General features: G+C 39.8%; 7 protein-coding genes across 19 annotated transcripts; 4 read left to right on the forward strand and 3 right to left on the reverse strand.

The window, feature by feature from the left end:
• Positions 1–625: 625 nt before the first annotated feature.
• Positions 626–5,975, reverse strand: LOC117675353 (homeobox protein prophet of Pit-1-like). The gene is made up of 3 exons (XM_034433896.3): positions 5,909–5,975; positions 1,732–1,970; positions 626–973 (listed from the first exon to the last, which is right to left on the reverse strand). The coding sequence occupies exons 1-3, from the start codon at positions 5,973–5,975 to the stop codon at positions 626–628; spliced, it is 654 nt and encodes a 217-aa protein (XP_034289787.2).
• A 2,663-nt stretch (positions 5,976–8,638) lies between these two features.
• LOC117675413 (lysozyme C-like) lies at positions 8,639–20,039 on the forward strand. Of its 3 annotated transcripts, none has more exons than XM_034434001.3 (5): positions 8,639–9,199; positions 11,232–11,447; positions 15,292–15,450; positions 19,280–19,358; positions 19,840–20,039. In XM_034434001.3, exons 2-5 carry the CDS (start codon positions 11,306–11,308, stop codon positions 19,904–19,906), a joined length of 447 nt encoding a protein of 148 aa, XP_034289892.2. In that variant the 5' UTR covers positions 8,639–9,199; positions 11,232–11,305; the 3' UTR covers positions 19,907–20,039. The 3 variants fall into 3 exon arrangements, with proteins under 3 accessions (XP_034289892.2, XP_034289891.2, XP_060539355.2); XM_034434000.3 differs by having other exon boundaries at positions 8,645–8,931; XM_060683372.2 differs by having other exon boundaries at positions 8,645–8,885.
• Positions 20,040–22,437: 2,398 nt separating this feature from the next.
• LOC117675412 (lysozyme C, milk isozyme-like) lies at positions 22,438–33,244 on the forward strand. Of its 3 annotated transcripts, none has more exons than XM_034433997.3 (5): positions 22,438–22,537; positions 24,266–24,483; positions 26,791–26,949; positions 30,712–30,790; positions 33,173–33,244. In XM_034433997.3, exons 2-5 carry the CDS (start codon positions 24,342–24,344, stop codon positions 33,237–33,239), a joined length of 447 nt encoding a protein of 148 aa, XP_034289888.2. In that variant the 5' UTR covers positions 22,438–22,537; positions 24,266–24,341; the 3' UTR covers positions 33,240–33,244. The 3 variants fall into 3 exon arrangements, with proteins under 3 accessions (XP_034289888.2, XP_087741164.1, XP_087741165.1); XM_087885038.1 differs by having other exon boundaries at positions 22,454–22,537; positions 30,712–30,822; positions 33,171–33,244; XM_087885039.1 differs by having other exon boundaries at positions 22,454–22,537; positions 24,266–24,417.
• Positions 33,245–35,906: 2,662 nt separating this feature from the next.
• LOC117675411 (immunoglobulin lambda-1 light chain-like) lies at positions 35,907–58,441 on the reverse strand. 2 transcript variants are annotated; one of them, XM_034433993.3, is made up of 5 exons: positions 58,275–58,441; positions 55,442–55,602; positions 43,657–44,102; positions 38,866–39,228; positions 35,907–36,363 (listed from the first exon to the last, which is right to left on the reverse strand). In XM_034433993.3, exons 3-5 carry the CDS (start codon positions 43,703–43,705, stop codon positions 36,035–36,037), a joined length of 741 nt encoding a protein of 246 aa, XP_034289884.2. In that variant the 5' UTR covers positions 43,706–44,102; positions 55,442–55,602; positions 58,275–58,441; the 3' UTR covers positions 35,907–36,034. The 2 variants fall into 2 exon arrangements, with proteins under 2 accessions (XP_034289884.2, XP_034289885.2); XM_034433994.3 differs by lacking the exon at positions 55,442–55,602 and having other exon boundaries at positions 58,275–58,431.
• Positions 58,442–58,530: 89 nt separating this feature from the next.
• SPACA3 (sperm acrosome associated 3) lies at positions 58,531–75,537 on the forward strand. Of its 8 annotated transcripts, none has more exons than XM_060683371.2 (5): positions 58,531–58,589; positions 60,943–61,161; positions 61,637–61,807; positions 62,777–62,855; positions 75,229–75,537. In XM_060683371.2, the coding sequence occupies exons 2-5, from the start codon at positions 61,023–61,025 to the stop codon at positions 75,293–75,295; spliced, it is 456 nt and encodes a 151-aa protein (XP_060539354.1). In that variant the 5' UTR covers positions 58,531–58,589; positions 60,943–61,022; the 3' UTR covers positions 75,296–75,537. The 8 variants fall into 8 exon arrangements, with proteins under 8 accessions (XP_060539354.1, XP_087742751.1, XP_034289782.1 ...); XM_087886625.1 differs by having other exon boundaries at positions 58,535–58,589; positions 61,637–61,795; XM_034433891.3 differs by having other exon boundaries at positions 58,578–58,867.
• A 29,416-nt stretch (positions 75,538–104,953) lies between these two features.
• LOC117675654 (olfactory receptor 1L4-like) lies at positions 104,954–106,192 on the reverse strand. Its single transcript, XM_034434555.2, has one exon. The coding sequence runs from the start codon at positions 105,981–105,983 to the stop codon at positions 105,015–105,017; it is 969 nt and encodes a 322-aa protein (XP_034290446.2). The 5' UTR covers positions 105,984–106,192; the 3' UTR covers positions 104,954–105,014.
• A 30,864-nt stretch (positions 106,193–137,056) lies between these two features.
• LOC132709527 (olfactory receptor 1f45-like) lies at positions 137,057–138,073 on the forward strand. The gene has a single exon (XM_060683474.2). It carries the CDS (start codon positions 137,057–137,059, stop codon positions 138,071–138,073), a length of 1,017 nt encoding a protein of 338 aa, XP_060539457.2.
• Positions 138,074–144,179: the final 6,106 nt, after the last annotated feature.

A 144,179-nucleotide genomic window follows, 5' to 3' on the forward strand; every position in this document is an offset into this window, starting at 1 on the left:
AGTTGTTAAGTGAGTTTTGCCCCACTTTATGTCCTTTTTTGCCACAGTTATTAAGTGAATCACTCAGTTATTAAAGTGACACGGTTGTTAAGTGAATCTCCCTTCCCCATTGACTTTGCTTGTCAGAAAGACACAATAAGTGACTGCATGACCCCAAGTCACTGCAACCATCTTAAATACATGCCAGTTAGCAAACATCCCAGTTTTGATCATGTGACCATGGGGATGCTGGAATGGTCATAAGTGAGAAAAAAGGTCATAAGTCACTTTTTTCAGGCTGTTGTAACTTTGAACAGTCATTAAACAAATGGTTGTAAATAGAGGACTACCTGTACATTATTTTATTCAAAAGTCCCATTTGTTTCATTATTTATTTGTTAAAATTTGATATTGCTATACACATTGGTCCTCAAGAGTTTTAAGTTTTGTTATCTGCAGCCCAGCTGATTTTGGTTTCTATTCTGTGTCAAATTAGAATAAAGATGTTTGAAACACAAACCCTTTGAGACTGAAAACATGCCTAGAAAACAGCTTTGCCAGAAAAAAATGAACAGGACACCTTTGGGTATCTTTATCATGACCTCCACTACTGTACTTCCCCTCAGTTACTGCGAGCAAACAGCTTCTAGTCCCAGTGTACACCGGAATCAAGATTGAGCACAGAAGTGGATGGAGTAGCTGTAGAAGAGCCGAAAGTGCGCAGTGAATTATACCAGTCTTCATGACTACGAAGGCTTTGAGGATGATGAGGGACAGAACAAGGAAAAGGGGCAGAAGTAGGAGAGGGGTGCGGTAGAGTGTAGGTGGAAGGGAAGTGGGGTAAATGAGACTGTGGTCCAAGTGTGGGGGAATATTGGTATTGTCGAGGAGGAGGTACAGGAATGGGGCAGATAGAAAGAACAGCAGGCGTGGTTGGCTTTGGTAGGGCCCGTTCTTGCTTTCGCTGCTTTGCCCGCCGGTTCTGGAACCACACCTGACAAGGACAGAGCAAAAGCCAATTATGAATAATATAGTAAGGGCAAAATTGCATAACAGCCATGTTTGTCTAAAGGGCCAAGGGAGGTTCTTGGCAACTACTGGGATTTTGCATTCTCAGCTGAAATCCTCCTTAACAGATTGGTAAGTGATTTAGCTGTTACTGCATCACATAGATTGTGAATGCCTCAAATTTATGCTGAATGCTGTACTGAATATTTAAGATTAAATAGATGCCAAATTTCAGGATTAAGAAAATACTAAAATATTATTGGGCAATAAATTCACTTAAAATTCAAAATATAAAAGGAAAGCACATGGCATTAAATAGTTACAAATCAAACATCCTTTAACCTGTGGTGGTATGTAGTACGGATGGGCAGTGAGCGGGTGGGCACATGATTAATGAGCCTCGGTTTCTTGTGGCCCTTGTCCTAGCAGGCTCATATTGGCAATGAACTCACATCTCTAGCAAACACAATACCTTGCTTGTCTGACAGCCATTTGAGGAGGAAAAGAGGAAGGGTTGCCAGAAAATATTTTAGAGGGAAATAGATGGTTCTGTCCATGTTCTGTGAATTTTATCCAGTATGAATTTCCATTAGCACTCCTGATGGAAAACAGATTCTTTGGTATAAAGCAAGGGACAACCCATGGCTGCTTTATTTACTCAATTTCTAAAAAGCCTTTTCGGGCTAGTTTAATGTGTCTAGTAGACCATTAATCAGAAGTTCTCTGGTTCTATAGATCAGATACCTGGATGCGAGCTTCATTGAGTTTGGTAGCCTTGGCCAGTTCCTCTCGGCAATAAATATCAGGGTAATGGTTTTTTGCAAAAGCTGTCTCCAGATGGTCTAGTTGGTCCTGGCTGAAGGTAGTGCGGTGTCGACGGCGGGTAGGAATGGCAGTTGTATTCAGAGAGTCAGGGACTGCTGGAGAAAGCAGGGAGCCTCCAGCCAGGCCAGGGAATTTCTTATAGAGGGAAACGTCAACATCTGGAAGGAAATAAGAAAATTCCACGATGTCTTCTTGTTCTAATCTGCAAGGAACCTCTATTTAAATATTTCCTATTCAGAATATTCAAATATTCTAAATATGGCCTGCTGCAATTGCCTGAATAATTCCCATTCTTGTGAATGTGGTAACCAGTACTTAATACCATATCCAGGAGTATCATTCATTAACACATGGAATAGGAGCACAACAGTTTTGGAGATGGATTTATAATGAAGGTAGGCCCTTGTCTAGACCTTCATTTGCCTCATCTTCTTAGCAGTTTGTTTGTTTGTTTGTTTGTTCGTTCATTCATTCATTCATTCATTCATTCATTCTTCTCCGGAGACTCAGGGCAGCTTACAAAGTTATACCTAGATGACTAGTTTTCTAAAAGTAAACACTGGAAAACCCAATTTACATAGTTATTCTTGGTAATTGATTGTTTAATTTCAAAAAAAGTCCTGCCCCCCAAAATACAATAACAACAAAAAAGAGAAGGTTAATGTTTAGAAAGGCTTTTCTCTAATGAAAGCAGCTTCTACTAATTCCATGAATGCTAGGTCCTGTCATATTAATTCTTGGTCATTGCAGTCTGCTGACTTCCCTCAGAGGTCCTGGACAATGAAGCTTAGCAGATTTTACATATCTTGACTTGAGGCTAGCATTTTATGGTGTCAGAATAAGAGCAGCCTCAAGATATGGAAATGTCTTTTACTTTAAGTCAGGTACAATGAAAGCTGACTCAAGTCTGCTCACTCAAGGGATGGAGATGAAAGCAACATCGTGGGCACGTGGCCAAAACAAGATGATGTAGACATGTTTTGTCTTCTTGATTAGATGCAAGTGGAGAAAGCCCCACTGGGCACTGAAGAAATGAAGTTTCTCCATTAGCATCTGGCTCAATGAACTTCCATTTTCAGTACAGTACTATAAAGGGCAGCAGGGATTGTAAGAAATTGGCATAGCAATCCCCTGACTTGGAATGCTGCTGTCATCAGAAAGACCTGAAGCAGGGGATCAACATGAAAAGGTCTTCCCAGGCCTCCTCAAACCAGAAGCTAGTAATACCATTCAGAATATCCCCCTACTTCTTTATTTATTTACCATATTTATAGACCTCACAGTCCATCAGATTCTGAGTGGTGTACAAAAACAAAAAACCAGCCCATCACTAAAACACTACATGCATATCAAATCCTTTTGTATATTGTACATTGATACGATGCTAGCATTAATTTGTGGGCAAACCTACCTCATTTAAAAAACTTCCTACATTATGCAGGATCTGAAAGGTACTAAAGGGGATTGATTAAAGTATTGTGATAATGATGAAAAATTTAGGGAAGCCTAACAGCACTTAAGAAAAGGTACTTTATGAAGGGGCAGCTGAACCCCACAGTCCCATAATCTATATAGACACACATAACAGTATCTGAAGGCTGCTTTTTACAATAATAAAGAAGCAATGGTATGAGAAGGCAATTAGGAACTCAGCAGTTGCAGCAAGAAATAAAATACTTCCCCCCCCCCTCCTATCTCTCCCATCCCATCCAATCCAATCCAATCCAATCCAATCCCATCCCATTTTATCTTGTTTTGCTTCAGATTCTTCCAATGCTATTCCCTGCCACACATGTTACTCCATTTTTTAATTATGCCAGATAGTTTGACTCATAAACCATGCTATGGGGCTGGATTAATCTCTCAATCTAAGCCACACATGCATCATTAACTAAATTTACACTTGAGCCAATATAGCTACTTGGTCTGTTTAAACACAATGTGAGGATAAAGGGGGAATTTCAGATATGAGATTGTGGGCTGCATGTGCCCTTCAGAATGCTGCAAGAAGAAGAGGAAGCACTTGTGGATGGTTTTGGAACAGAGAAGCATTTTTTAAAAATGGAAAAAGAAAGAAAGAAAATGACCCTCTGTAGCACTACTGCTGGTCCACTTTGCTTTCCCTTTCGGTTTTTGAAAGAAGCCATAAAAACTTGTTAGGGAACCACCTTCTCTAAGTTGGATGGGGACCTTCTTCCCTACACCCACTGAGAATCAGCCTCTCACATAATAAAGTTATTGTCTAGAATGTCCTCACAATTCTTTTGGTTGCACACCCTTATAGTGAAAAACTATCCAACAGTAATGATGTGTTGAACATGGGCCCCTGCCCACATATATGTACTATATATTCATGTATAAATTATATACATGTTATAGTGTACTAATATGTACATTATAAAACATGTCCTCAAGATACAAATGCTACATTTTAAATATTCTCTATATTGGTATACCTTAATATCTTTATTTTTTTTTAGATAAATTAATGTTTTCTTTCTGCATTCTAACATAATGTCTTGCAGACCCCTGGATGCTATTGTTTCCCTCTTTGAAGACCATTGGTTTAAAGAAACAGTATTGAGTGAATCACCTGTGGTGTTAAGTTCCTAGGATTGTCTATGAAGGGATAACTTACTTTCACTGGCACTGTTTAGCACAGCAAAATACCTCTTAAGAAAAGCCAACATGTTATGTATTTTTGGCTGAACATTTTATATTTTAATGTTTTTTAATGCTGGCAGCTGGCAGCATCAGACACTGTGGTATATTGATAATGAAATCCTGTGATAGAAATAGTATTTTTCTTTCTCAGTTCCATCTCACCAAAATAGCTAGGATTAAGCTTGGGAAATATGATACTTCAGCTCCCACTTTCTGAGAGAATTTGAGATCGTGAGAGTCAAGACAACACAATGGCCTTGCCTGAGAAACTAATTAATTTGGGCCCACAGTGTTGAGGAATTTGAGCATCCAGATTTGAAGCCAAAGACCTTTCTCATTAAGAAGTGTGCATCCCTCAGTTTGGGGAGGACCTGTTCTGAGGATTATAAATCTTCTAAGCACTTTCAGTCTCCCCCTACTATCTTCTGGTTGAGGAGGCCTTCTGTGATGGGGGAAAAAAGTCCTCCTTCCCTCCACCCAGGGCCATGTTTTTATTGAGGATGTAAGAAAGTTGCCCAGTTTAACAGAACTGCCAGTCAAACCACACCAAGCAGGGCCACGGTTCTGTCTTGAATACAGGAATCCCAGATTAACCAACCCTGCTCCTCCAAAAGTCTGAGAAAGCCCTTTTCTAGCAACTAAGAGGTCACACAGTGGTACACAGCCCTATAGAGTGTGGGTTCCCCCCCCTCCTGCCCCCACCATTGCAGTGCAAAGAGAAAGACTGGAGGCAGATGCAAGAGACACTATATCTGGGGGTCTTGTGCAGTGAATCAGGCTGCAAGATTTGTAGAGTTGGACTCAGGGGACAGAAGCAATCAAAACTTCAGGTAGTGCCTGGATATGCCTTTTTATTGTGTTATTCTGTCCAAGTCAATTTTTGCATTAGAAGAAATATAGGAATGCTTTAATTTGGAATTCTGCTCTGAGGAAAGAGTGGACCAGATAGCCAAAATGGCCTGCTTAAAATTTAGGTAATGTAATTTCCTGGCATATTTTTGCTGTGCCATATCTTGGGGAGATTAAATGGGAAGGGAGGGAAGGAGAGAAAGAAAGAAGGGAAGGGAAGGGAAGAGAAGGGAGGAAGTAAATTAAAAAAGCACAGCAAGCATGGTTAATTTCATAAAGAACCAAAGCACAGAATTGAAAACAATTTCAACCCCAGTGGTTAAGGAAAAAAAGCATTTCTCAATCTATCCTGAACATGTTCATGAATCCTAACTACTAACTCCCATGATCTCTCATTTGGGAATGGATCAGCAATGTGCTGGCTCCCAATAAGTACAACCCTGAAACCTTTTTCACACAGCAACCTTTCTCTAACTTGTTAGTTGACCTTTTCTTCAACCCACCCTCTTCTACTCAATCTGCTTTGCATCTAGGTGCCCTTTGAATATCCCTGTTGCCTGTAGACCAAAGTTCTTCAACTCACCAGCTCTCTCAGGATATGCTGCAGTGAACCCCACACTCTTCCTCTTGCCTGCTTGTCCATCCTCCATTTCCTTTAAGATCTTCAGTGCTCCCCATTCCCAAACTTATAAGTGAAGGCTGACGTCACTTTTTTCACCTGACTGGGTGGGGGTGTGTCAGGGCATCTTGCAGCTTTACTAGATGCCTCCTGTTTCTTGGCCTGGAGGGCATCATTCAGTGGTGGAGATGTTCAACAAAGGGAAGGAATAAAGCAAGACTAAGAAGCATGAAGTATTTGAAATCTGGGCATGGCTGCAGCTTGGCAGGTTGGTTTGTGTACCTATGAAAGCATCCAAAGATAGCTGTCCTTTACACAGACAACAGAAGTGCACAGGTGCTTTAGATGAGTCTTGCTCAGCTAAAATTCCCAATAATTCCTTCTGGAGGCCAGGTCTTTGTTAAGTGTTTATTGCAACCCTCTGTTAAGGCTAGGCTGGTGTGAGTGTGTTTTCTTACCATTTCTACAACATTCTCTGATTGATCTGGGAGCACTGAGGCATGCCAATCACTTTGGGAACAGTTTCCCTGCCTAACAGTGCATTGGAGGCCCCTCTGTGGGTGGCAGCCCAGGACTGAGATAAGGTTCCAGCAATCATGGCTGTCTATTGTCAGGGCAAATCCCTTGAAATAGCAGAACTACCCAGTCTCAAAACAAGACCCTGCCTACATCACCACCTCCTACTTCTGCCGTTTGAGTTTAATTCATGGCCTCAACACTCACCACATTCAGATTCTGGATATCCCACATAGAGGCGGTATGTCCCCAGCGGTCCAGCCCTTGTTATTCTGCAGGGCTTTAATATCAACAATTGCGCAGCTTAAGAACAAATCCAGGCACAAAAGGGCAAGATGGAAGCAAACAGGTCTAGCAGCTGTGTGGATGTGGAGGGTGGATGTATAGATGTGCGAGTGTGGAATTCTCAATTAGTCCAGATTTGTGGGTAATGCTTTCTGGCTATGGAATGAGTTCCAGCAGTGGTTTTTATGTCTTACTCAGCCAGATTGGTTTTGCTTATATCTGTTCTTTGGCTGCCCAGGATATTCCAGTAACATAGAACAGGAGTGTGAAAGAGCTCCCAGTTCTTCAAAAAGGCAAGATTTCATTCATAGGGTCAACATAAATAGAAGAGGCTAGAAGCTGTTTCAATTCCGTTGTATGCCTTTACCCCTACAATTGTTGGAATGTGGTGAGTTGCGAAGGGGAACGATGGGCTATGGGGTGGGTGGGGGAAACTATCACAGCTGTGTCCGTATCTCATTATGTTCAGTGGCCTTCCAGAAGCCAGAAAATAGATTCTAATTTACATGTAGATGGTAAACATAGAAGGCTACACTCATGACCTCTGCACATCTGGTGGTTGTGTTTGTTTGAAAGTGAAAAATATGCACATATAACTGAATGTGCCAATCCTTTTCTGTCCTTTCTGCTAAACATGAGATCATGTGCTGAAATTTGAATAGAAGGTGCAGTTGCAATCTAGCATCTTGTATTACAGAGCCATTTGCAGGGTGTCTCGGAACTTGGTAGTCTCTTCTCTCCTTTTTATCATCTGCATCATATGAATGAGGTCATCCATCAGTTTGGGGTCTGGTATCATCAATAGGTGGAGGATTCCCCATTGTATATTTTGAATCTGAGCTGGCCAACTGATGCTATCAGTGTCCAATCTCAGTGTCTGAAGTCTGGGTGAATCTGGATGGGGAGGAGCAGACTCAAGCTCAATCCTGCCAAGATGGAGTGATTGTGGATTTTGGGTCCCTTGAACCTGGGGATTTTCTGTCTTAGATGGGGTTAATACAGGTGCTCAGTCTGGTGGGGGGGGCATCTTGGATTCACAACTCTTGCTTAAAGAATGGTGAAAGCTGTGATGAAGAGATCCTTTACAAAGCTTTAGTTAATGTGGTAGTTGCAACCATTCCTGGATTGGGAGGCCCTTCAGATGGTCATTCATACCCTAGTTACTTCATGGTTTGACTACTGCAGTGCATTACACATGGGGTTGCTGTTGAAGGCCATTCAAAAGCTGCAAATAGCCCATAATACAGGCAGTGTTGGTCATGCTTCAATATGCCCATGTGATACCACTTTTCCATAGCCCTGACTAGTCCTATTGCTAGTAGGGTTTTGATAGACTTCAGAGTATAAGCTTGTATAAGTTATAAGCTCTTCATGGCATTGGCCAGGTTACTTGAGGGACTACCCATCTCTGATGATTTCTGTCTATATGGTAAGGTTCCCCCAGAAATGCATATCATTCCATTTTGATGATGTTCTGCAAGTTGTTGAAAACCCAGATGCTCCTAAGCCTTGAGGTAGGGTGCTTGTGGAGCCCTATTTGGCTGGCTGTTGGGTAGTCTGTCTAGATTCTGAGGTTTTTTATTGTTTTCCTGTTTTAAGTGTGAACCATCTGTAGACATTTTAGAACTGAGCATCTTCTAAATCAACCAACCAATCAACCAGCCAATCAATTAATCAATCAACCAACCAGCCAGTCAAATAATTCAGGGCTGGCTTCATTCATCAAAGAAGATGGATTTTTAGAGGAGAGATAAAATTAGGAACAACTGCCATTGCATGAATATGACGAGATGAGAATACCATTTCCCATTCCAAGAGGTTGGGCTTGAGGCTGAGAGCAGATAGAGGCTATGACATCAAAGGATGACCTCAAGAGTTGAGGTTCTAGAAGTCAGGTGAACTGCCATATCTTCATGGGGTACATTGGCAAGTGTGTCTTGCTGGGCCAATTAAGAACTTTGTTGTGATCAGGAGAAATTCAAGCTCGAAAGTTGAAGCCTCACTTTGTCAGTTGTCACTCAGAATTTTCTAGAGCTTTTGACTTGGCACCCACAAAGGATAATACCCTGAATGCTTCTTTCTTTCATTTTACCTGGCTGCTATGCTAACTTGATATTTGCTTGGACTTGACCTGCATGAGGCAAGCTATTTACTTACGGTTAATCATTTTGAACTCTGGGGCTGAGGTAAGAGATAAGCCTTCCTCAATTCTTTGTCCTCCTGAGACGGTGAAAATTATTGGGTTGTTGCCCTGCATCAGAAGCCAGAGGACTAGCTTAAAATATAAATTGCCTGCTGTAGGATCTGCTTAAATCACTTCTGTTGAGCAGCTCTTTCTACCTTTTTAAGTGTGAGACGTACCTGTATAGTCAATTAAGTTTGGAAACACAGTATCCCTCACCATTTGTTGGAGCTGAGGGCAGATGGAGGCCAACAACACCTGGAAGAGCATAGGTAGGCATACTTCTGAATGCCCATTCACAGAGACTGTACAGCGAGTGATTATACAGCCATACACCCCAAACTGAACTGAGAGTATTGTTTATTTATTTGTACCTATGATCTCTGTACATGTTGATCATCGAGTGCTGATGGGACGTATGATATCTGTATATAATTGTATTTTCCACATCATAAGCAGAGGGCAGTTTATTTCTCCTGAGTTATCATGTAGTACTGTTTCTACCTTATTTCTCTATGGAACTGACTGGGAGCATGATCAGTAGACCATAACATAGAATGATATTCATCATACCCAAGTAAACCAATGTATAAATCTTATGAACATTTAAGATATATCTGAAATGGGCTAGGGTAGGCCAGCATTTGAATCTGAAAGGTCTCCTAGTCAGATCCTGAAGTGCATGAATCTGTTTCTTTTAGCCTTGTACTGAGAGTTGCTCCCTGAAATCCTTTGTTTGATGACTGTAACTAAGAACACTGCTGATTAGGTCACGCTCAACAGATCCATGAATTCATTGGAGCCCTATGCACAATGGAGCTTTATGTCACAAATTCATCCTTAGGTTATATTTGAATCTCTCACTATAAAGCTTTTACCCATTGGTTCTTGTTTTATTATCAGGTGCTAGGGAGAATAAATCTACTCTCTCTTTCCTGGGACATCCTTTCATGTATCGGAAGACTTGTCATGTCTCCCCTCAATCTTCTCTTCTATAAGTTAAACATACCAACTTCTTAAACTACTATTTGTAGGATTTAGCCTCCAAATCCCTTCATGTTTTATACCCACACAGTGGTGGGATTCAGCCAGTTTGGGCAAACCAAACCAAACCTGCAAAGATAGTTAAATTACTGGTCCCATCCCACCTCTTCCAGGAATCCCCACGCACCCCATTTTGGCTCCCAGGTAAGTGCAGGGAGGCCTACTAGGCCCAAAATGGGGCGCAGGATGGTGGTGCAGTGCCCCCCCCCCCGTGGCCCGTTTTTGCTCCCAGGAGGCTGCAGGAGGCCGAGTGCTGCTTGTCATGCCCCCTGGCCATGCCCACCATGGCCACATCCATCCAGCCAGTCATTAGGGCAGAGAACCGGTTGTTAAATTATTTGAATCCCACCACTGCACACACACTCACACCCACGCACATACAGGAATGGGTTCTACTTACCTTTACTACCAGTTCGCAATGGGGCTGTGCACATAGTGGTGATGTTACGTATGTCAAGTAACTGACATAATTTACTATTCATGCAGCTGCATTCTGCACCAATTAGTTTCCAAATGTTTTTCAAAGGCTGCCCTATGTAGAGTGTATTGTAGTAGTCCAGATGGGAGGTCATGAGGGTATAAGTGACATTCTGAGTAAATCAACCTAGAAACTATTCCAGCACTAGGTTGAGTGCTGTTAATAGGTCAATGCATTTTTGGTACAGAAACCAAGCAAGACTTGAGCCTCTTCCCTATATATGTGTCTCTTAAATAAATACTTTCAAGTGTTTCATGAGCTGACCACTCTTTCCACAATCCACAAGTCAAGAACATTTGACTCTGCCAGGGGTCAGCAACCTGCGGCTCTGGAGCTGCATGTGGGTCTTTCACCCCTCTGCTGCGACTCCCTGTCACTCAAAATATGTGCCACAACCGCCAATGTGCGACACCCACCGGCATGCAATTTATTGAGCTTTTTAACCCCCGGTAGGCCAACCATGGATAAATCCAAGAAAAGAAAAGTTTCAGAAGAAGACAACGTTTAATTCAACTACATATGCTAGTTTTGTGGCCGCTCAAGAAATAGTCAGGCACGAGAAGGGTTTTGTGGCTCCCGGTGTTTTCTTTTCTGTGGGAAACAGGTCCAAATGATTCTTTGAGTGTTTAAGGTTGCAGACCCTTGGGTTATGCCATTTGCACTTCCATTGTGTGTGCCTTTGCACTGTGCTCTTGCTTCCCGTTGTACAAAAGCAACTCTCCATATCAAAATGCAACCTTCTCATCAACAGTTTGTCTCTAGATGTTTCTCTTCTCTTGTAGAACTGTCAGCCTGGGAAAGCCCCCCTCCCATTTTTAGGGTACCGGAGTTAGCAGAAGCACATCGTTGAGGAGCGATGAAAGGCCTCTGCCTGTGGTTAGCTTTGTTGACCTGCCTCGTGGTGAAAGTCTATGGCAAGATCTTCAGTCGTTGTGAACTGGCATCAGTAATGCGACGCTGGGGAATGGAGGGGCACGAGGGCTACACTTTGGATGACTGTGAGTAGCCTCCATGGAGTGTCCTGACTGTTCTTTTTTAAAATCCCGATCACAGCTTTCTGTCTGAAAGGGTGACAAAAAAGAACATACTGGTTTTGCTGAACCTGCTCATAGTACTCGTTTTAGAACAGACTGTAGAAAGCCTGACGCAAGAATATAAATGGCTCTGAATCCTGCATTCTTCCAGCTCTTTTCAAGTGCTGTGTTTGATTCTGGAACTTTTTCACGTGCCCACACTGTGCAGGAGTCAGCTAGTGCAAGGCTCATTTATATAGAGCTCCCTTGGCGGGATTTTTATTTTTTTTTATTTTATTAGATTTATATACCGCCCTACTCCTGAAGGACTCAGGGCAGTGAACAGCCAAGAGATAAAACACACAGATTACAAAATTTTAAAACAGTATAAAAACCTAATTAAATAAATTTGGCCCGGAACAGATTAAAACACCCCTATAGTTTTAGACAAATTTAAAATTTACAATTAAAAAGGGAGGTTAGGCCAGGCCAGGCCAGCCTGTTGGAATAAAAAGGTCTTGAGGGCACGGCGTAAATCTGGGATCCTTCATATCTCCGGGGGGAGCTCATTCCAGATAGCAGGTGCCCCCACAGAGAAGGCTGGGTGATAGAAGTTTAACAATAAATTTTAAAAAATATTTATAAAGAATAGAATGTTGTAAGTAATTGGTTGGGGCACCTTTGGTACCTTTTGCTAATCAGCAGTAAAAGTGGGGCTTAGGTTATCACTTTATGGTGCTACATATCAATGATCCCTTCTTAAAATATTCACATGGAATTCTTATAACCCAATTGGCTTAGACATTCAGGTGAGAAACTATAGGTAATGTGCTCCCCCCCCCCCCCCCCCGCAAACTAATTGCCAGTTGTCTTTATATTTTAACAACAGTGGAAATAATCTACTGGGAATTGATGTAACTATGAACCAAATTGTTAGTGTTCTGGACTAGCCCTGAACAGTTGGTAAGCCTCTTTCTAGCCTCAAGATTACAATAGCTTTGCATCTGATAACACTTATTAGGTCCCTAAGGAAAGCTGATTGGAATCATTCATGTAAGATGTCAAGGTAGATCCAATTGTATCATTTGTGCTATTGGTTTGGCTTGAAATAATTTAATTGTTGCCAGACCAAATTTCCCTCCTTGTGTTCTGTAAAAATCTAGACTGGCTGCGGTCCTGTTGTTTGCCTTTGAGGCAGCAAAATTAATTTGAGCCTTTAATTAGAGTAGCCCCACAGCGAGATAGGCAGCAAATAAATTTAACACATAAATAATAAAATCCCATATTGTTTGAAAAATAACATCTATATACTTATACTGATTTACCTCTTTGTTTATATATTTATTAACTGTTCATTTGTGCATTCAGCTGCTATTGGAAAACTTTATTTTTTGTTTTTGCATAATTTATAATCAGATGTTTATTTTTATAGATATAGCATATACCGGTATACACTTTTCTATATATTTCCATACTTGTAATAGCCACTAATGGAACTATAGGGTCAAGATGGCCATTTTATCCAACCCCTTTACCCAAAAGGAAAAGGAACATGACCTGTCTAACATTAGTGACAGAGTTGGATATATTATATTATGCTGAAGTTGGTAAAGGATCCTCAGACCTAGGACAGGCTTTAACTTAGATGCAACAGATTGAAGAATGCTAATAACATCTGTAGCAATGTGATGCATCCAGTCTCTTTGTTGGCCTGGATTACATGGATATGTGGATTAGAAATAGTAATAGCACGTAGACTTATATACCGCTTCACAGTGCTTTACAGCCCCCTCTGAGCAGTTTACCGAGTCAGCATATTGCCCCCAACAATCTGGGTCCTCATTTTACCGACCTTGGAAGGATGGAAGGCTGAGTCAACCTTGAGCCAGTCAGGATTGAACTCCTGGCAATTCTCAGTTAGCCCGCAGTACTGCATTCTAACCACTGCACCAAATCAGGGATGGGTTCTACTTACCTTTACTACCAGTTTGCAACAGGATCGCGAAGAAAATCTGTCTATTCCAATCCCCCATCAATCATCATCATAAGAGAAACCTATTTGTCTCTTCATAGGTTCTTTACAGAACAGTAATTTATTCTCATTTAGAACATAGATTCCCAATACCATATCAAAGTCTTAGTCTCATGCAAATTAGCTTCCAACCTAACAAATCCTCTCTGGCCAACAGTCAATACAATTTTTTATTTTAATTGGGCCTTTATACACAAAACAACTCCATTTCTTTCTTTTTTCTTTTTTGCTGTTGCTGAGATAAATTCTTCACCCAAATATTTATAAATCAAATATTTTATTTCTTTTTTCCTAATATGTGTCTCTTGTAGGCAAATTATAACTTGTTTTAACTTTTTCAAATAATGTTCTTTTCCTCTCTTGGAGAGCATTTGTTTAATCTATATTCCATGTTAAGCTTTTGTATTCTACTTGTATTTACTAAAAAAAATCCCTTGTAAAATGAATAATGATGTAGAATACCAAATTCTTTTCTATGCATGAGATTATTTTGCATTTAACTTGAGAAAATGAATATACAAGTAGTCCTCAATTTACGACCACAAGAGAGCCCCAAATTTCTGTTGCTAAGTGAGACATTTGTGAAGTGAGTTTTGCCCCATTCTTATGACTTTCTTTGCCACAGTTGTTAAGTGAATCACTGCAGTGGTTAAGTTAGTAACATGGTCGTTAAATGAATCTGGCTTCCCCATTGACTTTGCTTGTCAGAAGGTCGCAAAAGGTAATCCCATGACCCCCAGGATACTGCAACCATCATAAATATGAATCATTTGCCAAGCATCTGAATTTTGATCATGTGATCATGGGGATGCGGCAACAGTCTTGTGAAAAACGGTCATAAGTCACTTTTTTCAGTGCTGTTGTAACTTTGAAAGGTCACTAAATGAACTGTTGTAAGTCAAGGACGACCTGTATCCCACTAAAGTTCCTTTCCAAATTGATCTTCCAGGACTAATTTCTGTATTTTACTACAAGCATACAAGCAAGCACATATCTTCACATATGATTCTGCCCCAACTACGGACCCTAAAGAACGCAGCACACACAAAGTCCGTTCAAACCTTAGTTTACTAAACAAATCAGTTTTTTACAACATCGGCTGTTAATTAATTGCATTAACAGCTGTCAAAAATTCAAAGAATAATATTGAAAGCTTACTGTGGTTGGCAGAATGCCCAGAAGTAATTTGCAGGAAGCTGATAAGATAAGCAAGACAAGACATGAAGGTATGTGAACGAAGTTGTTCCCTGCAAATTGCTTCAGTCGGCGTTCCTCCTTAAATAGGCTAAGGGAGTGGCCAATTAGCCCCAAGCCTTACTCTCGAGGAGACCTCCTCCTGAGGAGCCACTCCTGCCTTTTGGCAGCTCTGCACGCCCATGCATCGAGAAGAGGCTCCTCCTCTTCGTCCTCTTCACTTAAGGGAACCTCTGGAGGTTCTGAAGGCCCTGGCTGAATCCCTGCCTCTGGCACCACATCTTCACCAGCCTCCTCATTGTCTGACTCGAGTGCCAGCTGCACAGGCTGCTGGTGCGACACCACACCAGTCTCCTCGCTGTCGGAATCAGCTACTAGCTGCACGGGCTGCTGACGGGCCACAACACCTATATGCCACCAGCTACCCTGTGTGCTATTGCCATTCAAGCCTTAGGCAAACTGGATTCATCATGTAATGCTAATAATCTGCCTGCAAATAATCTGCCGGTTTTATTTCTTGGCATGATCTTATTTCTTATCTGCTTCTTTTCTGAACAAAACTTTCACACGGATGTCAATCTGTACATCATTTTCTCCCTTCAGGGGTCTGCTTGGCATATTATGCAAGTGGTTTCAACACAGCTAAGGTGACCCATAACATTGATGGTACTTCAGAATATGGCCTTTTCCAGATCAACAGTCGCTCCTGGTGTGCTGACCACCACAGCACTTCAAGGAACCTCTGCAGCTTATCTTGTCGTGGTAAGTGTTCCTTCTAAAATATTTGTGTTAAAGTCCAGTTTATAAAGAGAGAACATTGGAGCTGGGTCTGGATTTCTTTTTCTCATTTTTGTTAATCATTCAAAGCTTTTTATTAAAGAGAATATAGGTAGCTCAAGACTGAACTGTGGGGTCCTTGCTGCTCTCTGAGCTTGGTTGTTTTCTTGCAGATGTTTAATTACTGTGCCTGACAAAAGACCCAGTAGCCTGAGAAGAAAAAGCATCTACAACATACAGTGTAAGGACTGGAACAGCCACTATATGCTGTATGACAAACAGGCAGAAGACTAGCAGAGAGCATCCATGAACACCAACTAGCAGGCAGGAGACATGATTAATTTCACAACACATGGAACAGATTCAACCATAGTTTCAACTGGGAAACTATGAGCATCCTACACCAAGCCAAATCTAAAAATGATAGCAATGTCCTGAAAGCTTGGCACTCAGATAAATCAGCCATCAATAGACGCATAGAGATAAATCACATTTATTCACCATTCAAAAAAGACAATAGCAATAGCACTTAGACTTATATACTTCTCCATGACTTAGACTGTATTTGCACAATGGTTCTGTTCCCACAACATATATATCCCCCAGTCAGCTATTAACCGAGTCAAATCTTCTTGCCAATGATTCTGACAGCACTCAGTTCTGTCCTATTAATTGAGTGGGGAAACATGGCGGACAGAGTAGATCTGAATGGCAAAAATCTTTACTACTATAGTAAAGTCATGTGGATTTTTTGCAACTAGACCTGGTAGAATTAGAACAAAATGTCCATACAAGTTCTCCAAGAACTGATATCCCACAAGGCCTGCTTGCACCAAAAGTGTACTGGCAAGATAACATGATATCACAGTCCGGTTCCAATTAGCCAAGAAGAGAGCAATATAGGTAGTCCTCGACTTACGACCACAATTGGGCCCAAAGTTTTTGTTGCTAAGTGAAACATTTGTTAAGTCAGTTTGCCCCATTTTATGACCTGCTTTGCCACAGTTATTAAGTGAATCACTGCAGTTGTTAAATTAGTCAAACTGTTATTAAGTGTATCTGGTTTCCCCATTAACTTTGCTTGTGAGAAGGTCACAAAAGGGGTTCAGGTGACCGCGGGACACTGCAACCGTCATAAATATGAATCCGTTGCCCAGCATCTGAATTTTGATCATATGGCCATGAGGATGCTACAACAGTTGTAAGTGTGGAAAAATGGTCATGAGTCACTTTTTTTCAGTGCCCTTCTAGCTTTGAGCGTTCATTAAATGAATTGTTGTAAGTTGAGGACTAGCTGTAGGCATAGGTTGACCATTTCAACTGTCTTGTGTCTGAAATGCCTATCCTGTGTCGCTAAGCTTTAGCAGTGAGTTCTGTAATAGAAAGGCTTAGAACAGAGGTCTCCAACCTTGGCAACTTTAAGCCTGGAGGACTTCAACTCCCAGAATTCCCCAGCCAGCTTTGCAAAGCTTTGCAAAGCTGGCTGGGGAATTCTGGGAGTTGAAGTCCTCCAGGCTTAAAGTTGCCAAAGTTGGAGACCCCTGGCTTAGGGTACTTTTTATATTTTCTTTGTAATGGAGGAACAGGATGGCAAAGAAATCAGTTGCTGTCTCTAAATGCCAGACTTCACACTCCACAAGCGACACCTTTACAGATCTCAGTGTTGAGTGAGTGCTCTTGCAGCTACCCACGTTTCCCTGAAAATATGACCCTGTCTTATATTTTTTTGAACCCTGAAATAAATGCTTGGCCTTATTGCCATGCCCTCAAAAACCCAATTAAGCTTATTATCAGGGGATATCTTATTTTGGGGGAAACAGAGTACCAGGTTTCAGCCAGTTGGGAAATGGGCCACAGAAGCTCCATTTGTGTCTGTGGTAGGTACACGCATGAAACCATTCCTTTGCCCCCCCACCCCTGCCACTGCTGATCCACAAAGCTGCAAAGGTTGGCGACTGCTGCTTTACAGCACTCTCTGAATGGTTTACAATGTCAACATATTGTTTCCTAACAATCTGGGTCCTCATTTTAGTGACCTCGGAAGGCTGGAAGGCTGAGTCACCCTTGAGCCGGTGAGGATCGAACTCCTGGCAGTGGGCAGAATTAGCCTGCTAATACTGCATTCTAACCAGTAGCTCACCACGGCTCCAATTAAAAAGGCTAAGAGAGAAACAAAAAGACCAGAACACATTCTCCCTAGTAGCCAGCAACACTGACAGGGTAGGCTACTGTGAATAAACAGAGAACAAACTCCTCATTCACTAACATGGATGATGTTATCTAGTCAGATAATGGAATGTCTATAAGCAAACAACCAAGCTCAGAGAGCACCAAGGCATTCCACAGCTATTCATTAAACATATTTACTTTTCACAAATGTTGCATGTACATTACTTTCAGCCTACGTATTTTGTACATTTATCAATATAAAACACCCACCCCCATATATTAATGACCTCCATTATAAAGTTTAGAAGTATGCAAGTGAACATTTAAATTATATAGTAGTTGGAAGTCATAAAACTGGAAAAATATGCCTTCAAATGGAAAATCAACCAATTTCTTCCCCATTCCTAGGTTGAAGTAGTGACCCTATAAAGCAGGACTAACAAATCAATGACAGACATGCAATTACTTAGATTCCTTATATATACACATCGAACATCCCATATTCATGGAGTTACTGCACTTTTTAGAGTCCTAGGGTTTTTTTTTAGTGCTAAATCTGTATTTTAAAAATAGTACTTTTAAAAATAGTACTAGGGCTGTAGTCCTGTGCTACTGAAAAGTCCATTTAAACTGGGAAAGAGATTCATGTTTTGCCAGCTGGGTGCTATTGATTCTGTCATTTATGAATCCATCTCAGGTCTCCTACTGCAAGGGGTTAATATAGCCAGATTCTTCGTTTTTAATACTTTTGTGGAGAAGGTTATACCATTTGGCCTACCCCACAGGTTACCCATTAGTGTTGCCAATCATGGCCACTCCCCACCAGCAGGCAGAGAGAGTGAGGTGGGAAGAAACTTTATGTTTTTTGTTTAAACAAAAGAGATTTGCAAGACTGATGTCAGCTTTTTGAGATAGTCCAGAGAGGAAGTATCAGTCATGAATACTAACATCACCACTATAAGAGAAACTTGCAAGTCTGAAACAGGTTTTTATCCCAGTCTTAATGTTCCTTAGCCATCTAAATATATATGTTTGAGCTCAGGGGTGAAATCCAGCAGGTTCTGACAGGTTCTGGAGAACCGGTAGCAGAAATTTTGAGCAGTTTGGAGAACCGGCAAATACCACCTCTGGCTGACCCCAGAGTGGGGTGGGAATGGAGATTTTGCAGTATCCTTCCCCTGGAGAGGGGTGGGAATGGAGATTTTGCAGTATGCTTCCCGTGCCATGCCCACCAAGCCACACCATGCCCACCAAGCCATGCCCACAGAACCGGTAATAAAAAAAAATTTGGATTTCACCACTGGTTGAGCTTCAAGGTTTATTGTTTCTTAAATCCTTAAGAAGGTATTTTAGAGAACAGGATATTTTACTTGTCCTGACGAATGCGGCATTTCTACTGTAATTGTCATCCAATTAAAGCAGGCATGCATTTTAATTTTTTATTGCCATGCTAAAAGTCCCACCATCAATCCAGGGCATCTCCAATTTAAGAGCATCTCCCTTACTGGAGAAGGTTTGGATTCTAATCTCTTAAAAAACAAAGGTTGACTAGCTCAGTGTGAAGAGTGGTTAAGTCCGTTGGCTGTTTTATTCAAATATGTCCCATTCTATTCCATGCCCCAATTAATTCCTGTTTACTCACTAGATTTGGTGGGCGATGAAATCATCGATGATATACTTTGTGTCAAGAGAGCTGTAGCAGGTCCAGATGGTTTGGAAGCCTGGTAAGGAGTTAAATTTATCTTTCATCGGCTTTGCCTACCTCCCTTCACACAGCCATCCAGTCACACATCGAATACAATTTGAGCTTTTCCCCATTTACACCCAATTCTGGCTCAGACATGCCCCTGCAACATCTTTTTCTGAAGAGTCCTCATCATAATGCTTTCATCTTGTTCCCAGACAGAGGGGGGCGGGGGAGAGGGAGAGAGAGGTATAGTATTTCTTTCAAAGGAAAGTCAGGGGGCAGGCAGTGATTTCAGACACAACCAGAAGAGGGATTCATAATGGGGACAACATATTTCATGGTGGAATATTCTCTGTTGACTCAGAGATGGGTAGGGAGCACTCTAAGTTTATACAGTATGGAAGAAAGACCATGAGCTACTTAACGGTTATCTACTTCCATTGTCATTTCACTGCCTTTTGTTTTTAATTTCCACATAGCTGTATTTTCTTTTCCCTTTTCTTAATTTTGTCCTCTAGGGATGGCTGGCGAAATCATTGCCGTGGAAAAAACTTGCATTACTGGACAGCTACTTGTAAACTGTGAATTTATTGTACCACCAACTGAATTTACCATCTGCAAATCAGTTTCTTCATCTGCTTGTGCTCTTCAGATTGTGATCACAGAGTACAATCTGATCAAAGGCATTTGACAGAATAAATTCTTTTTGAGATAATAAGTTTCATGTGTTTGTTTGATCAAGGATGGCTGTGGCAAAAGGTGGGGGTGTTGATAACGGCGATGATGGTGAAGTGTTGGATCAAAATTTAGGATGCCAGACTTTTCAACTTTCTCTCTCCGAAACTTTCTGGAACATCAAGATCTGTACCCCAACTCTAGATTAGTGACAGCGTTGCTGCCACTACCTGTCTTCCAGTGGCACCTCATCTGGCCCCCTTCCCCTAATCCCAGTATGTGAGAGACATAAGGTTCTCACTACCTATGCTGCCTTTCGTAGCAATAAAAAGGTTAAAATGGAGAAAGAGAGAAAGAATTCATATGATGCAACCTCCTTACCTTGTAGCATAGATGCATACAGCTAGGGTTTCACACTCTCTCCCTACCATTTGAGAGGTAGATTAATCTCATAAGAGATTGACAAAATCAAATTTTATTTCAAAAAAGATCAAATTTTATTTCAAAAGATTGTGTATGTATAGGATATACCCATACAGTACCCTACCAACCAATTGTATTTTAAAAGCAATTCATGAAAATACATGCAATGTTCTAGGTAGACCACAAGATGGTGCTGAGAGCTAAGAAACCACACCTGGATTATGCTTCAAATCAAAAGAGAAAGAAAGATAAGCTTCAGCCCAGCTTGTGATAGCAATAAAAAGCTCAGGTTAGGCAAGAAGCATATTTATATCTTTGTGAATTTATAGTTAAAAAAGAACTATTAAGCAAAGAAAGCTTGCCTTTTCTGACCAGAATTTGAGTGGAAATAGTATATATTAAAAAGGATATGTTACTGTATTAGCATTTCCTTATGTTTCTCAGCACATCATGGTGACACTTCCCACCCAATTCCACCCTTTAACCTCTGAAATGCTTACAATTCTGCATGGTAGCTGCAGTTGGGATGCTGGGAGATGGGAGGCAGCCTGAACCACGAATTCTCTTCCGTGAGAACACAGATAACTCTTGGAAACACCAATAATAGCCTGCCATTTGTGTAGCAGCGTTTCCTTCCTTGAAACAACACATCTATAATAACTACTAATGCAAAAATCTATCACAATTGTTTATAACTCCATATCTCCCTCTCTTCACTGTAACGGTATTATGGCATCCTATGATCCATGGAAGGGGCAGTGACTCATCCAAAAACTGAGGCTGTCTGTATTTGGAAGATTTTCCCGCCTTTGTCTTCTAAGAGTTGTAGCCTTTGAAAACCTGTCATAATTCCTTGCCTGCTTTAAGAAAATATTTAGGGAGCTTGCTTACAAAAGGTAGAAATTAATTTTTTTTAGCTTTTCACCATCTTTAGAGTATTTCCTCCCCTTTGTTGCCATTACGTAGCTACTGCTGCCATGCCAGCTTTTAACTATATTCAGCTTCTTTGTCCCCCACCCCAACCCCGATCCCCCCCAAACCAATGAACTGACAGAATACTTGACAAAAGTGCCAGACATTGAGAATGTCCTTTGCTGTCTCAGTTTATGAGGATTGGCTCTGCAGTAAAGTGGTACCGAGAAAGTGGTAGGTGGATTCATTTCTCTCCTACGGTACCAATTTCTCCCCTATTTATCAGTGAAGCAACATCAGAAACTGAAAAGAAGGCGGAACAAGAAGATGGCATTGTCACTGAAGACATGCAATACTCAGTGAAAACAATGTGTTCACTAAGATCCATCTACAGAAAGTGAATGGCATGAGTGGAAGGGGTAAAATAATGGGGATATTTCCACCAATCAGGCACCACAGCAAGCAGAACAGATGATTACAGGTAGTCCTCAACTTACAACAGTTCATTTAGTGACCTTCAAAGTTACGACCTCACTGAAAAAAGTGAGTTATGACCATTTTTCACACGTAAGGCTGTTGCGGCATCCCCAACATTTGGCCTCAATTGTGGTCATAAATCGAGGACTACCTGTATAATCTTATTATCCCTCCTCCCTCTTAGATGTTATACAAGTCCCTTCATATCCTCGGTTAATCCATGTCTTTCTTCATCTTCAAATCTAGAAATTCTTGCTTCTTTCTTCTTTTAGCAAAATGTCCATGTATGGTTTCCAGTCTTTCAGAAAAATATTTGTTTTGGTTTTTTTTTCTCTGACCATCAGGTCAGTGTTGCCATTTCTGTGATTTCTGACATTTTCACCACCCATTCTCTCATGTTGGGGGATTTTATTATTCTTTCATCATCGTGCATTCCTAAGGGAGCATTTTAGCAAAATATTTAGCAGCACCCCAGTTGCATCCTGCAGAATGTCACCTGCTCCCTTTGCAGCCTGCAGAGAGCAAGCAGCCTGGTTTATATCAAAGCCTGATTAAATGTACTCCCAGACAATTGCTGCAGTTCTAGAATTCCCCAGATGTTCTGAAGAGCAGAAGAGGGCTGGTATTCCAGGGCAGCTACAGTTTCTATGACAAAGCAAGGGTGGCTATTTGTTCCCTCCAGTTTCAGTGCCACCTATTGAGCTAAGAAGTCTTCTCTTCTTACAGATGGTGAGCTCGGTGGGTTGGTTGGGGGCGACTGGATGAGCCCCTCAAGTACCTGAGTTGCAGTATCCTCTGCTGCCTCATCATTGAAAGGAAAGAGGATAATAAAGGAGGGGGGGATACATCCACCTGATATTCCTTAACAGTTCATAACAGATGCTCTTAATATCAGTGGCTTTAGGGATCAACTTCACACTGATGGTAACCTACGTCAAACATGAACATCATACTACAAATTCTGGGCTCTGTTTCTCTCCTGGAGCATTTTACAGGTTGCGGGAATGAAGGAATTCTCCAGCAAAGCAGCTTCAATGGCTATAGAAACGGGAGATTATTTCACTTGACTTCCAACCTTTAAAAATAATTACATATTAAATAACTTCCTACATCCTTTTTTTCTTAATTTGCTGTGTCTTCTGATCACTTGCCTTGTATTCTTGTGGCTGGTGGCCTAGGGTTGCCAGGTGTCCACTATTTGAGCGGACAGTCCGCTTTTTTCACATTATGTTCACTATTTTTTTTAACAAAATAGTGGACATTTTTGTTATTCAAAAGCTTTATGATGAAATGGTACGTAATCTAAAACTGTACAGTCTAAGAGAATAAGGATAGGAGAATCGCATTTTGTCTTTTTTTTCATAAATTAGAGTGAGACAAAGATCGAATATCCATTGAACTCGATTCTCCGAAAAAATTAATGATGAAATTAAAATAAAAATATATTATAAAATTATGTACAGTTCACATTTTTAAAATGTATTGTAGATTGTGTCGACTGACCTAAAATGGCGTGTTAAAATGTTTGTAAGAAAATATATAATTTAATTGTAATTTTTTTTTAAAAAATGTATTACTTAACCACCCCACCTACCCACCCCCGCTTGTCCACTATTTTTTGGAAGCAGACCTGGCAACCCTAAATTTTGGGGAAAATATTATTCTCCAAAAAGTCATTTTATATGTTTTTTTCGATAGCCTTTAAGGCAAGGGTGTCAAACTCAATTTCATTGAGGGCTGCATCAGGGTTGTGTTTGACCTCGGGGGTGGGGGGTGGTGGCCAGGGTGGGCGTGGCCAGCTCATCATCACTTGTGTCAGGGGCACCTGTGGTGGCCCAGACGGAGCTGGGGGATCCATTGTCTCTAGCGGACAAAGGCGAGACCAGGGAGAGCTCTGTTTTCAACTGTGATGGCCTCCTGCAGCCCTCTGCCAGCGAAAACGAGCTCCCGAGCTCTGTTTTCACTGGCAGAGGCACTGTGGGCTGGTCCGCTGTTTCCAGGGTGGCCCTGTGGGCCAGATCTAAGCACCCTGTGGTAGGATCTGGCTTGCGGGCTTTGAGTTTGACACCTCTGCTTTAAGGCATTGTCACACTTTCTCTTAAAAGTGTAGCTATCAAGCTCAAGAAAAGATCAGCCAATCCAAAAGTCCTTCTCTTGGGCTAAATGAACCAGTTGCTAAATGAGGATCAGTTGTACTTTACAGCAATACATATAGGCTTATCTCTCTATATAATTTATATGAGGTTATCTGTTATTGAACATCAATCAACATGGAACTTCTACAATTCTTTGGTTTACACTTGTGTTGCAAAATATTTTCATATTCTAATCTAGCGAGAGAAAATATTCTATTTTTGGAGGATAGAAAAGGTATTTTCAGTTCTGTTTGTTGCTTTTGAAATGTTATATTTCAATAAATCTGTATATCCATTTTTCTGCCTCCCCCCGCCCCCCAAGGAATGATCTTCTAAGACTGCAGAATTTGCTCTGATTTAAAGATCAGCTGTCTCCTATCATACATCCCAGGGCCAAGATGATGACGTTCTTCCTACAGACTTTTCTTCTAGCTTGCTTTGTAGCTACTATACAGACCAAGATCTATGGGCGCTGTGAGTTGGCTCATGTGCTGAAGAAGAATGGGATGGATGGATATGAAGGTTACAGCCTAGCCAGTTGTGAGTGCAGTTCCTCACTGAATAAAATATTGCTCATGTACTGAAAGTTGGACTAATGGCCTACACTAAATATGCCCAACTAGTTTTTATTAAGCAGTATTTCCTGTTTTTTTCTCCATAAGAAGGTACTGCTTTATTTGCTCTGGAACTTGCTCCAGCTTGTTTCTTCTTAGATCTCTCCCCACAAGTTCACATGATTAATGCCTCTGTTTTCCTGGATCTGAATAGTGGTACTTGAAGCTAACAGCTACCCATTTCTGATTATGCTCATCAACCAGATGAGGAAGTTGCAAATTGGTTTTAGCCAGATCTGACCTCTGGCTAGACTAGGCTAGGCTAGGCTAGACTAGACTAGAATAAGATCTTTGAGGTATTCTAGTCCAACCCTTTGCTCAGGCAGGAAACCTTATACCATTTCTGAAAATTTTTGTCCACTGTCTTCTTAAAAACGTCCAATGTTGGAGCATTGACAACTTCTGGAAGCAAGTTGTTCTACTGATTAATTGTTCTGTCAAGAAAACCTTAGAAGCTCACCAGTACAAAAGGCCCTCAAATGAATGGGTATTGTTTACAAATTCCATTGAGTAGGCATCCAGCTCATTCAGTAACATTGATGCCAGAATTAATTTTTTAATTAAAGACTAATATATATTTATTTGTCAAGAACATATTAGGTAATAAGTATAAACATGGATTGGATACATAAAATAGATACAAATAGAGGAAACTTTAGGACAGGGACAGAGCTGTGGAAGACAAGAAACAAACAATGTGTGATCTTTCCTAAATAATTTTACTGTTATTATTATTATTGGTAGAATTTGTTACTTTTCCAGTAGATCTCATCTTTCTTCTGAGTTCTTTAAATAGTGCACATAGAGGAGAGAGTAGCCCTCAAGTTGTCTTCACAAACAACAACTGTGTGAGATGATGAGACTGAGCAGTAACTGGCCCAAGGTCACCTAATGAGCTGTATACTTGAGTTGAGGTTCAACTTTGGGCTCCCTGGTCCCAGTCAGAGGGGGTATTCAGAAGGTTCTGACCAGTTCTGGAGAACCGGTAGCGGAAATTATTTCGGAGAATCAGTAAATACCACCTCTGACTGCCCCCCCCCCGCCCCCATCTATTCTCTACTTCCTGAGTCCCAGCTGATGGGGAGGAAATGGGGATTTTGCAGTAACCTTCCCCTGGACTGGGGAGGGAATGAAGATTTTACAGTATCCTTCCCCTGCCATGCCCACCAAGCCACGCCCATCAAGCCAAGCCACGCCCACCAAGCCACGCCCACAGAAACTGGTAGTAAAAATGTTTGAATCCCATCACTGGTCCCAGTCCAACACCTTAACATTTATACATACTGACTGTCATTTGCATCTATAACGATCCACTGTTTTGCTCTATAATGTGTCTACAAGTGACAGCTCAGTAGAATACCTGGCTCAGAACAATTGTTAAACTCTCTTCCCAATGTCCTTTATGCCTAAAGAACTTATCCTTAGTGGGGCTCCTCCAACTAATTTGAGCTCTTTCCTTATCTACAGCTGCACTCACGTTTGAAAAAATCAAAGGGAGTGGGATTGGAACTCTAGATAAGATATAACATGATTTTTCCTTATAACATAATATAACATTTCCTTTCAGTTTGAAAGGAAAGGGAATTGTTTCTAAGTAAATGGTAAGCACTGCAAAATTGGGCAGACTTTTTACCAGTCCTCAGCAATTCTGCTTTGGATGGGGTCAGGCAATGGATTTCAAACCCCAAAAATGTTTTCCCCCTTTTGTAAACCAGTTTGTTGCCCATTTTGCCATTTCCATAGATCATTAGCAAGAGATTAGTTCCAATTACCTGTTCATGGAGAGTCTGTTGATGTTGCTTTCCATATAACCCTTTGATATTACTCCTCTCTGCTCTTTGTTTTTAAATAACACACACCTACAGTCTTTCAAAAGAGGGAAGAGCTGCTTGTCTCAAAATGTCTAGTGGGAAGATTAAAAACAAATTTAGAGTCAACGTTGAAAGGAGGGTTTTCTTAAAAGCTTTTTTCACAAAAGCACTTTGGCATCACCATGCAAGGTAGGGATAATGGAGACGGAAGTCCCATGAATATAGAGGACCACAAGTCATAGAATACTGGTAGAATATTGGGATGAAAATAGTTGAACACTCTGCAGACATATGTTTCATATCTAGGCCTCTAGGCTGGATCTTGCCTCTTGGTTACATTTTGGAATATTGAGAAAGTCAGAATGAGTGGAAGGTTGTAAAATGAACTCATGAGGAACCTCTCTGATTTCTCTTCTTTGTAGGGATCTGCATGGCATTTTATGAAACTGGCTTTGACACCAACACCATTGATCGGCACAAAGGTGGCACCAAAGACTATGGCATCTTCCATATCAACAGTGGTTTATGGTGTAAAGAAAACAATGCCTTATCAAAGGCCATTTGTGACGTAGCTTGCTCAGGTCAGTTTCCATCCTTCCCCACACACAAGGTGGATTTGTGCCCTAGAAAAAATAAAATAACAACAACAACAACAAAGGAAGATGGGGTGGACTTTTTAGCAATGTTCTGGAAAGTGAATAACCTTGAATAGGATGTTAATGGTTAAATGGCAAGTTTTCAAATCAAAATAAGAATAGTAAACATCTTAATATATTGACATACCTCAAGTTACTAAGAACCATTATTAAGAGCCATGGTTAGAATACAGTACAGCAGGCTACTTCTGCTGCCTGCCTGCTGGTTGCAATTTGGCAGTTCGAATCTCACCAGGCTCAAGTTTGACTCAGGCTTCCATCTTCTGAGGTTGGTAAAATGAGGACCCAGATTGTTGGGGCAATATGCTGACTCTGTAAAAACCACTTAGAGAGTGCTGTAAAGCACTGTGAAGCAGTGTATAAGTCTAAGTGTTATTGCTATTATGTACATTATGAATGCATTTTTATATTGTAATGTTGGAAACCATTACAGCCAATGATAATGAGCCTGTGCAAAATTCAAGTTTAGATTTAAATTTAGATTCAGAATGCCAGTAAGGAGACCTGAACCCTTGGCAAAAAGAATCCTACCAAGTTTGGTTGCTTGCATCCCCTCTCCCCGAGATAAAGTTCATGATAAATCTTTTTTTTTTTACCCAAATATAGCAAGCAGGCAAACTATTGTTTGCTTTCTTTCCTTAATTTTTCTGTACATCACCATATATAATGGTAATTCCTCTGACACCACCACCCCAATCAAAACAATTGTACCGCTCAAGAAGTATTGAAACATCGCCATCTGCTGGCTATTTAAATTACAGATCGGTGTGGGGGTGTGTGTCAAATATTTAATTGAGAAAAAGGTAACTAAATGCTCTCTGGGTTTTCTTTCTTTCTTTTTTTTAGATCATCATTCTCTTCAGCCCATTCTAGCATGTTTAATGGGAAGGGACTATGGAACTCTCTAGAATGTATCAGTTGGCCTTCACCTGCTTTGTATTTGGTGGCGCTGTCAGGCATACGAATCACTTCAGAGATGTTGCTGTAATGTGTTTAGGAAGGATAACCATAAATAATCTCTAAAATTAACCATAAATAATAATCAAATCTCTAGGAAGTTGCTTCTAGGTTCCTTCTTTGCCCTGTATAAGCTGAGATACAGATTCAGAGTAATTAGGTTGACTAACTGGGGTTTCTAACTTCAAACTGCAGGTAAATTCTCCCCATTCAAAACAAATGTTCCTTTAATGTAGTACATAAAATTGTTAAAATGTATTGGCTGGATTTAAACAGCCCAGCTTTGATGCTGCAAAAGTAGTTAGGCTTGGAAGTCCAGCCTAGAACTAGTCCACTGGCTTTCTAAATATGGAGAATTATATGTCCTTTTCATTTGGGAGATCACTTACAGAGGCAGTCTGACTTCTGAAGTTCTATACCTCAACTTTACCTCATAATGATCTATGCACAGTGGTGGAATTCAGCCAGTTCGCACCTATTCGGGAGAACTGGTTGTTAACTTTCTAAGCAGTTCGGAGAACCGGTTGTTGGAAGAAATTTTTTTTGTTTTTGTTTTTTTCCATTTTACAAGGCTAATCCTGTAAGGAAGGCAGGAAGGAAACATTCTGGTGTTGTTTTTAGTCTAATCTTTATTGCCCTGCTTACAGAAACTGCCTCTCTGGCAGAGATGGGTTTCAGCAGGTTCTGACCAGTTCTGGAGAACCGGTAGTGGAAATTTTTAGTAGTTTGGAGAACTGGTAGTAAAAATTCTGACTGGCCCCGCCCCCATCTATTCTCTGCCTTCCAAGACCCAGCTGATTGGGAGGAAATGGGGATTTTGCAGTAACCTTCCCCTGGAGTGGGGTGGGAATGGAGATTTTACAGTATCCTTCTCCTGCCACACCCACCAAGCCACACCCACCACTGCTCTCTGGTTAACATTACATTGTTACATTGTAACAGCTAAGGCGAAGCACCCATCGATGTGAGTGATGTTGAGTTGGCCACGCCCACACGGTCACATGACCACCGAGCCATACCTACCCAGCTGGTCATTAGGACAGAGACCCGGTTGTTAAATTATTTGAATCCCACCACTGTCTATGCATGTATACAGATTACCTATGTGGGCATGAAAACCTGAACTGAACATTTCCAGTTTCACTGACCTGCTCAGGAATTGTAGAAACATGTACGGATAGCTAGGCTTGTACCTATGGAGAAAAGCATAAATTAAAATTTGGGGACTAAGAGGAAGCAGTGCTGTTTAATTGGACTTATAATTATGTCTCATATAAATTAGTTTCATTTCAATAGATGGCTTCCTCTTCCAATTGGGAGGTTCTAGCTCTCATAAGTTTGAGCATCCCAAGGAGTATAAGGAATTCATTTTTATTACTAGTCTTTTAGTTCATCTGCTGGCAAAAACAGTTATTGGTCATTAATGATAAGGAGACTCCAACTGATAAGCTGGAGCGGTTGGGCTTCCAATCTTAAATACAAAGTTTTAGATGTCTGCTAGGTTATTTGTTGGTTTATTTATTTATCAAACTTATTTGCCACCCATCTTGTGGTTCAGGCAAAAAGATTGAGAGGCACATTGCAACCTAGATATGCACCTACCTGTCTAATTCAACTGACCAAACCAGACCACCGAGCCTCAAAAGAAATGCTTTCATTATTCCTTATCCTGAAGCTGCCTTGACAATCAAGCTCCTTCTAGACACAATTCAGACTGCTGATTATGATTTATAGAGTCTTGTATAAGACTGGATTATTTGAAACCCCTGCGAATTCAAAGCTATAGGAGATGCTGTCCTCTCGGGGTCATCACCATCAGAAGCACATTTAGAAAAAGGAAAGAACTTCACCAAGGTTGCTGCTAGGATCATACCTCTGCCAGGAGAGATCACATTCAAGCCCTGGTGCTGGGAACTTTGATGGGGTGGACAGAATATCTGGTGTATGTTGGAACTGATGGTGAACTGAGCTGTTGATTGGCCTCCTGTGTGAGATTTTGGGAAGCGGGACCAGGATAAAATCCTTGTCACTCTTCCTTCCACTCCTATGGAATCATTTTCCTCTGGAGATCTGGAGTATGCCTTCCCTAATAGACTTTGGGAAGGCAGCAAACGGTTTTGCCAAGCTATTGACTGAGATTGTTGAGCTTTTTATGGTGTAAATAAAGCTTGACTAGAGCTAGATTATTTTATAAACCCAACAGGAGTCTCCATGGAAACAGCATTTTTTAAAGTCCGGAAATAAATAAATACAGGTAGTCCTTGACTTACAACCACAATTGAGCCCAAAATGCTAAACAAGACAGATGTTAAGTGAATTTTGCCCCATTTTGCGACCATTCTTGCCACAGTTGTTAAGTGAATCACTGCAGTTGTTAGTAATATGGTTGTTAAGTGAATCTGATTTCCCCGTTGAAGGTTGCAAAGATGATCTCATGACCCTGGGACATTGCCACCATCATAAATATGAACCAGTTGCCAAGCATTTTAATTTTGATCACATGACCATGGAGATGCTACAACGGTCATCAGGGTGAAAAATGGTCCTAAATCACTTTTTTCAGTGCCGTTGTAACTTTGAATAGTCACTAAATGAACTGTTGTAAGTCGAGGACTACCTGTAGTCTTTTCTCTGCCTCGAAGAGCTTCTTCCAGCTTTGTGTCTGCTGCCTTTGTTCACACATTTCTATTATCTTCCTCTGTTGTTTGTGTTCTTTCTCTCCCTCTTAAGATTTGCTGAATCCTGATCTTGAAGATGACATCAACTGTGCCAAAATGATTGTGAAAGACTCTACTGGCATGGCTGCCTGGTAGGAGAACAAATGGCTGCTTCTGTCTAATGATAAGTAGACCCCTCTCTGTGATTTTTGTAGACTGGGACGATCTCACTTAGCTCACAGATGGGCAGTCTGGTATTGCCTGAATGCCTTAGATCAGTTTTTTTTTTTAAGAAAAAAAAAACTGGGTTCATGGATGGGGATCTCTTTTAGACTACTTCCCTAATAAGCTTTGTTCTAGGTCAGGGCCGGCAACCTTAAACACTCAAAAGAGTCCTAACTAGAAGCCCTAAATTCAATTCTGGAGCCGACTGGAAGTCTGGTTCCCCCACCATAGAATCTTCTCCTAGCGCAGCATCCTTTTTCCTCTACCTGTCCTAATTGAAAGCCCTATCAATTGTGGAGCCAACCAGCGAAAGGGAGCTGCAGCAGAGGGCTGAAAGAGCCACATGCGGCTCCAGAGCCGCAGGTTGCTAACCCCTGTTCTAGGTTGTGGGTTGTACCCCAAATACTGAAGAATATCTGGCTGTCTATCTCAACCTCATTATCTACATGTGATTTAGCCCAATATGTCCTTTGGAACTATGTTTTCATATAGAATTGCTGGTTTCTGTCCTGTCCTTCTCTTGTCCTTTATGGCTAATATTAAACTGGTACAGGGGTATGTGGGTACTTAACTGGTTTGAAACTCATCGAATTTGGTACTCAATGCATGTTGATGTGAAAAATTTGTCCTGGTACTCATTATTTGGTACTCAACGCACAAACTAGAATTTGTTGGTGTCGGTTGCTTTGTGACTCTATATATTATTCCCTATGGGGAAAAAATGTTTGGTACTCATCATTTTTGGTACTCATTATGTCTTCTGGAACCAATTAACGATGATTACTGAGGTACACTGTAACTTTTTTTCACTTGCATTTTGTATGTGAAGCTGTCGTTGCCAAAATGACAAAAAATTCCCATATAATAGAGAAATGTGATAGAGACTATGGGTGCATGTCCATTACGAGTTGCTTTAAAGGAAGGAAAAATCTGTGGGTACAGATTGCCTAGCAATTCCCTCTCCCAACTCTTTTAAATAACTTGAGCTTCATTATTCCTTTTTATGAAATACAGTTGAACTTTGTAATTTGTGGGTGTTCTTAATCTCAACCCTAACTTTTAACAATTGCAGATAATAAAATTGTGGATAAGAAAACCTTGGGAAAAATGTACTTTATGCATATGCAAATACATGTCTGCAATTTTTCATATTCATAACATTAAAAAACCCACTCCAAATGTCATCTTCAAGGAGAATCACATGACCCAAACTATAAATATATGAAACTCTTTACTATAAATTGCAAAATCTAATCTCTTATTTTCTCATTGCTGATATGTAAAACTGCAACTAACGGAATGAGAAAAATGAGGGCTATACTAAAGATATAGAAATCCTACCTCTTTTGTGCCTATTTCCTCAAGTTTTCAAATAATTTATATTTTAGTATTAGGTAAGTATTTCTGCTGTAATCTATCGGGATTTTCAGCAAAAAGAACAGCTGATTTCCCACATCTGGTTCGGCATGTGGCATCTACTTCAGAGGGATTCTAAAGAAACAAATATTAGAGTTCCTAATGCTACTTTTCACAGCAAAATAGCTAAAAAAACAGTTTTTAGTTGCTGGGAGAGGCAATTATATTCAGGCTGATAGAGATATGGGAGCCTAAGTAAGAAGGAAAAAAAGTTAAAAAACACAATTATAATGTCCAAAGAGCTTGCTATGTGTGAAGTTTCCGAAAGATGCCCTAATTAATTCATGAGCCATGAGTTGCTTATGGCAACTTGAAAGCTTTGCAAGTTGACACTATGTCTATGTACACATAAATGTTACTTTATCGCTTAACATGATGGCCTAGTTTACACAAGTCACTAAAATTGTGGTGGATCACTGCAATATGCTGAACCACAACAGCAACTCCATTTTAATTTAGTCTACAGAATTGTTTGAACCCAGCCAGCAAATTCCAAAGATGCAAACACTTAATCTTATAGACTCATTTATGAAACGTATCCATATGCATGATTAAGTTATACGCAAGACTTTCAGAGAAGTGAAACGAAATAAGGCTGCAAAAACCTATCAGAATAAAATGACAAATTAAATATTTTAAAATCCAGCCCACCAATAAGATTGCTACTGAAAATGGCTATCTGAAGCCACTAACAGGATTCAAAAACCCATCTAATAAAATTGCTTTCATCAGCCTGCAGAAAGCCAGTAGTAAAGGGTGGCGGGGGGGGGGGGGGAGGATGAACCTACCACTGGGAGAAAAGCATTGGCATTTTTTAATGATACTGTGCTTTGTACCAAAATACTACATGTGCATATGCAGTTTATTACCTGATTCCTTTTCTCTTAATACAGGCAACAGTGGAAAAAGCACTGTGAAAACCAAGATATGAAAAAGTGGGTAAAAGGATGTAAAGTTTGAAAATGGAGCTTGTTGCAGTCTGTTTCACCTCTCATGTATCAAAGAATTGTTTTTTTTAAAAAAAAAACACCTCATCTTCTTTGTTCTTTCATTGGTTCGTTCAGTAGGTTTCCACTTACTGTCAGAAAATGTTCATAATACATTCTTTTGCTTTGTCCCAGTGGTGAGTTTCTCCCAGTTCAGTCCAGTTCGGCCGAGCCGGTAGCGGTGACGATATGATGTCACTGAACAGGTTCTTCCCCCCCCGCCCTCCCACCCCCCCACCCACGTTATTCTTACCTTTTATTTGGTCCCACCCCCAATCTATTGCTGCCTCCTGAGTCCCAGCTGATGACTAGAGGGAAAAAAACTGTTTAAACTCTTGCCGGGGGGCTTCAAAGGGCCGCCCTACAGCTGATCAGTGTTAAAAGCAAACAAATGAGTCAGGTCGTAAGTGCGAGGACCTTCCCGAAATGACTCTGACCAGCTAGCCATGCCCACCTAGTCACATGACCTCCAAGCCACACCCACAAAATAAGCCACGCCCACAGAACCGGTAGTAAAAAAAATTAGAACCCACCCCTGCTTTGTCCCCTTGCTAACTGCACCAAAGTTTGGGGCACCAGATTCTAGAGTGAAGCTCCTTCTGTGAGATGGACAGTGTGATGGAGAGATGTCTAACGAAGAGCTCTGTGCAACATCATTGGTATTTAGGATGTAAGAATGAAGTTCATAGCGTAACTGCAGGAGATGTAGGAAGATGCAGAAGAAAGCCACAGTTTGATTTACCCATGGCTCTGTATTTGGAGGCCACAATTGCTACCATGTTGCTTTGTTTAAGTGCAATTTCAGTGTTTTGACGTTAACATACTCAAGGCCAGCGCGAAGAATGTGATGCCAGATACACACACACACACACACACACACACACACACACACACACAGAGGGGTGGGCTTCAAAAATTTTACCATGGGGTTCTCTGCCCGGTTGTTGGCCTCCTGTACCACAGTTTGCCCTCCCTGGGCCCCAGAGGCTTTCCTTGAGCCTCTAGTAGGGCGAAAACAGCCTCCCCAGGCTCCGGAGGCTCTCTGGAAGCCAGAAACGGGCCAGAATTTCTGGCAGGCCTGTTTTTCACCCTTCCCGAGCCTCTGCATGCACCCTGCACTTACCTGCATCCAAAACGGGCCACGTGGGAACTCCTGGGAGGGGTGGGGTGGGGTAGGCGGGGCCAGACAGGAATGGGATTTTGGGGTTCTTCGAACTGCACAGAATCATAGCTAGAGGTTGTCCCGAACCCCTGCAAACCCCCAGCAGCCCACCCCTGCACGTGCGCACGCACACACGCACACACGCACACACACACACACTACATACATACTAAGGAAGAGCAACATGGCAGGCAAAAAAAAATGGTCATTGTGAGTGGGTTGAGAGCAAAATTTGGAAATGGGGTGATGGGGGAAACATGGATAAACAAAAAAGTTATGGAAAGGATGGAGTCTGCTGCTCTCATCACACTTAACCAAATGAGAGACAATGCTACTGAAAACACAGAGAACGCAACATGGATATCTTCATACAACAGGCTTATTAAGTTATTCCTTTGTTTCCATAAAGGGGGCGAGGAGGGGCAACGAAAAATAAAATGAGCATTTTGACATTTTTACTCAAATCATGAGACTTAACAACTTGCATTCAACATAAGGATGCATGTACATAACTTTTAAGGGGGGATGTTCAGTTAGTAGTAATCTTGGCTAATGGGGATGGGGCAGTGGCGGATTTTACTTCCTTTGCTACCGGTTTGCTCTCACATGCATGCTTGCTTTGCTTGCGCATGTGCCACTTCTGCACATTGCGCAGAGCGTATTTGATGACGCCCAGGTGGGTGGGTGGAGCCTTCCGCCACCGCTACTACCGGTTTGGGCGAACTGGTAGCAACCCACCACTGGGATGGGGCTTAGCAAGTAATGTAAATTCAGCTCAACGGATTAATTTATGATGAAATGGCTTGTGCCAACTCATAACATATTTAAATGTGATGCCCATGTAAGTGTAAGCTTCACCAGAGACCGGTCTTTCCACATGGAAGCTGCATGAATTCTAGGCAGCACTGAATTCAAGGGGAAGCAACTACTGACCAAGCCCCATTCGAATCACAAGAGACTGCCCAACTTCCTTCCATGCTCATCCTAAATCAGGGGTCAGCAACCTGTGGCTCTGGAGCCACATGCGGCTCTTTGGGCCCTCTGCTGTGGCTCCCTGTCGGGTGATCCCACCACTGGCTGGCCTCGCCCTCCCCTCCCAGTCACTCCTCGCCTGGCCTGTAAGGGTGACGGCGGGGGATGGAGAAGCGGCTGGGACAGAGGGAGAGAGATACAGAGAGAGGGAGAGAGAGAAAGAGACATAGAGAGATACGGAGAGAGAGGGGAGAGAGAGATAGGTCAAAAGGATTTTGTGGTTCCCAGTGTTTTTTAACTAGTTCTCTGCCCTAATGACCGACTGGGTAGGCGTGGCTAGGGGGGTTTCATGTGACTGGTGGAAGTGAGTGACATCGAGTTGGCCACACCCACCCAGGTTTTGTGGCTTCCGGTATTTTCTTTTCTGTGGGAAATGGGTCCAAATGGCTCTTTGAGTGCTTAAGGTTTCAGACCCCTGTCCTAAATAAATAAATAATCAGAGAGCAATGAGAAGTGAATATATTTTACTGAGGGTGAAGCCAAAGCATGGAGCCCCTAGGGCACACTTTGCAGAGAGCTAAAGGGGAAAGAGAAGTGGCAGCAGGGGAAGAAGGGAGGTGTTGAGGTGAAACTGTTCACTTCTGCATGCACTGGTCCAGGCTGCGTTCAATCTTGGCCCCCGAAGATTCATGACTCACAGAGCACTGAATAGGGGTGACAGAGTTAAAGAAATGGCGCGATACATTCAGGATGCTGGAGGTGGTGTAAGTGCCGTCATCATTTGAGGTCACTTGTCCAGGGGTCACTCCCTCAGTTATCTCCTTCCCAGCTGCATTCCACTTGATCTCTAGTAAGCCTGGGTAGAAGTCTTCAACTATGCATAAGGCATGGACATCGGAAGATCCAGGTTTCTGGGAAACATCAGACAATATGATGACCGATGATGGTACTTTTGCCGATTGTCCTGGGGAAAACAAGAATAATCGAGTCTTGCCATTCTCCCAAACTGTCATTATATTGTTCTTTCGGAACCATACTCCTACAATTTAGAGTCAACCCTTGCTTTTTGGAGATCTGGCCTAAAATTCTGCTGGATTGGCTGTTTACCCTGTTTGCCCCAAAATAAGACATCCCCTGATAATAAGCCCAATCGGGTTTTTGAGTGCGTGGCAATAAGGCCAAGCGTTTATTTTAAGGTTCAAAAAAAATATAAGAGAGGGTCATATTTTTGGGGAAACACGGGTAGCTGCAAGAGCACTCACTCAACACTGAGATCTGTAAAGGTGTCGCTTGTGCAGTGTGAAGTCTGGCATTTAGAAACAGCAACTGATTTCTTTGCCAACTTGTTCCTCCATTACAAAAAATATATAAAAAGTACTCTAAGCCAGGGGTCTCCAACTTTGGCAACTTTAAGCCTGGAGGACTTCAACTCCCAGAATTCCCCCAATCTTTGCAAAGCTGGCTGGGGAATTCTGGGAGTTGAAATCCTCCAGGCTTAAAGTTGCCAAGGTTGGAGACCTCTGTTCTAAGCCTTTCTATTACAGAACTCACTGCTAAAGCTTAGCGACACAGGATAGGCATTTCAGACACAAGACAGTTGAAATGGTCAAGCTATGCCTACAGCTAGTCCTCAACTTACAACAATTCATTTAATGAACGCTCAAAGCTACAAGGGCACTGAAAAAAAGTGACTCATGACCATTTTTCCACACTTACGACTGTTGTAGCATCCCCATGGCCATATGATCAAAATTCAGATGCTGGGCAACGGATTCATATTTATGACGGTTGCAGTGTCCCGCGGTCACCTGAACCCCTTTTGTGACTTTCTCACAAGCAAAGTCAATGGGGAAACCAGATACACTTAATAACAATTTGACTAATTTAACAACTACAGTGATTCACTTAGTAACTGTGGCAAAAAGGTTGTAAAATGGGGCAAACTGACTTAACAAATGTTTCACTTAGCAACAAAAACTTTGGGTTCAATTGTGGTTGTAAGTCGAGGACTACCTGTATTGCTCTCTTCTTGGCTAATTGGAACCGGACTAGTGATATCATGTTATCTTGCCAGTACCCTTTTGGTGCAAGCAGGCCTTGTGGGATGACAGTTCTTGGAGAACTTGTATGGACATTTTGTTCTAATTCTACCAGATCTAGTTGCAAAAAATCAACATGACTTTACTATAGTAGTAAAGATTTTTGCCATTCAGGTCTACTCTGTCCTCCATGTTTCCCCACTCAATTAATAGGACAGAATTGAGTGCTGTCAGAATCACTGGCAAGGAGATTTGACTCGGTTAATAGCTGACTGGGGGATATATATGTTGTGGGAACAGAACCGTTGTGCAAATACAGTCTAAGTAAATTCTACTTCGCCCAATCACCACTAAATGATAACAAGCCACTTTTTTGACCCATTGCCTGGAGAATTTTTAATACTAAGGGTAAGCACAAATGGTAGCCATTGGCAGCATTTGGCCATTGCTTTCTTGCAGCCAATCTGTTGCATAAATAGGAACTGGATCACACTCAAATGCATGAGCCTGATTCGCTTTGAACATTTTCTGTGCAGTGAAGGAAGCAATTCTGGACCAGAGCTAGGTTTTAGAGACTACTGTTTCAGGGAAGTCACCTCCTTTTGGTTGGCCAGAGAATTGTCAATGGCCCAGGCTTTATTGGCTGCTACTGTTTCTTTTGCTATGAAAATGAGATTTTCATAGGCATTTTTCAAATAAATTTAAAGGCATTTTTCAATAAATTGCCATGGTTCTCTCTTGTTAAAAAATAAATAAATAAAATAAAGGATAACAAGCAATAGCAACATTAACGTTGCTGCCATCTAGTGGCCCCTTGTAAATAGAGCTTTCCGTAGGCTGGCAGCCTTCACTTATTTGGTTCAGCTGCTTGTTGAGTTCTCAGGAGGCTTAGCCAATGGCTGCTGTTCTCACAATAAGACCACCAAACCCCATTTGTTATTCATTAAACCCCCAAAAGGTTGGGGGTTACTCATTTGTTACCCCCAACCTTTTGGGCACCAGGGACCCATTCTGTGGAGAGAGGTTTTTCCGTGAACCGGAGGGAGTGTGATTTCATGTTCTGCTTGCATCCCTTGGATGGGGCTTCGCTTATTTGCACGGACCAATTTTTGGCATGCCACGGACTGGTGCCAGTTCATGGACTGGGGGTTGGGGACCCTTGCACTAAAGCCTCAGGGCAGCCCAGATTTTCATAACATTTAAAATACAAGAGACTATCCTCATCTTCGGCAGAAGCAAAACATTCAATTCTTTTGCTCCAGGATTGAGACTGCTTCAGAGTGTACAGCTCAAGGGAGTATCTCATCATTATTTTCCTGTTCAGATATTCTAGCAGCATTTATTCCCTCCCTCCCTCCCTTGCAAAGACACAGAGAAAGAAAGTGCCTTTGCTTTACTTCCATCTGTTATGCGGGACTCCTGCTTACCTCCTGTGATGCTGAGCCGTGTTCCACTCCCTGAAACGGCTATCTGGAAATAATTTCCCTCTGCTAGACAGAAGTAGGTGGCACTTTCATCTGTTTGCACCTTCTGGATCTGCAAGATGTAGGCATTGGTGTTGGCATCCCGAATGGGCACAAAACGTGCATCAAATGAAGAGGATCTATCTATCTGCCCATTGTTGCCATGCTTCAGGATGAAGGCTGGGCTTTTGCTTGGCTTTTGCTGGAACCAGAAGACATGGTAGTCCTGGATCTTGCCACTTTGCAGAGGGCACTGCAGGACAGCAGTAGAGCCCTCGGCATATGAGGCCTGAGGTGGCTGGATAGGCACAGGTTGCAAGGCTCCACCTGAAGAAGGAAGAAGAGGAGCAGAGATTTACCTTGTAACGAGAGCTGAAAATCAGAAACACCTTGATTCGTTTTTCTTTGGAAAGAATCTGCTCACCCCTGCGTGCTGAGATCTGTATGGGGATCCCTTTCCAGAGAAGGAAAATTGGTTGTGCCCATTAAACAAAAGCATTTTTATTTGGTTTTGCAACACACTCAATTAAATTAGTTCAAGACAGAGCATCTCTAATTTGCACAATATCCTAAACTTTGGCTACTTAGTTGTCCAAATCTTGACAATGGATTAGCTCAGGGTTCAGTATACTCTGCAACACCACTGACATCCTCTCGTTCTCCCTGAAACAGGGAATTCATGGCCATATTGGGCGGTGGTGGTGTAGTGGTTAGGATGCAATATTGCAGGCTAACTCTATATTCCCACTGTCAGTAGTTCAATCCTGATCGGGTTCAAGATTGACTCGGCCTTCCATCCTTCCAAGATCGGTAAAATGAAGACCCAGATTGTTGGGGACAATATGCTGACTCTGTGTAAACCACTTAGAGAGGGCTGTAAAGCACTATGAAGAGGTAGATAATCTAAGTGTTATTGCTAGTGCTAAGTGATATGTTAAGTATGTTCTGTTTCTGCAGCTTTTTTATCATGGCCCAAAAGCTCTCGAATTTTTTTTCCAGAAACCTATCCATCTGCCAAAGTGAACAAAGCTCATGTTTTTGAAAGGGACTTTCAAGATTCACAAGTGTGGTTTCATAGATATTCTGTTTTAAATAGTATTACATAGCCTTTTAATTAGTAGTAATGTGAGGCTGTGCCTTTGGGTGGTGGGGGAAAGAACAATATATTTTGCTACTTTGCAAGCTACGTTAAGATGACCAAAGGAAAGAGAAATACATTGCAATAATATTGTTAAAACAACCTTCCATTGTAAAACTGGAGGGGAATGTTGTTTAGAACATTATGTAGCATCTTGCTTTTCAACAATGACAGCCATCCTTTCAGCCATTCACAGAAGCACAGGACAGTTGGTTGACTTGCATACTAAATTTAAACCTTAAACCTAGTTAGACAGAGGATTTGGTGAGAATTTGTCCCAAGCATAGTCTCAGTGTCAGCACTTCAAGCTGCATTTACTCTAGTGCTGACATAAGAAGGAGGAGCGGAGGCCGCCGGTCGACATTGTTTGGCTGACGGCACCCGGAGGAGCCCCTCTCTATGAGAGCGTACCGGCCGGTGGGAGGCTACTAGTGGCAGCAGGCGGTCCTGTAGATAACCAGGTCTTAAGCCATGGGGTGCTCTAAAGGTGGTAACCAAGACCTTGAAGCGCACACGGAAGACCATCGGGAGCCAGTGCAGCTCGCGCAGGAGAGGTGTTACATGGGAACGCCATGTCGCTCCCATAACCACCCGCGCGGCCACACTCTGCGCCAGTTGGAGCCTCCGGGTGCTCCTCAAGGGGAGCCCCATGTAGAGAGTGTTGCAGTAGTCCAGGCGGGAAGTGACGAGGGCATGAGTGACCGTGTGTAAGGAGTCCCAATCCAGAAAGGGATGCAACTGTCGAATCAGGCGAACCTGATGAAAAATCCTCCTGGTCATGGCCGTCAAGTGCTCTTCTAAAGACAGCCGCGAATCCAGGAGGACGCCCAAATTGCGAGCCCTCTCCGTGGGGGCCAGCGATTCGCCCCCAATAGTCAGTGATGGCACCAACTGACTATATCGGGTCGTCGGAAACCACAGCCACTTGGTCTTGGATGGGTTGAGCCTGAGTCTGTTTCTCCCCATCCAGATCCACACGGCCTCCAGGCACCGGGACATCACTTCAAGGGCATCGTTGGGGTGGTCCAGGGTGGAGATGTACAGCTGAGTATCATCAGCGTACTGATGATACTTCATCCTGAAACCACGGATGATCTTGCCCAGCGGCTTTACATAAATGTTGAACAGAAGGGGCGAGAGGACCAACCCTTGTGGCACCCCACATATGAGGCGCCTCGGCGTCGACCTCTGCCCCCCTGCCAACACAGACTCTGACCGGTCGGAGAGAAAGGAGGAAAACCACCGCAACACAGTGCTCCCCCCCCCCAACTCTTCCAACCGGTGCAGCATGATACCATGGTCGATGGTATCAAAAGCTGCTGAGAGATCTAATAGGACCAGGACAGAGGAACAACCTCTGTCCCGAGCCCTCCAGAGATCATCAACCAACGCGACCAATGACGTTTCCATGCTGTACCCAGGCCTGAAGCCCGACTGGAACGGATCCAGATACACCGTTTCATCCAGGTGCTGGGGGAGCTGTCGCGCAACCACACTCTCAACAACCTTCACCACAAAGCAAAGGTTGGAGACCGGACGATAATCAGACAACACTGCTGGGTCCAGGGAAGGCTTCTTGAGGAGAGGCCTCACCACTGCCTCTTTCAAGGCAGTGGGGAAGTCACCCTCACTCATTTATAAGCATTTATAATCTCCTGGGGCCAGCCTCGCATCACCTCCCGAGAAGCCAGCACTAACCAGGAGGGACACGGGTCCAACAAACATGTGGTCACGTTCAGTCTACCCAGAATCCTGTCCACGTCATCAGGAGTCACAGGATCAAACTCATCCCAGATAACATTCTCAGGACCTGCCTCAGTCATCCCCCCTGAAACTACCCAGTTGGAGTCCAGACCTTCCCGAATCTGAGTGATTTTGTCATGCACATACTGTACAAAGTCCTCGGCTCTACTCTCCAAGGGGTCCTCCTCACAATTCTATGAGTGTATCATAAATGGTAACATCATATGTTTATCAGCTTTTACCCAATCACATTGACACATTTAAACAGATCATAACTTCAATACCCCACAGCTCCATTTCAGTATTTGTGTATTCAACGGATGGTTTGATAACTGAACTAAAAAATATACCTGCTAGGAAAATTTCCATGCTCCTAGTTCAGTATTGGTTAAAGAATGGCCATATCCTTGCTAGCTAATCTTGGTTGAATAAAAATAGTCTAATTATAGGAACTAATTAGCAGATAGATGGGAGACAAGGGGAAAATTCAGAGCTGTAAGCTAGACTCTAAGAAGTCAAGCACAACTTGAAAGAAGTTTTAATGATTGGAAAGATGGAAGCAGAACAGTGTTTTCTGTTCTAGTTTAGTTTATTTTTTTAAAAAAAATCACAGTGAGAAGGAAAACAATTTACAGCACATCTCAAAACTGGCATATGGCTATGTATAACAAAGAGGAGAGTGCTGGGAATCCTTAGCCTTATTTCTAATATGTACCACTGCACAAACTTTGCAGATGTTTCAAAGTGGAGATCTCTTGATCTTAGAAAGAAACGTAGTATCTCGGAGGCCACCAGAAAGGAGAGAGAAGGAATCCAGTGTTAATTTTCCTTTCTTTTCGGTTTGAAGAAGAGGAGAGAAGCTGACATATTCTATGGCTCTTGAGGTGTTGTCCCACAGACCATCAGATGGCACTTTGAGCATTATTTGCTCACGGTACCAATGTGACAATAATTGCTTCTATCTACTTGTTATTGAGATTCTTGCTTATTCCATGCTTCTGAAAAAAATGGATCTATCTATCTATCTATCTATCTATCTATCTATCTATCTATCCATCCATCCATCCCCCACCCACCCATAAAGAGAAAGACATATTTATTTTATGTTTCCCAGTTTCCCAGATGTGCATCACTATTTATATGCCTTCATTATCTCTGCTATGTTCATTAAGTGTATTGTATTCCCATGAAAGACTAGAGATGTCTAGATTTTACCAGCCCCTCTTGCTTACTCTTACACAATTGAGAGAGTTCAGAGATATTTCACGAGAAGAGTACTCCACTCCTCTGTTTGCAATAGAATACCTTATGCCAGACTTGAAATTTTGGGCTTAGACAACTTAGAACTACGTCGCCTTCAGTCCGACCTAAGCGTAGTATGTAAAATTATCTGCTACAATGTTCTACCTGTCAATGACTACTTCAGCTTCAACCACAACAATACAGGAGCACACAATAGATACAAACTTAAAGTAAACCGCTCCAAACCCGATTGCAGAAAATATGATTTAAGCAACAGAGGGGTCAATGCCTGGAATGCACTATCTGACTCTGTGATTTCTTTCCCCCACCCCCATAACTTTAACCTTACACTGTTTGCTGTTGACCTCAACCCATTCCTAAGAGGTCTGTAAGGGGTGTGCATAAGAGCATCAGCGTGCCTACCGTCCCTGTCCTACTCTCCCCATTTATTCGTACTCATTTCATGTACTTAATCATGTTTATACTTTTATCTGTTATCTTGTATATGCTTGACTAAATAAATAAATAAATAAATAAATAAATAAATAAATAAATACATACATACATACATACATACATACATACATACATACATACATACTTGGTCCCCTTTAGTTGGCACATGTACTCACCCTGGATGGAGAGAGCCAATGAGAGGCACAGCAAGACCTTAGAGCTCATCTTTCTTTGCTCAGGGTTGGGGCTCTGGAGTGAAGCCAATTTTCAGATCTTCACCGTAGAGAACAGTGTAGCACACACGGTATTTTATGGGTCTCAAACTCATTTGCAAGCATTTGCTTACAAAACCGGCTTCTTTCCTGACTTTCAGGCAATATAGCTTAGTGATGAGTTTTAAGGCAATAGAGCATAAAGCTGATTATAAGTGTACTGGGGGATTTCCATGGGGGATTTCTTCAACATTTGAATGTATGCATGTTCTGTTTCTTCCAGTGAATTGGGATAATCCAAAGTGATCGTAACAATTTGCTTTATTCCGTTAAAAAAAAAAATCTTTGCATCCAGGCAGAAAAGAGCAAACATTCACAAATAAATCCTTCATCTAAAGCAGATTTCCAGACTACAAGAAGAACAACAAAAAAAGGTTGCTGCTCCTAATTGTTAGATCCTTAATGATAAAAAAAAGTCTTAGAAATTTTGTTAGAGTAGTATTCCACCTAATTAATTATTCTCCATCCATTCTTACAATCTTTTGAGGATGACTTAGCTGGTCTCTAATGGAACTGTTGAACTAGCCTTGCCACCTTTTAGCATTCCTTTAAAGTGTCCTTTAGCATTTATCGTGTTATGCAGGAATCTGTATAACTACAGAGAATAATTATTTTCCCAGTATGGTTTAGATCCTAAATACTGAATGTTCTGATCTGATCTCTGACATTTTCTTAAAAGTGCCAGCTGATTTAAAAGTAGCCTTTAAGTTTGATTTCTAACATGCATTAAGATTTGGGAGGTTCTATAAGCAGTAAATAATTTAAAATTTAAATTTAAAATTTAATAGTTAATGTTTAATTTAATAAATTAATATTAAATATTTAATTTAATAAATGTAAAGTTTATTTAAAATTTAATAAACAATTAATAATTAATATTTAATTTAATAAATTTAATTTAAAAGGACCCTTTATTACTGAGATTTCTGCCTCAGTTCAGTCTGACAACCCTGAGCAGTATATAGAATCTAATCCGTAAAGAAAAATAGTCTACAAATACACAAAAAATTGGCAACTGACAAAACATGCCTAAATATTTGTTAAATTCCTTTTCTTCACAATACTCTTCTCTCAAAAGATGGGAAAAACATCCTTATAGTTCACTATGCCACTCTTCAGTCCCTGAAAGTTATATAAAAATAAATAAATTTAACCACTTTTCAAAATGTTTTGAGGAATAGAGCCAACTCCACTCCAGGGACACATTTCTTAAAGGAAGGGTGTCCTAACAGAGACTTATTTCCAGGGTCCTTCCTCTTATCAAGGGATATTCATACTGGAGTAAAAATGGGCAAAATGTCTGGCATGGTGCCACAATTTAAGTCCCACCTCTTTCCTATGCATGTGCATATAGACGGGCATGGCCTGGAATATGATGCGGTGTCAGCTATCTAGCAGATTGTGTTCCCTGTTTGCAGAGGTTGTGCTATCATATTTCTCAGTGAGTGAGAAATTGTAATGGTGTGTGGGGATGACCTTGGGAGACAAGAGGAAGAGCCCCATCTTAGACGACTGTCATGCAAATGGTATCTCAGTGCAGAGAAGGGAAAGAAGTGTACAAAGCATCTCAGAAAGGACCCTGCCTCCCCCACCCAGTTCTCTGGAAAGTAAAATCAAGGGAGGGGGCAAGTGCAGTACTTGTAGACTGGCAAGATCCTGTTACTGTATATTTGCAGTGAAGGCAGTGATGGAATTCAGCCGGTTCTCTCCGCATCACGCTGAAGGGACGTAATAATAATAGAATAGGTAGAATTAGTGGGACATAATATTAAATATTAAATAACTTTATTGTCATTGTACATGTATACACAGTATACCCATACAACGAAATAATAGTAGAGTCAGTAGAATTGGTTTGACTTGCTGTTTTGCTTTCGTAAGAATTAGAATGGCCTCTGCCATTTGATTCTACCAGTGATCTCACCTCTATGTTATCTTGTTTTTCTGTACTACTCTGTGCCTGGTGGATATCTCAAGAAGCAGGGTTACTAGGCACTCAGCCCCCTGTTCCTTGCTGCACAGCCGATGCAGGGCATGGGCCAGGGGGCCAGAATTGGGTACTAAACTGATGTCTCTGATGGTATAAAAGGACGCCATACCTTCCCCAAGGGGTGGCTATTCCTCACATGCATTATATCTTTATGTTCTGTGTTGAGTATTGAATGGCAGATTCAAACGAGCCAATCAATGAAAGAGACCCGGGAGTGGGAAACTTAAGCAAGCATCAGTGGCTGAAGCCGCGGACAGCTCCGGGCTATAAAAGGGGCTGCCGCGGCTGGGATTGCCATTGCAGTTTACGGAGTTAAATAAAGTATTTGTTGCTACCAGAGTGTCCAGTCCTTCTTTGCGCCCTATACTTAACACTGGCGACGAAGGTGGGATCCTGAAGGACGACAACGAACGCAACAATGCATCTCCACGAGCAATCATCAGCCACCTAGATCAACGACTACAGACACCGGTCAGATCATCGGCTAACAAGGATGTCTTCGATCAGCCCACCCGCACCATTCAACCTGGCTGGAGAAGATTTGGAATCGTACATGGAAAGATTCTACAAGGTGCTGGTACAGTACAATGGGACATTACCGATTAGACTAAAGTGCGATGCGTCCCCATTTGGCATCGGAGAAGTATTAAGTCACTGCATGCCGGATGGCAAAGAAGCCCCCATAGCCTTCTATTCTCAAACTTTGTCCAAGCCGGAAAGAAACTACAGCCAGTTAGACAAGGAAGCATTGGCTGCAGTAGCTGGCATTAAGCGTTTCCACAAATATTTGTACTGGCGGAGATTCAAACTCATCATCGACCACAAGCCGCTGTTGGGGATTATCGTGGGAGACAAACCTACACCCCCCCCATTCTGTCACCATGAATGCTCCGGTGGATAGAGTTCCTGGCGGCTTATGACTACCAGCTGTTTTACAAACCAGGGAAGACCATCTCCCACGCCGACGCACTCAGCTGATGCCCCTTGCCGGAAAACGTAAAAGACCCTGCACCCGCTGCATACACGCTATTAGTTGAAACTATGGAGAACGTGCAAGTCTCGGCGGGAGACATCACAAAAGCCACAGCGAAAGATAGAACGCTGGCGCGCGTTTTAAATTGGATCTGGAAGGGATGGCCGGACACAAACCTAGGCGCAGAATTCCAACCTTTCAAAACAAGACAGACAGAACTCTCAGGGCTAAGGGGGTGCGTGTTGTGGGGAGACAGGGTAATCATCTCCGAAACATTATGACAGGACATTTTATATACATTACACGAGGGCCACCCGGAGATCATAAAAATGAAAGCACTGGCTAGGAGCTACGTGTGGTGGCCAGGGATGGACAAAGAGATAGAAATCTGGGTGGTGACTTGCAACCCATGCCAAGAAACCCAACCAGCCCCCCACGCAGCTCCCACACATGACTGGGAGAACCCGGGAGCACCCTGGTCCTGGATACACATAGACTTTGCGGGACCATGCCAAGGGAACACGTTCCTCATCATCGTGGACGCATATTCAAAATGGTTGGAAGTCAGTCTGATGCCATCAACGACAGCAGAGGCAGTCATCCGAGTCCTCAGGAGGCTGTTTGCAACTCACGGGTTGCCCGACCTAATAGTCTCAGACAACGGGCCCCAGTTCGCGGCAAATGTTTTTGAAATGTTTCTTGCCAATCAAGGAATCCGGCATGCCCTGTCAGCGCCAGGAAAACCTTCGACTAACGGTTTGGCTGAATGAACAACTAAAGAAACATTGACCAGACTAGGGCTGGGGGACATACAAGCCAAAATTGACAAACTCTTGAGCATCCAACACATCACACTGAGCGCCACGACACACCGAAGCCCAGCCGAACTATTAATGGGGAGGAAGCTGAGGTCCACATTGGACAGACTACACCCACAGTTCAGTACAGAAAAACCAGCCAACTCAACGAGTAGAACCAGAGAGTTCCAGGTGGGGGACAAGGTTTACGCAAAGAACTTCAGCGGAAACCCCCTATGGATACCAGCGGAGATCACACAGATCACCGGTCCACTATCGTACAGACCCCAGACAGCAGACAGAGGAAAAGACATGTGGACCAATTAAGGGGACAACTAACCAGGACAGAGCCTGATCCGGAGGAAAGGAACCTTGAACACAGAGAGAAAAGACCTGCAGACGGAAATACCAATACACCAATACAGGAACATACAGAACAAGTCTCGGGAAGCCGGGAAATAACAGCGAACACTTATCTGAGAGTCAGGAGGAGGATCCAAGTAACCGGAGCAGCAGTCCATTCCAGCCCGGGGAGGAAGGAGTTAACATCCGAAAGGAGAAGACCATGCCAGCTGCCGAGTTCGAGAGAGTTCCCGGGGCAAGACCAGGAGAGCGATGGAACTCGACCTCACACTTGGAGAACGCTGAACGGACTAATCTGCGCAGGTCCAGTCGCGCCCCGAGACAGCCCGCCTACTTACGAAACTACATACCCTAACAGCTACAGGATTGGACAATGCCAATCTAGAGGGGAGGAGTGTTGAGTATTGAATGGCAGATTCAAACGAGCCAATCAATGAAAGAGACCCGGGAGTGGGAAACTTAAGCAAGCGTCAGTGGCTGAAGCCGCAGACAGCTCCAGGCTATAAAAGGGGCTGCCGCGGCTGGGATTATCATTGCAGTTTACGGAGTTAAATAAAGTATTTGTTGCTAGCAGAGTGTCCAGTCCTTCTTTGCGCCCTATACTTAACATTCTGGATATAGTCCCACCTAGTATTTTGTTTTTGGCCATAAATAAAATCTGCTTCTTTTTGCAAGCCTCATCTTGAGTCTCTCTCTTTGGCTTTCTGGTGATTCAAGTACATTTTGGGATCTTACAGTGCGAACTGGTAGCGGCGATTCCAGGAGGCTCCGCCCACCCGCCCATACATAATGCACCACTGCTGTGAATGCGCAGAAGGCTGTGCACATGTGCTTTTAACAAACCAGTAGGGAAGGTAAGTGAATCCCACCTCTGAGTGAAGGTAATGTTAGCACTCATGATTTGTACTTCCTGTTTGGACATGTCTTGCCTTGCTGACAGGAAGGGACTGGCATCTATTGACCTTTCTGGGAGCATCTATTTGGCAGGCAGATTCTACCTGGAACAGACCCTTCTGTACTTGGGAGGAGCAGTCTATGTTTTTCCTCTCTGTGTGATTTCTATTAGAGGTAAATACAACAAAAGCAAATCCCTCTTTAGTCTCTTCCCTTCATTTAGGCATCTCAAATAATTTAAACAAGGAATATCCATTTTTCAGACTTGCAAAATCTTTGCTGATGTTTTCATTATGTTGTTATTATGACCACCAACCGGTTATAAAAATATACCTTTTGGTGCCTTGTTGCTGATAGAATTTTAAGAATTGTATCATTTATTGGTTGAACATTAAAACTGTCTTAAGTTTTTAAATGAACCTTTTACTGTTTGATTTCATTAAAGTTTGTACAGATCTATTCTTTGTAATATACATGTGGAAGATCTAAATAATATTGTAAATCAATGGCTATTAAAGTCATGATATATTTGTGCTTTAATACGCTCTGAAACTACTAAGAAGATGACTGTGCATTACTGAAAAAGATCTTGTGTTGAAACCATTTATTATTCTGATAAATGAACTTAGACGTTTTCCACAGATGTCTATTAAATTACATACCGTCAAGCAATGGAATTTGCCTTTTAAAAAATTTTCAATGCAGACTATGCCTCCGTTAATCTGTTTCAGTGGCCTATAATTTCAGAAAGTAGGGAAATCATTTTGTTATTGCCATGGTAGAAACTGGAGTCAGAAATCCTTCCATATTATTCAGAGACCTTTCAGTAAATCTTGATATATTTTTGGTCTGTCTACCTTCTTCTGAATCATTTATCTCCATTTTACCTTTTGTTCAGGAGATAGTAACATCAGAGCATAAGAATGAGACGTTGTCTTGCAACTAGCAAAGAGGTGACAAGCAGAAAGAATCTGGTGTCTTTCACTGTAACAGGTCACCCTGTATTATTTATAGCTACTTTACTTTGTCTAAAGGTTGGCCAGTCCCTGCTCATATAAGGGGTTAGGAGTTACTCCTTTCCCTTTCTTTAATCCCAAAACCTTGAAGATCCTCTATCCTTTGAACTTAAGGCAAGCCTTGTAGTGGACCCAGGCCACTTGAGACGGAGAATAAACTCATTCTACAGTCATAAACCTATCATGGAAACTTGGAAACAGGATGTTTGCTTTCACATTCCCAGAGCAAGGGAATATGATACTATACTGGCCTCCTTAAATTATCTTGCTAGTGTGTTTCATGTATGGATGGTGAAGTTCTGAATAAGTAAATTATCACCTTTGATCTAATCTAAAGGCAGACATTTCTAGTCTTCTTTTTTGGAAGACCATTACGTGTTGTAACCAAAGTTTGTTTTAAGTTGAAAGATCTTTGGTTAAAACTTATTATTCTCTGGGGATTATTTTTTTTTGAGAACTTTATTGTCTAGGTTAGAGATGTTGATCTCAAATTGATGAATGAGAAACCATTATGCCTTTGGAAATACCAGATAAAATTAAAAATTTTATTGATAAGATTACTTTAGACTGTCAAGATACTGCCCAGCTCTTAAATTATATTTGGTCCATGTGAATTGATCAAATTTTGCTCTCTCAGCAAAGGATATATCGATTTATTGCTCAAGATTTACTTGTTTATCACTGTTCTTTTGAACTGATAATTTTCTTTTAGGTTAGATGTGTATAATTTGTATCTTGAAAGCAGATTTTATTTTATGTGACGAGAAAGAAGTAGGTAGCTATCATTCTCATAATTTATTTGAAAACCAGCCAGTTAAATAATGTTTCATCAAAGAGTTTCACTGGAAACTTTTCTAGATAGGAAAATAATTCATATATAATTAGGTAAAAAAATAAGAAAATTTGAAATGAGTTTTGTGAGAGAAAGCTTTTACAACGGTGTATCTATTGATAAACCGATTGAAAAATTCTCATCTAACATGCTATATAATTACATTTATTTGAAATCATATTGCCAATATAGTAGCAAATAGCATTCAACAAATTCCATGCAGTTGTGTGTCTGTCATATTTGGCAACTGATGCCTGTGATTCTTCCAAAGGTAAAACTACATAAGAAGCATATATGGAATGTGAGATCCAAGTACAAAGTAGAAGCTATCCATTGAAGAGTAGATTGTTACATTTGAGTTGATTCTGAAATATATTGGCTTCATGGCACTGTCTTTAAAGGTAATTTTAAAAGTGCTAAGATATGAACATGAGGCTTTTTAGAAAATTGTGATGAATATGCCAACTTCAAAATTAGAGATAATGACAGGAACAGGAGCAATATTTCATGAAATGGGGACCCCTGATCATTCATAGCAGACATAGCATGCTATGGTGGGACCTCTGAGGACCCAAGTATCAGCAGATACATGAGTTCCTAACAACTGACACGTCAGCATCTGATTGGAGAAGCAGGAGCAACCTGATGGACCAAGAGGCCTAGTCTTGCAAATTCAGCTATTTTTCAGTTCCATTAGTCAAATGAATTGAGATCAATCTGGAATACATCTGAGCTAATTATAGGCTGGGGATGGATGATTCTGACACACCTGGTCACTGTTTTTCTCAACTTGTTTTCTTAAAAGGCTTAAAAATACTTTACCGCAAACCACTCGCGCGCTCTAGAGCGTGTCTGCAAGGCTTCCAAAAAACAGTGGTGGAGCCAATAGAAATGTATGAAATAGTTTCCAATCATTAAATATGGGGCTAGGTCTCCACCCAGAGAGACCATGGCCCTGTGACTCTGGACAGATAGAAACTATAGCACACATACTCTGTGTTACAGAGACATTTGTACTCGCCTCATCTCACCATTATTATATAAAATACGCAGGATGCATGGCACCATTCTATACATGTGTAATAGTGCTACAATATATAATGTTGCTAGGTTCTGCACAACAGCACTTAAAATCCATCAGATAATGGATGACCTGTGCCTCAAGTAGCTAAGAAGGCCTTACATTGTGATAGACGTAGTTAGTCATGCACTAACTTTTCCCCTGTAGCCATTTAATGTTTTACCCCCTCCCTTTAGATTCTTTTAGATTCCTTCCTTCCTTCCTTCCATACATACATACATACATACATGCGTACATATATATTTAAAATAAATTATAAGTGTATGTTAATATATTTAAAATGTATTTTTGGGCTTTCTGATCCTGTGTAACTTTTGTTTTTCTATTTTTTAGCTCTTTAAAATTATTGTTTGTAACCCAGCCTCCTTATTCTCATCTCTGACCCTAATAAAGATTTATGTGTTTCTTTGGCTAAGTGTCCAGCTGTTCTAGTATTTATTTCATTGGAGTATATGATTGGATTCTTAGCTAGGATTTCAGGTCAAATATCCCCAAAACCTCTTGATATCTTGAAATCTTCTTCTGACCTGACAGATAGGTCTCGGTAATCTGATTACATCCACACTTCACTCCTCTCAATACTCTATTCATCACAGCTTGTGAGGGAGTGCAATGAAAAAATGAAACTAGAGGGAAATAGAGAATAAGAAAGAGAACCCAGAGTTATATCCATTTCAATTCAGCAGCATCTTTATAAACTGATTAAAACTTCAGGTTGCAATCCTTTTAATTATTAAATCAGCTGCATTCTAGAAAAGTATCAACTTCAATGCTTCATAAGATAAAGTATAATGCTAATTTTTACCTCATGCATTACCAGAGCTTAATTATGAGGTATATTAAATTCTCAGATCAGAATACTTGTTCTCTTAAACTTTGATGGGAAGACTGTATCACTTCAGATAAGAGTAGCCTTAATGCATTTATATTTTTTAAAAACCCGCTGTAATAGATTTCCAAACCTTTAATTGGCAACTCTAATGGTTTACTTAAAACATTTTTTAAAAAAGTGAAGCAACCAATGGCTTAATTAATAAAACTGGGGAATATAGGCTCAAATCTATTTGGTTTTATCTTCTGTGGAAATGTTACATTAAAAAGACAATGTAAACATCTGTTTTCTTAATGGAAGACACATTCTCTACAAGAATGCACTGAATGCCATTTATTTTGTGAAACAGAATCTGTGTTTAAAAATGTAATGTCTAGTGTCATTTTTAGATTTAATGTAACACTGTTGTCCATGTTATTTGGCCATTTAGTCTCACAGCTAAATAGGCTAAATCAAACATTTTTCACTTCTTTCCCAGCCCTCAATGAAGAAATGATATCGATCTCTACGCATGGATTTTACAGAAAGATGCAGAATAATTTTTTTTTCAATTTAAATTCACTTGCTTCACATTGAAAAAAAAGCAAACAGCACAATCCAAACAGGTGTTTTATCCTTAGTATTGGAGGCTCTTGAGGTACTGGGTTACTTGAGATATTGGGTTACTTGTTAGCTACTGGTATTTGTATAACATTCAGTTTAGAAATGACCTAAAAAAGGATGCCTCAGGCCTGGTGGCTCAGCAGACTAAAAGCATTGTGATTAACACCAGCTGTCTGCAATTACTGTAAGTTCAACTCTCACCAGGCTCAAGATTGACTCAGCCTTCCATCCTTTCTAAGGTAGGTAAAATGAGGACCCAGTTTGTGGGGGCAATAGGATGACTTTGTATAAATATACAAAAGTATGAAGGCTATTGCTTAACGCATTGTAAGCCACCCTGAGTCTCCAGAGAAGGGCGGCATATAAATCAAATTTTTTAAAAAAAGTTGATGCTTCATAAAACATAAGGCAAGATAAATCTGAATACAGTAATGTAAGAATCATACTGTGGGGCTTTCTTGCTAATTCTCTAGTGTAATTTTAAGTCAAGAAGGCCAGATATAAACTCCTTAATCACATAATAACTCCAGTTTTGATTGGGAAACTATAGACATCTTAGAGTAAGCCAGATCCAAAAAACAGAAGGGAATTCCTAGATGCCCACAATTCTGATGAATCAGCCATTAAAAGACACATCGAGATAAGCTCCATCTTCACACTATTCAAGAAAGGAAGCAACCCAAGATCAAGGAAAGTGGCAAACACCTACACAGACCTTTCCTTATCACATCTATTTACCAACACCCAGATAAGCAGGTACCAGCTGGATAAGCAAGAACAAAGAATGCCCCCTCTCCAAAATTAAGAAACAATACCCCAATCAAAACTGGTAAGAGAAGCTACCACAAAATAAACAGCTAACAAACTCCATTCTCTCATACATTAATAATGTTACCTAACCTTGTAATACAAGATCTGCAGTGAAAGATACAAGCTCAAAGATCACCAAGAACTCAACAATGAAACCCTTATCCACATACCTTCTCCTTTATGGCAATTTCAAGTCACTAGAATTAAATGCTAGGGATATTGTCAAGAGCTTTATGCATTCCAGTAAATAATGTTTAAGCTCTTATTCTGTTGCCATTCAGTCTAAATATTTATTGCTGCCAGCTACGTATATGCCAACACTATATTTTTTAAAGAGAAAATTCATTTACAATACATCATCAAATTGTTACTGAGACTTTTGTAGATTAAATAAAGATGTTGGCTACTTGCACCCAAAAAAGAAAGTTGTGGTTGGGATAGATTTAAAACTGTATCCAAATGCAAAAATGAGATGGGCCAGAAAGTGGGGGATGAACTCAGACCTCCAATTAAAACCAAATTTCTTCTCCTTCTTGCACCACCCTATAGCTAGATACTGAATTGCTACCAATCTAACAGAAATGGGAGGAGGAGAAGGGGGGAAAACCCTGAAGAACTCAAGACACAGGCATGATTTTCAATAATTGTCCCAACAGATTCCATACAGGAAAAAAAAAAAAGGCAAAATACAAGCAGCAGCTCACCAAGAACGACTAGCAGAGGAGGAATAAAGCTAGCGTGAATAAAGCAAAACTATGCTACCCAGAGAGCCGCCCCAACTCTTTTATTCTGGAGAAATAAAAGAAGACTTAACACATTGGCTATATACTTTGCACATCAGAGTGATCGCCTCAACTTCAAATTTAAATGTCAACTGACAGCACCATGGTTCACTAGGCACGATTTACATCAGTTAGTGGAGTGTGGAGATAAACAAACTGATAATAATCAACCTTGTTTTCCGATCCAGATTGGTCCAAGCAAACATGAAAGTATTTTGAGTTATTGAAGGAGCAAATTATAATAGTTTTTTAAACATAAATCATAATGCTTTGATTCTCACTGAGCCCTGAGGGGGACATTTTCTTAAGGTTTTTGGACTAATTGGTTATTTATTTAATACTTTCCTTAGTTCTCCCTTTGCTTTTCACTTTAAATGTCAACATTTTAAACCAAGATGTCAAGGTTTTAAATGTTAAAAATAATAAAAAAGAGAAAAAAGAATGTAGGAATGTAGGAATGTATTAAATTAAAAGATTTCCTTTTGTGTCCAAATGAATCTGCCAAGTTAGGATTTCTTCTCCTTATTAGACCTGTTGCCAACAGAAAACCTGGGCTTTCTTTTTAGATATACTTAGCATGTTTTCTTTTATTGTATTGAGATTTAGCATCCCAGGATTTTAAATTAAATTAAATTAAAACATTGGAACGACATTCATGAAATAAATGCAAATCTTAGCTGAAAACACTGCAAATGATAAATGGTCCTATACGCTACTTTCTGGAATGAGATTGCTTTATGGGTTGCCACTGCAACACGAGACGTCAGAGCTATTTTCCACTGCAATCTAGAGTTTCTCCACGTTGAAGAAGTGAAACATGGCTAGGAACAAGCACACTGAGATCAGCCATCTGGCAAGACCCATCCAGCGGAGTTCACTTTCAGTTAAGAAAATTAGAAGACAAAGAAAGAAGATAATGTTAAAAAATTCTGCAGTAATTCTGCAGAGCAAATTTCATTAGGAATATTCTCAGTGTCAATCACAGATTTTTTTAAAATGTAGCTGAGACTCCAGGAGGCTAATGTGATAATTCAGTACAAAGTGATTAGCACACATCACCGTGAGGGATCCTTGGTGCTCTCTGAGCTTGCTTGTTTTCTTGCAGAGGTTTCATTCCCTAACTTGGTAACATCATCAGTACTAGTACTAGCACTGATGATGTTACCATCTGCACGAAAACAAGCAAGCTCAGGGAGCACCAAGGACCCCTCTTGTCAACCCTGAGCTACAAATATTCTCCTTTATGGGTAACACATCACCATTTCCTGACCTTTCATTTGATCCTCAAGATTAGAGACTTTCTTTTAGATCTGTTCAAAGATTTGTTAATTTCTGTAGTTATTACTTTCAAAGAAAAGAGATAGGTTTTTAAATTGACTTCAAAATTTATAATTGACAAAGAATTTATTTTAATAAATACTTGGGACACCTTCCTCTCCTGCTTTTTGATATAAAAGGGGATGATGACATAGCTCATGGTGGTGTTGCAGCAGAAACTTTTTTGGTTTTAGTTGACATATTTAGAGCAAAATAATTATCTACAGTGACATATTACTGTATGTTTGAGGAAGTTGCATAACATTCTCAGAGATTCTTCCCATCCTGCTTATAATCTTTTAGGGCTGTTGCCTTCTGGCAGAAGATATAAACCAATTAAAACTCGGACCACATGTTTAATGAATAGTTTTTATCCCAGAGCTATAATTGCACTCAACAATGACTAAAGGGCCACCATCAGTGAGCTGTTGGACAGCATTACTTGGTCTGTTGTGTGGATGTTTGAGTGGTTTAGGGGTGGGGAATTGTGTTGGGTGGGAGTGTTTTTGGGGATTGCTATGTGTGTTAGACCTGGTGTTTGGGTGTTAAGTGAATTTCGTTGTATGGTTATACTGTGTATACATGTAGAATGACAATGAAGTTATTATTATATTACACTGTATTGCTTTGACGAAATCTTCTCCATGCAATCCCCTTCTTGAATGGCTTCAATAAAAGACTTCCTACCAAGATTTAAAACTGATACCTTTTGATTTTCCTCCTGAACTCTTGAATACATCTGAACTGTAACATATTAACTATGGTAGCTTGTTCCCTCTTGGTATATTGTCAAATTATGTTGTATCTGATTTTTTTCCCTTTCTTTTCTCTTTTGCACTCTTTTCCCCCTTCCCTTCAGCTTTTTCTATTTATTTTTATTCCCCTTCTGTTTAAGAATGAGGTTAAAAGTTTCTCCAGAAGGGAGAAGCTGCAGAGTCATGTCAACTAAAAATAAAATGTTATCCTCCTTGAGCTTGATCCTATCCTATTTTTCTTTTACATTTTATGATTAAAAAAAACCCTTTACACTTGTAGTCTTTATTTCATTTGTATTTAGAACTGTTAATGTACAACATTGGAAACAAGATAAACTTTTTATTTTAAGACTGCTTTATATTATAGGTCCCCAAACACCAGTTCATTGAGCCCTTCTTGATGTTACAGATTGCTCAGTGACCCCTAATATGTATTATATAAAAACAATTTAATAAACAATACTTTAACTAATAGTACTACAAATAATAATAATAAAATCACAAAACCAAAAGACAAATAGACAACTGTGACAAAAGAAAGCAAAGACAGTTCCAATATACCCTGTTTCCCCCAAAATAAGACTTTCCCTGATAATAAGCCCAATCGGACTTTTGAGCGCATGGCAATAAGGCCAAGCGCTTAGTTCAGGCTTCAAAAATATATATAAAACAGGGTCTTATTTTCGGGGAAACACAGGTAGGTAATAGGCACCTTGGGTGCAATTGCAAAACAACTGGTGCCCCACTTGAACACCATCAGCAGGGACAAAATCACCATCAGTCAATTGCAAAAGGCAACTTTACCTGAAACAGGTTACATCCTCTGACAATATCTTTAACACCATCAAACCACATCTGCCTATTCCAGATCCTGGGGATAGGGGGATAAAAATACCAAATCCAGTCTAAACATCTAGCCAATTGCGACAAACCATAATAATTTGTTATAATAAGAGAGATAACTCAAGGCTGCTCTACCTGACTAGATGGCTCAAGTGGCTAAGACGCTGAGCTTGTCGATCAGAAAGGTCGGCAGTTTGGCGGTTTGAATCCCTAGTACAGGTCTCCTGCGTGAGCAGGGGGGTTGGACTAGATGACCTCCAAGGTCCCTTCCAACTCTGTTACTGTTACTTGATGGTTGAGTCTTACCACTAGCCACTTCACCTTCAGGACCTGGGACTGGTGTGGAGATCCCAAAAGACTAATTGACCCCAATTTACTTTTCATTATTTATCAATCACCTCTTGACCCCCAGATATTTACTGACCCCCTTTTGCCCTCCAGCCATTTATCAACTCCTTGGATAGATAGATGCCTTGAGAGTCTCTTGGGAGTCAAGACTGACGGCTGCTTTATATCATATACTTTATATTGTATTTGTCTTATAAAATATTGGCAATTGAGTGATAGATATTTATGGGCTAATAGAGTACCCTTAGCTGACATGTAGTCTTAATTACAGTTGCCTTATCCTGACCTATGGCCTTGCTTCAGGCCAGAGTTTATGTGGCTTTCTCCTCCTGTTTTCTGCGCTGCAAAACACAAAATTTCAGGGTTAGGTGTCGTTATATCGGCAGTTATGTCTAATGCTCTGAGCATCACTGGTAAGGAAAGGCCAAAGGATGCAAGTTGTAGCAAGAGTCCAGGGCAGAAGTAAAAGAATGTTCAAGTCAACCCAGAGCAATGTCACAGAAGTCTAGTTGGGTTCTAGAAGTACCCGTAACTTAGAACCCACCGTCTTCAATTCCAGAGAGAATCAGACTGTTCTTCTAACTTATTCAATGATTGTTTAGTAAGTGGCTCTCAGTAAGGGTAGTACAAGTCCCAGGTTGGGTGTGAATTCTTTAGACCGACCCTCATCTGCTGCTCTGGGATGGACATGTGGTTTTCTGAGACAAACAGAAGGGCAGAGGTGCATGAAGCTAGATTCCTAAATTGTAGGTTTTTTTCTGCAAGAGAAACAGGTCCTAGGCCTTTTGTTTGTGCTTAATGTGCTGGAATGATAAGGGTCTGTCTCCAACTCTCTAAAGAAAATTGACTCTAGTATATTGTCCCCCAAACTTCTGAAAGGTGAGGAACATTTGGGGGAGGATGTCTATGGAGATTCTCAGTCATCCAGGTCAGGGTTGTCCCAAAAGTGTTTTTTTCAAAAGGCAACTGGGTTTTGTTTTTTCTTGAAGGTGTTTCGTTTCTCATCAAAGAAGCTTCATCAGTTCTGATTTGGGAGGGGAGTTTGCTTTCATTTTTGGGTGAGAAATTGGAGCCAAGCTTCATCTGACAGCACTTTGGATGATTAAGGCTGGGGCAGAATTGAAATAGTGGGAGATTTTAGGCAGTTGTGTTTTTTATTTGCCTTTCAATAAATTGGTGTCACGGCTGCCTTTGGGAGGGGAGTAAGACAAAAAAAACCCCACTTTGACAGAAATCCCTTTTCATTTTGTGGTATTTAGCCAGAGACTACCTATTATCCTACACCAGCAGTGGTGCAATTAGAGCTGTGCCATGGGCTGCCCTAAAGTCTTGCAGCCTAGGCCCCCCAATAACCAGTCAGTGAGGGAAGAGAATGAAAATAGCAACTACTACCATGGGATGTTATTGTCCACTGAGACAATGTATTGTGATCCCCCCCCCCCCCGTTTTAAAACAATGTTTACAGTTAGGTTTTTTTTACTTTTACAAACTGATACATAATTGTAATTGCTTATGTTATTGTGTGTTTATTAAAGGCTACAACAGAAAAGTAATATTTGGTGTAAATGCATCAGGCAGCAGAAAGAAATGCCTGTTATTTCAGGAGTCAGGAAATACAAATGATATAATGACTGAAGTTGTTTAAAATAAGAAACTGCATTTGAACTGACCCTCCTTCTCTTCTCTTCTCTTCTCTTCTCTTCTCTTCTCTTCTCTTCTCTTCTCTTCTCTTCTCTTCTCTTCTCTTCTCTTCTCTTCTCTTCTCTTCTCCTCTCCTCTCCTCTCCTCTCCTCTCCTCTCCTCTCTTTTTCTTTCTCTCTCTCTCTCTTTCTTTCTCTCTCTCTCTTTCTCTCTCTCTCTCTCTTCTTTCTCTCTCTCTCCCTCCCTTCTCCCACCCGCATTTTTTTGCTGTAAGGCAGTGTTTTTACAACCCGCTCAGCTTTAAGATTTATGGACTTCAGCTCCCAGAATACTTCAGCATGCTTGCTGGGGAATTCTGGGAGCTGACTTTAAACATTTTAAGTTGCTACGGTTGGGAAGCATTGGTCTAAGGTAACAGGAACATAGAAGTCATTTCATGGAGGAACCCTGGGCAGGGGAGAAGAGAAGTATTAGTTGTATGGGTCTGCAACTGAAGTAATATGTGTAGTCAACTAAAGCGGACCTCTATAAGGCAATTAAGGCCAGTAATGACCTATCTGCACCACTAGAGAGCACTGGAGCTAGGTTTCCTTTGAACAAGTGGGACATAAGATTAATATTGGGTAGGAAATCTGTGACCTGTAGATGTACTTGAACAGTCCCTGTTGCAATAGCAAGGCCTAAGGAAAAAAAAATGCTAAGAATTGCAGTTCAGCAAAATATTGGGATGAGAGGGTGTCCTCAAAGGTCAAAGGTACCTCTCTGGCATGGGGTGGGGAGGGGAATAGATTTCCATCTGTGAACTACAGAAATAAAATGCTTTTCATTGAGATTTTGGTGTTCCAGAAATCTTTACCATGTTTGATGTCTTTCATATACCATGGTTGAGCAATTATGGGTAGAATGTCAATGTTCTTTGAATTCTGGCCAAGATTAGGCCTGCAAGATTTTAGGAGAATGTGATTCCTATAGAATGGGAAACTGTACATTTTCTACAGCTAACTGCCCTTTCAAAAAAAAATAAAAATTAAAAGGTGAAAACAGTCAAATTGAAACGCGAACATAGCTTTTTGCTGACTATAATATTTCAACTATTCACTGCCAGATGATTTCCTTTAAAGGGAAGCACTGAAGCATCAAAATAAAACATGTACTAAGTTGGCCCACAGGTGACAAGTCCCAGCAGTTAGAGAGAAAGCAAGGGAAAGATGAATGAATGAATGAATGGAATGGAATAAGTGGAATGAATGGTCCGGCTGCTTGAATCTCTAACTGTCTGTGAAAGTCCGTAATGCATTTTTCTTTCCCCATAGGCCACCCTGGAATCTCCTGCCTTCACTTTACCAGCCCTTCACTTGGGATAGTGTTTCTTCTACTCAATGTTTTTTTAGGGATGAAGTATCTTCTGCTTCTGTCTCTCCTCATATGCCTTTTATTTAGTGTTGGGGGAAAGATCTTTGGACGCTGTGAATTGGCCCGAGTGTTGAAGAAAGCTGGCTTGGAGGGATATCGTGGATATAGTCTGGCTGATTGTGAGTCCTTCATCTTTTCTTTGCCATTTTCCTACCTCTAGGGGAGCTCTATCCTTGGGTCCAGAGCTGAACCCATTATTTAGAAATGTTGGCTAGACTGATACATTTTGACAGTAACATGTGAGCAGAAAAAAGCCACGGTCCAAACTATTACGAGCTAATCTTCCAAAGAAAAGGACAAAAACCAGACTCTTATGTCACCCTTCAACTATTGGGATCCAGCTTCCATCAGCTCCAGTCAATATGGCCAACAAACAAGGTGATGGAAGTCATAGTCTAAGAGCAGCTGGTGACTTACGTATCCCCATGAATAGCTGAACCAAAACCGTTACAATAAGCAAGGGTCTGTATTCAGAAATGCTTGACGAATTAGGGTACCTCTTCCAAGTGCCAACTTCAAGCTTTTCCTAGATCCAATGTTGTGTTAATTTGGAAGAGAGTTCCAAATTACCCGTTTTTCTTCTCCATGCTACAGGGGTCTGCTTAGCCTTCTATGAGAGCCACTTTGACTCGGCGCTTGTGGACCATGAAGCTGATGGCAGCACCAGTAATGGCATCTTTCAGATTAACAGTCACATTTGGTGTGAAGATTACAAACACGGGAAACCAAACATCTGCCAAATGCATTGCAGTGGTGAGCTCTCAAGTGGGTTGGCTTCAGTGACATTTAACTGGGCTGCCTGGCAACCAAATAAGAAAAAGTCACTATAAGGCAGGATCGCGCCATCTAGCTCAGCCCTTACTGTTAGTATCAAGTATAAGAATTACCACTCAGTGGGTAATTCTGCCCTTATTTATTGCTAGGAAGCCACTGATCTGTGCATACCGGTCAGAGGGAAGACTGAATGGCTCAAGTATATGACATGAAAAGACCTAATAGAATTATTATCTCCCATTATTAGATGCTTGGATATAAGCGACACTAGTAGATTATAGGGAACTCACAAGCAAGCTTTACACATATTTTTTGTCTTGCATGCTGGTACTCTCTGCGAGATAGTCTAGGATGGGGGTGTTGAACTCAAGGCCCGCAGACTGGATCTGGCCCACAGGGCCGCCCTGGAAACAATGAAGGAACGGCCCGTGGTGCCTCTGCCAGCGAAAATGGAGCTCGGGAAGGGCTGTAGGAGGCCGTCATGGCTGAAAATGGGGCACGGGAGCCTGCACAGCCCACCTGAACTCTGTTTTTGCTGACAGAGGGCTGCAGGAGGTCATTGTGGCCAAAACGAAGTTTGCGGGTGCTGCACGTGGCCCGCGTTTTCGCTCGCAGAGGGTTACAGGAGGCAGTTGCAGCCAAAAATAGAGCTCGGGTGCTCGTTTTCACTGGCACCACAGGCATCTCCGTTATGAGTGACCTCAAGCTGGCTATGCCACCCACCCCCCCGCCCAAGGTCAAATACAACCCTGATGCAGCCCTCAATGAAATCAACTTTGACACCCCTGGTCAAGGAACTGCTGTAAGGGTGAGATGTGCTGAACTTTAGATTAGGCTTGAAGCTCTCCCTAAAATACTGTCCTAAGCAGGTGGTTGAGGAAGGTCACCAGGAATTCTATAGCTCTGAAGGAACAGGAGTCTAGAGTTCAGCACCTGATACCACCTTCTCTGTTATTGCAGATCTGCTGACAAGCAATATCAATGATGATATCGTCTGTGCCATGCGGATTGCACAAGGACCCAGAGGCCTGGGATCTTGGTAAAATCATTTGGGGCAGGGGCAATGATCCCTTTTAAGACAGGCAAGCAGATGCACAAAGCATGATATCTTCTAAGCAGCAATTGGGCTGGTCTGAGCATTATTGGGCCAGGAGGCAGTGATTTTTTGGTGGGGGGAAGTGCACAATATACTTTAGGTATAACGCTCTCTAAAATATTATTAGTTTTAAATGAGAAGTTAATATTTTTATTCAACTGATTACATAATTATGTACAAATTACATCTGTGAATCAAAACAGTTTGAAAAAGTAACTTAAACAGGAATGATTGTTTTCTAATCAAATTTATCAGTGATTATTTTTATTATTAGCATGACCAATTGTTGATTCTTCTTAGTTTTTGTTGTGTTCTTGTCAGTTTTCCAGAAAAAAAAGTTATTGTATCTATTAAGATGGATAGTTATATTCATCTTAATAGTTATAAAGAATCAAGGTCAACTTTGAATCTTATATATATATATATATATATATATATATATATATACTGTGTTTCCCCAAGAATAAGACCCTGTCTTATATATTTTTTTTGAACCCTGAAATAAGCGCTTGGCCTTATTGCCATGCACTCAAAAGCTCAATTGGGCTTATTATCAGGGGATGTCTTATTTTGAGGGAAACAGGGTATAAGATATATATATATATCCTAAAATGGGGCCCCTACATCTAATAATTGGAAAAGAAATATGAATTTTACATCCTTTATGGTATAGGTCATATTTCACATCCTTTATGGTATAGGTCACATTTTAAGCAGTTTTCAGAATGCCAATTTTTATCTTTTCCAGTACAACAAATGTAAACCTGTGGTTTGGAAAAATTGACTTTTTCATTATATGTATTTTCACTTCTGATACATCTTTCTCATCCGCAGAAATGTGTTTATGAGCCTGACTCATAGATGACAAATTCAGATTTTTTGCATACTTATAAACCAGATTTTGAATTTCTTCATTCCCAAAAATGTATTCTTGCTCTTGTAATGTTGGTATTTTAAATGCAACTCACTCTTTCGCCATCCAGATAATTACATACTTAATTAGAAATCACAGAACAGTATCCCTACTCCAATGCTAGTAATAATGTTTTCACTTTGGGGCTGACTTCCTATCCTGGCCTTAGCAAATTCCAAAGCCTCATTTGATGTAATGCACAGTATACAGCATTTCTGCCAATTCAGCCAAAACAGCATTTTCAACTGCAATAGTAGCAATGCAATTTTTTTGGGTTCTGTAGTAATTGGCTATTACATTCTCAAGCTCCTTTGAGAAATATTGTACTAATGGTGTATATTAGTACAAAGATTAGTTCTTTGACTGGAAAATATCTCGTTTAATGGTCTTCATGAGACTACCTCATATTCTGCAATTTGGACCATTTCCTCAAATTGCAATTTCTTTACTGATGTCATACGAAATATCACGTATACTGTGCAAACAGGTGTTTCCATATCCTTCGCCAGAGACACATTTTCCCATGCATCTTTCCCATTGCATGAGTTATGCAATGTTGTTCTGTGAGATGTGGAATTTCCTTCTTGTGACACCTCTGTATTTTCCCTATGTGACTCTTGAACCCTGTGAAGTAGACATTATCATCTTTTCCAGATTCAATTTGTGATCAGCATAGGATTTTGTTTAGAGAGCCAGTTTGGTGTAGTGGTTAAGCCACTAGGATATAAACCAAAGGACCTCAACTTCAAGTCCTGATTTAGGCAGAAAGCTACCTGGGTGAATTTGGGCCAGTCACTCTCTCTCTCTTTATGAAGAAGAAGGCAAGGGCAAACCACTTCTGAAAATCTTTCCAAGAAAACTGTGTGGACTTATTTAGGCAGTCAGCAGGAGTCAAGAATGATTCAAAAACAGCAACAAAAAAAGAATGGTTTAATCATTGTGAAAATCACCTGCATCATTAGTATTAGAGGAGCCAAACTTGAAAGATAACATCCAGACTTTAATAATTGGAATCTTGTTACTTTCACTTACCATTCAATGTAATTCATCACATTTTGGAAGACAACCTGGTTAAACTTCATATACTCAACAAATTTCAAAGTATAACTTTTGCTGCCCCATCTTTTTGGAAGTGTAGTATAATTTGCTATGTGATTGTGGGTGTTTTGAAGAGAGCACTAAAGCATTCATGGAAATGGCAAGACATACAGTCAATGAATATTTTTCACTTGTACCCTTGACTTTGTCTGAACTTGCATTAATATTTGATTTCCTTACTAAATGTTTTATACATTGCCTTGTTGAATTCTTCATACCTTGCAGACTTCCTCAAGAAGGGATTCTTCTTTTTTTATTGCAATTTCTCCTTAGGCAGTCAATTTTTATGAATTCCATGACTTTCAATCAGCACAATCACAACTAAATTTGGTTCCTGCATGCGACAGTCATACTATACATTACTATCTTCAGTGTAAGAAAATGTTTTTCTTAGTCTATGTGCTACAGGCTTCCTTAGTACTTAGTTGCAGTATAAATTAAATAATTAATTTAGTCATGATAATTTCAAAAGTTGTGTGGTTTTTATGTTTCTTAATATCATTGTCATTTTCTTGTACAGATCTGTGTGCTTTAACATTTTGGTGGGATCAAAAAATCACATTGTAACATTTTCTTCAGACTGGCTCCTAGGTGTGAACCTCTCCTCTCTTTCTCTCTCCTTAACTTTCCCCTTTGCTTTGATCCCCCACTCCCAAGTGGTCCATCCCTTCTTCAGCCTGGAGTCTACCAGAAGATGCCCAGGCTTCAGCCTAGCTCCTGAGAGAGAGAAGCTTTTTCTCTCTCTCCTTCTCTATCTCTCTCCCTTTGCTTACCAATTTGCAAAGACACACTTCGTTAGTGCATTATCTTTGACAGTGAGTGTGGAAAATGAGTCTTATATGTAGATGTGCAATGGCTGCTGCACAGTGGTGAAATCCAAATTTTTTTTTACTATCGGTTCTGTGGGTGTGGCTTGGTGGGTGTGGTGTGGCTTGGTGGGCGTGGCAGGGGAAGGATACTGTAAACTCTCCATTCCCTCCCCACTCCAGGGGAAGGTTACTGCAAAATCCCCATTCTCTTCCTACTCCTGGGGGAAGGATATTGCAAAATCTCCATTCCCACCCCACCAGCCAGAGGTGGTATTTGCTGTTTTCCGAACTACTCAAAATTTCTGCTACAGGTTCTCCAGAACCTGTCAGAACCTGCTGGATTTCACCCTTGCTGCTGCGTGGTCACATTCGTGGGCACCACAGATGTTGAGCATGGACATCATGATTTTTGTACTGTTTTTAAGAAAAGCCATCAATGGCCTTGGGAGTTGTTTGAGAAAGGGGATTGAAATTTGAATTTTGGGGGGGGGGAGCTCAAACCTCAAATAGGAGTATAAAACCCATTGTCTGTTTTTTATAGAGGATTTTTTTTTAAAAAAAAAAAATCAAATCATTATTCTGATAGCCAACATTTGCTGCTAATTCCATCTTCTGAACCAACCTTCTCCAATGCAGTTCCTTTTTGATAGTCCACTCTGGATCCAGTTTGTTGTCTAGATTTGGGAGTCCAAATCAAACACGTAAGGAGGATAATCGGTTGGAGAAGGCTATTTTGAACACAAATGAATGAAGCTTAGTTTTCTGGATATTAACCAAGGAATAAATGAAAATATCAAGAGCATAATTCGACAGAAAGAAAATGAAATGCATGTATATTATACTAAAATAATGACATACGGTAACTTGAAGTAGAGGACAACTTTTTTTTAAAAAAAAATCTACAAATATCAAAATGAAAATCTCTTCTTAATTAAATATATCTCTGAATAATAGATTTGGAATTTCATACTAATGAAAACAGCATAATAACTGCTGAAAATCACTAGATTTTTTGGGTGTGTGTCTTTTAAAGTTATCTCGAATCTACGTAGATTAATGCTCCATATATTTGATTAACACTTATTAATTCTCAGTCCTGGTAACAGCGCATAATACTTCTCCTACAAAATACCTAAAAACTATAAATCGCTTACCTGTAGAGTTTTCACCTGTTGTCAGAGCTTGGGAGAGGGAGAGGGAGAGGGAGAGGGAGAGGGAGAGGAAAGAGTGAGGGAGCAATAAAACTGTAGAATTTTTCCTATCTCTTGATTGCCATCTAGTGGTCTTATGGATTTTTTGCAGGTTAGATAAGGTAGCCCCATACTATTGTTTTAAGAATGCCAATACAGTAATTGATGATGAGAATGTCCTACACCAGTGATGGCAAATCTTTTCGGCACCAAGTGCCCAAAACGGAACTCACGTGCATGTACATGCATGTGTGGGCGTGCATGCTGGAGTGCCAGAAATAGAAAGACCAGCTGGCTGGCGTCTGCATGCCTTTTTTTGGCAGCTTTTGGCCTTTTTTTGGGCCACTTTCAGGCTGTTTTCCAGGCCATTTTCAGGCCATTTTCAGCCTGAAAAATGGCCAGAAAATGACCTGGAAAATGGCCTGTTTTTTGACCATTTTTGGGCTGTTTCCAGGCCATTTTTGGCCTATTTTGGGAGCATTTTTGGGGCCAAAGATGGCCTGAAAAAATGGCCTGAAAACAGCCTAGGAACAGCCTCAAAACAGCCCAGAAAATGGCCCAAAAAACAGGCCAAAGACGGCCCAGAAAACGGTCTGTTTTTTGGCCATTTTCAGGCTGTTTTCAGGTGCTCTGGCACCCATGAAGATCAGCTGGCAATAGCACACATGCCCACAGGGCTCTGTGTGTCCCCTCTGGCACATGGGCCATAGGTTTGCCATCACGACCCTACACTTTCTCTGCAATATTTGAACACTATAACTTCATGCAACAACTTCACATCTCATAACACTTGCAAAAATGTTGTAGATGGTATTTTCAACTGATGAAAATCATCTTCTCCCATTCTATTTGCAAAGCTTCTTCTCCTGGGGATTTACTTTGTGCTAATTAATTGGTGATCACACAACTGTACTGTATAATACACTGTACATCCATACAGTGGCTACCATATGTGCTGCCATCTAGTGGCTATTCCGAAAGTGTGGAGTCATTGAATTTGCATTTCAGCACTTGAATTTGGCAACGTTTTGGCTGTTGTTAATATACTGCTCAAAAAAAATAAAGCAGAAGACATCCAAGATCTGAATGAATGAAATAGCCTTATTAAATACTTTATTCTTTACATACAGTAGTTTATACACAGCTCAAACAACTAAAGGGAACACAAAACTACTGTATGTAACGAACAAAGTATTTAATAAGGCTATTTCATTCATTCAGATCTCGGATGTCTTCTGCTTGTGTTCCCTTTATTTTTTTGAGCAGTGTATTATCCATAGGCCAGCGGTTCTCAACTTTTTCTTCACCACAGACCCTCTTTAAATACCTTTTGTGGCCACGAACCACCAAGACTTAAATCATAACTGTTGCGATGTTTTTCTGGATCGGACTCAATAAATCATTAGAGAATTAAGAGTTCAAATACAACTCTTTTTATTTACATAAAGGCATTCTATATTCACTGAATATTCACAGATAGAAGCAGGGAAACTGTGGAGGGTAGCTCCTTATATACACAGGGGGTGGAGTCATGAGAATGAGTGATGAGTCATGAATACATTAGGAATCAAAGAATGAATTAACCCTTGATGTTCTTATATACACTATTTACACATTAGAGAATAAGGCATTTACATCTAACAAATCCCCCTCTAAATGCCGATTATTTACACAACACCAATTACATTCAGATTCGGGACAATACAATACATGCAATTTGGAAGTTAAATATTTATGTTGTTTGGATGGTAAAGGCTTTGTTAAAATGTCAGCTATCTGTTCCGAAGTATCACAATGCACAGCTTTTATAAAACCGTCTTGAGATAATTGTCTTACATGTTTAAACTTTATATCTATATGTCTGGACCTTTGTCCAATAGCATCAGATCTGGAGATTTCAATGGCTGCTTTGTTATCCTCATTTATGATAAAAGGTAAAATAGGTTTCTTCCAAACCTCTGAAATTAAGTCATTAAACCACACAAGGTTATTTGCAGATTTGGATAAACAGACATATTCTGCTTCTGTAGTTGAAGTAGCTACCAGTTCTTGTTTGCCGGTATACCAATAAATTGGACAATCATTTAAAAAGAAAATATAACCTGATGTACTTTTTCTGCAAGATGTGTCTCCTGCCCAATCCGCATCTGCATAACATATGAGTCTTGGTTCCTTGTTGCCATTTGGTTCTAATATAAGGCAAAAATCTAAAGTGCCTTTCAGGTACCTCAAAATCCTTTTGACAGCTTCCCAATGGTACATTGTTGGTTTACTGACATATCTGGACAGTAAATTAAGTGGTAAGGCTATATCTGGCCTAGTCCAATTAGATATATAAAGAAGTGAACCTATGATTGATCTATAAAATGTGTTATCCTTAAATTCAGGAGATGACTCATCAGTATTTCTGAGAAAGTCAGTTTGCATGGGGGTATCACATGTTTTAGCATTGTTCAAATTACATTTGTTTAGAAGTTCTACAATTTTATCCTTTTGAGTAAGCTGGAACCCTTTTTTTGTTTTACTGATCTGTACACCAAGATACTTATTTACCTTACCTAAAGATTTTAGTGAAAAATGTTCATTCAGCTTGTTCACAAAAATTTCTCTTCTTCCTTTATGTTTTCCAATATATAAAATATCGTCTACATAAATCAATACAAACTCAATACAGTCATCATTCTTTTTGACAAAAAAACAATTATCAGCAGATGTGGTGTTAAAATCCATAGTCTTGAGCACCTTTACCAAACAATCATACCATCTTTTACCGGATTGTTTCAATCCATATAAGCTTTTGTTTAACAACCAAGTTTCATTTTTATTTGTGTATTGGCTGTGAGGGGCCCTTACATAGATTTCTTTATCTAACTCTGCGTGTAGGTACGCAGTCTGTATATCATATTGAAATACATCAAGGTTAAGTGCTGATGCTACCACCAAAGCTGTTTTGACACTCTCTGTCCTCACAGTAGGGGAATATGTGTCTGTATAGTCCTCTGGATATTTTTGTGCGTAACCTTGGGCAACTAATCTAGCTTTGTACAGGTTATTGCCTCCTTCCAAATTTTTAATTTTATATATCCACCTGGTACCAATAATAGTTTTGTCCTTAGGTGCAGTTGTGGGAGTAAACACATTTAATCCTTTCAAACTTTCCATTTCCTTTTTCATGGCTAGTTCCCATTTCTCTTTTTCTTCGCGAGGAAGTTTCAGTACTTCTTCGTACGTATTAGGTGTTATTGGTTCACTATTTACATTCATTACGTAATCTTTATATTTATCTGGCATCTTGTTCCTGTTGTTCCTAATTGTTCTTTCTGGTTTACTATTGTTGTCATGCATATATCTTGCCTCCTTTTTTGTTAGTGTATCAGTTTTTATTTTGTACTGGCTATTTGTCCAGGTTTTGGTCTTGTTTTCATGTTTGTTAATATTTTGTTTATCTACAGTTCCTTCCTTATGATATTTTGTTTCTATGTGTTTATTTGGGAATATTTCATTTAAATGTAATTTAGACCAGTTGGCCTGTTCATGGAACACGGCTGTTCTGGAAACTATAAATTTATTATTGCCATCAATGAATCTATATCCTTTTGTGCCAGTTTCATATCCCATGAATCTAAGTCTTCTGGATACATTTTCTCCCTTTCTTCTCAATTGTTTGGGTATGTGTACGTCTGCAGTGACTCCAAAAATATGCATATGTGCCAATTTTGGTTTTCTATTATACATCACTTCGTATGGTGTTTTATTTATAATACTGGACCAGGTCCTATTTTGTGTATAATTTGAATAGTGTAATGCCTCTGACCAAAATTGTTTACTTAAGCCAGCATCCTCTAATGTACATCTAATCATAGTTTGTAGTGTGGAATTTTTCCTTTCTGCAATTCCGTTCTGGAACGCAGAAAATGGACTGGAAGTGTAATGTAGCATTCCTCTATCCTTTAGCCATTGAGAGAATTCTTTAGACATGAATTCACATCCTCTATCTGTCATAATTTGCTTTATTCTAATATTATGTTGTGTCTCTATGCGTTTATAAAATTCCTTAAATTTTTGAAAAGTCTCATCTTTATGTTTCAATGTGTAAACAAAACCATAACGGCTATAATCATCCACTATTGTTAGAAAATAACGTTTTCTATATGTGATTGATGGAGTAAGTGGTCCTACTAGGTCCATGTGTACTAAGTCAAAAATTTTGTTAGTTGATCTGGCAGATTTTTTTGGTCTGGGGCTAGTTTTTAGTTTTGTAGACTTACATACTGAGCATTCCAAATAGTTTTCACAATTTTTTATTTTGACACCTTCTGCGTGTTCAGTCATTTTTTGTACTACAGGAAAGCTGGCATGGCCTAACTTCCTATGTAAGATGTGAGCACACTCATCATGGATTGGTTTACCTATCTTTGGTTTTTTTATGTTGGGTGCATCATTCTGATCATGTGATATTATACAATCATCATCGTCACTATTGCTAACATTTTCATCATCTATTTCTATACATTCTTCAACATTTGAATCAATATTATGTAGCCATTCTTCTTTTGTTATGAGGTAGGGCAAGCCCCCTTTAATTATCACAGTACCTATTTTACTTTTGTTTTTCTCTAGGATTGCTTCTCCCTTTGAGAAAGTTATATTAATACCAGAGTCCCTACTTAGTTTTATGGCACTCAATATGTTATGAGGTATTTCGGGTATTAACAATACCCCCTCTATTTTTCCTAAACCAGACAAAATTACATTCCCTCTGCCTAGTACTTGAACCTTTTCTTGATTGGCTACTTTTATTACAAACTTATCTTCTGTAAAAGAAGACAATATATCTTTATTGTTAGTGGTATGGTTTGTAGCTCCAGAATCGATGAGCCAATTATTATTTTCACTTTGCTGGGGTTTTGTATTGTCATGTTTATTTAGTCCATTCAGTGAACCAGATTTTTTATCTCTTGAGCTTTCTCTGCCCCCTCTATTTTCTCTATAATTTGGTGGACTCCTATATCTATGCCTTTCTATAGAAGGCTGTCTATGATTGTGTCTGTTCATGTATTCTGGTCTGTGCCTTTCTTTTGAAAATCTGGGGCAATCTCTTCTATTATGTTCTTTGGACCCACAATTATGGCATCTATATGTTTCATTATATTTTTCTTGGAAAGCTACTTTCCTAACAGGTCTATGTTCTGTGTGATTGTTAGATCGATTTTTTCTCGAATTGTCTTCAGCTATCAATTTGTTGGATAGACTTTCTATGGATAAATATCCTAAGTTAATGGTATCAAGATGTGACATGAAATTGTCCCATGATGAGTCAAGTGAGTTAATAATAACACTTTTCATTGTTTGGTCTGAAATAACTTCTCCCCTTAAATGCAGTTCAGCCCTTATTTTGTTTAAACATATTAAATGCTCACTTATAGAAACCCCTGGTTTTACTCTAGATGAAAAGAATTCTTTGGACATTCTTGTTGTAGTGGCTACACTGTCGCTGTGGAACAAATTAAACATACATTGAATAATTTCTGAAACAGTCAGATTTGATTTGATGCTATAATACATTGCAGGAGATATACTGGCTATTATTAGAAAAAAGGCTCTATGGTGTAATCTATCTATTTTTAAAGTCCAAGGTCTTCTTGGAGGATTAGTGATAAAAAATAATAAGTTCTCTTTCATGAAAATAACCTGAAGCTGCTGATACCATTCTTGTAGATTAATACCATCAACCCTTAACTTTGGGAAGTCACTAGGCAAGTTTCCTATATTACTTTGGCCGTTACTTACAACCTGAGGCAGTTCGTGGTCTTCAAATGCAGAAAATTGCAGAATGGTGTAGGGATGTCAGCAACGAGTCTGTGTGGTTCCCTCATGAGTTCGAATCTTCCCGGGTTGTTTTCTTGACTTCGCGCATGCGCGTTGCTCATTCTTTCTTTGTCTCCGTCATGGAAGGTTCTCTCCACCGCCGCTTGCTCGCTCGTCTCCTCTTCGGATGAGTCGGTTTCTGGCTCGGTCTTTGGGGTCCTGGTGACGACGGCTGTTCTTTTCTTTCTCTTGTGAGCGATGTCGCTTGCTTCTGTCCTTGGTGTAGGGCGGAATCGGCAAGGTTCTCTGGGCTCTGGTGTCGTCGCTCTTGAAGTTGGGGTGTAGGCGTGCAGGTCCCGAGGCATCGGTTCGTTCGCTTGCTTCTTCGGCGATTCCCTGGTGATTTTTAGTTTTGGTCCAAATATATTAAAGAGTGTTTTTATTGCTGATTCTATTTGTATCTCTGTTGGTGTTTCTTCAATTTCCGTGTCTGAATCTTCTGAGTTATAAAGTCTTTCCTTTTCGTTTTCAGCATCGAGAGGATCTTTTCGCGCCAGAGATTTTGAATTTTGTCCTTTGATTGGTTCAGTTTCGCTCATCTTGGGAGTCTGTTGAGAACAAGATGGCTGCCATTCAAAATTTTGCGCGGGATCAGTGTTTCTCTCTTTCGTTGTAATTTTATTTGTAGGTAAATCGCTCACCGTTTTCGAGTCCTTATTTTCATTTGCGTGAATTTCTTTTCCTTTTGTCATTCCTTCGCTTTTTATGACGTTTTTGATTTTTGCTTTGAGTCTTAGCAGTTTTAATATCTCAGACCCGAGAGGACTGCTTTTCAATTCCTTTTCTTTTTGTTCATCTATTATTTCTTGATCTTCTTCCATCTCTTTGCTGTATGCCCTGGTGTTGGGCCTATCTCTTTTAGACATGTTTAAGTTCTTATTGAGTCAATCAAACCATCCTCTGCTACCAGATTGTTGCGATGTTTTTCTGGATCGGACTCAATAAATCATTAGAGAATTAAGAGTTCAAATACAACTCTTTTTATTTACATAAAGGCATTCTATATTCACTGAATATTCACAGATAGAAGCAGGGAAACTGTGGAGGGTAGCTCCTTATATACACAGGGGGTGGAGTCATGAGAATGAGTGATGAGTCATGAATACATTAGGAATCAAAGAATGAATTAACCCTTGATGTTCTTATATACACTATTTACACATTAGAGAATAAGGCATTTACATCTAACAATAACATTTCTTCAAGCCTTTGTGGACCCCCTGTAACGACATCACAGCCCCTGCCCAAGTAAAGAGCCACTGCCATAGACTACTTAACCATTTTATTTTATATCTCCAAAGAGATTGGGATAGTAAGTATGTTCCCTTCCTGTTGTATCCTTCCAACTGCCATATCTATCCTGTGAGAAAGATGAAATGCAGCTTTGATTACCGAGCACATAGCACAACTACTGTAAGTAGGAATTCAAAGCCAGGACTAATCCTGTGTTGGAGCTACTTGCACAATTGCAACCTCATGAAGCAGGAGAATAGGCACTGCTAACTAACTATGATGGAAATGCCAAGCTAGAAATGAGATTGTCTGCATCAGAAATAAACTTTTATGATTAGTTAAATGAAAGGACACAAGCAGTTACCAGATCTAACCTCAAAGAGATTAATTTTGGTATTTTTGGTTAGTTCTGGTAAACATTTGTGTCCTTGCATTTAGCTAATCATAAAAGTTTTATTTCTGATGTAGACAATCTCAACATTTCCATTATACATCCCAACCTAATTGCATTCTCACAATCAGTATAAAGGTAGTCCTTGTTTAGCAACTGTCTTGTTTAATGACTGTTCAGTTATGAGTGATGAAAAAGTAATTTTGTGACAAATCCTCACATTTATTACCTTTTTCGGGTCTGTAAAGCAAAAGTAAACTGAAGTAAAACTTTAAACACAATTGTGGTTTCACTTAATGACTGAGTTGCTGGTTCAAATTGTGGTTGTTAAACAAGGACTACCTATAATGGTTACATTAGTCTTCTTTCCTGCCTGCTTACAATTGCTTGTTTCTTACAGCGGGAATCCAGTGATCTTTAAACAAGCTTCTGGTGAACTGAAGACTCATTTATTCCTTGTTCTTTCTAATGTTGCTGCTAGACTGAGGGGGTTCGTAAAGTCAGACATGAGAGAGTGCTATATGTAAGGCATGGATGACTGCATGTCACAAGCATGAATGCATGTGCGGTTCCTTTTGCCTGGCCCAGCAAGAATTGTGAAGCTGCATAGAAAGACTTGTCCACCTTGCATTTCTTGGGTTGAGCAACAAAATGTTCTTCAAGAAGCCATTCATTGAGCTTTGTAATGGCATTGTTCTTGTTTTTAGAGATTATACAAAGAGTTAAACTGTACTCTTTCCATTTGTGTTATTTGCTTAGGTTGAATTTGCTAATAAGATTCTCCTCTCCTCTCCCCTCCCTCCTTCGCTCTCAGGATGGGTTGGAGAGAAAATTGTGAAGGTCTACAGTTGTCTGTCTGGTTGAAAGGATGCAAGGTATGAGGAGAGAAACCAAAGAGAAAAAAGAATGTACTGAAGGCCATGAAAATGATTTAAGAGCCCTGGGACTATTGCCTTCCTGAAGCTAAGCAACCCTACTGGATATATTTTTAAAGAACTCTGGATTGTCCCTTACCAGAAGAGCAATTGTAACCTGGACTCTTGAGAAACAGATCTTGTGGTATAAAAAAGCTTATTCAAGCAATATGATTGAAATGACATCTATTAAAAACTCATGTATGCAAGTTTGGACTGCGATTTGTGATGTTCCAGTTTTCAATTCATGAAAGACCAAAATTGTCAGAGAAACTTCTTTAAAAAACATTACTTTCTCCCAAGACAGGTCTTATAAATTTCTAGTAATTTAATAAGCAAGAGATAAAAGGAACTGAGACAGTTGTTCTGTAATTTATGATCCATCTAATTCAGAATTTTGCTCTATCTAAAGGCCACAGCTTTGAATTGGCATTTAGAAGTTCATTATCTTTGAATTTAGTATTGTGATTCTAATGACCCATCTGAAATCACCTCCAATTAATTTGCCTAATCTCTAGATAAGGCAGTGACAAGTAGCAAATCTGAAGCCTACTATATGCATCCATTTAATTTGGTGATATTAACTAAATTGTTGGGAAGATCGTTGGAAATATATTGACATGACAAATCCCATTGCTCAGAATTTGATAACCTTGTTTTCACAAATTTTAGATGTTATTAAACCTTCAATAAATTTTGATGGCTAGAAATTTAAATGGTTATCCAAAGATAAACCCATCCATGTCTTGAAAATATTTCCCATTCAGATGCACATCTGGTTCTCTATAAATTTTAAACTGAAAAAGCAAAGACTGTTAAAACTAGCTAATCTAGTCTTCCTTAATCTGTAGGCCACATAGTAGTAATTCTCATCACTAGGAAACACTGATCAGGGGAGAGTATAATGCACTATGAAATGTTTGCTTTTTTAAAAAAATTGATGTTTAAAAGGAGGTTGCCAACCATGAGAAATATGTATGGTTATGAACATTTTCCCATTCTGGAATAGAAAGCCATTCTGGAATAAGCTTGTTTAAAGTTAGCATTTGGGAAGCACTGTTGTAAAACTCCCAACAAGTTGTTGAAATACTTAATAAAGAGTCCCTTCACATTTACCCCCTTGGTATCCTTGAGTATTTAACCAATAAAACACAGGAGATAGTTTATTGCAATATATTGCAATTTTATTTATAGCTTGCAACATTATATTGAAAATTTTGACTTCCAAGATACAGTTTTAACATTTCACATGCAATGCATTAATAAGCTGCTGTTAATAAATCAGAAATTTAATAAAACCCAATTTATCAAATCAAGTTCGGTTTTAAAAGTACTTTAATAAAAGCACATGCTGTTGTTATAAGTATGCGGAAAAATGGATTTTTTTTCCTCCATGCATTTGGAAAATCCTGATTTGGGAGCTACCCAAACAATGTAGCACTTACACAGAGTTGCTTAACATGAAAGTGCTAAAGTTTGAGCTGCACCCAGCCAGAAGGTTCTGCAGCCCAAGTTAAGCCAGGATAGCTGTCTGAGCCACCTAGAAACCACTTCATCACGGAGCACTTAGGAGCACATATGACAACAGAAGAACTCCTGGTGAAGTTGTCTCCAGGAACTGTGAAGATCTCACAAGATGGGACACCAGAAAGACATTCCAAGCACAGTCCAGGTTGGAGGGAACCTGAGCCAGAGCCTCACCCAAACAATGAAGCACTTTCTAGATTAGAAAAAGAAAGAAAGTGCCCATATCTGGGCAAGGCTCAGTCAGCGAGATGGATCATGGAGAGGCTTCTCTTGGCTTGCCTGCAGACAGAAAAAAAAAAGACTATTTTAGAGAACATAAAAGACTATAAATGCACCTTATTCATTCCAGTTTAAGGGAAGCCAAGGCAATAAGATGCCGGGTTTGTAGTTCTGCCAGGCCCAAATCCCACACAAACAATATAGCACTTAATTGAATTTATTACTACAAGAAAGTGCCACTGTCTGCGTGGGCTTCAGGAGGCCTCTTTGGGTTAACATTTTCACCCCTAATTTCAGCTCCTGGTTAAAAAAAAGCCGACAAAACTTACGAAAATAAAACTTATTTAAAACGATCCCGGGCGCGGCATTTCCCCGCAGGCCGCCTATTTGGGAGAGTCCTGCAAAATAGCCGGTCCATGGTTGAACTTAGCCCGCAACCCAAAATTTTGTTGTGAGCCAATGGCGCAATACAATCCTACCATCGGTTCAGAAAGGTCGCCTACACGGAACGCCTGTGAAGATTTTTAAAACACGTGCGAATCCGCCGCTGCTTAAATACGGACGAAGCAAAAAGTACGCGCGATTTGGCCGTCTTAAAAAAAAAAGTTGCGTAAGGCCGCCATTCCCGTTTTCCACCAGTAGGGGCGACACACCCGAAACGAACCGTGCTACTTAGTGCCTGTATGGCCAATGGACGGCGGATGGTTTAAGGTACCTGGATTAGACGAGGGCAAAAAAAAAGTTTTAAAAAGTTTTAGAAAACATTCACAGGGAAGGCCCTTTTCTGCGATATGACGCGCTGCGAGTCTCTCTCACACACAACCCACCCACCCCGGCACGCAATGGAGACAACGTGACCAAGACGACGCCAATACAAGGAAGCACTTTCTTCTTTTTAAGATTTACAAGGCAGTGCAACTATATTGGTGGCGTCGAGGCAGCGGAAAAAGGTGTTCAAATGCTCGGGACCGCACCGCGCCCTCATCCGTTTCAAATGCCTGTAGGGTTGTTTCAGATCTGCAGGTTGAGTAAACTGGATGTCCGGGTGCCCAAAAACCTTTCCACCCATTTAGCACCGATCCAAGACACTTCCTCGCCCCACAAAGACCTCAAAGCCGATCCTTTGGCCACTCCAGCCACGTGGTCCTCGACCCAACTCAAAAAGGGGTCGGCTTTCAGAGTTTTCCCATGTCCCCAGATATCCCCCCCCCCTTTACCGGATTCCCCGCACTATATATCACCTTTCGCATCCTTCCTGCCGTCGAGAAAGCCACCATTTGCAGGAACTGGGGCGTTTGCAGAGTTGCAAGTCTTGTCAACATCCAAGCGCGGGCAGCAGCGACATTGAAGCGGGTCTTGAAGGGGAAAAAAAAAGTTGGGCTTAAAAAAAAAAAGAGAGAAGAAATGTCATCTCTGTTGGCCGGACTCTCCTCCCATTCACCAAAACCAAGGGTACCAATTTCCGCTTCCAGCTTGCCTTCACTCCACCCGGCCCCATAAATAGTTTTGGAAGGTCAAAAGATAGGTAAGCTGGAAAGATCTCACGTGCTCGGGAGATCGGAGATAACAAGCCCAGCAGCAGAGATCTGTTGGGACTGTCCCTGCAACCCTCCCGGCCCCACCGCCCAAACTCCTTTTTTAAGAATTCCAGGAATTTAAATTTCCCGCGTGCCTCCCTCTTCAGTCGACCCTTTCCAATTGGAAAAGTCTTCCAAAGCAGCGCCCCCCAGAGCCCGCTTCTCCGCTCCTGCTTACCAGTCGTCGCAAAGGCGGCAGTGATGTCTCTCTTCTGGGATCCTGTGCTGTCCACCCAGTGCGGTACGCTTTATAAAGCTTGGGACTTCTGGGGTGCCATTGGCTCGTGACTTCCCACCATTGGCTTTCCTCCTCCAATCAAGTTCAAGAGCTGTGATCCCTTCTCCACCCACATTTTCCCCTCCCCTGACCAAACCCTTGTCTGATCAAGGAGTGGATTAGGGGAAGGAGGTAAAGCAATCAAAGAGTTGATGGAGGGCAGATAGCTCAATCCATTGCTGGAGACAATGGGTCAAGCCGCCCCCCCCACCCCCATCCAGGAAGGTGGATGATACAGGAAGCCTCAGGCATGAATATTCCCGCCCATTCCATTCCATTCCAATGGGCCAGTCTTTCTTTAGCCTGATGGTTGAGGAATGCTTTTGTTTTACAAATATTCAGGTGATCAAGCCAAATCTCATGATTTTGTAGCACTTGAAAAGGCCAGGCAAAAGTATTGGGGGCAAAGTTAAGGGGGAAATTCAACCTTTGGGTCTTATCCATGACCTTTAAGACATTTTAACCTTCTGTGGCCAAAAGAGTTGCCATTCCCCATCTACAATTGATGCTTATGTGCATATTTATTTATTTTTGCAATATAGGTATATTCTTCCCAGATTGGTTTTACAAATACTCCATAAAAACAGGCCAAAGGATATAGAGATTTAGTTCAAATAACAATACTATGTATGAATGACCATGCTTATTTCATTTCTCTTTAATATATTCTACAGCATTCTTCTGATGTAGGCTTTTAGCCATAGAAACTGAAGCTCACGTAATTTATATAAATTCTCCAGGTGCCATGGTAAAGTGACATAGGTTCTTTTCTAGAAGTCAGTTGTACTGAATTCATGTGAAACATTCTATCCTTGTGAATGAATGGGGTTTTTCCTTGTTCCTAGGTATATACATTGGTTATGGCAGTATTAATCAAGTAATATTAAATAAATCAAAATTTCTTGCAGTTATGATCACTAATTACAAAAATTACAAAACTCTTCTGTAGCCAGGGCCTTCATTTTGTAATGAGACTTTTATTTTGCTAAAGACATTTATACAAAGAGCATCTTTCCTATTTCTTTGTTCATCTGCAAAAAAACCCAAACCAGATTTCCTCACCCCTAATTATTTCTTATTTCTTTCTACTTTATTTCCGTTGTTTGCTTCCAGATGCAGTCTGTTGATAGCATATCCTCAAACTTTTGCTTCTCTCAAAATAATTTTTTGAGAGAGGCATTTTTAAAAGAACAATTGATGATACAGTCTTATGATCTGTTTTGAATGAAATGGGACTGATCAATAGTACTGGAATGTAGAAAATAAATGAAGACTGCTTGTTTCTTGCCACTGCTTCAACCTTGTTCCAGAAAGTAGTGGGTAGCATCATTGATAATTCTGGAGAGTGGTAAATTTTTAAAAATTATAGCAATTTTCTTCATTCTAGTGTCTTCCGTATGTGTTGAATTTCAACTCTCAGTGTTTCCTAATCAAACGCAACATATATGACCAACTCAAAATGGGAAAATCCTATTTTATGACTTCAGTTGTTTTCTACAGTTTCTATGAGGCATATAAGGCATTGTTTCTCTTTATTCTATGAGCCCTGGAGGTCTATCGTATTGTATGGGATGAGGGATTTATGTGTTTGTTTATTTATTTAATTTATATCCCACATTTATTATTTTTATAAAATTGCTCAAGGCAGTAAAATATCCAATACACATTTTCTCTCCTCTTTTCCCCAAAACAACAGCCCTTCCTTGTTCTATGGTAGTGAATTTGTGACCTAAAAGTCTTGGAGCTAGAAGTTCCAGAATTGTAGTTCCAATAAATCCATGAGCATCAATCTGCTGCAATGTTTTTCAACTTTGGCAACTTTAAAATCTGTGGACTTCAACTCCCAGAATGCCACAGCCAGCTTAAGTTTGCCAAGGTTGACAAAAGTCCAGGTCTGCTGTATGAAGCTCAGGGTGAGCATGAAATTCTGTGGCTCTCTGGGACAGTGTACAATTAAGAAACTCTGCCTTGATGGGTTCTATTTCCACGTTCTCTAATTCTCTCTCCCTGCCACCCAAGGCAACTATGCCTTCACTGATTTAAGGAATCACTGACTGATCTTTATGAAAGAAAGATCACAGTCTTTCTTCCAGTCACATAAAGAAAGCTGATTTTTGCCATTTCAGTGGCATCTTGTTGATGTGGTGTATTAGAAGGTGGGTGACAAGTAACATCAATCTTCTTCCTTGTAAGAATATGCAGGTTTTGAGAAGTTAAAACAAATGCTCTGTGGCAGGATTTTATGCCTTCATATTGAAAAAAATAAAGCATGTCTTGTTTCCCCCCCCCTATTTTTTTAAATGTTTGAGAATAACATTACACCAAAGACTAAGTATGCACTTTGGAAGGACAAGTCCTGGAAGTTCGGAAACTCAGCTACCCATAGCCCAAATAGAGGGGTGGAGATGAAAGCGTAGGACTCTTTGGTCTTAAGAAAATCCTAGTTTATTTTAATACGGTTAACAAAAGATTGTTTACAGCACAAATCATGCCTATTTAAATATATATATCCACTGAATTCCAAAGACCTTCTCCTAGTTCAGAGTATGGAATTGTAACCTTAAAGTTCCTTCTTTCTCTCTTTATATGGGAGTCATCTACTGGGTTTTCTACTCCTGCTGGCTTTATTTGAGCCTATTCTTGAGCAACTGGAAGGGGATGGGGGTGTAAGGAAGGGGAAATGAAAGTGCAATGAAATCAATTATACTGTAAAAGCAAATTCCCTGAGTTTTGTCCAAATTTTCTTCGCATTTTTATTCCAACTGACACCCTTCAATCCAAGATTCCAGGTGGCAGTTATGATTTTCCTGCTGCTGGTTTTTTATCCTCATAGCAACTTTTATTAGGTGCATGGTCTAACATCGCCCAGTCCATTTCTCCTTGAGTGAGAATTTGAACTCAAGTCTCCCTCTTTCAGTTAGCATCTTCCCCAGTATACAAAGTGGGGAAGATTGCTAAAACAATAGCTGGTCAATTCCTCAACCCCCTCCCACCAAGGAAAGGATTTCTTCCATGCATAATTAACTCATGGGATATATTGCCACAAGAAGTGGTAATTGCTTTAAAAGGGTATTAAACACATTATGAAGGATAAGTTTATCAGTGATGATCAGTCACAGGGGTTATATATAAGTTCCAGGTCTAAAGTTAAGTATTTCACTATGATTTGATTTGATTTTTTTTTTAAAATGGAAGAACCACCATGCCTAATTTATTTTTGTTTTGAACGATCAGATTAGAAACTTAGGAAAACATAAGATTACTAGGTGGACTTTTGACCTGGTTCAACATGCTTCTGATGTTCAATATACTGGCAGATGGGTGAGAAGAGTTGCATCTGAATGTGTGCAGTTTGCCTCCGCCCCCCCCTCCTTCCAACAAACCACAATCTCCCTGCAACTTGAATGAAATAGTATGAATGCCAGATCAGTAAAGATGAGAATTGAACTGGGGGGGGAGAGGAGGAAGATCTGGAGAAGGTCAGGAGAAAAGCATTTCTGAAGAATGAAATGCTTGGTTGAATGCTGATGGGAAAAGGCAGATAGATCAAAATGGAATTTCAACTAAGTTTAATACATTGGTTCTAATGCAGGTAGAACCTTGCTTAAATCTTGAAATAATACATGAGGCCTAAGCCATGATTTCACATGGATGGAAATGGGAATCAAATTTGACCAAGATCCCATTCAACCCAATCTCCCTTAATACTGTAACCTTTTGTTCCTTTTGAGTATACAAAGAATGTGGAATGTCTCACTCATCTTTATAACTGCCCTACAAGTAAATGCCTGGATCTGTTTCCTAGATCAACCATCTGGGGTTGTGGTCAGCTTGCCTGAGGGCACCTTTGGAAGCAATGAGATCTTACACACCGGATCTTCCTTTTCCCCAACTTAATATTGGAGCACCAAGCAAAATTGCACAAGGGCATCCTCCAGAAATTCTCTTTTGCAACCTCAGTGGAAGTGAGCAAGACTATTGCACATCTCCGGTTGGTTTCATTGGTTAGTGTGCAGGAATGTTCCCCAGTGCATTGTAATTTTCTTCGGGAGGGGTCTTTATTTGATAAAACAACTTGGTTATACACATTCATCTCCTCCCCCTTGCGCGTGTGTGTGTGCGCGCATGAGTGTACTTGCCTTCCCCCCCCCCCCCCTTCATTTTTCATTCTGGAATTGCAGATCTAACCTACAGTATTACCTGAAAATGGGTAGATACTCCTTGAAAGGAATGCAGTTCTCCCAATGTGCAAAGAATTCATGAGAAGATTTACAGTTCTTAGAACAGAATTTGCGGGAAGAAAGTCTAGGATTCCACTCAACTCTATGGCCAGTGATAGTTTACCACATTGTGAAAGAAGTGAGGTAACTTTCATGACTATCTAAAGAGGAAGGGAAGTTTATGACCATTACATCCAGAATTGCAGGACAGTGCTGCTGGCTTTAAGGCAGTGGTGCCTTATTTAGATGTTTCAAACATTAGATATTTAGATAGATATTTCAAAGGGGCCAGAGGTGAAACATGCAATGGGACCCATAACATGCGCAGAAAAGTAAAGTGAATTATACTGCAAATATTGCCTTGTTGATGTCAGAAACACAGCTACTGTCTGGGTTACATTAATCGACCAATGAGCTCCATTCGAAATAAAATTATGTAAGTAATTGCGCATTGTAAAACCGCAATCCTGCTTTTTTAATAAATAAAAATGTATATTCTATTTGCAAGCCAAGTCTGTAAATGGCAATCTTTTTCACCTGTGATGGGACCCGGACAGAAGAAAAGCAGGCTTAGTAAGGGTCCATGAAGAAAAAAAAGCTTGAGAAAACTTTTAAGGGACAAAAATATGAACTGACAAAGGTGCATCACAAATGCATGCAAGGTCCTGTTCACAGGGACACTGCTTCTCTTCACATCCCCAAATATGTCCAGCTTGCCACAAGGTTTGAAGGCTTTGAGAGGAGGACTCTAATTTGCCAGATCTTATACTGGTATATGCACAGAGGATTTTACGCCCTTCCTAGTAAATGTGGATCTTCCTGCTCAAATCTAAGAGGTTGAGGATTGAATGATTTTTTCAGAGTTGTGGAGTGAAGGTGAAGGGCTGAAATCCAACTACAAGTTGGCATCAGATGGAAACTTACCTCTTAGAGGTAAGAAAAGCAGCTACAGAGATTATTTTGTAAGGCAAAACTCTGCACTCCACACAGAGATCTGGCGGCTTGCAAATTCTGTTTCTGAGTAACATTCTTTGCCCTAAAAGCAGTAAAACAGAATAGATTATAATTAATATGTCCCATTTTGTTTGAACAAACTTTTGCCTGCAACTAACTGGGGCCTTTTTCAGAGTAATCCTGAATAAAATCAGAGTAGATCATAGAAACCACCCTCACAATTTAAATGTTGATCTCAAAATCCATATAGAAGTAAAAAGGATCCAGGCAAACTGGAAGAGAAGGAGAATTGCCACTTCATTTGTAATCAACTGGAACATTTTGGGTGTTCTTTGAACAAAGCCCAGCTTCACATTCACATTGTTAAGTCTTTCTAAGCAGATTTATTTTGAAGCCAGCCCTATTCCCAAGATTATATGTGCCCCAATATCCCTGCAATCGATTGCTGAATTGGAGCCAGAGATACGGATCTGCTTTAACCTCTCAGAGATGGCAGTACAAATAATGCTGATATTTTGAGAAAATCATGGTTCCAGTTTCTCTTTGGGTTTTCCCTAAATTTCTAGAGGTTCCTTAATTGCCAAGGGTAGATACCCATGAAGGCTGCTCTTAATTCTTCAGCTGACCATTGCATCTGTGTTAAAATACGTTGAAATATCCTAAATTTTATTGCATTTCATCCCAAGAAATTTGGTGTAACTCACAACAACCCTGTTAGGCTGATCAGGTGGAAAGATAGTGAATGCTATGGTCACACTTCGTTTCCTACTTAAATGGGGCCTTGATACCATCCCAATGCTCCCAAGTCCTAACTAAGTGGGCTCCCTGCTAACTACATCCCCAATATACCTTAAAATACTGCCTGCATCCACATTTGGTAAGCAAGAAACTGATGTATGGGACGAGACTGATTTTCCCATCAAAATGTCTTTATATTTTTGGAGCAAAAGTCTAATCTGGTTGATAGGCTGGAATGGTGAATGTGCTGTAGTTCTTCATTCCCACACTGTGAAAACTGGGTTCTGACATTGGGCTAGGCATAGATTGTTCCACAAAAATGGAAGTGATGGTGGTGGAGGAATTGTGTGACAATTGTGTAACAATTGTGTGACAATGTGTGATCAAATGTAATGCTTATTTTTTTTTAAATGCTGATTTTTATTCATATGAAACATTTCCCTCAGGAGCTTAAGGCAATATACATAGCCCCCCCCCCCCCCTTTGCAATTTTCTCCAGAACAATAACTTTGCGAGGTAGGCTGAATTGAGGAAAAAACACATAAACCCAAAGCCACCCAGTGAGCTTCTGTGGCTGCAGCTGGAACAAGCAAGAGGGTTTTCCTACTGTTAGTCTAACCACTAGATCCCTAGGGCTGTGCAAAGAAAGCTAAACATGGGATGGTTTGAGGGAAATGGAAATGTGGCCTGGAGATCTGTTAAGGTGCTGGCCTAGAAAACAGCAGACTGTGAGTTCTAGTCTAGCCTTAGGAATGAAAGCTGCTGGGTAACTTTGAGCCAGTCATTCTCTCACAGCTCAACCCAACTCACAGACTTGTTCTTGTGGGCAAATAGGAGACAGAAGTATTAGGTATGTTCACCACCTTGAGTTACTTCTAAATTAATAAAAATGGGATTAAAAAAAAGATAACAAACAAACAAACAAAGGTTTGCATGTATGCATGTGGAAGCATGCATGGTAGTTTTCAATCGAAAATATGCAGGTAGTTGAACTGACTGACCCACATTGCAAGTTTATTGCATGGGTCATGGAGGAGTGATTTTAGATGATTAAAGCTGAGTTATCATATAATTAATTGATATACATTATTTATTGCTGAGATATGGCTGTTGCTGGAAGTATGTTCTGCCCTCTATGCCACCAATAAACTAATAGACTATCTTCCCGTTGAGAACCACTAGAAAATCAAGGGAAATTCTTTTTGTCCTTCATCTGAAAATATTTGGAGGTAGTTCTTCTTTTCACTTTACAAGTATAGAACAGCTTTTTCCTCCTCTGACTCATTCTGTTCATTCAGTTCACTTTGCTGTGTTTAGATTCATTCATTTGCTCTGGGGAGAAAAAGAAAACAGCAAATGAACAATACAGTATTGTTAATATGTTAATATATTAATCCCTTTAGATTTTTAGGTTTGCAGGACAAATTTGCATAGGAATTAGTAAAGGAGGTACTTAGATTCTGTATGTATGAAAAAAAAAAGATTAGATAATGCTAACCTGAAATCTATTTTATGTAAAGGAATGGTTTTGGTAAATTCTGACATTTACTAATTTCTGAGATGATATATTTTTGGGTTTTGTAAACTATGAGTGGCAACAGGCTTATGGACTATGCGAAACAAAAAAGAGAACATCTATTCAAAGTTGTAACTTTTTGAAGTAGCCACAGAAACAATTTGAGTTCTTCTAATTCTATCATTGGATAGTTTACTGTATTTGGCCTTATGGCAAAAATCAAAGATTTGATTCAATTAGTTTGAGTACTTCTCACTATATTTTTGTTAATTGCACTCATTCTTGACTTGGGCATTTTGGACACAATCCAGTCCTCAAATAACAATTTTAGGCTGCAACCTTGAAGCCCACAAAAAAGCCCCAATGAATTTGATGGGATTTATTTTTGCATAGATGTGGATAAGATACCACCTACCAATCTTTTTTAGCTCTTATTCCTTGTTTCTCTTATTTTTTTTCCCCCTTTGTGTTTGCATTTGGACATCATAACTAAAATGATCTCTATTTATAAAAAAATAAAGGTGACATATCCCTTCTCATTAAACCCGTAGCCATCTCGCAAGACAGTTTTTGTTTGTTACATTTTGATGAGGCTGAAGATGGGATGAGTCTTTTACAAGTTGAAACTTTGGGAAAGGAGCAAACTTCAGCTTCACAATTTTGATGGTGGAAGATGACTTAGAGGGATAGATGAAGAGGATGAAAGCTGAGGAGGCCAGGCATTACTCTACCTTAGTGTAGATTCCTGCATATCAATAGTTTTTGGGAAGAGTCTCAGAAGGAGGGAAGAGGCAGGAAATCTGTGTCCCATGGGGAGTGGGTTGGGGGGGTGAAATCTCTGCATTTGAATGGAAATTGAATAGACAGAAGGGCTTTGTGATGAGAAGATTAAGTGCCCTGTCACCAACTATCTCAACAACCTCCCACAAAACCTCCTTCTCTGCCTTCCCATCATAAACTGTTTTCCTGGTCTTGTTTCAGAAGCCCTGGAGCCAAGGTTGACTTGCAAAGACACTTTATAAACAACCTTCCATTAAAGGTGGAATGAACCTAAGGCAAAGAGAGAAATAGAAAATCCTTCTTGGGACATGCTTGGTTTGGGGTGGGGGGATAATCCTACATGAACTCCAATAAACTACATGCCCATCTGTCTTCCCATGCTTCCATAATCTGTAACCCATCTTTTCTGAAACTGGTGCCTTCCAGATGCATTATGACCATAAGCCTAAGAATTCTCAGCTAAGGTGGCCAGTGGTGATCACAATTGTTAAAGCCCCCCCCCCCCCCAATTATGGAATGGTGGACTAAAGAATGGCACATCTATGTATTCTTTACTCAGCATTGTGAATCTTTTGATGACCTTGAGCAGATATTTCACTCTGACACTTGAGAGTGTGAAATGTAGGACACAAGAAGGAGAATGTGAGATGGGGAGAATTTGGCTTGTTGTTTGAGGGCTTTGGAAGAGAGATGGGGAATAACTGTTATAGAATAAATCTGTAAAATAATTCTGTTCTGGCCTTGAAGTCACATGATTCCTGAGAGCTGAACCTGGCTCTCTGATGAATATTGAGTGGCCTCTCAGTTGTCAATCTCAATTGAGATGTAAGGAAGAAGCAAGGAGTAGATCAACAGAACTTGCTCTTAGATGAATCCATGGCAAATGGGCATCTCTGTTGTCCTTAAGCTTCCTTCCATCACTTGCTGAACTCTCAAGCTGAAGGACAATATAGTGTCTATACGAAAATGGTCTTTCACCCTCTTTTTGTAAATGCTCTGCTTGTGGAAGCAGCCCATTGGTACTGAAGACATTGCAAGGAACTTTCAGGTGCAATGTTTACTTATCTCCCACCTCCACTTCACCTTTTGCTTTTAATATTTCCCTCCTGTGGAAGTGGAATACTGTATGTATTATTATTTGGGGGAAATGCCCCCATAAAAAAATAACTGACAGAAACTTGGAACATTGTTGCTGGCATAAAAATAGAAATCACAGCCTATGAAACATTAACGCATTGTAAGCCGCCCTGAGTCTCCGGAGAAGGGCGGCATATAAATCGAATCAATAGATAGATAGATAGATAGATAGATAGATAGATAGATAGATGATAGATAGATAGATAGATAGATAGATAGATAGATAGATAGATAGATAAATAAAAGCCTGTTTTGATCACCATACTGGTTCTTGTGCCTATGGGGAGGTGAAGAGCAGAACAGTGTGCTATTACACACTGCTATCCATAAAACTGGTTAATTGTTCTGACTGTCAGGAAATTTCTTCTTAATTTTAAGTTGCTTCTCTCCTTGATTAGTTTCCATTCATTGTTTTGTCTTCTGGTTCCTTGGAAAATAGGTTGACCCCCTCTTCTTTTTCAAGAACTTTGTACTAAATAAGGAAATATATACATTATTAAAGTAATCTGCCATTTATTTCCATACAATGCTATGATAAATATAACTTTCAAGCCCCTTCCTCTCAACCTTTGGGAAAATTCTTTACCCTGAAAATCTGGAGGCTTTGTTCAAATTCCCTAAGGATTTCCTGAGCTTTTTGATGAGGCAACATTACTTAAGCTATTGGCCAAGGATGGTACCTAAGGTGCTCTAGGCAGTGACTCATTCTTTTATCATCCACCCTTTGTGTAAATGCTATCACAATTTAGGCAAAGGTGACTCACAGGCAGCCCAAATCCAATCATCTTCTGGGAGGAGAGGGGGTTGTTTTCTTCCCTAGCATGATAGCTAGGTTTAACCAAAACCAAGACAGCCAAATGACCTCTATTGCGTTCCCAGCCTGCCTTCATAGTTCTTCTAACTGGAAATTCTTGTATTTGAGTTTGTCAGGCCATTCATAATATATCCCCCAATCTGGATTTATACATATGCATTGGATTTCAGGTCTACTAATTCCCCTGGCCACATTGTGAATAGAATTTGGGGAAGTGAAATGCAGCAGATGTGGAAAGGTTATTTAGCACACATTTTTGGCCTATACTTCCTCCAAGATGTTTGAGGCAGCATGCTGGATTCTGCCCTCTCTCATTCTCACAACAGTCGTGATATTGATGGATATTGAAAGATTGGGAGGGCCAAAGTCATGAAGTGATTTTTCATTAGGGGTGAAGTAGAATCTGATTTTTTCTGCTCCTAATTCAAGACTCCAGTCTAGTTCTCCCTAACCTGGTGCTCTTTAGATCTGTTGGGCTACATTGGCATTTGCAGGGATGACATGGAGTGAGTATATCTGGAGGGTCAGTTTGGCAAAGAATGTCCTAAAAGATGCTATATGAATATTCCAATATTCCTGGGTGTTCCCTTAATTGTGATAAAAAGAAAACACCAGATGAATTGTTAGTCATAAGAAAGGATCCCAACAAGTTAAGTTTATGGTTGGGTTTACACAGTGTGCTTATATAGCCATGGCTTGTTTGGCCATGATTTACTGAACAAAGGGCAGTTCATTGAGGTTGCACAATGCAGTATAAGCCACCATGGTTAAGTTCACACAACTCATTAAGCCAAAACCAAACACTCACCCACTCTTTTTTTTTTTTTTTTTGCTTTGTGCTATCCAGGACTGTGGGATAGAATTGTGAGCAAGTTTATAAGAGATCTGAAATCCAAGCCTTGTTTCTTCTTGTAATCATTGTTTGGCTTTCTGCTATTCACTCTTTCTCAACTTCAAGGTCTTCCTTTGAACTATATCTTCCAGTTTTGGGCGATCTTTCTAAATTTTATATATTTATTTCTTTATCAGCAAAATATAAATTTGGTATAAAATGGTTTGTTGTGAATGAGACTGCTTGAGGGCTCCTGGATTGGAGCTGAAAGGTGAAAGGGAGCAGGATGCCCCCTCCCACATGTTGGGGTAGACTAGGTGTCTCGGTATACACTTAATATATGACCAAATTGATCAGCATTACATAAAAGCAAGCAGCTCTTCAATGGTGATTTTATACTCTGACGAGGTCGGTAGGGGCTGACGAAAGCTTAGCACAAGTTTTAAAATAAAATTTTTTAAAACTTTTAAATCTTCCGGAGATCTCATATATATATATATGCAGTACAATTACATGCACACAGCATTAGTTCATCTTGATGCAGGAAAGATTTCAGGGAACTGTAAAGCCTCCTACGCTTATATTGAGGCAGTAGGTTCTGCTTTTGAGTCTGGATAGCAGAACTGTTGAATTTTACTTTCCAGAATCAATATAGATTAACTGTTATGGTAGGAAATTAGCAATCCATTAATGCCCAAAGAAACTACAAAAGAAATTACAGTTCTATCCTATTCCATCCCATGATTATCAGTAACTGTTACAACATATGCTTACCTGAGAGTAAACACCTCTAAATTATATTATGTTGATTATTTTATGTATGTAGCATTCCTCAGTTGATATTTTATTGAATTCATCAGGAAAATGAATTTCTGAGAAAAGAATGGAAGATTTCATCTAAGCAACTTCTCTGATGTCTGACAAATATTTTTTTTCCTCAGTAGTGAAGGCTGCTGCCTGGATAAAAGTTTTACATTCCTATAGCTGCCATTGTTCTGAATGGGCCTCTATTTTACATAAACAGCTTAAGGTTGTGTTTTATACAAGTATATTGCTGTGGTACTTTTTGATATGCACAGTGCATTTCCTACTGGTAATATAACTGTATCAATACATGCACTTTAAGGAGACCTGAATAAGGTCTGAAGAGACCTAGTATTACTACAGGAGAGGTAAAGCAGAGTGGGAGAGCACATCTATGCACTATATGCAGAAGGTCTCAGGTTCAATCTTCAGGGGCATGAATCTTCAGAGAGAAGTTGGACTTACATTCCCTTCCCAAGCAGCTGCTCAGGTGTCCAACCCTATCTCTCTGAGGCCAATGCTTTCTGAGACCCCCACAGTAAACATATTCATATTGCTGTTCTTGTGGGGCAAAAACTGAATACTGATTGCTGTTTTGGTTTCCCACAAGGCTACATTGTGGTACTGCTTTGCTCACCAATCAAACCCATCAATGGAGGAAGACTATAGCCAGCCCTATGCCTTCTCCTTCTGCTTTTGTAAATACTCATGGTAGCTTACATTAATTCATTAATTACTGGCCTTCCTAGATTGCTGTAAACCAGCTGAGCATAACCTTAAAATGGATACCATTAACACTGAAATCCAAGATTAAAATAAAATTAACAAGGAAACGTTTGGGCAAGAGAAAAGCTATTTTTGTGAGAGCTTTAAGCTATTAAATGCTTCTGCTTTACTTGCTTGCTGCTGTCTAAAGATGCCACATTTTTAAAAAATCCAGTACTTGTATAGTAAAAAGTCACAACTGGAGAATGTATGAGTTCTCAATTTCTCAAGGCTTTTAAGAAGAGTCTGGAAAGCCACCTTTGAAGATTGGTTTAATAAATATTCCTGCATGCTACAGATAGCTGGACTAGATGATCTTTGTGGTCTTTACCAATTCCACAATGTTGTGATTTGATCATTTTTACAGGTTAGCATTATTGCAGGTCAACATAGCACAAAGACTGAGTGTAAAGGGAACTGCCATATTATTCATCAACAGAATATGGGTTTATGGATTATTACACAAGAAATGCAAATTCTGCTGCATTCTATAGGCATATGACTTAATAATTGCGAATTTGTGAGTTGTTAGCCTTTGACAATATCATGCAACCACTGTGTGTATGGTTTAGGATGCTGTTCTGGAAATTGCAGTTTTATTCTGAAGTCCAAGCCATAGCTATTCTACTCATTTTTCAACAACGACGACAACAACAACTCCTGGTGTCTATTTCAGATTGTTTTTATTGATGCCAAGAACCTTTTGGGAGGAAAAGCAGAAAGGTGGGAGTAAAAACAAAGCAGTGTGTATGTGTGTGTGTGTGTGTGCTAAAAATAATAATTATGCAATATTCCTGGCCTAGAATTAGGTGCCAGTGGCCTACGTGCTCAGTTTTAATCTTGGGATTTGCTACTCTGATAAGAAGGATACAATTACCAATCTTCTTTTAAATTCTAGCATACTAACCACCTATGGAATGTGTCACCATTTTCTTGTGTGTACAGTAGCTAAGTCATTACATCCTTTTTAGTGTGTGAACACAATCAAACACTCCACAGAGCATTTTGATTCTGTGCAAATGTCTGGGTGAGCCAACAGTCATTATTAGCAAGGAGTTAATCTCTGTGGCGCCAATGCAGAAAGTTAAAGCATGTGACAGCTTTGGGTAAGGAAACAATACAATATACACCAGTGTTTACTACCAGCTTTATTTTATTGCTGATTAGGTTCCCTCTAACCCTTGAATAAAGACTCTGTGCCTTTAAGACTCTACAATAGGCAGACATGGGTGGGGGCGGGGGTGGGGAGAAGGTAGCAGCTTTGCTCCTGTGAGAAACGCCCAAATGACCTATGCCCACAGTAAGTTTTTGATCAGGAATTCTCCTTGTAAGAGTTTGAGTGCACATTCAGCCCGGAAGACACTTGGCAAGTTTCTCAGAAGGAAGCCAAAGACAAATCAAAGGACATGATTTCGGATGCTTTCCATTAATCAGGGGCATCTAATGAAATTTCTTTTAAAGGATAACCCTGCAGTCCTAAACAAAATTGATAATTACTTAGTCCCAAAGCTGAATTTGGCAAGATTTGCTTTCAAGAAACCTGGATGAATCTGTCCCCCAAATCACCCATTTTAGATGGGATTCAATTTGACAAATTTTGAATCCTAATTCACCATAAAGTAGCTCCTGAATTTTTGTTAAGGTCCACCCATTTTTCTTTTAAATGCAGGATACAGTGAAGTAAGGGTAGCTCAGCTGCAGACATGAAAAGAGGACATACATTCATGAGTTAACCACTTTGTGCAGTATAAATAGCAAGATGTGGTAGCAAGGTTTGGAGATATGTAGTAAAATCTTGAATTTTTAGGCGTTGGGTTTCCTACCTATAAAGGAACTACTTTTATGACTTTTTGGAAAGTCATAGTGAAATGGCATCTGTTCCTCAGGCAGTTTAATCCCTGGCATGTTTATTCAGAAGGAAGACCTTCTAGTATCAGTTGGGTGCTCTCTCAAGTAAGTACAGATGGGTTCCCAGCATTAAGTGCAGGCCCCAAAAGATACTCATAGCCTTATTTCCATTCCCAGAGAAGAACTGGAGCAATCACTTACAGCAGGGGAAGAAGGAGGAAGGGGGAGGAATGTTGTTTGTAGGTAAGAAGATATTTTCTTTGTCACATTCTTCCCCCCCTTCTGATATGCAGGAATTTGGCCTTCAAGGCTAAAATTCATTTGCAAATTGAGGAAGGGAGGGAAGGTGGGAAACAAACAGAGAAAACAGGATGATCCATAAAAACAGTTGGGATTCATTCTCATGGCCAGATATGCATGGTCTTTCTCCTTAGTTTTCAGTGGGATGTTTGCCTACAATACTTCCCAAGGTGAACAGAAGCACAGTCATGGCAATAGTATGGAGGGCTGCAGTAGCTTCTAGGAGTGGTGCAAGAAAAGGCTGCAAATGATTTACCATTGGAGTCTCTCTGCATGTTTATTCTGAAGTAACTCCTAAGAAAATGGAAGGGGGAATGTATGAGATTTCCCCAACCTACTGTCCTTTAGATGATTGACTGTCAACTCCTATGATGGAGATGCACCTCAAGAAAGCAACAGAATGAGAATGACCACCTTATACCTAGCTTGCCAGCACTCCAATCATAATTACATTGATTGAGAAACTGTTTGACCCCACTCCTGAGCCTAGACAAATTTTAAAACTGCAAGATAGGATTTAATTTAGTAATTGCCCAAATCACATGTACGTAAATCCAGATGAATTTGATGAGATAGGACACAAGTCTTTAATGGCTCTCTTATAGCTGGTAAATCACCTCATTGCTCCAACATAGTATTCTAGATCTAGACGTACCCACAATAATCCAAAAATAGCCTAATAAATTTATGGTTTTCCCAGATTATCTAAATCTTGCACTTGAGTCTTCACACAAACCCCATCTGATACTTGCAGGGATTCACTGCAAATGTATGTGGAAGCATCTAGACAACTTTACCTGGCTTAAAATAAATAGGATTATATCTGATTAAATTTTTGTAGGAGAATGCCAGAAAATCCTAGGGTGTAAACTAGAGAGTTGCAAAAGTTTCCAAAAACTTTGGCTAGAAGAAGGCCATGCCAAATTGCTAATGTGTAGTGGACAAAATCTGTCTGGACATTTGCCTGAAGTTACTACACTCTTCTTCAGCTTGAAGGAGACTTTACCTTCCTTAGTGAATTAGGCTGGATTTACACATTGTCCTAAACCAGGAATTTGGTTGATAAGCTCCATGACTTAACCTTATGTGTGAAGTAGCCATTGATTTCCCTCACTAAATATAGCAAGTTTCTTCCCTAAGTCAAAAGTGAACCCAAATTTCCTACATTTAGGCTTAATATCAGATGACAGGAGCAAGCATGGATGATCATTTCTGTAGGTTCTTCTTCTTGTGCCATATCCGTCATCGGACATTGGCAATCATGTTGGCAATCCTATTTTTGTCAACAGCCACATGAAAAAGTGCTGCTGAGTTTTGTCCAAATCAGTCCCTTAGGTTTTGAAACCATGATGTTCTTTTTCTGCCTGGACCTAGTTTGCCTTCAATCTTTCCCTGGAGGATTAAGTGAAGGATGCTGTATTTTTCTGGGTGTCGCATCACATGTCCAAAATATTCTAACTTTCGCTTTTTAATGTCTTTGATGATTTCCCTTGGCTTTCCCAGTCAGCTTATCAGCTCCACATTTGTGATTTTGTTAAGCCAGTTTATAAGAGGTATGGCCACAAAATGAATCCAAGTATTACATTTATTGGAAAGGGTTGGTCAAGTCTGTTGAAGACCGAGGGGTCAGATTTAGTTCAAAAAAAATAGCAAATCCCATATGTTTAAGGTAGTGTCAGAGAATATTATTTCAGGTGGGGAACAGGGGATGGTTAAAAGATCCTAGGATCAATTTCTTTATCAATCATAAACTTATTAACTGCATAGAGTCTCTCAGATTACCCACATAAAGTGGGATATTTTAGTTAAATATTTATCTCTTACCTTTTAGTTTTCTAAGCATGCCAGTTGCAAGCAGGACTTTCTGAATCTTGATATATTTATTATTTTAAGGACTATCTGCTCTGCTCTGAGTACATTTGAAACTTGTAACCAGGTTTGGATATTAGAATAACACACACACACAAGCACACACTTATGCTATTTCTACACTGTTTCAGACAGCCAAATAATTGCAAATCAATTTGCAAATCAATCAAATTGCAAATCAATTTGAACTGTGATATCGAAGCCCTCCAAGAATACGTCCAGTTCATTCCTGGGTCTGCTGAAAATTGGTGATCCAGCAGATCTAGGAGATCATAATGGAATGATCTTTCCCTCTTGAATTTGGATTTCACAAGTTTCTCTCTTTTCTGGCTATTTGCCAAATGTACAGTCAATCTATATTCCTCCTGAATGTTAAGGGAAGATGGGAGAATGTCTCATCTATTGCCCCCAAACATTCATTCATTTTTCACTGTGGTATATTTTATTAAATAAATAACTAAATACTATGAACTGTTGCAATTATTGCTCTTTCCACCAGAATAGGGATATTTTAATCAATGATAGCTAACTTATCATTGCCAGGAAGCAATAAACTGGAAATTTCATGGTAAAGCCAATATTTGTGAATAAGCATGTAAGAAAACCTGTAATTGGATCAGAACCATGGACTGTGTCCTTCGGTGTTCGTTTTCCATGCTGCCTTGCCGAGTGCTTTGGGAAAGGTTACAGTCATAGCAAAGTGGATAATAATTGGGTGCTTTTACACTGACATCAAAGTGATGTCAACACAAGCATTTTGATCCAGCTGTCATTGCTGAGATTTTCTGTCCTCGATGGATGTCTAGTGAATGAATATGCCACCATGTATTAAAAGATAAGATCCAATCCTGGACTCCAGGATCCAACTGTTCAATTTTCTTGACAATAAGGAAGTGGTTTTTTCCCCCCTATTGCTCTCTTCTGGGATGACAGCAATGGAAAAACAGGTGGTTTACTTCCATAACATTGACATTTTCTGGATAGACATTCGCTACCTTTCTTAAAATTTCCTCCCCTTTCAACAAAGGCCCACAAATCAATGGTTCGCCCTCACCATCCTCCCTGCTCTATCCCTTTCGCACCTCTCAAAGTTGAGGTAGGATCCCTAGCTCTCTAACTGTCAAGATCTCAGTGGGAAAAACAACCATGCTTTGTTTCTTTAAAGTGAAATTGATTTATTAACGCATAAGTCTTAATGTAAAATATTAATATGGAATGGAACGTGTTACATAATGGTCCAAATGAACATGAAATGTTCACTCTCATCCCCCCCCCCCATCCACCATACACACAAAGACAGGTTACTTTCCACTGAGTAATTGCCTTTTTTAAAAAATAAAAATTATGTGCATTTGGGCCATCGTTGTTTCTTAGTCTTCCTTCTTTCTTCTCTAGATAGAGAGATTGCCAACTATGAAGAATTATTAATACTTCCCACATGGATGCTATTACTTCAATAAAACCAGTACCATTGTAGAGCTGTTAAGCCTCCAGGATGTCACAAGGCTCTTTATTTGAATCCATGGGGATCTTCTTATAGAAGGATGTTCACTTCATCCTTACTTTTGGCAGACTGAGCAAGGTAGAGGTCTTCATCTCTCCCCCATCCGACAGCGCATTTTAGGGCTGCATGTTTGTGTGTGTTGGGAAGATTGAAGAGGGTGCCATTTCTGCTTCTGGGTGGGTGGGAGTTGTGAAAGTCTTCTTGGAGGGGCCCGCAGGCAAGTCTGCCCATCACTGTCTCACACCGCCTGTGGTTCTCTGTGGGAATTGGGCTCCTACCGCCATGAATATCAAAGGGCAATGGGAGGGGAAGGAGGTAGACCATTGTGTAGGGAGGGGGAAGTGGGAGATTTCGAACCCCTGCTTGCTTCTCATTAACATTCAGACTAGATTAGATCAGAAGAGCCAATTAGTGTTGATGAAAGGCCGGGTTTTTTTGGGAGGGGGGGCAGGGGAAAGAGGATGCAAGGAGGGGGAAAAATTCCTGCCACATCTTGCTCTCCACCCAACCAGCTCCAATTGGATACAGTCTGGGCTCCTTCATTCCATTCAAGGGAGCTTCTTGAAAATCCCACTTTGGAAGTTTCACAGCATCTGGTGACCAATATTAGAAGGCTTGGTCTGCGGTAGTGAAAATTAGGAAAGAAAGTCTTAAAAGGCTAAGGGAATCCCTGTAGCAGAGGTACACACACCATTTCCTAAGAGAAGGGAATTTGCCAATTGCTGCCACAGGCATAAAGCTTTGGGATCTGAACTATGGAACTAGATTGCCTGTCATATTTCTGAGAGAGCTATTCTACATTCCCTTTCTCATCGTTGCCATACAGATGACATGGATGAGTCCGTATCAATTAAGAGAGTTAGGCAGGATTATGTTTACAGGATTTGGGGGGACTATTGTTTTGTCTTTCCCCTAACTAGGAGAAATAATCCTTTAAAATGGGAGGGAGGCAGAATATGTTGCTCCTTGATACATTAACAATTTCCAACTCTCATTTGTTCCAAGTCCCTTATTAGGAGGCAGAACACAAATGTTAACAACAATAACAACAACAATAACAACAATAATATTGTTATATTGTATAACACCAGTGGAACTGCAAACAACTGTGCTACTTGGAACATCGTACATCTTAAGAAGGTACTTGGTTGATACCTAGGACGCTGGCAGCAACCCGTATCAACCAGTAGCACCAGTCAATGGTACTTGTGATGCATTTTTGAATGTTCAGTTGACTGAGTTTCTAATAATAGTAAGTAAGTAAGCTTTTTATTGCGGTCAGAGACCAAATTAAAATACACATAGAAGGGGAGTATATTTTACAAATATAGATAGATCATGTGACAGTACACCATCTACTGCCTCAGATGCAATCCGTACTGTTAATACTAGTGATCCTCTGCCGTAGGGGTTACCCGTCTCTTCCCTCGTTTTTTTTCAGCCATGACTGCAGCAAAATTTTTTGCCACCTTTGGAGTTATATTGGGGTCTGTGTCCTGGAATAGGAAATAAAGGCTGAACAGATCAGGTGAACCAGGGAATCTCTGGGAAATAGGAGAAATGAATCTTGATCTTATGTCTCGGTAGTGGGGACATACGAATGTAATGTGGAACAGAGATTCCAGGGATCGGCCATCACATGTACAATAGATGGATTTTACTCCCCCGGAGAGCCTACTGTCGAGGACATTCGAGGGGATCACATTAAATCGTGCCTTCATAAATGCGAGCCTATGTTTGATAGAGTGTAACGCGGAGAGATAAGGCGGAGGGTGAGGCAAGGGAACAATACCAAGGGAAAACGGTGAGCATGTTCCCGATCCGTTTGCCAGATTTAATTGTCTATCAATGTCGGTTTATAATAATAATAATAATAATAATAATAATAATAATAATAATAATAATAATTTATTCATTAAACATGAAACTCAGTCAACTGAATATTTAAAAATGTATCACAAATATCATTAACTGGTGTTAATGACTGGTATGGGTTGTTGCCAGCATCCTAGATATCAACCAAGTATCTTCTTAAGATGTACAGTGTTCCAAGTCAGGGGTCACCAACCTTTCGGACCTCAGGGACCACTAAATTCATAATTTTAAATCCCGTGGACCACTAATATGATCTGCCTGATGACTGGCTGGGTGGGCGTGGCTAGGTGGTCATGTGACTGGGTGGGTGTGGCCATCTTGATGTCACTCATGTCAAGGGGCGCCAGCCACTCTTCGCCTCCCTGTCCAGGCTCCTTAGGGCCCCAACAGGAAGCAGTTGTTGGAGCTAAGCAGCCATCATGAGAAAGAGTTGGCCAAACAGCTGGCTCAGTTCAAATTGGATCTGACCAAGAAGGAGGCTCAACAGAAGCACTTCACTCAGGACTAGGAGCATAGGCTTTCCAAGCAGAGGGAAGACCTGTGAGAGTGCAAGGTCAGGTAATGGCGCCTGGAGGCTCAGCGGGCTGAGATGGGCAACCAGTTCCAGGCCATGATGCAGTCCCACTGGAACAAGGCTCTCCAGCTCTTTGCCACCAGCAGCACTTCCCTCCAGCCTTTGCCCAAAGCCCCGCACCAGGAGGCTGAAGCAGACCCCAAGTTGGAATTTCTGCCCCCCTCCGATCCACACAAAAAGACCCTGAAGGAGGAGACTCTGTGCAGCAAGACAACCGTTCATTGCACATATCAAGCCCAGGGACTGTAGTTTGAGGATCCATGATTTAGTGCAATATAAAAAATGCAATAACTTTTCTGCGGACCACCAAAATTTTCTTGCGGACCACCAGTGGTCCACGGACCACCAGTTGGTGACCGCTGTTCCAAGTAACACAGTTTTTTGCAGTTCTGCTGGTGTTATTGCAGGAAGCTGCAATTTCTTGATGTATTTTATAAAATTCTTGGACATGGTACCCAGTGCCCCAATGGGTATCACTGTTACATGTTTCATCCATAATCACGTAGTTTCGATGGCCAGGTCACAATATTTCGTGATTTTTTCCAGTTCTTTTTCTTCGACTCTGGTGTCTCCTAGTACAGCAATATCAATAAATTGTACGCTTTGGTTTTTGATAACTGTGATATCTGGTGTGTTGTGTTCCAAATGATGTCTGTATTCGAAAGTTCCATAAGATCTTCATCATCTCATTTTCAACAACTTCTTCCACTTTATGGAAAAACTTTTTCCATGAGTTTTTGGATACAGGTAAGGCGTATTTTTTAATGCGTATTTAAGGCGTATTTAATGACCAATGGATTAATTTAGCAACTCGGTCATGTCTATTATTATTATTGTTGTTGTTGTTGCTGCTGCTGTTGTTGTTGTTGTATTTTTATCCTACCTTTTTATACACACACATATAACTCAAGGCAATGAACATCTTAATACTCATTCCTCTTCCTCCTTTCCTCACAACAGCAATCTAATGAAGAGGGTTGGATCAAGACAGAGGGACTGATTTCAAGTCACCAAGTTAGATTTCATGGCTTTCATGCCCAAGGGAGGCCAAGAACTCACCATTTCCATTTCCTGGTTTTATCACCAGATCATGCTGGCTTACCTTTCCCAGCATAGTGAAAGCTTGGGGTATGCTGCAGATTACTTTATCAAAATATGCCACTCTCTGTAAAAACATCTCTTTGTGGCTAAATCTTTGTAACTCAGGCTTTGTGGACACTCCATCACTGGAGGTTTTTAAGAAGATATTGGACAACCATCTGTCTGAAGTGGTATAGGGTCTCCTGCTTGAGTCGGGAATTGGACTAGAACATCTCCAAGGTCCTTTCCAACTCTGTTATTCCGTTATTCTTTTCAGGGATCTCCTATGATACTTCAGTCTGCTTTAATTCTTGGATTACTAGATTAAGAAACTCCCTGCATACAGTTGTGCATTTGGGCTGCAAAACTCCAACATGCAGCTAGATGGAGGCAAAGGGATACATTTAGATTTTTGCTATCATATAGTGACTTTCTGGAGATTTGAAGCCTTGATATGGCAACACTATGGTCCTATCATTATGTCCACGATTATTGTGGGGATAAAGTTGGAGAGGAATATCATGTGTTCAAAGAAAGAAATGAGAATGTGTCAGAAAGTGTATTTATGGGAAGCTATTTTCTCTGTGGAATGGGCAGGTAATCTGACCATTATTATGAGAACTTTGTCAAGATGTCTTGCCTTTTCAACACTTTCAACAGGAAAACATAAACCTGACACAATTTTGCATTACAAAGTGGACAATTAGAACAGCTTCCTTACAATCATTTGCTTTTAATTACCCGGAGTTGATTGCGTTCTTTGATGACATGTCATTTGAGGAGAGGAGAGATCTTGGGGCAAGTAGATGGATATGAGCAAAACTTGCATATTTTGTTTGCTTCATTTATTGGTGTTTGGTAAATTGTCCCAAAATACAGTTCTCAAAATCATCTATAGTCCCATCAAGCAGAATTTCATTTTGGTAAGAGGTTGATGCGACTGCAGGATGCCTTTGAACAACAAAAAGATTTAGATTTAGAGAATCCCTTCCTTCCTAGGTATGGAAAGTCAAGAACATTGAATCAACTAAAGAATCCTGTAGGGTTTTTAAAAGAAAATAATTGGTAATAGCAAGGCTAGATTACACAAACTGTTTCCTATGAGGAATGTCAATGTTTGCTATCAAAGATGATTGTATATACATTTCCAATGTTTAAAACTGATTTGGATGCTTCTTTCTAATATGCCATGAGATACAGCAAGGAAGGAAAGACCAAAAGTTTCAGAGCCTTAGAATGTAGCTGAATTTGCCAGTATGCAACAGCATGGGAGAGACAGGCTAAATCACACAATTCATTTGCAAGCTGAAGAGCCAGAAAAAGCATTCTAATGATACGGCCAGTGAGTTCATTAACAACATAAATTAGAAGAAATAATTCAGTTCTGAAGAATTTTATAAATATAAAAAAATAAACTGCCATTTTAAAGGGAAATTAACAATAAATTTCAACCAACAGTAATGTTTTGTTTCTTCAGAAGCCAAAATAACGCTAATAGTTCTACCACGATTAAAACAAAGATGGATATTGTTTCTTCCTGTGTGGATATTTTTTTAAACATCAACAAGAGTGGGGAGCACAGGAGCACAACCTGAACAATGTTCTGAGTAATACTAGCAAAACTTTCAAGTTTTGCGATTATTTTGACAGATTATCATCCAGGAAAGCCGAAAATGAGAAGGAAAAAAAAATCAAGCAAAGGCAAGATCAATCTTTTCTTTGATAGAATTGCTACTTGGTAATTTACAAACACACACACACACACACACACACACACACACACACACACGCCAAACTTTTTGTTTTGCATTTTTAATTAAAAGCTCAAGCTTTTTATTTCAACTAGCTGGAGATCTTTTGTTAAGGCTCAGTGTGCTTTACAAATTGACTCTATGCAATCGGAAGTAATCACCCCGGACTTCAGCACCACTTTTTCCTACCTATGAAGAGATTGCAATAGCCCATAAATTTAACTTGTAAGGTTGGGGTTTTTTTTTTTTGGTTCTGTTTTGAATGCTTTTTTTTTTAAAGTTTTGAATATGTGCATTTTATGATGAACTTTCAGTCCAGATGTGTGCATAATAGAAAAGTGGATACATGTCCTGAGGGCATGGATATTCTGAGGGTTGCTTGGTCCTGATCTCCCAATCCCCAGGACTGGATGGCAACTCTTGTGAGCAATAAGGCTGCCTAGAATGGATGGGAAGGCCCTGTCTCAACTTCCCTGCTTTGTAATGGATATTGCTCTTGCCTACTTCATCTCTGGACATTGGGCAATGTAAGTTTAGTTCATGAAATGCGGTAAGTCTGAATAAACTGAGGGCATCTTTAGTTAGACTCCAGTCTCAGGGAGCTTCTTATGGCTTCTTTCCAAATCCATAGGTCAAAATCTTATCTGGGAATGTGTCTCATTAAACTCAAATGTGGCATATCTCTGAGTAGCATGTACATGGGATTGGATTCTTAAGGTTAAGTGTTTGCAAGGATAAACTGCAATGCATTTGTCTGGACTAAGCTTTCTCCAACTGATGCAACCTTCGGAAGCTTTCCAACATTGTTTTCCAGGTTGGAGTCAGAGTTCTGATCAATTTTCACATTTGCATAATACTTTTTGAGTTTCTGAGTTGGCCTTAATAAGGCTGTTCTTCTACTGGGTAAGTTTTCTTATAGATCCACAGCGGATTTTATTTTATATTTTATATTATTTATTTATTTTTGTCACCCAGCTCATTTTGAAGCGACTCTGGGTGGCTTATAGCATTAGGTATATATTTAACTTTTTTTCAGCCTTAATCTCCCCAAATAGAAATAAAAACCAAGTACTTTTAAAATTATCTGATCTTGTATTTTAGTCAATGTCAGTTGCTTTGCAATAACAATATAGAGAGATTATTAAAATAACAGTAATAGAAAACCACATAAGTAGGCAGTATAAAATGGTAGTAATCTTATGTTTGGGTCTTAGAAATTTAACAGTAGTGCAATTCCTGGAGAAGAAAATGATCCGTTTGAACAGAACAATGTTTAGCTTGCCCACTTTGGCAATTATATAAGAATATAAGATGGTAAAATATATTTTTGTTGACAGTTTCTATTTTGTGAGGTCAATTATAAAGATGGATTGGTGATCGACTGAATGACCTAAGATTGATCATCATTATTGCATGTTTCTTCCTCACGTCTCTTTCAGAAGAAATGTATATGGGCAACAGGAGTTCAGGTTATTATCCTTCATTCCACTCATATTTTATTTTTATTTATTATACCCATTTTGAGGAAGGCGGACTCCATAGTGTCTCTGAGCCAACTCCTAGAAGACATGCTTCCCAATTCCTATGACCCTGCTTAATTGACAAGATCTTGAGTGTGCCATTCTTGCTGACCTGACCAGATAGGTGAAAACATAGATGGTCCTTCAAATATAAGTAGGCCGTATGCAAAGCAGGGCTTTATAAGTAATAACCAGCACCTTGAAATGTCCTCAGAAGCCAAATGGCAACCAGGGAACATGTGGACAGAATGCAACATGCCCATCACTGTCAGCATCACTGCCTTCTGGACAAGATGAATGGTCTTCAAAGGCAGCCCTACGTCAGGTGCTTTGCAGTAATTCAGATGTGAGATGACCAAGGTATCATGGCTCCTAACTGGTGAGGTATTCTGGGGAAAGAGTGAATCTCTGGCCCAAAGTCATCTAGACAACTTCACAGATGAGCAAAGATCTGTCTAGACCAATTATTTAGCCATTGCACCACACTGCCTCTTAACAGTTATCCGTTCTATTAATTCTGGAATCAAAAGCTTGCTTGACCATCATATAATCACAGGTAGTATTTATTTTGGATTAACAAATTTATAGTTAATGACAAAACAAGGACTGCTTTTTTTATGCAGATCATCATGTACACCTGTTCTTTATTTAATTTTTGCACATCAAATTTAGAAATTGCCAATTTCACTCACAGAGCAATTCTAGGCACAGTTAAAAACATAAAAACCATTTAATATTGTACCCCATTAGAAGGCAGTTAATACAAGAATAGAATAAAGTATGAAGGGGGATGGGTGGTCCTTCAAATTTTGAGGTTGCATGCTCTATGCACACCCCAAGCAAGTTGGCAGAGCCAGGTCTTCAGGTACTTGATACTTTATCAAGGTTTCTGAGACAGCCAGCACTCCGAGGGTTGGACTACAGCTCCCATCATCCATATCCATATACACTGTTTGACTGTTTGATGGGAGTTGTAGTTCAACATTCGGGTGAGCACTTAGCTGAGGAAGATGAACATAAACTCTGTATGTTCATTTTTTAAAAAAACCAAAATGTGAAGACTCACATACTGGGTTAAAAATAAAAATTTGGTTCTTTAGAAATAAAAAAAAAAAACATGCTAAATGTGTAAGACACTGCATCAAATAAACTTCTCCAAAGAACCATACTTCTTCTATTTTTGATCTGGCACCCCATATTTGACATCAGCTGTTGATAGTCTGTGACTTCTGCAAAGCATTTCTTAGTTTATTCAGTGCTCTGTGGAGGGCAGCTTTCATGTCTGCATTCCTTAAGCTATATATGAAGGGGTTGAGCATGGGGGTCACCACAGTGTACATAACAGTAGCCACCTTGTCCTTGTCCCCAGAATAGGAAGAGAGTGGCCGGAAATAGACCCCAATTGCGGAACCATAGAAGAGGGTCACAACAGTCAGGTGAGAAGCACAGGTTTGGAAGGCTTTGCTCCGACCTTGGCCAGAAGGAACCCGAAGCACAACTTGGACAATGCGAATGTAGGAGACAAGAATGAGAATGAAGTTGCCAATAATAATTGTTCCTCCTTCAAAGAAACTCAACATTTCACTGAGGCTCTTATTAGAGCAGGCCATCACCACTAAAGGCTGGAAGTCACAGAAGAAATGAGGTATCTCATGATGATCACAGAAGGAAAGCCTGGACATCAATATGGTATGCAAGAGGGCATGAAGGTGGGCCAGCAACCATGCCACAAATACCATGATATGACACTGCAGTGGTTTCATCAGCACAGGATAGCGTAATGGCAGGCAGATGGCCATAAAGCGATCCAGTGCCATGGCGCCCAGCAGGAAGTTTTCAGTGATAGCAAAGGCCAGAAAGAAATACATCTGGATCATGCAGTTAGTGAAAGCAATGTTCTTGCAGCCTGTGCGGAGATTGTGCAGCATCTTGGGAATTGTAGTTGAGGTGAAGCAGACTTCCACAAAGGAGAGGTGACTGAGAAAGAAATACATAGGTGCATGGAGGAGCCGGGCATCAGAACGGATCAAAAAGATGATCAGCAGGTTCCCAGTCATGTTCAGCAGATACAGAACGAGGAAGGTAACAAAAAGGAAGTGCTCCTGTTCTGGCCGAGTGGACAAGCCAAGGAGGAGAAAGTCAGGGTGGCTGGTGTTGTAATTTTCACGATCCATGGATCTGAGTGTGGACAGAAAAAATTAATTGAATGCCAGGAGAAGCAAGACTACCGATGCATTAACCTTCTCCAAGTCTCCTTTTGGCATCAGTGACCATCATTTTTCTGGTGAACTTTCTGTTCTGTTTTACATTCCAACTAAGATATATCCAATGTATAGCACAATAGCAACCACAGGCAAACAGGCATGGGCTGCAAAAATCCAGAAGGCCATCTGATGGCAAAAAGAAATACAGAAAATCATTTAGTGATTATCCAGTTTTGTAGCCCAGATTTGTTAATCCTAAAGAAAACACTGTGAATATGTAACACCTCAGAGTTGTTATGTACAACATTCGGGATGGGATGGGATGGAATATTTATTGATCTAGTTGTTTGATTACGGCATATCAGAAATATAAAACTAATATATATATATACAAGTAGATACAAAGAACATGTTTGTAGTAATTCATCACTCTTACAGTTACATTCTGATCTAAATATTGTGTTCTCTTTGAAATGGCCTTTGAAATAAAGAGTGCAATCCTACTGGTGATATACAGGTTCATTCCCAGTGAATAAGTAAGACAATTCCTCCTGAATTGCAAATTAATTCAGATATTAACTGTCTTACATAGCTATCCTATCCATCGACTTTGATATAATAATCTGTTCCTACCGTAAGGACAAACCAAGAAAAAGAAAGAGAGGAGAGAGAAGGTGCGAGGACAAAAACGCGGATGGAAACAAGATATACAAAAAAACAGCTACATTAGACAATGGAAGAGGCCTTGAAACTTTTTTCTGTAAATATTAACGGCTTGAATGCACCAAAAAAAAAGATCCCAAATTTTTACAAAACTACGAAAAATAGGAGCGGATGTGACTTGTCTTCAGGAAGTACATATAAAAAAAAGACACCAAAAAATCTTAGAAAATTCCAAACTAGGGAATTATATACATCTTTGACTTCAAAAAAGAATAGGGGAGTGGCGGTTTACGTTAAAGATTGGATCCTTTCGAAATTACCGTATTTTCCGGTGTATAAGACGACTGGGCGTATAAGACGACCCCCCAATTTTCCTGTTAAAATATAGGGTTTGGGCTATACTCACCGTATAAGACTACCCCTCTTCCAACACACACCAAATAAAAATTAAAAAAACATCAACTGGCTCACCCACAATGTAAAAGCAGCTGTGCTAGACCCAAAATGGCCCCTGAAACAAGCAGGAACCTCACACAGCCACAAAAAGCCCAAAAACCCAACTTTCACACTTTACACACACAAAATTCCACATACAGCTTTGTGAGATTTTGTGTGTTTGTGTAGTTAGAGTGAAACACTACAAAAACACACTAAATCTCAGAAAGCTGCACAAATATTATTTTATTTTATTTTTATTTTTATATGAAAGCTAAATTTTAAACTTCCTAAACTTTAAATGGCTAGGTCTAAAAAAGAACAACTAAAAAAACCCCTAAATAACTATTTTTTTTAAAGATCCCAAAGGGGAAAAAAACTTACCCAATAGAACAGGGGTCTCCAACCTTGGCAACTTTAAGACTTGTAGACTTCAACTCCCAGAATTCCTCAGCCAGCTTTGTTTTGCTGGCTGAGGAATTCTTGGAGTTGAAGTCCACAACTCCCTGCCTGCTTGATTGCAGGCAGGGAGTTGCTTGCTGATGGAATGGATTCAGGCAAGCGAAGCAAGGCAAGCGAAGCAAGGCAAGCAGCTAAGGAAGTGGTTCTCAACCTTCCTAATGCCGCAACCCTTTAATACAGTTCCTCATGTTGTGGTGACCTCCAACGATAAAGTTATTCCTAAAACCATCAAAAATATGTGTTTTCCGATGGTCTTAGGCCAGGGGTCCTCAACCTTTTGGACCTCAGGGACCACCAACTTCATAATTTTAAATTTCGCGGTTCAGACAATAATGATTTTACCCAGCCAACAAAGCACTTATATCCTTCCTCATCCATTTTCTTAAAAAAGAGGGGGGGAAAACACTTTTAAGGTTTTACTAAAAACAGTTTCCAATTACATAGTATTGGCATAAAGCCTGGTTAAAGCAAACATGCTTAGTCATAAAGACTTGAGGCAAGCCATTCTGCTTAAGGTTTAAATTGAACTTAAGTGCATTATCCGGTATAATGCAGATTACTTCTGGCTGAAATACCATAAATTGGGCATATTAACCATAAACCAGGGATATAAATTTTTTTTGTATGGGTGCTGAAGGCTATAGTAAGTACAACATGTTGGAGCCTGCACTGCAATAGGGGACGGAAACATATAAAAGCTTTAAAAATACAGGAAGATTAAATATTGTTACTGTTAATGTAATCATCTGGACTCCCAGTACAGGATGGGGTCCTTCAGGCACTCTCCCTCCTCTCTGTCTCTCTCTCTCTCTGTCTCCCACTCTTTCTCTCTCATTTTCGCTTTCTCTCTCTCTCTCTCTCCCTCTTTCTTTCTCTCCCACTCTTTCTCATTCTCTCTTTCTCTCTCCCCCCTCTCTCTCTCCCCCACTCTCTCATTCTCTCTTTCTCTCATTCTTTCTCCACCCTCTTTCTCTCTCTTTCTCCCACTTTCTCTCTTTCTCTCTCCCCTTCTCTCCCCCCACTCTCTCATTCTCTTTCTCTGTCCCCTTTTTCCTCTCCCCCCCACTTTCTCTCTCTCATTCTGATTCTCTTTCATTTTGTCTCTCTCTCTCTCATTCTCTGATTCTTTGATTCTCTCTCTTTCATTCTTTGTCTCTTTCTCTCTTTGTCTCATTCTGATTCTCTCTCTTTCTCTCTCATTCTCTCTCTCTCTCATCTCAATGGCCAGCCAGTGTCTTGGGGCTGAGAGGAAGTCAAGCATCTCCCTGAGAGACTGAGGGCTGGAAGAAGTGTGGGAGCGAAGCACTACTTGAACTTGTGCGGCATGAGCATTCGCCTTGGTATATTTGCGCCAGCCGATGGCATCTCTCTCATCTCTCTACTGAAAGTGCAGCATCAGGATTCTGCCTTGCTATATTTGCGGCACAAGGCAGCCTTCGTTTCCTGATGCTTGGGACTCGGAGCGGTAAATGGTGACTGGTCCGGGGAGCAGCTGGATTTTGCTCTCCATTGCAGACGCCAGATCAGCCCCCTGCAAGATCTCATCTTTCGAGGAGCGCTCCCTGAAGTGGCACTGGAAACTTTGGTCGGGCTCCTCCAGAGACGAGAGCTTGCAGGGGGCCGATCTGGTGTCTGCAATGGAAAGCAAAATCCAGCTTCTTCTCTCTGCTGTGAAACTCCGCGCAGAAACCAGCTGGGTCCAGCATTGAGCGGCATACAGCCTTGACGAGATCGGCACAGCTTCCCGAATCTGAGTTGCTGGCGCTGACTGATGATGCTATGGGAGCGCCGACAACATTGAGGGGAAGCTGTGCCGATCTCGTCAAGGCTGTATGCTGCTCAATGCTGGACCCAGCTGGTTTCTGCGTGGAGCTTCCCCCGCCGTCCCAGGCATCCAGGGGGATATTACCGACGCTCCGACTTCCCCAGCTGACCCCCAATGATGGCGAGCCCCACCTGTCTGGGGAAGTCGGAGCGTCGGTAATATCCCCCTGGATGCCTGGGACGGCGGGGGAAGCTCCGCGCAGAAACCAGCTGGGTCCAGCATTGAGCGGCATACAGCCTTGACGAGATCGGCACAGCTTCCCCTCAATGTTGTCGGCGCTCCCATAGCATCATCAGTCAGCGCCAGCAACTCAGATTCGGGAAGCTGTGTGGATCTCATCAAATCTGCATGCCACTCAATGCTGGAACCAGCGGGTTTCTGAGCGGAGCTTCCCCCAGGCATCCAGCGGGATATTACCGACGCTCCGACTTCCCCAGACAGGTGGAGCTCGCCATCACTGTGGGTCAGCTGGGGAAGTCGGAGCGTCGGTAATATCCCCCTGGATGCCTGGGACGGAGGGGGAAGCTCCGCGTAGCAATCATCTGGGTCCAGTATTCAGCGGCATGCAGCCTTGACGAGATCGGCACAACTTCCCCTCAATGTTGTTGGCGCTCCCGTAGCGTCAGCGGTCAGCGCCAGCAACTCAGATTCGGGTACCCGGCGTATAAGACGACCCCCGACTTTTGAGGTGATTTTCCTGTGTTAAAAAGTCATCTTATACGCCGGAAAATACGGTAATATATGCAGACGAAGATGGCAGAACAGTCATGACTGAATTAATATTGGAAAATAGGAAAATACTGCTAGTAGTAATATATATGCACCAAACCAAAATCAACATGAATTTTTTAAGGGCATACATAATAAAATAGTTGAGCTGGAATACGAAGATATCTGCATAATTGGTGACTATAATGCGATAGTAGATGTGAAAAAGGACTATAAAACAACTAAAAAGAACAAGAGAAAAAAAGAGACTATTCCCAAATAATTTTTTGATATGGCCATGGAACTAAATTTGAGAGATGTTTGGAGGGAAACTCATGAAGATCAGAACCAATTTACCTTCTACTCTCACCCCCACCAATCCTGGTCCAGGATTGACATGGCTTGGATCAGAAACGGGGTAGATAAAATAGAGATAGAAGTGAATCAATGGGCAGACCATAACCTAATACTGGTAAATTGGAAAGGAGTCAAAAGGTTCAGAAGATGGACAATGAATCAAAGAATTTGTAAACAAAAAGAATTTAAAGAAATGCTAGAAAAAGAATTAAATTTGTTCTTTAAAACAAACAAGAAAGAGGATACCTCTATTCAGAATACATGGGACATGGCAAAAGCGTATATAACTATATACAGGAAAAAGCGTATATAGCATATACAGGAAAAAAGAACAAAGAAAGAAAACAACAGCTAAATAAATTACAGGAAGATTTAAAAAATATAGAACATAAACTCCAACAATACCCCCAGAATAAAAAGACAAAGGAAGAGTGGAAAACAATAAAACATAATTTAAATTTGATGAACCAAAAAGAACTAGCACAGAAAATAAAAATGGCCAAGCAGAATTACTTCAAATTTGCGAATAAAACAGGAAGATGGCTGGCCTATAGATTGAAAAAGGACAGAGGTAAAAGAATGATATACCAACTTAGAGGTTCAAATGGGGAAATCCATTATAGCAGGAAACAGAAAAAAAGAAATCATCCAGACATTCTATGCCAATTTATTCAAACAAGAAGAAGTAGAAGTAGAAAAGATAAAACAATACATACAAAGATCGGATATGCCTCACATCACAGACGAGCAAAGAGAAATTTTAAACAGACCAATAACTATGTTGGAATTGGATACAGCACTGAAAAAACTAAAAAATAACAAAACTCCAGGACCTGACGGACTACCGGGGGAATTATATAAGCCAGTGCAAGAAACAATAGGAGAGATCATGCTGGAGGTATATAACGAGGCCTTAGAGAAAGCAAAAATCCCACGGATCTGGACGGAAGCAATAATTACCATCATACCGAAAGAGGATACTAACCTCCAATTAATCCAGAATTACAGACCAATATCTTTACTAAACACAGATTACAAAGTGTTCGCCATAATTATAGCGGAAAGACTTAAAAAAGTATTGAACAACTACATTCATTTGGACCAAAATGGATTCCTACTGGGCTGCCAAATTAAGAACAATATGAGAGTGATAATAAATGCACTTGAATATTATGAAGCCCACCCGGAGAAACAATTTGCGCTGGTTTTCCTTGATGCCCAAAAAGCGTTCAATAATTTAAATTGGAAATTCCTAAAAGAACAGTTAAAGAGTATGCAATTTGGACCAAATCTGGAAAATATTATAGGAGAAATATACATGAAACAAACAGCAAAGGTAATTTTGAATGATGATATGACAGACCAATTTGACATAACAAAAGGGGTCAGACAAGGCTGTCCACTTTCCCCTCTACTGTATATCCTTTCCTTGGAGATCTTGTTAAAAAAAATTAGGGAGGACCAAGAAATTAAAGGATTAAAAGTGAGACGAGAAGAATACAAGACCCAGGCTTTTGCCGATGATCTTGTACTTATAGCATAAGAACCACTAGAAGTAGTACCAAAACTTCTTAAGAAAATAGAAGATTATGGAGAGGTGGCTGGTTTAAAGATAAATAGAAATAAATCAACATTATTAGTTAAAAATCTGACGAAAACTCAGGAGATAGAATTGGAGAATAGTATACAAATTCAAGTGACTAATAAAATTAAATATTTAGGTATTTGGCTCTCACCAAGAACCTCCTCTATAAAATAAAATAATTATGACAAACTAATAACACAGATAAAAAAAAGACCTGGACAATTGGAAAAAGCAACAAATCTCACCTATGGGAAGAATCTCCACTATCAAAATGAATACACTACCAAAATTGTTGTATTTGTTCCAGGTTGCACCAATTAAATTAGAATTTTTTTTTTTTTGTGAGCTTAAACAAGATCATTTCTAAATTTATATGGCAGGGGAAACGTCCACGAATAAAATTAAAATTACTCCAGGACTCCAAGGAAAGAGGAGGAACAGCACTCCCAGATTGGGAACTTTATTACCAAGCGGCAGAACTAGTATGGGTTAAAGATTGGATGGAGTTGAATAACAGCAGAATATTAACTATTGAAGGCCATGACTTACAAATGGGCTGGCATTCCTTTTTATGGGAGGAAAAATACAAGTCACACACCTACTTTAAAAGACATACACTCAGAAATGCTCTATTACTAACTTGGTTAAAAATTAAAAAACAACAATATACAAAAATCCCGATTTGGTTTTCACCTTCAGAAGCGCTAAAACACCCAAACCTAACAGAACCCAAAAATATAATTAGATATAAAGACCTAATTGACCATCAAGGAAAACTGAAATCCAAACAACAATTGGAAACAGAGTTAAATAGAGAAATCGATTGGTGGACCTTCTCACAGATACAATCAAAACATAAGGAATACATAAAAACGTATGAAATATGTAAAGAAAAACAGGAACTAGATAAAATTATATTAGATTCTGGAGATAAATTAATTAGTAAAATTTACAAATTTCTGTTGAGGTATAAGATGGAGGAGAAAATAGTTAAAAATACGATGATCAAATGGATGCAAAACTTTAAGTACTCAATAGAATTGGAGAGATGGGAAGAATTCTGGCAAATGAATACAAAAACAACATTGGTGGTGGCATACAAGGAGAACCAGCTAAAGATGTTTTACAGGTGGCATATGTCATCTACAAAATAAAATAATTGGCCAAAATAAACCCAAAAAACAGTTCGGCATGTTGGAAATGCAAGAATCCACAAGGCACCTTTTACCACCTATGGTGGACATGCCCGGCGGCAAAGAAATTTTGGTCTAATATTAAGAAATGGCTAGAACAAATCACCAAACTACAAATAGATAAGAAACCCGAACCTTCCTGTTAGGAATCTTTACAAAATTCTACCCCAAAGAAATAAAATACTTGTTAATACATATTTTAACGGCAGCAAGGATAACATATGCCAAAAATTGGAAATTGGAAAAAACCCCAATGGAAGAAGAAATAATAGATAAAATCACACAATGTGCCGAAATGGACAGGCTGACAAAAGAGCTGAAGGAAAAAGAAGACACTGAATTTTATAAAGTCTGGAATAAATGGTATCAATGGCATATGGCTACTATGGAAGAAATATAACTAGAAGTCAGATAGAATAGAAGTACAAGTGTGCATATAATTACTTCCTTATGGGCGAATAAACCTACAGAGGGAATAATATAATATACAGATTATTAAAGCAGAAGTCTTAGAGAGCAGAAGAGAGAAGAGGGAAAAAAGGCAATAAGAAACTATTAAGTTAAGATTTAAGGGAATAAGTATAACTGTATTACTTGAAAGACCATTACGAAACAAACACTTCAAATGATTGATTATTTATAAATGTTTATTGTAAAATGTATTTTTATGTTTTTGTCATATGTGTTTTATGTGTTTTATATCTGTTTTAATAAAGTTTATAAATTTAAAAAAAAAAAATTGTTCCTACCTTGTGATTTATGTGGTCCTGACTTTTCTATTGTTTTTTTTCTCAATCCATAAATATATTAATCAACAATAGTTTACAAAGGTACTGTTTAAAATCTATGTAGGTTTTATAAAATCAAAATATTAATATTAATGTATCTAGCCATTTACACAATCACTTTTACAGCTCTTTTCATTTAGCTAGTTATCTAGCTAGTTATCTAGTTCTATAATATAGTGTATATATTATAGAATTCCACCTATCGACTGATGGATATCCAAATACTGCAGGTGGTAATCCTAACTTTTTCTGATTCTAATTACTCCTGCCTAATTATCACAGCCCTGGAAAAGGGCAACCAAGGCTTCAATTCTATATATCAGAACTCTATATGCCTTCTAGATGTTTGATCTGTAATTGTTATCAGTTCTAGACAGTCGTACCAATGGTCAATAATTATGGAATTGCATTTGCCAATCTCTGGGAGAAATAATTTCTATTCAGGTCAGTTAGGGCTTAGAATACCTTTCTACAAAATTTCACTATAATTTATTTATTTGTTTTATTTATTTGTCACGCATGTATAGGATAACAGATATAAGTATAAACATGATTATGAATACATGAAATGGATATGAATAAATGGGGACATTAGGACAGGGACTGTAGGCACCTTAATGCGCTTATGCATGCCCCTTACAGTCCTCTTAGGAATGGGGTGAGGTCAACAGTAGACAGTCTAAGGTTAAAGTTGTGGGGGTTTGGGGAAGAAACCACAGAGTCAGGTAGTGCATTCTAGGCATTGACCACTCTGTTGCTGAAGTCGTATGCTGCACTCTTCTGAGACATGCACAAAATTGTTCTATTTTATGATCAAGAGCTGCTTTATTTATTTATTTTATTTATTTATTTTATTCAATTTGTATACCGCCCTTCTAGTGGACTCAGGGCGGTGCACAGCCAGAACTAAAACACATACCAATACAAAATTTAAAATTATTAAAAGAATTACATACTTTGGCCCAAATTTAAAACAATTCGAATTAAAACCCATTGACAGATTAAAAGCTAAAAAACAAAAAAAAAAAAAAAAAAAGGGGGGGGGGAGGTTTCACGACAGCCCTGCTTGATGGAAAAGAAAAGTTTTCAGGGCACGGCGAAAGACCCGGAGATCCGATATCTGGAAGAGTTGAATTCTTCGCTCTTTTATTTTCAAAGATGTTAGGAAGGAACAAAGGATATGTATCCCTATTCTCATCTTTTTCAACTTTGCATAGAAAAAAGTATTTGGGAATGGATAAAAAAGTTTAAAGAGGAAAATGGCTGAATTGTGTTAAACAATCCATTTTTTTTGCTATAGTTCTGCTCTGATCAGAGTTGCAGTTTTCTTTAAGGAAAAAGGAGAAAAGCGGTATTTTTGTGAGTTAAAAACAATTTGGATCTTCAACAAGTTTATTGTCTTCTAATCTTTCATGGATCCTTGTTTTTGTGGATGAAGCTTATGTGATAATAGACTAAAGCTTAAGGGATAATAGTTTTTCAGTCTTTACAGACTTTTGACTCATTTTGCTGTCCCAGATTAAAATAGCTCCTTTGGATCTTACAGTATTTATTTAAAACACACACACACACACACACACACACAATTAGACAACAGTTGCAGTCATGATCTATGAAGGAAACTTCAGGATTTTTTTTTGAAAAACCCAAACAAATCCTTGGTTCTGAATATTAGATGGGAGGGATAAAAACAAGTAATTAGGATTTGTAGATTTTTGATCAGCTGAAGTGCACAGTACATCAAATAGGAAGGGAATTTGGTGAGATAATAGGCATATTGATGAAACAGATTGGTTTGATAGCAAAGTTTATGTAGTTCGAAAAATGAGGAAAGAAGGGAAATGGGGGGAGTTAGGGTTAGGGTGATTTAAATGATTTAATCAAAGTGTTAAATTTCTGGTTAAATTTCTCATTGATATAGCTTGTTGACTGTCAGCTGCTTTTACCTATTGTGAGGCTGAGATTTTATTACTTTCAGTTGAGTTTTATTGGTAATCTGAAGTTTTGTCTGACAGGCAGGGAAGGAAGGAAGGAAGGAAGGAAGGAAGGAAGGAAGGAAGGAAGGATCGATCTGAATATCCTCTCTCCAATATAAGCATTCTTAAAATACAATTACAGAAATATGTTCATATATTTACAAACAAGCATTTAAAAAAATTACTCATCCTCAGGACAATGAATCACCTAAGGTTAATGATGCAAAAGAAAAAGAAAAATAGGGACAGGGAAATTTATAAGACCCCTCTTCCAATTATTTGAGAAACAACATGAAAAGATCCTACACTTTCTTTCTAATTTCCTATTTCATTTCCCTGGGATTCCTTGCTTACCAAGTCTTTGAGGTCTTGTGATTCTAGAGGAAGGGCATCTAAGAGGTTGTTGCCACTGCTGTTACTTCCAGCTTGGTGCCAAAGTCACACAATGTGTGGGAGCCTCCATAGAAAACAGTGAGTGTAAGAAGAATGATTATATGTAGGAGCTCATTATACAGGTAAAATTAAGGCAGAAGACAGAGGCATAGAACCCAACAGGCACTTTAGAAGGCATAGCATCTGGGGACTTGTTAACAAAATAAGTTACCCTGGGTGAAATCTTGCTTCTCTAGGTGCTACACATATTTCTCATTGGACTTTGGAGTGGACTCTATTCAATTGTTTTCTTTACATAAAACTTTTCAAAAGATGAATGCCTTTTTTAGCATTAGTATGAGAGGCCAGTCCCCTAATCCAAACCTATTGAAGAGTATGCCATCTTTTCTTGTGAGGTTGAGTTTGTTAATAAAAGGTTTTCCTTCTTGACATTTTTGACCTGGACATTTTTTTATAGCCAACAATCAACACTTTCTTGGCTTCCTTATACTGCAACTTTCATATCTAATGAGAGAAGCCAGGAGGTTACATTGCTATGATGGAATTGCTTGCTCACATTCCACCCCCTAATTTATATTCCATAATTTCTTTTCAGGAATAGGACAATTCTGGAGACCACCCCTTATTGCAAAGAATTCATTCATGTCATCCCAATAATTCCCATGAGGAGGAAGAATTAAGATATACATAATTTACAGAAGTTTTGGAACAATGAGAAAAATCAATCCTCCCCGCAAATAAAAATTATAGGGAAAATTGCAATTCATGTAAATACTAACTTTTTAATACCCTTTATCAATAGGAAGACATTGTTACTTTTTTAAAAAAACGTAACTTGTTTTCTGTAAAAGTGCGACACAGTTTTATAATTAACAAAAAGCATAAAGATATGTTGTTACCAGTGGTTGGTTTCAAATTTTTTTACTACCGTTTCTGTGGGTGTGGCTTGGTGGGCGCGGCTTAGTGGGCGTGGCAGGGGAAGGTTACTGCAAACTCCCCATTTGCTCCCAATCAGCTGGGACTTGGGAGGCAGAGAATAGATGGGGGTGGGGCCAGTCAGAATTTTTACTACCGGTTCTCCGAACTACTCAAAATTTTCGCTACCGGTTCTCCAGAACTGGTCAGAATCTGCTGAAACCCACCTCTGGTTGTTACATATTTATCTACAGTATTTTGTGCTTTATTTTTTACTTCGTTATGTTTCCCATCTTTATTTGTGTAATTTTTTCCTTTTCCTTTTCCTAACAATGCTTAATAAAAAAAGAAAGAAAGAAATAGGAATGGGATGGCAGGTTGTTAAGTTATTCATTTTTCCTTTTAAGAGAATCTGGCAGACAAATTATGTATACTGAAAAAAAATCAATATTGGAATAAAATATAGTTATGCATTCTAGATTTGGTCTTCCATTCTTTTAAATAAGAAAGCATAATTATAAAGGAAATGCTGAAAAAAGGGGAGAAACCCCCCCCCCATAATACGTGCTTGCTGCATGAGAAATGGTCTAATCAGTGCCATTTTCTGTCGCTGTAATAGTACCACAACAGCCATTTTGACAATTTACGATTTTTAATTTTTTATCAGGTTACAATTTTCATGGAGTTCTAAAAACTGAAAGGTTGCTTGCCTCCCTATCCACATTTATTTCTCTGTTTGCTCCGTGAATATTCCAAACATATTAAAACATTTATTTGTTATTCAAAGTGAAAATATTAAGTATTACTTCATAACTTTTTCTCCCCTAGTCCTTCCAATTTTTGAAAGATAAAAATATCTATAGGTAGAGGAAGGAGCCCATTTTTTTCTTTAAAAGTTCAGGTTTTCTCCCCCAAGGCTTTCATATCTCCAGGCAAGATCTTAGAACAATAGAGGTGGAGCCTCACAGGAAGTTGCTACCAGGCATTGGGGTGACCTCTTTGATAACATGTCTAATTACTAACATAGCTGCTAATTAGATAAAGTTTTGGGTAAGGTAGAAAGATCCAGAGATGCCTTCCAATCCAAAATAAGGGGCATGGGGGTGGGGGAAATAGAAAATAAGGTTTAGCTGTTTTCTACAATTTGTTTAATATGGTTGATTTTGGATCTCATCTCCAGTACTGTACACTGAGCTCTTAAAAACATCCCCCAAAAGAGTTTGCTTTCAGAATGAGATTGATGAGAAATCTGTTGAGGGAAGATAGTTGGATAATAATCCGCAGAGTTGAGAATGGGTTTAGAAGACAATCTATTCAGGTTGGCTCAAAATGGGCTTGCCACAGGAGACTTATTTTCAAACATTGACAATGTGCCACTTCCTCGCCCTTATCTGTGGCAGCATTTTCCTTCACAATCTCTTCTGGGGATAGATCATTCCTTATTTGGAGATGAAAAGAGTCAATTTCTACAATTTCAGGGTCAGGTCTATTCAGAGTCTCCAGGCCTTAGTTTGAGGGCTGTCTTCCTATCTGTCTTCCCTAGTTTTTCTTCTTTGGCATTATCTTCCTGACAAAGTTTCTTGCCATTCAGAAGTAAATGAAGTCAAATAAAGGAGGGAATGCCTGATGCTTTTAGGAAGGAAAGGAATTCAGTTGTGGTGGGACTGGGAAGGAAGAAGACAATTAGTGAAGACAATTAGTCTAGGGAAGGAGATGTGACTGTTAACAGAATTTACCAACCCAGAGCCAGGGCAAATAATTCATCAATATTAGGCTATTAATATTATTTATTCCTGTAAAACATTTCTAAACTGGCCTTCATTATGGGTCAAATATAATTTTAAAAAATCTCAATAATAAAAAGGCAGAAAATGTACAAAATAGTGTTCTCAAACAGCTAAAGATAAAATACCTTAAAGTCCCTGAGCAAATTTATTAACTGGAGGGATATGAATAAGGACTTACAGACACACAAGCTTGGGTAGATGATATCACGAAGAGCCACAAGTGGCTGAACAACTTAAGAACAGCCCAGAGCAAAAAATCCCAACCACACAGAGGTTGTCCTTCTGGTTTCAGTTTGATGTTTAAGCATTATTTTCTCTGCTTTTGGACAAAGTTTATTCTCTACTGTATTTTCCCATTATGCTAGCAGCCAATCCTCTCCCTCAGACAAAGAAAGAAAAGAAAAGTGATCAGGAATGGAGGGGGGAGGGGGGAGGGAGAGAGAAAGAAGGAAGTTGAGAATGAGAGCAAGGAAGGGGAAAATTAAAGAAAAGAAAAAGAAAACTTGAGGGAACAAGAAACATTGCCTGGTTCTAAAATAAGTTTGGGGATGCTTGTGTTTTCCAAAATTATTCTGGGCATTAAATTGCTTTCCCACCATAGTTGGCATTGAGACCCTTATGCAAAAAAAAAAAAAAAAAAAAAAAAAAGTGTAATTTATGGCCTCACATAATATTGTAATAACTAAGCTTTGGGTTTTGCACTGATAAAATGATTCCTCTAACATACTTCAAAGGTTCAGGAGATGTGTTAAAGACTGATAAAAACTACATAGAAATACATGGCTGCTTAAATAGTTAAGAATTAATGCACTTTTTGTAATGCTGTCTGGACTAAAATCCAAGACTTTATGCTTTGCTTATCTAACAGCCAACACTTGTAGCTTATTGAGCCCAGAAGCCTTATCTCTTGTTGGGTTCACATGCTAAGTCAGAATTGATTTGCTTTTAGCTTAAGGTGTTCAGTGAAGGCAGTCATTATGGCTTACAAAATCACTGTTTACAGCTTCCTGTGTTATATTAATCAAACTAATTGTGGCTTATTTTAATCTGTGGTTAAATAATGGTTTAGTGCAATGCATGAACCTGGACTCATTTTGGACATCTCTTTAAAAGGCTATCTCCTCAAAAATTTGTTTTGAAGGCGTCATCTAGTTGCACCTAACCTTGGTACAAACATACTCAATTAACATATTTTGTCTCCTGTGTTCCGGATGCTGCCTTCCTTTGTCCCCAACCTATATCTGAGATATCAACCATGGCCCTGTTGCCATTAAAATGGTGGGTTCTCCTTAACCAGCCTATGTCAGTTTCAAGGTGTGCAAAATCAGTGATGCTTCCAGCCAGCAGGGCAGTCAGGCAGGGAGTTGGGACCAAGTAGACTTTATTGTACTGTTTCTATTGGTTGCTTCAGGTTGCAGTGGACTGCACTCCTTGGGCACTCTTTCCTCTTGCTCTGGGGAGCTAGAGAGGCATGTGACAGGATCTTTTTCTTGGATAATAAAGGCCAAGTTAATACTGGTAAAGATTAACTAAGACTCCCCAACTCAGACAACTGGAGTACAGCCCAGAACCCAGCTGCATGAAGTCTTGAAAGGAGAAATAGGGGTCTGTCTGGAGATTTGTTGAGTAACTTACTGGAAAGGCCGAAGTTGGCTATACTGTTATAGCTAAATGCAACTGGTGGGTAGTAAGAGCTTTTCATCATGCTAGGGTAAATGCTTATAAACATGAAAAAGTCCTGGGTGGCCAGATTCACATATAATATTATGCCACAGACCATGCTGAAAACCCACAATGACTGATTTCACATATCCTGCAAAACAAAACCAGACCAAAAGCAGTATGGCTTAACAGAGTGCCTTGCGTGTGATTTCAATATGAATCAATGCATCTATTGGCTATTGAAATAGTAGGAAATATATAAACTTCTCATGATTGAAAAGAATCATGATTTAGTTTCATTTTGTTTCTCTTCTAGTTTTTTTTCCTCTGTGTTTGCTAGCACAAAATTATTTCACGAAAAGTGTCATCTACTGCCTCAGTACATATTGAAACATCATGATCTCAGGGATGGAAACTTAGTCCTTCACATTCAGGAGTTAAGTAGGTATAAAAATATTTGCAGTAAACCTCATTGACTTTTTGCCATTGCCTTTCATCACCTGTCCTTGAGTTGGGCTATTCTGCAACTATTGCCTTTGTTTCAAGTCATTGCTGGTCTCCCCGCTTCCTTCCAAGGTTACAGTCTAACCAATTTTGCAAATCTATGACTGTTCTTGCACAGTATCAGAATAAAAGAGAACATACAACTTTACATCAGCCCAGTCCAAGTATTTCACTTATGATTGAGGAATGAGACAAAGATAAGATCATAAGGACATGTTGGAAAAAGATAAATTACTAGGTCATGTTTGTGTCATGGTTGGGAAGAGGAAAGGACCTTTGCTGGACTTCCATTTTGGGGGGTTCAGTTCTGGGGAAGCCCAAAAATTCTTGCATAATGTTTCCTATTCTCAGGGGTGGGTTTCAAAACCTGTCACTACTGGTTTGCTCGTGGGAGCTCACGTGCTCGCGCGATGCTTCTGGGTGGGTGGAGCCTCCCGCTGCCACTGCTACTGGTTCGCCCGATCTGGGGCGAACCGGTAGCAACCCACCACTGCCTATTCTGGCAAGCCTTGGTCAGTGGGTGGGTGATAGGTTGTGTTTCATAGATTCCTGCTATTGATTAGATTATGTCATCTTGGTGATTTAGAGACATTATTCTAATGACAGAATTTGCATCAGAAAAGCCTGATCCTATTTTCTCAGCAATATCCCAAACCACATTTTGTTCTACTCTCCCAATATTGACTCATGTTTCAGCCTATCCAAGAAACAAAATGAGAAACCATAGAATATTTTGAGAGAGTTTTCTGGGAAGATTTAAAATTAATCATGGAGTATACAAAAACTTATTCTCGGATATAGTCATTTATTTTATTTTCCATTAATAAAACATTGTAATTTATTATTATAGAGAAAAGGCCAAGTGCCAATGTATCCTGAGACTAAAGTTCACAGAGTACCTGTGGAAAATTTAGTCTTGGTTAATTGAGACTTCTTAAGTGTAGCATGTAATTTCCTGGTGTACTGCTAAGGGTAAGAATGGGAAGCAAATAGATAGAAATCTGATAGATGGCAGGATAGTTGAATTAGATCAATAGGGGACTTTCTCCATTGTATAAAGATCACAAGTCAAATTGTAGTCTATGACTTGCATCATGCTGAGCCATAGTTTGATATCTTATAATTGGCTGATTACAGACATACTGAGTAGTAAATCACATCAGTAATGAGTATGGGAATCCAGCAATTGTCTGCCATGACCTGTGTTGTATGCTATTCTTTAAACTTTAGCCTCCACAATCTTAATTGTAAAATATATAGATGATTTGTCTGGATTATCCATTATGCATATTTGTCTTCTCACATACAGTTTCTTCCAGGGTGCACAAGACAGCTGCCTCTGACCTCTGGGAGTCACCATGTTATAGTACCTCTTTACATTTGGTGGAAACTTGCAACTCCAGTTAAAAGAAGAAGGAAGCAGTAGATCCTGTCAGCCTGAAGCCTATAGTTATATAGGCTCCAGGCTGTTATATAACAGTCTGTTATATAACAGTTATATAATTATGAGAAGGAAGGAAAGAGCAGTTGGAAGTTGGGTTTCAGAAGAAACAAATGAGCAATACTCTTAAAATGGCACTTATGTTCAAAGAAAGGACTGGAAAAAATCTCAGGACCAAGGGAATTGATAGGAAGTGCTCTAACTCCTCCTTTCAGATTTTCAAGGCTGAGGAAAGGTGTGTGTTTGTGTGAAGAACACACATTAACATTTTGCCCAGAGCTTCAATATGCCTCAACCAATTCTTTCATTGACAAACCTGCTATGGATACTTTTAGGTAGAGCATTTTACCTTCACAGCCAGGGTGAGGGATTTGGTGCATGTGTGGTCTGCTCCAGAAGAAAAGAAGGACCCTCAGAGATTTCCACAGGAATCCCAGTTCCACCTCTGACTCGGTCAGGAGTGCAAGTTCTCCCCCTACTGTCTTGTCTTGAAACAGTTTGGCCTTCCTTCCCATTTCAGAGCTCATTCTCTCCCCCACAAAAAACAAACAAACAAAAAAAAAAAAAACAAAAAAAAACCAGACTGGAGTCCATCCACTAACAAATAAAGCCTCAGCACTGTTGCTTCGGAATAGCAGATAGCTATGCTTAGCCAATCTTGAGTGATGAAAAACTAAATTGAGTTGAACCTGGGGAGTACTTGGGTTGAGAGACCATCAGGAAATTAGGGGTTGGTTTGGAAGGCAGGGGGAGTTAGTTTGGTGTAGTGATTAAGGTGGTAGGCTAGAAACCAGGAGACTGAATCCTTTGAGTCTCCTTCGGCACAAAGCCAGTCACTTTCTCCTAGCCCTGGGAAGGAGCAATAGCAAATCACTTCAAAATCTTTCCAAGGAAACTCAAGAGACTTGTCCAAGCACTGCCAGGGGTCAACACTTACTCAAAGATTTGTACACACATACTCTGGAAGGTTGGGGGAAAAAAACCAGGAAAAGACAGTAGCAAACTACTTCTGTCCTGTTGTCAAATAAACCACTTGCATGCAAATCTGAGTAGACTTTCTTTGCTTTCAATAGAATTAGACTCTTCCTGGAATTTTTATCTACTGCCACCTTTCTGAGTGAGACAGGATCCCGGAAGACTTTGATGGCTCTTTAACCAGCTTCTTCCAATCCAGTGCCCTCTCTAAGTGTTGGACCTGACTTAGAGCTAATGAAGTCTGCTTTCTCTCAAGGATGCTGGTTGAAGAAGCCATCTTCATCTGAGGGAAACAACCCCTGTTGCAAACTCCTTTCTCAGCAAGTGGCAGCACCTGGCTGAGCTGTGGGCTCTGCTTTGTCCTTTCATGGGAGACATCTGGGAAACAACAGGGAAATGGGCTAGATCAGGGGTGTCAAACTCGGGTCGTCACAGCATCGTCACATAACGTATCAGAACTTTCCCCCCCTTTGCTAAACCGGGTGGGGGCAGGGTCAGCACGTGATGCATCTGGTCCGTGGGCCACGGGTTTGTCAGCCCTGGGCTATGGAAAGTCAAAACAACTTTCAGGAAGGCAGCAAGAGAAAACAATTGTTATGCTGTTACCCCCTTAAAACTGCATGGGCATGTCTACCATTAATTTACCAGGAACTGTATTCTTATTTATTTATTTATGAAATTGGTTTGATGCCCATCTACTTAAGTGTTCTACTTAAAGTAAAGTTTATTTTCCTTTATTTTAAAAGCAAACAGAATATGAGCTTCCTCAGTACAGTCTCTTCAATAGGAAAAAAACCCATGAACTGGAAGGGTAAAATTGGACTCAACATTATGCTTAGGTATACTGTATATGTGTTTGCAAAATGCACTAAACTGCGACCAAATCAATCACATTATAATTTAGCATGTCTTCTTTTGGGGACAAGAGAAATAAAAATGCAGTTAAAATACAGGACAGCTTTATGAGAAATCAATGCAGTAATTAGATAGCAATCTCAGTTGTAATAAAAGCTAATCGTAGAGATGGCTGTGGTGATTATATAACTATTTTCCTTTCATTGATCCAGACACTCTCTTTTGACCATTAGGATTCTGGCAACCACCTGCTGGAGCTGTTTCTGGAGACCATCAAAATCTGAAATCTAAAACTAGGAGTTATGCTCAGCTAAACTGCAAAATGAAGGGCCAAATGAAAAATGACAATCACATAGGTGTGTCCAGTGGTGAAATGTAAAATTTGTTACTACCAGTTCTGTGGGCATGGCTTGGTGGGGTGGGGGTAATATGACTGAGTGGGTGTGGCCAACTTTTTTTTTTTTTACTTTTAAAACCATTTTTTCTACAACCTCTTCGGCTGAAGAGGTTATAAAAAAAAATGCTTTTAAAGCCTCTGATGATCCAGCTGACTTGCCTGATTGGCAGAGGCTTTCTTTTTTCTTTTTAAAGCCTCTGACGATCCCAGCTGACTTGCCTGATCAGCAGAGGCTTTCTTTTTTTTTTAAGTCTGTGATGATCCCAGCTGACTTGCCTGATCGGCAGATGCTTTTTTTCCTTTTAAAAACATTTTTTCTATAACCTCTTCGGCCGAACAGGTTGTAGAAAAAATGCTTTTAAAAGCCTCTGATGATCCTGCTGAGCTGCGCGATCATCAGAGGCTTTTTTTTTTAACTTTTAAAAGCATTTTTTCGGCCAAAGAGGTTGTAGAAAAAATGCTTTTAAAAATAAAACAAAATCCTCTGATGATTGCGCGGCTCAGCTGGGCAATGGGAGGGGGGGGGGCAGGGATTTTTGCTACCGGTTCTCCGAACTACCCACCTCCATCACTACCGGATCAGTGATCCGGTCTGAACCGGGAGCATTTCACCCTGGATGTATCTCATCCCATGCAATAAAGTGCTGCTTTTGTGGGAACTTTCCATGCAGTATAGGCCTCTTCTCATGGATATCTACCACTTTTCATTATATACATGACACTGTCCAATATCTCTTCTAAAACTGCTATTGAGAGGACTAGAATTCTTCTCACATGCTAAGACTTTCCTTTCTTAGAATTGTTTTGTTACTGTTTAGTTTCAGTGGATCTGTTGGGTTTCACTCCCTCAAGGCTAGTTACATTCATTGCTTTCTATTATTCCAAATATTTGTCAACTTCTTTCAGAAAGTTTTCTCATTAACTTCCTGATTGTTTTTCTGACATAATTGTCTGGCAAGAGAGTAGGTCACTTAGGAAATCTAATAACAAATGAGGTTGATTAAAGAGTAACTCCTTAAGGATCTAATTAATAGATTCTACTGTAGTCCCAGCACCAAGAGATGTTTTACTGTTTGCAGCAATTCTAGATAAAACAAAAGTCTTCTCTGACGTTTTCCTGGTGCTGTAAAACTTGTTGATCCAAAGATTCTAAAAAAGTAATTAAGAAGTTCTATCCAAAAGTGATCAGAATAAGAAATATACAAACCCTATGTTCTTTTCTGAGAATGCTGACCACGGTTTCAGCAAGATGGTTATTCCCTCATCTCTCAGAACTATAAACCCATTGGGGATCACTGTCAGGCAGTCTCCTCATGAGGAGCAACTGCTGGAGCACTTCTTTTTCTTCTTCTTGTGTCATATCCATCATCGGATGTTGGCGATCATGCTGGAGCAGTAGTGGACTATTTCAAGTCTTCTCCTTGTCCAGAATGGGATTATATAGAGCTGGTCGACAAAACAAATGCTTTTGTTTTGAAATCTCTTTTTAAAAAGGATAGGATGAGACTCTGAAGGCTGGATGTTAGAGGGAACCAAAAGGAACCAAGTTTACACTTAAAGGAGAAGAACATTTACATTTGACTTACTGATACAGAATGGAGAAAAATATTTAACGTTGGGCATATTGAAGGATATTTTTAAACAATGGAACCAGAGGTTAATTTTAAGAGTGCCTGCTTCTATAGACATGACAGAAATATTACTTTATGACAAAGTAATTCTTCTATTGAGTTCAGCACCTAGTGGCATCATATCTATGCAACTTTTCAGCTTGTTGTCTTAACTTCCTGGTCTAGCCTACAACCTTAACATGTCTCGGTGGTCTCTCATCAGTGGGTCAGCCAGATCTGATCTGGCTTAGCTTTCCGAACTGGGTGAAGATCAACTAAATATTGCAGAACTCAGAGATGCTCTGGCCCAAACCTTTTTAAAGGTCAACATAAACATTTTGAATTGCTCCAGGGAATGGATTAGAAGTCAGAAACAGTTTTTTTTAAAAAAGAACATTTGCTATGTTAAAAGACTCCAAACCAAAGAAAATGTCCCATTTCCTAAAATATTTTGGAATTTCAGCTTGTGTTGAAGAGTATGAACCCCATGTTATAATGGCTACTCCTTTTTCTGGACCAAATTGAATGTGCTGATTAGTTTCTTAGGATAGGTTTATCTGGATAACCCCTTTATTCCATATAAACAAGCAACTTTTAACCCTAGTCCCTTAATTCGTACAAATAAAGCATCTTATTTAAGCAAGCCTTCGACTGATAGATCTGATTTGCCTTCTCTGCTCTTCCATTCTGCTTTTTTATTGCTTTAACAGATTGACTAACTTTTAAAAAAATGCGGACAAAAACAAAAATCAAGCAACTTCTTAACTGTCTTTTGTATTGAGTACTCATGATTAAGGAAAAGCTAGTTGAAAATTGTTTAAAAATTATAGAAACCCAGGCCTCATTTTCTTTATGGAGTATCAGGGTTATTTCCAAAAATGGGGTGAACTTGGGGAATATCAATTTTAGCAATTCATACCTCCTTTGATATTTCAATCTCAAGCCAAATATTGAAAATATCCTCCTTCGGATGTCAACACATTGGGGATTAATTTGGATTGTCACAGTGGGCTCTTCTATCCCTTATTTGACTCTGAGTGAGAAGTAGTAGTAGCACAATAAGGTGATTTTTCATTTTTGTTGCCAGGCATATTCTTTTTTAGTCCTGCATTTCCATTTAGTTAGTGAACTCTCCATTTCTAACCCTATTCAGAAAATAAATTCCATGTAAGAAGATATTTAAAATAAGAACAGATCATTTTGTTTGAATATCAAAATTCATAATATTGTATGCGCTCTTCAGTTTTATACTCACAAGTATCAAATGGAAGTTGTTTAGGCTGACAAACAATAGCAGGGGTCAGCAACCCGCGACTCTGGAGCTGCATGTGGCTCTTTCATCCCTCTGCTGTGGCTCCCTGTCACTGGCCAGCATTGATAGGGCTTTTGGAGGAAAAAGGACGGCGTGTTAGATGGAGACTCTATGGTGGGGGAACTGGACTTCCAGTCGGCAGAGGAAAAAGGACACTGCACTAGGAGAAGACTCTATGGTGGGGGAACCAGACTTCCGGTTGGCTCCAGAATTGAACAGGGGGCTTCTGGTTAGGACTTTGTGGCTCTTTGAGTATTTAAGGTTGCCTATCCCTGGACAATAGCAAGCTTCACACATCATGCTAAGGCACAGTTTGTTGATTAAGTTTATGCTAAGCCAGAATCCCCATTTTGGAAACCACATTGATCTTAGTCTCTTGCCAGCTGACTAGGAGGTAGGAATTTCAGACAGTGTAACCTGGTTCTGTATCTGGGCTGTGTATACATGTATTCACTTCTTGTCTGAATTATTCTCTCTTAGCACTAAATTAAATTCCCAAGTCAAATTAATCATATCACGGGGCTACCATATATGGAATGCAAGATGGGAGGGCTCTATTATTGTAATCTAAAAGTATTGTATGGCTGCTTCATACCATGCTCATCTCTACCTTCTGTTCTATTAAAATCCAGGTCAAATTTCCCTATACAGTATGTTATTGTTAAGCCACATATCCTGCATTCAGTATATGGTGGAGAAGAAACTTCAGTTTAAAAAAGTTTGCGGAGAACCATGCTGTGAAGTTGGACTCCAAAAATGTGGGAGTACCTTGGACCCTAAATCTGGATGGTTCTAAGAAGTGAACAAGATATCCTCTTAACTGTATAACAAGCATCTGAGTAGAAACACTGGCTTTTAGTGGAGATTGTCCAATGACGATATAAGGCCATTCCAATAATCTAGCTGAACAATCAGAAGATAATTTAGGATCTTCTGAATCCATCTCCTTCATGGAGCTCCTCACATCTCTTTTGAAAAAGGGATGAATGTGCTTTCAAAAATAAAAGTAAAAAAGGATTCATTTTAGAGAAGTTCTGTACAGTATTATACTATACTGTAACTATAAAGCACGGACACTCAAGGGGGCACTGTTGTTCTGTTCCATTCAAATTTTGTTGAAATCTCAGTTTGATTAAAATGGACCACTGCTAACTGTCATCTTATTTGAACTTCAGAGGATAGAGAAGACAGAGATGAAAGGTCTGAGATAATCCTTCCCTAAACATACTTGGTTCTTTTGAAAAGTATTGCCCATGTCCAACAGAATTAGGGTTAACAATAAGGGCAGCACATGAATCTAATAAATATGGTAAATATCAAACAGGTCCCAGTGGAGCTAGGTCCCTTCATGTATCCATGTGCAGTTTCATTGAAAAAGAAGAAGACATCTCTGAGCTGAGAGCTATTTCTTGAAGTGGGAGAAGCTCATTCAATGATCAGAGTATAGCTACATGGGGTCCAATTTTCTGTTTGCAGAATCAATCATTCAAAGCTTGAGAAGATGATGATTTGAAAAACGCTATTTGTCTTACATAATACTGAATGAGATACAGCATGCTGGGCTACTGTGAGCTATCCAGAAAGAATATCCTGGCTCAGAAATTGAATTATAGTTCGTTTAAAATGTGAGTTATGTGGCAGCCAAGATAACATATGCACAGAATTGGAAAAGCAACACTATACCAAAAGAGGAGGAGGTGATAAAGCTTTGGATTGTGCGGAGGTGGACAAATTGACGAAAGAGATAAAAGGAAAAGATGAAACGGAATATTACTTAATATGGAATAAATGGTATAAATGGCTAGAGGTCAGGAATAACAAACAAGAAGGATTACTAATGTGCCACTAAACAGATAATGTATGTAAAGTAATATATAGATACAATGATATGTATAACAGATAAAGAAATGTATACATAAATAAGTAAGGAACAAGGGAACCACAAATATAAATATATGTAAAGATGGGGAGGGGAAAAAAACGTGAATTGTAGAGGAATACCGATATGAGACTGTTGTAAAATGGAAATTTATCTTTTGTGTTTGTTTCTGTTTTTGTTTTTAAAGAAAAAAAATAATATTTATTTTAAAAAATAAAAAATAAAATAAAATGTGAGTTATGGCCGTTTTTCACAGTTACGACCAGAGGTGGGATTCTCTTACCATCCCTACCAGTTCACAAATATGAGCGTGCACATTCACCTTCCGCACATGCTTGGCCTTTCGCGCATGCTCTTTGCTAGCGCGTGTGTCTTTTGCGCATGCGCACGGCAGTGGTGGGTTTCAAAAATTTTTACTACCAGTTCTGTGGGTGTGGCTTGGTGGATGTGGCATGGCTTGGTGGGCGTGGCTTGGTGGACGTGGCAGGGGAAGGATACTGTAAAATCTCAATTTCCTCTTGATCAGCTGGAACTCAGGAGGCAGAGAATAGATGGGGGCAGGGCCAGTCAGAGGTGGTATTTACTACTCTGAACTACTCAAAATTTCCACTATCGGTTCCCCAGAACTGGTCAGAACCTGCTGAATATCACCTCTGGTGCACCGCCTCCAAAACGTGGCTATATAGGACGTCATTACGTCTGGGCAGGTGGGCGGGGCCTATCACAGTCGGCACTGCTGGTTTGCCCGAACCAGATAGAACCAGCTGAACCCTACCAGTGGTTACGACCTTTGCAGCATCCCCATGATCATGTGATCAAAATTCAGATGGTTGGTGACTTGTTCATATTTATGACCATTGCTGTGTCCCAAAGTCATGTGATCCCCTTTTGTGACCTTCTCACAATCAAAGTCAATAGGGAAACCAGTTTCACTTAACAACCAGGTTACTAATTTATCAGCTGTAGTGCTTCACTTAACAACAGTGGCCAAGAAAGGTCATGAAACGGGACAAAATTCACTTAACAAATGTCTCACTTAGCAACAGAAATTTTGGGCTCAACTGTGTCATCAATTAGGACTACCTGTATAACCTAACATCACTCTTTCATAGCGGCTTCACCTTCAAGACATGCTTTCAGCCACGGCTGCCGGAATCTTTATTTGCTGCCTGACTGGTCTATTTTGCATAATGAGTTGTTTGAGAGTTTGGGTGACAGAAGCCAGTTTCAGACTTTGGGATGATTCTATATTCTTGAGGCTTGCAGTGAAGTAATTGATGAACAGAGTAACACTTTTGTGAATCAGGTTCAGATGAATGAAGAAGAGATTTTTGCTTGTAGATACATGGCTACCATCAACAACAGTCACTGAAGCTCCATGGCCAAGGAAAGTTATTTGTGCATCCTCCTGATTTTCTAGACTTTTTGGAACACTAGCTGAGGTCACTCCACATGTGTGGAATCCTGGGGAATTGCAAATGGTTTTCTATAGGAGAATCAGAAGATACGTCAACAATAATAATGAGAAAAGGAACTTTGGAATGTGAATGAATTGGGGATTCATGAAAGAATTGTTCAGAGGCATTGTGCTTTCCATGACTCACTGGTTAATAAGCTCCCCCATTTTCTCAATGTACCAGCTGCAATCTCATATGGGGACAATTTTCCAGTTTACCAAACTAGTTGCAAGTTTATCCAAGCAATGTTGTCTTCACTACAGAGCACCTCATAAGTATCTCTGCTTCTACTTGTCTAGAAATCAGTGGGGAGAAATTGGGTCTGCTGCTGGGAAAAATGTTTAGAAACAGGAGAATTCTTGTAGCCCATTGAACCAATAGGGTAGAAGAATTACTTGCTTTATTTAATATATTTCCTTAAAAACAAAATATGTTCTTAGAAATTCTTACAAACAAAATAATTCTTAGAAACAGAAGAATTCTTGTAGCTTGGTTGACCCATTACGATAGAAGAACAATTTAACTCATTTTAATTTATTTCCTTCAAAACAAAATCTGTATCACCAGTGGTGGGATTCAAATTTTTTTACTACCAGTTCTGTGGGCGTGGCTTGGTGGGCATGGCAGGGGAAGGATACTGTAAAATCTCCATTCCCTCCCCACTGCAGGGGAAGGTTACTGCAAAATCCCCATTTCCTTCCGATCAGCTGGGACTCGGGAGGCAGAGAATAGGTGGGGGCGGAGCCAATCAGAGGTGGTATTTACTGGTTCTTCGAACTACTCAAAATTTCCGCTACCAGTTCTCCAGAACTGGTCAGAACCTGCTGAATACCACCTCTGGATTGCACCCATGAATCACTCAGGGCTATTTCATAATTTTTGAAACAGGCATAATTATATAAAATATACAAGCACACTGAATACCATTATAAAAACATATAATCTAATAAATGTGGAATTATTGAGAAATGCAAATCACACAAAGCCATCCATAAACAAGGCCTCCATTTTAATTCCCTTTAAAAAGGAAAGGTTCTCTCAGATCAACTCAACTGAATGTACCTGCCCCAAATTCTCTTCCAACGGATTGGGAAAGTAGGACTGTTTTGATTCAGAGTTGAAAGGAATACGGAACTGGTAGTTTTGGTGCAAAAGGAAAAATATAATGTATTCAAATAAAGACTAGTTTGATGCTTTCCTTTGGATTCTATTTCTGATCAGGAAGTGTGATGACCTTCACGAGCCCATGATTCATGTATTCTCTTTTTTCCCTATTAATTTATCTGTTAGAATGGTAGAAAAAGCCAATACCAGCAATACACAATTGTGCAGGCAATTGTAGAGGCCCAGAGATTCTTGGGGGCAGAACCCCATTTCAGCTCTAGAGGTGCTTTGGCCTTTTTTTCCAGCAGAGAGCAGGAGCTTCTCCAATTCATAGAATTCAGACTAATCACAGTTTATGAAATCCAGGCAGGTAGAATAAAATAGTTGGGTCTTGTGACAGCTATGGAGTCTTACATGATATGCAAACAGATCTGTATCATCAGCTGTAGGTGAAAAATAAAGAATAAATCCTGTTGATTAATTGGTATAGAAGCTATTTATGCTTTTCTCATATACAGGAAATCCTCAACTGAGACACTTGTAAAATGAGTTTTTCGACCTTTCTTGCCACAGTTGTTAAGTGAATCACGGCAGATTTATTTATTTATTTATTTATTTATTTATTTATTTATTTATTTATTTATTTATTATCAAATTTATATACTGCCCTTCTCCCGAAGGACTCAGGGCGGTGCACAGCCAAAGTAAAAAACATAGATACAAATATTAAAATACAGTTAATATATGTATATATGTGTGTGTTTGGCCCCAGAATTAAAAGAACAAAACAAACCTATTAAAAACATTTTAAAATGTGTTAAGCCAGCCTGGCTTGCTGAAAAAGATAGGTCTTCAGGGCACGGCGGAAGGTTCAATTAGTAACATGGTTGTTAAGTGAATCTGGCTTCCCCCGTTGACTTTGCTTCTCAGAAGGTCACAGAAGGTGATATGTGACTCCGGGACACTGAAACCGTCATAAATATGAGTCAATTGCCAAGCATCTGAATTTTGATCATGTGACCATGGAGATGCTACAGCAATTGTAAATGTGAAAACGGGTCATAAGTCACTTTTTCAGTGCTGTTGTAACTCTGAATGGTCACTAAATGAACTGTTGTAAATTGAGGATTATGTGTATGTCAGAAATAGATTCAATATTATGTTGCTTAATTTATTTAAACCTCAAAGTTGCTATATATCTACCTTCTTTCCTAATATCAAAAGATATAGAAAAGTCTGACTTGGTTATCCATGCTGTGATTACCTCCTAATTGTTGGAATGAGTTCTGTTTGGGAATGTCCAAGTAGCCTCTTCTCTCCCATCATATGTTCGAAATTCAATAAGTTCCATCTATGTTACTTCATAATAAACCACTGTAGCAAATTAAAAGGGCCCCAAAGGCTAATTTTAATGCACAGTCCTGTCCTCCTGGCATGTATCATGTGGGACAATTTGCTTTTGAAATATTTTAATGATATTGACCTGTAAAGATCTTTAATAATTCATTATTAATAGGGGAAGGTCAGCTTAGATATGCTGAGAAGAGGGTAATGGTGGCAGATGGTTTTTCTTTTTCTGTCTAATCGTTTCTCTTCCGGGGAACCATGCTCTTATATTCAGAGTCATCTTCCTAATTGGTAAATATTTATGTAAATATTCTGTTTGATATTGTGTAAATTACCCTAAGAATCAGGGAATGATAGCACTGAAGAATAAATTAAAAAAATCTATGCACATAACAAATAATGAACAAATAAAATATCTACCCGGGTTTTAAGGGGAGAGACCATCAGTGGTGGGTTGCTACCCCGTATTGGGTGAACCGGTAATGGCGGTGGCGGGAGGCTCTGCCCACCCACCTGCGTTGCGTGCACACATGAATGTGTGGGCACCCACGAACAAAATGGTAGCAATGGGTTTTGAAACCCGCCCTGGAGAGCATGCCATATTGTTACATGCAAATGAATAAAGGTGATATTTCTGCTCAGATGCATAGAGATATGATCAGGATTCTGATCTCATAACCTATTTAAGGAATGCTGGGAGAAAAGGTGTGTTCTGTTGGGAGAATGGTAGTAGTTACCACTCTACTCCTTTTCCAGTCCCCTTTTATATGAGCATGGCACTGATTTATACTCCAGAATTAGATATTCCAACAGCTGAAATTGCATTTCTGGTGTACATGGATGGCTCCTGGTGGAAATGAAGGCCTTGCAGAACCGTAGGCATGAAATTTCCGTGGATCATTCAAGAAATGGAAGAGAAAGACTGAGCAGAGGAAGTGGGAACCACTTTTTAAAAAAGCCTAATCTACTAATTAACCAAGTCCTCACTGTCCCAAATGGCTAGTCTCACCAAATGACTGACAGCATTGTCTAAAGGATGAGCCTATGTCATGCCTATGTCTAATTAGACTAACCTCTTCCATCTGGTACCCTTCAAAATTGGTAGGCTGACCTCTACCAACCATTTACTTACTGGTCATATGTGCCTGGAAATTTCTGCTGATTGATATTTGACGTTGGCGAAGCCTTCCCTGAAATAATGTCTCTATTGTATTCTCCCATTTCCACTTCAGGGTTACCCTCCTATCCCAGCTATAGTACAATATATGCTTTCGTCCTCTAAGACATAGGTTGGGAATTCAACTAACGGTTGCACTGGGTCTGGGGATTTCACAATACAGAACCTCAACTACTCTGTAGATGTTTCTTTAACAAGATCCCTGCAGATCTTGCTGTTTTCTTCCATGGAAACCAAAACTCATATCACTGACATTCTCACCCAGTTTCCTACCACCTTTATATTTTCTTCTGTTTTCTTTTCTGGGCAATGTATGAAACCGAGGTTCAGTTGTGCAAGATGTTCCTATCCACTGAACGCCTCCATGGTTGGTGAGGTCTTTATGACTATTTTGCATGACTTTCAGTGCTAAGAAAGATGATTCCCCAGCCTTAGATCTTCTGACCTGGCATGCTTTTTTCTCTCTCTTGTCCATTTCCTTTTACAGATAGCAAGAAATTCTCATTTGTTTGACCAGCTACTTCAGATTGAAACCAAAATCCACTTCGCTGACTATTTCTACCATCTCTTGATGTTTTGCCTCCATGTGGAAGAGCACTAACGATTTTGCTTTTTCTGCACTTCATTTGGCCATCCAGCAAGCATCCAGGCTTGGCTTTGTCAGACTGCTGAGATTCAACAAAGTGAGACTAAATCTTTCAAGTAATTTTCTCAGATGTGTTGAGGTCGACTGTTTAATGATACAAAATGAAAGCTTTGCAGCAAATGAACAAAATTCCCAACCAGATATTATATTTCAGAAACCAATGATTAATTTTCATGAACTGAGATCCAGTGAGTGTTATCTTTAGTCAAAGTTGCCTGTGAAGTTTACAATCCCAAGTTCTTCCCCCTAATAAATGCCTTAATGTTTGTCCTTCTCAGGATGCTCAAGCCCCTTCTCTATTATCTGGGTATCATACGGAGTTAATTTGGCATTGTATCTCTGTCAAATCTCTGCACATACTATAGTATTAAATGTGAGCTTTTAGTTTTCAGGAAATAAAATAGCTATTTACATTTGGAATATGCTCCTTATCTAGATAGAAACTTCATGTTGATTTTCTTAAAATCCACACCTTACTGTATCTATAAAGATGAGGTTTGAAACAGGTAGGAAAAACATTTTATAGCAATTGTAAGGAGGAAACTTGGCATGCGTTCCCCTCTGCTATGGAACAGAAACACCATCCTGATTGGGGCAAAATCTGCACCTGATTTTCTGTGAAAATGAAAATGCCCCATTTAAAAGTGTGAAGAATATTATATGGAGTTAGATCAATCAGACATATGGTGAAATAGAGGTCATTTGTAAATTTGAAGCATTTCACCAAGACTGAAATATTTAACTTCATATATTGAGCTCCAATTATGAATTTTGATTTTAGTAACCCATTGATGGAATATAGTTTATTTCAGTGGATTGACTACTCTGTTATCTACCTGATTCCAATTTGTACTTGTTCTCCTTTAAAGTCACCATGCAAACCAGAGTTGTCCTCCTTACAGAACCTAATGATGAACAACTTCTTCCATTTCATATCAGGCATTCATTGAGATCTATAAAAGGTCATCTCATAGATATGCGATAGGTTTCGAATTCAATGGCCTAGCCTGTCTCCATATATGTTCTACTAATTTTTTTTCATCTCCAGTCATTCCAGCAGGATCATCCTAGCTCATACTGAGTTACATGGTACCTATGGAAAGACTGAATTAAAAGGACATTAGCTCACTGTTCTACATAGAAGTATTACAGAACCTGAAGTAGAGCACCAGTATTTGTGCAGGACCAGCAGGAATCTAACCTGAGTGATGGTTTTAGTGATGTAACTGAGATCTAAGGAAGTCAGTGATAAGGGTAGGCAAAACACAGTATCTAACTGTACCATATCAGGTGGAGAGTCAGAGAGCAAATGCTCTGTATATACATGCCTGAAAGGAAAAACAGGAGGACGTAATCTGAGATTACAGTCTCGAAGACAAAAAGCCAACAGTGATACACAAAAAAGGAACATAGAGTAAATTGTTAATTTCCTGCCCCTTGGAATCAGCAGGTTGTGAGGTGCTGAACAGTCAGTGTCATTTCCAGCAATATCCAGTGAGGGATGTTAGCCCGTGAGATTATTCAGTATTACATTCATGAAACTGAAGGAGCAATGATATAATCCCACTTATTCCCATTTTCAGATGAGCCATGGAAACAGAACAGGAGAACAACACCAACTTTGCGGGATTCATTCTCCTGGGTTTCTCCACCTCACCAGAGTTCAGGGGACTTCTCTTCCCCTTCTTCCTCTGCATGTACCTGCTTAGCTTACTGGGGAACCTCTTGATCATGCTGCTGATCTTCTTCAATAGTGATCTTTTTCATGCCCCCATGTATTTCTTCCTCAGTCATCTATCATTGGCTGACCTGGGATTCAGTTCCAATGCTGTACCCAAGATGTTGCAAATCTTAATCTCCCAGAAAAACACCATATCCTATAGTGGATGCCTCAGTCAAATGTATTTCTTTGTGGTCTTTTGTACCAGTGATAACTTTCTCCTTGCTGTCATGGCATATGACCGCTATGTGGCTATCTGCCGACCACTTCATTATTCTACCATCATGAGCCACAAGCATTGCCTGATCTTGGCTGCTGGGTCTTGGCTCCTCTCTTTTTCCCAAGGCCTATTATATGTATTTACAATAGCTAATTTTTCTTTCTGTGGCTCCCGGGAGATCCCTCATTTCTTCTGTGACCTCCATCCTTTACTCAAACTTTCCTGCTCAGACACCTCTTCTGCTGAAATATTGCTCATGATTGAAGGGACTGCAACCATGCTTGGGCCCCTTATACTCATCTTTCTCTCCTACATATTGATTATGTTGAAGGTGTTGAAAGTTCCTTCAGCTTCTGGGAAGTACAAAGCCTTCTCCACTTGCAGTGCACACATCACTACTGTTGCCTTGTTCTATGGGACTCTGATTAGCACCTACATCCGCCCATCCTCCACTTATTCTGGTCCTAGGTTGAGAGCGGCTTCGATATTCTACACTGTGGTGATCCCCATGCTCAATCCTTTCATATACAGCCTGAGGAACAGTGCGATTCATGAGGCCATGAGGAAATTACTAAAGATCTGGGTGCAGAAGAGAGAAATCAGAGCAGAACTGAGAGTGCCTCATAAGAAACCTGGAGCCCCTTTGGAAAACAATGGCTGCCAGTAAAATGACATATGATGTTCTTTAACCTCCATAACATTCCACACTATTTACTATGTCATATGCATAAAGTTATAGCAGGATGGTCATAATCTCTTAATATCTCCCAAAGATGTGTGGCATTATAAAATGAGAATGTTGAAATGCGAAAAGTTCAGCTGCATGGCCTTAATATAATTTATGTACAGTCTGGGTTACTTTAAGTGGTTTGTACGTCTATGCATTTCCCCATCATTGCCATTTTAGATTTAAATGGATTAATCATGTAAGTCACCATGAGGGTAGAAATAAGCTACCATTATATTTTGAAGCCCTGGAAAGAAGGTTTGAGTTACATTTAAAATAAGATTTGATTAAGAGTGTATTTTTCTTTTAAAAGCACATATTTGCCATATTAGTAAATTTGCCATATTTCCACCTGGATCTTTGGTGCTGTTCCCACACTAATATCTATGCTGGGCAGCTTAGCCAATTTATTTTTAGCTCAGCCACAACATTAGATAAATCAGAAATAGTGGAGCTTTGCAATACTTTTGAAGTGGCTTGTATCTACTTCGTTGTTTTTTCTCCCCCCTGGACTTGAGATGCCTTGGCTCCTCGTTCACTTGCCTGCTTAAAATGTGAAGAGGGTGGCTTTGCACCTTCTCTCTGCAGTTGCCAGTTTTTCTGTTTGCATTTGCTGTGAAAATTCTTACCTTGCAAAGTGGAATTTCAGGAGGCAACTGGACTTTCTTGTTTTTCCTTTTGAAGACATTTCGCTTCTCATCCAAGAAGCTTCTTTAGCTCTGACAGGATAGTGGGGAATGGAAGGATTTATATTCCTTAGAATAGAATAGAGTTGGAAGGGACCTTGGAGGTCTTCTAGTCAGACAGCTGGTAATTTGCATCCTTTTAGAGCAGTGGTTCTCAACCTTCCTAATGCCATGATCCTTTAATACAGTTCCTCATGTTGTGGTGACCCCCAACCATAATATTATTCCTAAAACCATTGAAAATATGTGTTTTCCGATGGTCTTAGGTGACCCCTGTGAAAAGGTCGTTTGACCCCCAAGGGGTCGCGACCCACAGGTTGAGAACCACTGTGTTAGAGCATCTTTGAAGCACTTGTGTCCTCGGGGTCACCTGAGTAGTGCTAATGATTCCTGTAGTCTGTATTTTTTTCCTCTGGGAATGACCTGAATCTCTACCGACTTTTAACTATACAATTTGGGATGAACACCCTTTGAATGGTGTGGGAGTAGGAATGGATTTCCAGAGGAAAAAAAATGGAGACTACAGGAACCAGGAGCACTACTCAGGTGACCCTGAGGACACAGATAAACCTCCAAATGCTTCAATGACCTGCTAAAACAGGGGTCTCCAAGCTTGGCAAGTTTAAGACTTGTGGACTTCAACTCCCAGAATTTTTCAGATAACCATGCTGGCTGGGGAATTCTGGGAGTTGAAGTCCATAAGTCTTATACTTGCCAAGTTTGAATACTACTGCGCTAAAAGGATGCAGATTACCAGCTGTCTGCAAGGAATACAAATCCTTCCATCCCCCACTATCCTGTCAGAGCTGAAGAATCTTCTTGGATGAGAAACAAAATGTCTTCAAAAGAAAAAACAAGAAAGTCCAGTTGCCTCCTGAAAAAGCACCTTTGAGACAACCATGACCTGGATGATTGAGAATCTCTACAGACTTTTTGCAAAGTGAAAATGCTTTCTGGCTCCTGACTTTTACATGCCCCAAGCTGGAGAATGATGCAGTAAGACATTTGCAAGGTGCTGATGTTAGATCTGTGAAGGTTTAAAGCTTTATGGAGCCACCTTTAATCTTGCCAAAGGAGCAGAAATTCACATATTAACAGTGAGCACCATAAACAGGCATAGCTGCAAAATAACAAATAGGAAATAGTTCTCTTCATTTCTTCTAGTAGATCAGTTTGGAAAATGAAGCCTAATTGGGAAGTAAAATAAAACAATTTTCTAAAACACTTCATCATACCAAACTGTTTGTCTTCTTATTCACCATGCTTGAGATTAATTTTGAAGGTATTGATCCACAGTCAAGTTCTTCCTTGGCATGTTCTCCATCACAACGGAGATTGTTACATTTCCAAAAATGGGAATTTTGTTGTTGTATTTGGAAATATAATGAATATATTTACATATTCAGGTACCTATTCTAGTATGTCTGGGATTGTCTACTTCAGGTAGAATTTACACATCTTACACAATCACATTGAGAGAAAATGCTCCTGACCCCCATCCTGAAAGAGTTTGGATGAAATGCACATGGATAATTCTCTTTTCAGCAGTAGTTCTCCCAAATGCCTTGCTCTATATATTTGATGTTCCTTAACCCTGATGGCATTTTGCAAAACTTTGGACTTCAAAAATAATTTAATAATTCAATGAAGATGGAGTAAAATGCTACTCACTGGAAGCATTAATCACAAAAGCTTGAACATTTTGGACACATCATGTGAAGGGTAGAAAAAGAGACACCAACAGGTGAAGTGATTACATACTATTTATCACTGACTTCAGGCATTGTACAAAAAGACTACAACTACAGGACCCTGGACAGCTCCATTCTTTTTCTGAACAGGAGATCTTGCTTATAGATATGGAATTATTTTTTATTACCTTCTCCATATTATTTTTCTGCTAAAAGGGCTGTATATATCAAACAAAGCAAATTACAAAACCAGAAATAGCTCTAAAGAAAGCAAAATTTAAAAGAAGATGGAGGATAAAGGGACATTATAAAGGAGAGACTGATCTTTGCATAATTAAAGAAAGCCTTTGTCCATTTCAGTAATGTCCATACACATTGCAGAATCTCATAAAAACTTAGCTTATTTTAACTTTGACCAAATAACCAACTTTATATTCCTTACTTTTACTTTGAAAATTTTAATCTCTAAAGTTCATCAGTCACTCTCTCAGCCCAACTCATCTCACAGGGTTGTTGTTATGGGGAAAATAAAAGGAGGAAGGTGTGTTGGATACATTCACTGCCTTGAGTTATTTGTAAAAACAATAAAGATGGAATAAAAATAAAATAAAATAAAATAAATATTGTAAGATTTAATCCCTCTTCCATTCTTCTTTATCCCACTGCAAAGACTTCTTCAAGTCCCTGATGTAAATCTAATTAAAAGACATTATTCAGGTAATTCTCTTGGTGTAATTTTGTAAATCCCAACCCTAAACCCAATTCCAGGTAGGGATTTTTCTTCTTTTTGCCTGTAATTTTTAGTCTCTTCTAGTGTCTAATTTATATCATAAAGTCTCTAATCTCGGTTATGATTAATATAATTAATATATTAATATAATTAATTCCAACATATTGAGGTAAAAGTTTCAATATTCTAAATTTCTCTGGATATTTAATTAATTTATAACTTTCTTGGATCAAAAATCTTATTTATCTTATTGTCATTTATTTCATTTTTTTAAAAAAATCATAAATATATAGTTCTTTTCTTTGGTTTATCTTCAAACTCATCAGCAGATTTTCAAACATCTTTTTGAACATCTTCAATACTTTTAAGATAATTAAATAAGCAATTTCTGAAAGTGATTAGGTTAATGAATCAAGTGCCTTTAAAAGGCAACCAAGTGCCATGGTTATGAGCATGATGATTGAGTCTTTCATTTTCCAACACTGAAACCGATGGGAAGAGCAGCCATCCAAGGCAGATAGGTGATCTCCCATCTTCTCCATGTCCAGATGGAAGGAAGACCAGAGGTTCTGAAGAACCACCAGTGTATTTGCCAGTTCTTCAATCTTTGCCATGGTTATCATCTCCATTCTCCATGGAGAAGTGTTTGCTTGCCGTGCAGATTGCACACCAGTTTTGAATGAGGAAGTGAAACTCTTTCCAAAGAATTCTAGGATCTGAGGGTGGGGGGATTTAATATCTACAGCCATTCAATCTTGGTATAATTAAGACAGAACATCAACTATATCACTTGAACAATGCAGAGTTGATATGTATAAATATTTGTATTAAACAATCTATTAAATGATACCATGCCCCAAAATGACACATTATGGTTTTATGTAGATGTTAAACAAGAGGGGAGAGATTATTGAGCCTTGTGGTACCTCATATAGAAGGGACTGAGGGTGTAACCTCTAACTTTCTGTCAAGTCTAACTGGAAATTGCCATGAAGGAAAGAGAAGAACCAACCTAACATGGTGCCCCCATTTCCCAAACCTCACAGCCAGTCCAGAAAGATATTGTGATTGATTGTATCCAAAGCTGCTAGAAATCAAGGAGAGGTCAATGGATGTACCATCTCCTCCCAAAGACATCAAAAATCATTGACAAGCATAATTATTACTGACTCCATACTAAATCCATGAACCCTGGCTGGAACAGATACAAATAATTTGCTTCCTCTAAACTTCTTTGTAACTGGAATCTGACCATCTTTTCAACAACGAAGAAGGTCCCATTTTTTAAATGGAAAATTGAAGACATGACAGTAATTATAAAAAATTGTTGGTTCCAGGCACAGCCTCTTGAGGGGGCACATTGCCTCCTCCTTCAAGTCTAAAGGCATGACTCCCTCCCTGAAACAGGCCAACTCCACACCATGGACCCAATTGCAGGACACCTCTTGAGTGGTTTCAACAACCTGGGAGGGCCTAGATGTATACAGCTTGGAGAATCCTGCCCACTTCCTTAATAGTGACCAATTCAAACTCATCCCAGATTACAATGGAAGACCCAGGCATTTTAGCCAGAGCTTCTCCCTAGCTGAAGTCCACCTCTGAGTGGATCTGCATGACTTATTTTAAGCCAAGTGGCTAGAATATTCTTCACAGCAGCCCTGCAGATGATCCTGTGGCCCACCCTTCCCCAAGCAACACAGGGTGGCTGGATTGGTAGACACAAAAAGAATGGAGAAATATTGACATTTCACTGTTCTTATAATGAGTAATCCAGTATATGGGTCATGTTATGAACATATCATCACACCTTTGCCAAACAAGTGCAAAGTTATACAGATAATAGGAAGCTTCATGGATATTGTTTGTGCAGACAAGGAAACTTGTTGCAACTGTAGGAAACCTGACAACAGGCAAATACTTCATCTGAAAGAGAAAGTTATGAAGGAGGTCCATTCTAAAGTATGCAAGAGGAAAATACTTTCTCCACGGCAGGTATAAAATAATTGGGAAAGGCTAATGGTGGTAGGTGCATGCCTATCAATTTTAAAAAACGGTCATTGTAATTGAACCTCTCACAATAATTTAAATGCAGAGATTATCAACCAAAGTTTTTACAGCAAGATAATAAAATGCTACATTTAACCCTGCAAATTAAGCTATTCTGAAATGCAAACTGAAATAGCTGAATGGAAAATAAGCAATATTAGGATTGCAGTGGTACGTTTTCAGTGTTTGCAACTGGATGAAACTGTTAGGCAGATTTACCCACTGGGTGTTGTTGCTATTTATTCATTTAAGCTTTCAAAGAGATTTTTATTCTAAAGCTAGTGATATATATTGATAATCCTCTATTAGATGAGAAAAAGCAAGTCTTACTCTGATCCGTAATGTTAATATTCTGGTGATAGGGATTTCCTAATATAAAACTGTACATTACAACTGGTGATGTTTGCCACTGGGAAGTAAATTTCTGGAGATCCAACATATTGAGAGAAATACTGTTTGCTCTTGTTTATTTAAAAAAACACACAGTTATGTATGGTATCCACCAATCTAGCCAATTTTAGATTGCTTGGCATTCCTGTTATATATTTTATTTTTGATTAACAAGTTCCCTGAAGAGTGTCTTCATAATGGGTACTTACTTTCCTTGGGGAGCTCAATGAAGATGAATTATCTTCATCTCATTACAATAAGAGCCCTATTTATGCCATTGCCAAGTCACTTCTGCTTCACTCCCATCAAAGAGATCCATCAAAGAGATCCATCTTTAGTGGAGACATCCAGTTCCAGTAGAGATATGGTAGAGTATCCATTTATATTTTATGGGCAAAAGATACTATCTTAGTGCTCTTTGAGCATTTTGTCCCTTTTTCTTGTGTCCACATCTAAAATAACATATAATTTTGCACATTTTGTTTTCACATTCTTTGAACTCA

This window comes from Pantherophis guttatus, chromosome 2 (assembly GCF_059756535.1).
Source record: "Pantherophis guttatus breed Tessera chromosome 2, ASM5975653v1, whole genome shotgun sequence".
In the NCBI taxonomy this organism is placed as follows: Eukaryota; Metazoa; Chordata; class Lepidosauria; order Squamata; family Colubridae; genus Pantherophis; species Pantherophis guttatus.

Coding starts and splice junctions, on each gene's coding strand:
- LOC117675654 (XM_034434555.2), bottom strand. CDS start 105,983: ATGGATCGTGAAAATTACAACACCAGCCACCCTGACTTTCTCCTCCTT.
- SPACA3 (XM_060683371.2), top strand. CDS start 61,023: ATGAAGTATCTTCTGCTTCTGTCTCTCCTCATATGCCTTTTATTTAGT. Junction 61,162..61,636: donor TGGATATAGTCTGGCTGATT/GTGAGTCCTTCA, acceptor TCCATGCTACAG/GGGTCTGCTTAGCCTTCTAT. Junction 61,808..62,776: donor TTGCAGTGGTGAGCTCTCAA/GTGGGTTGGCTT, acceptor CTGTTATTGCAG/ATCTGCTGACAAGCAATATC.
- LOC117675411 (XM_034433993.3), bottom strand. CDS start 43,705: ATGAGCTCTAAGGTCTTGCTGTGCCTCTCATTGGCTCTCTCCATCCAG. Junction 39,229..43,656: donor ATTGGCTCTCTCCATCCAGG/GTGAGTACATGT, acceptor TTCCTTCTTCAG/GTGGAGCCTTGCAACCTGTG. Junction 36,364..38,865: donor ACGGCTCAGCATCACAGGAG/GTAAGCAGGAGT, acceptor TGTTTTCCCCAG/GACAATCGGCAAAAGTACCA.
- LOC117675353 (XM_034433896.3), bottom strand. CDS start 5,975: ATGGAGGATGGACAAGCAGGCAAGAGGAAGAGTGTGGGGTTCACTGCA. Junction 1,971..5,908: donor AGCATATCCTGAGAGAGCTG/GTGAGTTGAAGA, acceptor ATTTCCTTCCAG/ATGTTGACGTTTCCCTCTAT. Junction 974..1,731: donor TCAATGAAGCTCGCATCCAG/GTATCTGATCTA, acceptor TGTCCTTGTCAG/GTGTGGTTCCAGAACCGGCG.
- LOC117675412 (XM_034433997.3), top strand. CDS start 24,342: ATGATGACGTTCTTCCTACAGACTTTTCTTCTAGCTTGCTTTGTAGCT. Junction 26,950..30,711: donor TTGTGACGTAGCTTGCTCAG/GTCAGTTTCCAT, acceptor CTCCCTCTTAAG/ATTTGCTGAATCCTGATCTT. Junction 30,791..33,172: donor TCTACTGGCATGGCTGCCTG/GTAGGAGAACAA, acceptor CTCTTAATACAG/GCAACAGTGGAAAAAGCACT.
- LOC132709527 (XM_060683474.2), top strand. CDS start 137,057: ATGGAAACAGAACAGGAGAACAACACCAACTTTGCGGGATTCATTCTC.
- LOC117675413 (XM_034434001.3), top strand. CDS start 11,306: ATGAAAGGCCTCTGCCTGTGGTTAGCTTTGTTGACCTGCCTCGTGGTG. Junction 11,448..15,291: donor GGGCTACACTTTGGATGACT/GTGAGTAGCCTC, acceptor TTCTCCCTTCAG/GGGTCTGCTTGGCATATTAT. Junction 15,451..19,279: donor CTGCAGCTTATCTTGTCGTG/GTAAGTGTTCCT, acceptor TTTACTCACTAG/ATTTGGTGGGCGATGAAATC.